Here is a 142,202-nt window from a genome sequence, read left to right on the forward strand (position 1 = left end):
CCGCCTCCTAGCTCGAGATGAGGGATCCTTTCCCTGTTTCGTAGGGAAAGAATTCCCGGCGTTCCCGTCGCATCTCAAGAGGAGGCGCTCTCCACAGGAAAGGCGAGAGGAACTCCAGGATCGTGCCACCATTCCAAGAGTCCCCCAGATGTGTCAGTCCATTCCAGAGGAATGTATTTTCCCTGCACTGCCTCGACGTTCATGCCGAGGATCGAATCCCACCACGGTGGCAAGTGGTACAGCCCTGTGGGAAAGCCTCGTGGGAAAGCCTCGAGCGAAAGTCATAGATCCCTTGATCCACGCGGCGGAATGCGTGACACTGCTGCTACCACACTGGAGGAAAGCGCAAGTGCATGCCCGCATTCGAGACGAGGACTGACTCCCCTGGGGAGACTCCAGAAGTACCCCAAGATCCATATCAGCACTGGAGAGGAATCCTCAGGTTCCGACCCCGACTCCACACAAGGTCATAGGCCCCGGTATCGACGGGATAGGAATCCCGAGAGGCCTCCGAGGAACTGGCATGGGGACTGGCCTTACCTGAGGCCACCAGAGCGGATCCCTGAGGTCCCCGTGGTACGTCGAGAGCACCTGCCGCAACTCGAGAAAGTCCAGGAGGTTTTGCCGTCCAGGCGAGATGAGGCCCATTTCCGCTGAGGCTTCTCGAGGCTAATCACATCTAACCACTGGAACTTCCAAAGGGTCCTTCACACCCTTGCTGCAACTCAAGAAGTTCCCCGACATACCCGTCTCCCCTCGAGAGGAAGCACGAGGGTCCCGCACACATCCAGGGGAGCCCTGTTTCCGCCTCCTAGCTCGAGATGAGGGATCCTTTCCCTGTTTCGTAGGGAAAGAATTCCCGGCGTTCACGTCGAATCTCAAGAGGAGGCGCTCTCCACAGGAAAGGCGAGAGGAACTCCAGGGTCGTGCCACCATTCCAAGAGTCCCCCAGATGTGTCAGTCCATTCCAGAGGAACCTTTTTTCCCTGCACAGCCTTGACGTTCAAGCTGAGGATCCACTCCCACCACGTGTGAACGTGGGACAGCCCTGTGGGAAAGCCTCGTGGGAAAGCCTCGTGGGAAAGGCTCGAGGGAAAACCATAGATCCTTTGATCCACGGGGCGGAATGCATGACACTGCTTCTACCGCTCTGGAGGAAAGCGCAGGTGCATGCCCGCATTCGAGACGAGGACTGTCTCCCCTGGGGAGACTCCGGAATTACCCCAAGATCCATGTCAGCACTGGAGAGGAATCCTCAGGTTCCGGCCCCGACTCCAACACAAGGTCTTAGGCCCTGGCATCGAAGGGAGAGGAATCCCGAGAGGCCCCCGAGGAACTCGCATGGGGACTGGCCTTTCCTGAGGCCACCAGAGCGGGTCCCCGAGGTCCCCATCGTAAGTCGAGAGCACCTGCCTCAACTCGAGAAAATCCAGGCGGTTTTGCCCTCCAGGCGACATGAGGCCCATTTCCGCTGAGGCTTCTCGAGGCTAATCACATCTAACCACTGGAACTTCCAAAGGGTCCTTCACACCCTTGCTGCAACTCAAGAAGTTCCCCGACATACCCGTCTCCACTCGAGAGGAAGCACGAGGGTCCCGCACACATCCAGGGGAGCCCCGTTTCCGCCTCCTAACTCGAGATGAGGGATGCTTTCCCTGTTTCGTAGGGAAAGAATTCCCGGCGTTCCCGTCGCATCTCAAGAGGAGGCGCTCTCCACAGGAAAGGCGAGAGGAACTCCAGGGTCGTGCCACCATTCCAAGAGTCCCCCAGATGTGTCAGTCCATTCCAGAGGAATGTATTTTCCCTGCACTGCCTCGAAGTTCATGCCGAGGATCGAATCCCACCACGGTGGCAAGTGGGACAGCCCTGTGGGAAAGCCTCGTGGGAAAGCCTCGAGCGAAAGCCATAGATCCCTTGATCCACGCGGCGGAATGCGTGACACTGCTGCTACCACTCTGGAGGAAAGCGCAAGTGCATGCCCGTATTCGAAACGAGGACTGACTCCCCTGGGGAGACTCCAGAAGTACCCCAAGATCCATATCAGCACTGGAGAGGAATCCTCAGGTTCCGACCCCGACTCCACAAAGGTCTTAGGCCCCAGTATCGACGGGATAGGAATCCCGAGAGGCCCCCGAGGAACTGGCATGGGGACTGGCCTTTCCTGAGGCCACCAGAGCGGATCCCTGAGGTCCCCTGGTAAGTCGAGAGCACCTGCCGCAACTCGAGAAAATCCAGGAGGTTTTGCCCTCCAGGCGAGATGAGGCCCATTTCCGCTGAGGCATATCTAGGCTTATCACATCTAACCAATGGAACTTCCAAAGGGTCCTTCACACCCTTACTGCAAGTCAAGAAGTTCCCCGACATAGCCGTCTCCACTCGAGAGGAAGCACGAGGGTCCCGCACACATCCAGGTGAGCCCCGTTTCCGCCTCCTAGCTCGAGATGAGGGATCCTTTCCCTGTTTCGTAGGGAAAGAATTCCCGGCGTTCCCGTCGCATCTCAAGTGGAGGCGCTCTCCACAGGAAAGGCGAGAGGAACTCCAGGGTCGTGCCACGATTCCAAGAGTCCCCCAGATATGTCAGTTCATTCCAGAGGAACCTGTTTTCCCTGCACTGCCTTGACGTTCAAGCCTAGGATCGACTCCCACCACGTGTGCTCGTGGGACAGCCCTGTGGGACAGCCCTGTGGGAAAGCCTCGTGGGAAAGCCTCGTGGGAAAGACTCGAGGGAAAACCATAGATCCCTTGATCCACGCGTCGGAATGCGTGACACTGCTGCTACCGCTCTGGAGGAAAGCGCAAGTGCATGCCCGCATTCGAGACGAGGACTGACTCCCCTGGGGAGACTCCAGAAGTACCCCAAGATCCATGTCAGCACTGGAGAGGAATCCTCAGGTTCCGGCCCCGATTCCACACAAGGTCTTAGGCCCCGGCATCGACGGGAGAGGAATCCCGAGAGGCCCCCGAGGAACTCGCATGGGGACTGGCCTTTCCTGAGGCCACCTGAGCGGGTCCCCGAGGTCCCCGTCGTACGTCGAGAGCACCTGCTGCAACTCGAGAAAATCCAGGAGGTTTTGCCCTCCAGGCGAGATGAGGCCCATTTCCGCTGAGGCTTATCTAGGCTAATCACATCTAACCAATGGAAGTTCCAAAGGGTCCTTCACACCCTTACTGCAAGTCAAGAAGTTCCCCGACATAGCCGCCTCCACTCGAGAGGAAGCACGAGGGTCCCGCACACATCCAGGGGAGCCCCGTTTCCGCCTCCTAGCTCGAGATGAGGGATTCTTTCCCTTTTTCGTAGGGAAAGAATTCCCGGCGTTCCCGTCGCATCTCAAGAGGAGGCGCTCTCCACAGGAAAGGCGAGAGGAACTCCAGGGTCGTGCCACCATTCCAAGAGTCCCCCAGATGTGTCAGTCCATTCCAGAGGAACCTGTTTTCCCTGCACTGCCTTGACGTTCAAGCCGAGGATCGACTCCCACCACGTGTGCACGTGGGACAGCCCTGTGGGAAAGCCTCGTGGGACAGCCCTGTGGGAAAACCTCGTGGGAAAGCCTCGAGGGAAAGCCATAGATCCCTTGATCCACGCTGAGGACTGCGTGACACTGCTGCTACCGCTCTGGAGGAAAGCGCAAGTGCATGCCCGCATTCGAGACGAGGACTGACTCCCCTGGGGAGCCTCCAGAAGTACCCCAAGATCCATGTCAGCACTGGAGAGGAATCCTCAGGTTCCGGCCCCGACTCCACACATGTTTTAGGCCCCGGTTTCGACGGGATAGGAATCCCGAGAGGCCCCCGAGGAACTCGCATGGGGAGTGGCCTTTTCTGAGGCCACCAGAGCAGGTCCCTGAGGTCCCCGTCGTAAGTCGAGAGCACCTGCCGCAACTCGAGAAAATCCAGGAGGTTTTGCCCTCCAGGCGAGATGAGGCCCATTTCCGCTGAGAATTCTCGAGGCTAATCACATCTAACCACTGGAACTTCCAAAGGGTCCTTCTCACCCTTGCTGCAACTCAAGAAGTTCCCCGACATACCCGTCCCCACTCGAGAGGAAGCACGATGGTCCCGCACACCTCCAGGGAAGCCCCGTTTCCGCCTCCTAGCTCGAGATGAGGGATCCTTTCCCTGTTTCGTAGGGAAAGAATTCCCGGCGTTCCCGTCGCATCTGAAGAGGAGGCGCTCTACACAGGAAAGGCGATAGGAACTCCAGGGTCGTGCCACCATTCCAAGAGTCCCCCAGATGTGTCAGTCCATTCCAGAGGAACCTGTTTTCCCTGCACTGCCTTGACGTTGAAGCCGAGGATCGACTCCCACCACGTGCGCACGTGGGACAGCCCTGTGGGAAAGCCCCATGGGAAAGCCTCGTGGGAAAGACTCGAGGGAAAACCATAGATCCTTTGATTCACGCGGCGGACTGCGTGACACTGCTGCTACCGCTCTGGAGGAAAGCGGAAGTGCATGCCAGCATTCGAGACGAGGACTGACTCCCCTCGGGAGACTCCAGGAATACCCCAAGATCCATGTCATCACTGGGGAGGAATCCTCAGGTTCCGGCCCCGACCCCACACAAGGTCTTAGGCCCCGTCATCGACGGGAGAGGAATCCCGAGAGGCCCCCGAGGAATTCGCATGGGGACTGGCCTTTCCTGAGGCCACCAGAGCGGGTCCCTGTGGTCCTCGTTGTAAGTCGACAGCACCTGTCGCAACTCGATAAAATCCAGGAGGTTTTGCCCTCCAGGCGAGATGAGGCCCATTTCCGCTGAGGCTACTCGAGGCTAATCACATCTAACAACTGGAAATTCCAAAGGGTCCTTCACACCCTTGCTGCAACTCAAGAAATTCCCCGACATAGACATACCCGTCTCCACTCGAGAGGAAGCACGAGGGTCCCACAAACATCCAGGGGAACCCCGCCTCCGCCTCCTAGCTCCAGATGAGAGATCCTTTCCCTGTTTCGTAGGGAAAGAATTCCCGGCGTTTCCGTCGCATCTCAAGAGGAGGAGCTCTCCACAGGAAAGGCGAGAGGAACTCCAGGGTCGTGCCACCATTCCAAGAGTCCCCCAGATGTGTCAGTCCATTCCAGAGGAAACTGTTTTCCCTGCACTGCGTTGACGTTCAAGCCGAGGATCGACTGCCCCCACGGTGGCACGTGGAACAGCCCTGTGGGAAAACCTCGTGGGAAAGCCTCGAAGGAAAGCCATAGATCCCTTGATCCACGCTGCGGAATTCGGGACACTGCTGCTACCGCTCTGGAAGAAAGCGCAAGTGCATGCCCGCATTCGAGACGAGGACTGACTCCCCTCGGGAGCTTCCAGAAGTACCCCAAGATCCATGTCAGAACTGGAGAGGAATCCTCAGGTTCCGGCCCCGACTCCACACAAGGTCTTAGGCCCCGGCATGGACGGGAGAGGAATCCCGAGAGGCCCCGGAGGAACTCGCATGGGAACTGGCCTTTTCTGAGGCCACCAGAGCGTGTCCCTCTTGTCCCCGTCGTAAGTCGAGAGCACCAGCCGCAACTCGAGAAAATCCAGGAGGTTTTGCCCTCCAGGCGAGATGAGGCCCATTTCCGCTGAGGCTTCTCGAGGCTAATTACATCTAACCACTGGAACTTCCAAAGGGTCCTTCACACCCTTGCTGCAACTCAAGAAGTTCCACGACATACCCGTCTATACGCGAGAGGAAGCACGAGGGTCCCGAACACATCAAGGGTAGCCCCGTTTCCGCCTCCTAGCTCGAGATGAGGGATCCTTTCCCTGTTTCGTAGGGAAAGAATTCCCGGCGTTCCCGTCACATCTCAAGAGGAGGCGCTTTCCACAGGAAATGCGATAGGAACTCCAGGGTCGTGCCACCATTCCAAGAGTCTCCCAGATGTGTCAGTCCATTCCAGAGGAACCTGTTTTCCCTGCACTGCCTCGACGTTCATGCCGGGTATTGACTTCCACCACGGTGGCACGTGGGACAGCCCTGAGGGAAAGCCTCGTGAGAAAGCCTCGAGGGACAGCCATAGATCCGGTGATCCACGCGGAGGAATGCATGACACTGCTACTACCGCTCTGGAGGAAAGCGGAATTGCATGCCCGCATTCGAGACGAGGACTGACTCCCCTTGGGAGACTCCAGAAGTACCCCAAGATCCATGTCATCACTGGAGAGGAATCCTCAGGTTCCGGCCCCGACTCCACACTAGGTCTTAGGCCCCGGCATCGACGGGAGAGGAATCCCGAGAAGCCCCCGAGGAACTCGCATGGGTTCTGGCCTTTCCTGAGGCCACCAGAGCGGGTCTCTGAGGTCCCCGTCGTAAGTCGAGAGCACCTGCCGCAACTCGAGAAAATCCAGGAGGTTTTGCCCTCCAGGCGAGATGAGGCCCATTTCCGCTGAGGCTTCTCGAGGCTAATCACATCTAACCACTGGAACTTCCAAAGGGTCCTTCACACCTTTGCTGCAACTAAAGAAGTTCCCGACTTACCCGTCCCCACTCGAGAGGAATCACGAGGGTCCCGCACAGATCCAGGGGAGCCCCTTTTCCGCCTCCTAGCTCGAGATGAGGGATCCTTTCCCTGTTTCGTAGGGAAAGAATTCCCGGCGTTCACGTCGAATCTCAAGAGGAGGCGCTCTCCACAGGAAAGGCGATAGGAACTCCAGGGTCGTGCCACCATTCCAAGAGTCCCCCAGATGTGTCAGTCCATTCCAGAGGAACCTGTTTTCCCTGCACTGCCTTGACGTTGAAGCCGAGGATCGACTCCCACCACGTGCGCACGTGGGACAGCCCTGTGGGAAAGCCTAATGGGAAAGCCTCGTGGGAAAGACTCGAGGGAAAACCATAGATCATTTGATTCACGCGGCGGACTGCGTGACACTGCTGCTACCGCTCTGGAGGAAAGCGGAAGTGCATGCCAGCATTCGAGACGAGGACTGACTCCCCTCGGGAGACTCCAGGAATACCCCAAGATCCATGTCAGCACTGGGGAGGAATCCTCAGGTTCCGGCCCCGACCCCACACAAGGTCTTAGGCCCCGTCATCGACGGGAGAGGAATCCCGAGAGGCCCCCAAGGAACTCGCATGGGGACTGGCCTTTCCTGAGGCCACCAGAGCGGGTCCCTGAGGTCCCCATCATAAGTCGAGAGCACCTGCCGCAACTCGAGAAAATCCAGGAGGTTTTGCCCTCCAGGCGAGATAAGGCCCATTTCCGCTGAGGCTACTCGAGGCTAATCACATCTAACAACTGGAAATTCCAAAGGGTCCTTCACACCCTTACTGCAAGTCAAGAAGTTCCCCGACATAGCCGCCTCCACTCGACAGGAAGCACGAGGGTCCCGCACACATCCAGGGGAGCCCCATTTCCGCCTCCTAGCTCGAGATGAGGGATCCTTTCCCTGTTTCGTAGGGAAAGAATTCCCGGCGTTCCCGTCGCATCTCAAGAGGAGGCGCTCTCCACAGGAAAGGCGAGAGGAACTCCAGGGTCGTGCCATGATTCCAAGAGTCCCACAGATGTGTCAGTTCATTCCAGAGGAAACTGTTTTCCCTGCACTGCCTTGACGTTCAAGCCGAGGATCGACTCCCACCACGTGAGCACGTGGGAGAGCCCTGTGGGACAGCCCTGTTGGAAAGCCACGTGGGAAAGCCTCGTGGGAAAGACTCGAGGGAAAACCATAGATCCCTTGATCCACGCGGCGAAATGCGTGACACTGCTGCTACCGCTCTGGAGGAAAGCGCAAGTGCATGCCCGCATTCGAGACGAGGACTGACACCCCTGGGGAGACTCCAGAAGTACCCCAAGATCCATGTCAGCACTGGAGAGGAATCCTCAGGTTCCGGCCCCGTCTACGCACAAGGTCTTAGGCCCCGGCATCGACGGGAGAGGAATCCCGAGAGGCCCGCGAGGAACTCGCATGGGGACTGGCCTTTCCTGAGGCCACCAGAGCGGGTCCCCGAGGTCCCCGTCGTAAGTCGAGAGCACCTGCCGCAACTCGAGAAAATCCAGGACGTTTTGCCCTCCAGGCGAGATGAGGCCCATTTCCGCTGAGGCTTCTCGAGGCTAATCACATCTAACCACTGGAACTTCCAAAGGGTCCTTCACACCCTTGCTGCAACTCAAGAAGTTCCCCGACATATCCGTCTCCACTCGAGAGGAAGCCCGTGGGGTGCCGCACACATCCAGGGGAGCCCCGTTTCTGCCTCCTAGCCCGAGTTGAGGGATCCTATCCCTTTTTCGTAGGGAAAGAATTCCCGGCGTTCCCGTCGCATCTCAAGAGGAGGTGCTCTCCACAGGAAAGGCGAGAGGAACTCCAGGGTCGTGCCACCATTCCAAGAGTCCGCCAGATGTGTCAGTCCATTCCAGAGGAACCTGTTTTTCCTGCACTGCCTTGACGTTCAAGCCTAGGATCGACTCCCACCACGTGTGCACGTGGGACAGCCCTGTGGGAAAGCCTCGTGGGAAAGCCTCGTGGGAAAAACTCGAGGGAAAACCATACATCCTTTGATCCACGGGGCAGACTGCGTGACACTGCTGCTACCCCTCTGGAGGAAAGCTCAAGTATATGCCCGCATTCGAGACGAGGACTGACTCCCCTGGGGAGACTTCAGAAGTACCCCAAGATCCATGTCAGCACTGGAGAGGAATCCTCAGGTTCCGACCCCGACTCCACACAAGGTCTTAGGCCCCGGCATCGACGGGAGAGGAATCCCGAGAGGCCCCCGAGGAACTCGCATGGGGACTGGCCTTTCCTCAGGCCACCAGAGAGGGGCCCTGAGGTCCCCGTCGTAAGTCGAGAGCACCTGCCGCAACTCGAGAAAATCCAGGAGGTTTTGCCCTCCAGGCGAGATGAGGCCCATTTCCGCTGAGGTTTCTCGAGGCTAATCACATCTAACCACTGGAACTTCCAAAGGGTCCTTCACACTCTTGCCTCAACTCAAGAAGTTCCCTGACACACCCGTCTCCACTCGAGCGGAAGCACGAGGGTCCCGCACACATACAGGGGAGCCCCGTTTCCGCCTCCTAGCTCGAGATGAGGGATCCTTTCCCTGTTTCGTAGGGAAAGAATACCCGGTGTTCCCGTCACATCTCAAGAGGAGGCGCTCTCCACAGGAAAGGCGAGACGAACTCCAGGGTCATGCCACCATTCCAAGAGTCCCCCAGATGTGTCAGTCCATTCCAGAGGAACCTGTTTTCCCCGCACTGCCTTGACGTTCAAGCCGAGGATCGACTCCCACCACGTGTGCACCTGGGACAGCCCTGTGGGAAAGCCTCGTGGGAAAGCCTCGAGGGAAAGCCATAGATCCCTTGATCCACGCTGCGGAATTCATGACACTGCTGCTACCGCTCTGTAGGAAAGCGCAAGTGCATGCCCGCATTCGAGACGAGGACTGACTCCCCTCGGGAGCTTCCAGAAGTACCCCAAGATCCATGTCAGCACTGGAGAGGAATCCTGAGGTTCAGGCCCCGACTCCACACAAGGTCTTAGGCCCCGGCATCGACGGGAGAGGAATCCCGAGAGGCCCCCGAGGAATCGCATGGGACCTGGCCTTTTCTGAGGCCACCAGAGCGTGTCCCTCTTGTCCCCGTCGTAAGTCGAGAGCACCATCGCAACTCGAGAAAATCCAGGAGGTTTTGCCCTCCTGGCGAGATGAGGCCCATTTCCGCTGAGGCTTCTCGAGGCTAATCACATCTAACCACTGGAACTTCCAAAGGGTCCTTCACACCCTTGCTGCAACTCAAGAAGTTCCCCGACATACCCGTCTCCACTCGAGAGGAAGCAAGAAGGTCCCGCACACATCCAGGGGAGACCCGTTTCCGCCTCCTAGCTCGAGATGAGGGATCCTTTCCCTGTTTCGTAGGGAAAGAATTCCCGGCGTCCCCGCCGAATCTCAAGAGGAGGCGCTCTCCACAGGAAAGACGAGAGGAACTCCAGGGTCGTGCCACCATTCCAAGAGTCTCCCAGATTTGTCAGTCCATTCCAGAGGAACCTGTTTTCCCTGCACTGCCTCGACGTTCATGCCGGGTATCGACTTCCACCACGGTGGCACGTGGGACAGCCCTGAGGGAAAGCCTCGTGAGAAAGCCTCGAGGGAAAGCCATAGATCTGGTGATCCACGCGGAGGAATGCGTGACACTGCTGCTACCGCTCTGGTGGAAAGCGGAATTGCATGCCCGCATTCGAGACGAGGACTGACTCCCCTGGGGAGACTCCAGAAGTACCCCAAGATCCATGTCAGCACTGGAGAGGAATCCTCAGGTTCCGGCCCCGACTCCCCACAAGGTCTTAGGCCCCGGCATCGACGGGAGAGGAATCCCGAGAGGCCCCCGAGGAACTCGCATGGGGACTGGCCTTTCCTGAGGCCACCAGAGCGGGTCCCTGAGGTCCCCGTCGTAAGTCGAGAGCACCTGCCGCAACTCGAGAAAATCCAGGAGGTTTTGCCCTCCAGGCGAGATGAGGCCCATTTCCGCTGCGGCTTCTAGAGGCTAATCACATCTAACCACTGGAACTTCCAAAGGGTCCTTCACACCCTTGGTGCAACTCAAGAAGTTCCCCGACATACCCGTCTCCACTCGATAGGAAGCACGAGGGTCCCGCACACATCCAGGGGAGCCCCGTTTCCACCTCCTAGCTCGAGATGAGGGATCCTTTCCCTGTTTCGTAGGGAAAGAATTCCCGGCGTTCCCGTCCCATCTCAAGAGGAGGCGCTCTCCACAGGAAGGCGAGACGAACTCCAGGGTCGTGCCACCATTCCTAGAGTCTCCCAGATGTGTCAATCCATTCCAGAGGAACCTGTTTTCCCTGCACTGCCTTGATGTTCAAGCCGAGGATCGACTCCCACCACGTGTGCTCGTGGGACAGCCCTGTGGGAAAGCCTCGTGGGAAAGACTCGAGGGAAAACCATAGATCCTTTGATCCACGCAGCGGACTGCGTGACACTGCTGCTACCGCTCTAGAGGAAAGCGCAAGTGCATGCCCGCATTCGAGACGAGGACTGACTCCCCTGGGGAGACTCCAGAAGTACCCCAAGATCCATGTCAGCACTGGGTAGGAATCCTCAGGTTCCGGCCCCGACTCCACACAAGGACTTGGGACCCGGCATCGACGGGAGAGGAATCCCGAGAGGCCCCCGAGGAACTCGCATGGGGACTGGCCTTTCCTGAGGCCACCAGAGCGGGTCCCTGAGGTCCCCGTCGTAAGTGGAGAGCACCTGCCGCATCTCGAGAAAATCCAGCAGGTTTTGCCCTCCAGGCGAGATGAGCCCCATTTCCGCGGAGGCTTCTCGAGGCTAATCACATCTAACCACTGGAACTTCCAAAGGGTCCTTCACACCCTTGCTGCAACTCAAGATGTTCCCCGACATATCCGTCTCCACTCGAGAGGAAGCACGTGGGGTCCCGCACACATCCAGGGGAGCCCCATTTCCGCCTCCTAGCTCGAGATGAGTGATCCTTTCCCTGTTTCGTAGGGAAAGAATTCCCGGCGTTCCCGTCGCATCTCAAGAGGAGGCGCTCTCCACAGGAAAGGCGAGAGGAACTCCAGGGTCGTGCCACCATTCCAAGAGTCCCCCAGATGTGTCAGTCCATTCCAGAGGAACCTGTTTTCCCTGCACTGCCTTGACGTTCAAGCCGAGGATCGACTCCCACCACGTGTGCATGTGGGACAGCCCTGTGGGAAAGCCTCGTGGGAAAGCCTCGTGGGAAAGACTCGAGGGAAAACCATAGATCCTTTGATGCACGCGGCGGACTGCGTGACACTGCTGCTACCGCTCTGGAGGAAAGCGCAAGTGCATGCCCGCATGAGACGAGGACTGACTCCCCTCGGGAGACTCCAGAAGTACCCCAAGATCCATGTCAGCACTGGAGAGGAATCCTCAGGTTCCGGCCCCGACTCCACACAAGGTCTTAGGCCCCGGCATCGACGGGAGAGGAATCCCGAGAGGCCCCCGAGGAACTCGCATGGGGACTGGCCTTTCCTGAGGCCACCAGAGCGGGTCCCGGAGGTCCCCGTCGTAAGTCGATGGCACCTGCCGCAACTCGAGAAAATCCAGGAGGTTTTGCCCTTCAGGCGAGATGAGGCCCATTTTCGCTGAGTCTTCTAGAGGCTAATCACATTTAACCACTGGAACTTCCAAAGGGTCCTTCACACCCTTGCTGGAACACAAGAAGTTCCCCGACACAGCCGTCTCCACTCGAGAGGAAGCACGAGGGTCCCGCACACATCCAGCGGAGACCCGTTTCCGCCTCCTAGCTCGAGATGAGGGATCCTTTCCCTGTTTCGTAGGGAAAGAATTCCCGGCGTTCCCGTCGCATCTCAAGAGGAGGCGCTCTCCACAGGAAAGGCGAGAGGAACTCCAGGGTCGTGCCACCATTCCAAGAGTCCCCCAGATGTGTCAGTCCATTCCAGAGGAACCTGTTTTCCCTGCACTGCCTTGACGTTCAAGCCGAGGATCGACTCCCATCACGTGTGCTCGTGGGACAGCCCTGTGGGAAAGCCTCGTGGGAAAGCCTCGTGGGAAAGACTTGAGGGAAAACCATAGATCCTTTGATCCACGCGGCGGACTGCGTGACACTGCTGCTACCGCTCTGGAGGAAAGCGCAAGTGCATGCCCGAATTCGAGACGAGGACTGACTCCCCTGGGGAGACTCCAGAAGTACCCCAAGATCCATGTCAGCACTGGAGAGGAATCCTCATGTTCCAGCCCCGACTCCACACAAGGTCTTAGGCCCCAGCATCGACGGGAGAGGAATCCCGAGAGGCCCCCGAGGAACTCGCATGGGGACTGGCCTTTCCTGAGGCCACCAGAGCGGGTCCCTGAGGTCCCCGTCGTAAGTCGAGAGCACCTGCCGCAACTCGAGAAAATCCAGGAGGTTTTGCCCTCCAGGTGAGATGAGGCCCGTTTCCGCTGAGGCTTCTCGAGGCCAATCACATCTAACCACTGGAACTTCCAAAGGGTCCTTCACACCCTTGCTGCAACTCAAGAAGTTCCCCGACATACCCGTCTCCACTCGAGAGGAAGCACGTGGGTCCCGCACACATCCAGGGGAGCCCCGTTTCCGCCTCCTAGCTCGAGATGAGGGATCCTTTCCCTGTTTCGTAGGGAAAGAATTCCCGGCGTTCCCGTCGCATCTCAAGAGGAGGCGCTCTCCACAGGAAAGGCGAGAGGAACTCCAGGGTCGTGCCACCATTCCAAGAGTCCCCCAGATGTGTCAGTCCATTCCAGAGGAACCTGTTTTCCCTGCACTGCCTTGACGTTCAAGCCGAGGATCGACTCCCACCACGTGTGCACGTGGGACAGCCCTGTGGGAAAGCCTCGTGGGAAAGCCTCGTGGGAAAGACTCGAGGGAAAACCATAGATCCTTTGATCCACGCGGCGGACTGCGTGACACTGCTGCTACCGCTCTGGAGGAAAGCGCAAGTGCGTTCCCGCATTCGAGACGAGGACTGACTCCCCTGGGGAGACTCCAGAAGTACCCCAAGATCCATGTCAGCACTGGAGAGGAAACCTCAGGTTCCGGCCCCGACTCCACACAAGGTCTTAGGCCCCGGCATCGACGGGAGGGGAATCCCGAGAGGCCCCCGAGGAACTCGCATGGGGACTGGCCTTTCCTGAGGCCACCAGAGCGGGTCCCTGAGGTCCCCGTCGTAAGTCGAGAGCACCTGCCGCAACTCGAGAAAATCCAGGAGGTTTTGCCCTCCAGGCGAGATGAGGCCCATTTCCGCTGCGGCTTCTAGAGGCTAATCACATCTAACCACTGGAACTTCCAAAGGGTCCTTCACACCCTTGGTGCAACTCAAGAAGTTCCCCGACATACCCGTCTCCACTCGATAGGAAGCACGAGGGTCCCGCACACATCCAGGGGAGCCCCGTTTCCGCCTCCTATCTCGAGATGAGGGATCCTTTCCCTGTTTCGTAGGGAAAGAATTCCTGGCGTTCCCGTCGCATCTCAAGAGGAGGCGCTCTCCACAGGAAAGGCGAGAGGAACTCCAGGGTCGTGCCACCATTCCAAGAGTCCCCCAGATGTGTCAGTCCATTCCAGAGGAACCTGTTTTCCCTGCCGAGGATCAAGCCGAGGATCAACTCCCACCACGTGTGTACGTGGCACAGCCCTGTGGGAAAGCCTCGTGGGAAAGCCTCCTGGGAAAGACTCGAGGGAAAACCATAGATCCTTTGATCCACGCGGCGGACTGCGTGACACTGCTGCTACCGCTCTGGAGGAAAGCGCAAGTGCATGCCCGCATTCGAGACGAGGACTGACTCCCCTGGGGAGACTCCAGAAGTACCCCAAGATCCATGTCAGCACTGGAGAGGAATCCTCTGGTTCCGGCCCCGACTCCACACAAGGTCTTAGGCCCCGGCATCGATGGGAGAGGAATCCCGAGAGGCCCCCGAGGAACTCGCATGGGGACTGGCCTTTCCTGAGGCCACCAGAGCGGGTCCCTGAGGTCCCCGTCGTAAGTCGAGAGCACCTGCCGCAACTCGAGAAAATCCAGGAGGTTTTGCCCTCCAGGCGAGATGAGGCCCATTTCCGCTGAGGCTTCTCCAGGCCAATCACATCTAACCACTGGAACTTCCAAAGGGTCATTCACACCATTGCTGCAACTCAAGAAGTTCCGCGACATACCCGTCTCCACTCGAGAGGAAGCACGTGGGGTCACGCACACATCCAGGGCAGCCCCGTTTCCGCCTCCTAGCTCGAGATGAGGGATCCTTTCCCTGTTTCGTAGGGAAAGAATTCCCGGCGTTCCCGTCGCATCTCAAGAGGAGGCACTCTCCTCAGGAAAGGCGTGAGGAACTCCAGGGTCGTGCCACCATTCCAAGAGTCCCCCAGATGTGTCAGTTCAATCCAGAGGAACCTGTTTTCCCTGCACTGCCTTGACGTTCAAGCCGAGGATCGACTCCCACCACGTGTGCACGTGGGACAGCCCTGTGGGAAAGCATCGTGGGAAAGCCTCGTGGGAAAGACTCGAGGGAAAACCATAGATCCTTTGATCCACGCGGCGGACTGCGTGACACTGCTGCTACCGCTCTGGAGGAAAGCGCAAGTGCATGCCCGCATTCGAGACGAGGACTGACTCCCCTGGGGAGACTCCAGAAGTACCCCAAGATCCATGTCAGCACTGGAGAGGAAACCTAAGGTTCCGGCCCCGACTCCACACAAGGTCTTAGGCCCCGGCATCGACGGGAGAGGAATCCCGAGAGGCCCCCGAGGAACTCGCATGGGGACTGGCCTTTCCTGAGGCCACCAGAGCGGGTCCCTGAGGTCCCCGTCGTAAGTCGAGAGCACCTGCCGTAACTCGAGAAAATCCAGGAGGTTTTGCCCTCCAGGCGAGATGAGGCCCATTTCCGCTGAGGCTTCTCGAGGCCAATCACATCTAACCACTGGAACTTCCAAAGGGTCCTTCACACCATTGCTGCAACTCAAGAAGTTCCCCGACATACCCGTCTCCACTCGAGAGGAAGCACGTGGGGTCCCGCACACATCCAGGGGAGCCCCGTTTCCGCCTCCTAGCTCGAGATGAGGGATCCTTTCCCTGTTTCGTACGGAAAGAATTCCCGGCGTTCCCGTCGCATCTCAAGAGGAGGCGCTCTCCACAGGAAAGGCGAGAGGAACTCCAGGGTCGTGCCACCATTCCAAGAGTCCCCCAGATGTGTCAGTCCAATCCAGAGGAACCTGTTTTCCCTGCACTGCCTTGACGTTCAAGCTGAGGATCGACTCCCACCACGTGTGCACGTGGGACAGCCCTGTGGGAAAGCCTCGTGGGAAAGCCTCGTGGGAAAGACTCGAGGGAAAACCATAGATCCTTTGATCCACGCGGCGGACTGCGTGACACTGCTGCTACCGCTCTGGAGGAAAGCGCAAGTGCATGCCGGCATTGGAGACGAGGACTGACTCCCCTGGGGAGACTCCAGAAGTACCCCAAGATCCATGTCAGCACTGGAGAGGAATCCTCAGTTTCCGGCCCTGACTCCACACAAGGTCTTAGGCCCCGGCATCGACGGGAGAGGAATCCCGAGAGGCCCCCGAGGAACTCGCATGGGGACTGGCCTTTCCTGAGGCCACCAGAGCGGGTCCCTGAGGTCCCCGTCGTAAGTCGAGAGCACCTGCCGCAACTCGAGAAAATCCAGGAAGTTTTGCCCTCCAGGCGAGATGAGGCCCATTTCCGCTGAGGCTTCTCGAGGCCAATCACATCTAACCACTGGAACTTCCAAAGGGTCCTTCACACCCTTGCTGCAACTCAAGAAGTTCATCGACATACCCGTCTCCACTCGAGAGGAAGCACGTGGGGTCCCGCACACATCCAGGGGAGCCCCGTTTCTGCCTCCTAGCTCGAGATGAGGGATCCTTTCCCTGTTTCGTAGGGAAAGAATTCCCGGCGTTCCCGTCGCATCTCAAGAGGAGGCGCTCTCCACAGGAAAGGCGAGAGGAACTCCAGGGTCGTGCCACCATTCCAAGAGTCCCCCAGATGTGTCAGTCCATTCCAGAGGAACATGTTTTCCCTGCACTGCCTTGACGTTCAAGCCGAGGATCGACTCCCACCACGTGTGCACGTGGGACAGCCCTGTGGGAAAGCCTCGTGGGAAAGCCTCGTGGGAAAGACTCGAGGGAAAACCATACATCCTTTGATCCACGCGGCGGACTGCGTGACACTGCTGCTACCGCTCTGGAGGAAAGCGCAAGTGCATGCCCGCATTCGAGACGAGGACTGACTCCCCTGGGGAGACTCCAGAAGTACCCCAAGATCCATGTCAGCACTGGAGAGGAAACCTCAGGTTCCGGCCCCGACTCCACACAAGGTCTTAGGCCCCGGCATCGACGGGAATGGAATCCCGAGAGGCCCCCGAGGAACTCGCATGGGGACTGGCCTTTCCTGAGGCCACCAGAGCGGGTCCCTGAGGTCCCCGTCGTAAGTCGAGAGCACCTGCCGCAACTCGAGAAAATCCAGGAGGTTTTGCCCTCCAGGCGAGATGAGGCCCATTTCCGCTGAGGCTTCTCGAGGCCAATCACATCTAACCACTGGAACTTCCAAAGGGTCCTTCACACCATTGCTGCAACTCAAGAAGTTCCCCGACATACCCGTCTCCACTCGAGAGGAAGCACGTGGTGTCCCGCACACATCCAGGGGAGCCCGTTTCCGCCTCCTAGCTCGAGATGAGGGATCCTTTCCCTGTTTCGTAGGGAAAGAATTCCCGGCGTTCCCGTCGCATCTCAAGAGGAGGCGCTCTCCACAGGAAAGGCGAGATGAATTCCAGGGTCGTGCCACCATTCCAAGAGTCCCCCAGATGTGTCAGTCCATTCCAGAGGAACCTGTTTTCCCTGCACTGCCTTGACGTTCAAGCCGAGGATCGACTCCCACCACGTGTGCACGTGGCACAGGCCTGTGGGAAAGCCTCGTGGGAAAGCCTCGTGGGAAAGACTCGAGGGAAAACCATACATCCTTTGATCCACGCGGCGGACTGCGTGACACTGCTGCTACCGATCTGGAGGAAAGCGCAAGTGCATGCCCGCATTCGAGATGAGGACTGACTCCCCTGGGGAGACTCCAGAAGTACCCCAAGATCCATGTCAGCACTGGAGAGGAATCCTCAGGTTCCGGCCCCGACTCCACACAAGGTCTTAGGCCCCGGCATCGACGGGAGAGGAATCCCGAGAGGCCCCCGAGGAACTCGCATGGGGACTGGCCTTTCCTGAGGCCACCAGAGCGGGTCCCTGAGGTCCCCGTCGTAGGTCGAGAGCACCTGCCGCAACTCGAGAAAATCCAGGAGGTTTTGCCCTCCAGGCGAGACGAGGCCCATTTCCGCTGAGGCTTCTCGAGGCCAATACGTCTAACCACTGGAACTTCCAAAGGGTCCTTCACACCCTTGCTGCAACTCAAGAAGTTCCCCGACATACCCGTCTCCACTCGAGAGGAAGCACGTGGGGTCCCGCACACATCCAGGGGAGCCCCGTTTCCGCCTCCTAGCTCGAGATGAGGGATCCTTTCCCTGTTTCGTAGGGAAAGAATTCCCGGCGTTCCCGTCGCATCTCAAGAGGAGGCGCTCTCCACAGGAAAGGCGAGAGGAACTCCAGCGTCGTGCCACCATTCCAAGAGTCCCCCAGATGTGTCAGTCCATTCCAGAGGAACCTGTTTTCCCTGCACTGCCTTGACGTTCAAGCCGAGGATCGACTCCCACCACGTGTGCACGTGGGAAAGCCCTGTGGGAAAGCCTCGTGGGAAAGCCTCGTGGGAAAGACTCGAGGGAAAACCATAGATCCTTTGATCCACGCGGCGGACTGCGTGACACTGCTGCTACCGCTCTGGAGGAAAGCGCAAGTGCATGCCCGCATTCGAGACGAGGACTGACTCCCCTGGGGAGACTCCAGAAGTACCCCAAGATCCATGTCAGCACTGGAGAGGAATCCTCAGGTTCCGGCCCCGACTCCACACAAGGTCTTAGGCCCCGGCATCGACGGGAGAGGAATCCCGAGAGGCCCCCGAGGAACTCGCATGGGGACTGGCCTTTCCTGAGGCCACCAGAGCGGGTCCCTGAGGTCCCCGTCGTAAATCGAGAGCACCTGCCGAAACTCGAGAAAATCCAGGAGGTTTTGCCCTCCAGGCGAGACGAGGCCCATTTTCGCTGAGGCTTCCCGAGGCCAATACGTCTAACCACTGGAACTTCCAAAGGGTCCTTCACACCCTTGCTGCAACTCAAGAAGTTCCCTGACATACCCGTCTCCACTCGAGAGGAAGCACGTGGGGTCCTGCACACATCCAGAGGAGCCCCGTTTCCGCCTCCTAGCTCGAGATGAGGGATCCTTTCCCGGTTTCGTAGGGAAAGAATTCCCGGCGTTCCCGTCGCATCTCAAGAGGAGGCGCTCTCCACAGGAAAGGCGAGAGGAACTCCAGGGTCGTGCCACCATTCCAAGAGTCCCCCAGATGTGTCAGTCCATTCCAGAGGAACCTGTTTTCCCTGCACTGCCTTGACGTTCAAGCCGAGGATCGACTCCCACCACGTGTGCACGTGGGACAGCCCTGTGGGAAAGCCTCGTGGGAAAGCCTCGTGGGAAAGACTCGAGGGAAAACCATAGATCCTTTGATCCACGCGTCGGACTGCGTGACACTGCTGCTACCGCTCTGGAGGAAAGCGCAAGTGCATGCCCGCATTCGAGACGAGGACTGACTCCCCTGGGGAGACTCCAGAAGTACCCCAAGATCCATGTCAGCACTGGAGAGGAATCCTCAGGTTCCGGCCCCAACTCCACACAAGGTCTTAGGCCCCGGCATCGACGGGAGAGGAATCCCGAGAGGCCCCCGAGGAACTCGCATGGGGACTGGCCTTTCCTGAGGCCACCAGAGCGGGTCCCTGAGGTCCCCGTCGTAAGTCGAGAGCACCTGCCGCAACTCGAGAAAATCCAGGAGGTTTTGCCCTCCAGGCGAGATGAAGCCCATTTCCGCTGAGGCTTCTCGAGGCCAATCACATCTAACCACTGGAACTTCCAAAGGGTCCTTCACACCCTTGCTGCAACTCAAGAAGTTCCCCGACATACCCGTCTCCACTCGAGAGGAAGCACGTGGTGTCCCGCACACATCCAGGGGAGCCCCGTTTCCGCCTCCTAGCTCGAGATGAGAGATCCTTTCCCTGTTTCGTTGGGAAAGAATTCCCGGCGTTCCCGTCGCATCTCAAGAGGAGGCGCTCTCCACAGGAAAGGCGAGAGGAACTCCAGGGTCGTGCCACCATTCCAAGAGTCCCCCAGATGTGTCAGTCCATTCCAGAGGAACCTGTTTTCCCTGCACTGCCTTGACGTTCAAGCCGAGGATCGAGTCCCACCACGTGTGCACGTGGGACAGCCCTGTGGGAAAGCCTCGTGGGAAAGCCTCGTGGGAAAGACTCGAGGGAAAACCATAGATCCTTTGATCCACGCGGCGGACTGCGTGACACTGCTGCTACCGCTCTGGAGGAAAGCGCAAGTGCATGCCCGCATTCGAGACGAGGAATGACTCCCCTGGGGAGACTCCAGAAGTACCCCAAGATCCATGTCAGCACTGGAGAGGAAAACTCAGGTTCCGGCCCCGACTCCACACAAGGTCTTAGGCCCCGGCATTGACGGGAGAGGAATCCCGAGAGGCCCCCGAGGAACTCGCATGGGGACTGGCCTTTCCTGAGGCCACCAGAGCGGGTCCCTGAGGTCCCCGTCGTAAGTCGAGAGCACCTGCCGCAACTCGAGAAAATCCAGGAGGTTTTGCCCTCCAGGCGAGATGAGGCCCATTTCCGCTGAGGCTTCTCGAGGCCAATCACATCTAACCACTGGAACTTCCAAAGCGTCCTTCACACCCTTGCTGCAACTCAAGAAGTTCCCCGACATACCCGTCTCCACTCAAGAGGAAGCACGTGGGTCCCGCACACATCCAGGGGAGCCCCGTTTCGCCTCCTAGCTCGAGATGAGGGATCCTTTCCCTGTTTCGTAGGGAAAGAATTCCCGGCGTTCCCATCGCATCTCAAGAGGAGGCGCTCTCCACAGGAAAGGCGAGAGGAACTCCAGGGTCGTGCCACCATTCCAAGAGTTCCCCAGATGTGTCAGTCCATTCCAGAGGAACCTGTTTTCCCTGCACTGCCTTGACGTTCAAGCCGAGGATCGATTCCCACCACGTGTGCACGTGGGACAGCCCTGTGGGAAAGCCTCGTGGGAAAGCCTCGTGGGAAAGACTCGAGGGAAAACCATACATCCTTTGATCCACGCGGCGGACTGCGTGACACTGCTGCTACCGCTCTGGAGGAAAGCGCAAGTGCATTCCCGCATTCGAGACGAGGACTGACTCCCCTGGGGAGACTCCAGAAGTACCCCAAGATCCATGTCAGCACTGGAGAGGAAAACTCAGGTTCCGGCCCCGACTCCACACAAGGTCTTAGGCCCCGGCATCGACGGGAGAGGAATCCCGAGAGGCCCCCGAGGAACTCGCATGGGGACTGGCCTTTCCTGAGGCCACCAGAGCGGGTCCCTGAGGTCCCCGTCGTGAGTCGAGAGCACCTGCCGCAACTCGAGAAAATCCAGGAGGTTTTGCCCTCCAGGCGAGATGAGGCCCCTTTCCGCTGAGGCTTCTCGAGGCCAATCACATCTAACCACTGGAACTTCCAAAGGGTCCTTCACACCCTTGCTGCAACTCAAGAAGTTCCCCGACATACCCGTTTCCACTCGAGAGGAAGCACGTGGTGTCCCGCACACATCCAGGGGAGCCCCGTTTCCGCCTCCTAGCTCGAGATGAGGTATCCTTTCCCTGTTTCGTAAGGAAAGAATTCCCGGCGTTCCCGTCGCATCTCAAGAGGAGGCGCTCTCCACAGGAAAGGCGAGAGGAACTCCAGGGTCGTGCCACCATTCCAAGAGTCCCCCAGATGTGTCAGTCCATTCCAGAGGAACCTGTTTTCCCTGCACTGCCTTGACGTTCAAGCCGAGGATCGACACCTACCACGTGTGCACGTGGAACAGCCCTGTGGGAAAGCCTCGTGGGAAAGCCTCGTGTGAAAGACTCGAGGGAAAACCATAGATCCTTTGATCCACGCGGCGGACTGCGTGACACTGCTGCTACCGCTCTGGAGGAAAGCGCAAGTGCATGCCCGCATTCGAGACGAGGACTGACTCCCCTGGGGAGACTCCAGAAGTACCCCAAGATCCCTGTCAGCACTGGAGAGGAATCCTCAGGTTCCGGCCCCGACTCCACACAAGGTCTTAGGCCCCGGCATCGACGGGAGAGGAATCCCGAGAGGCCCCCGAGGAACTCGCATGGGGACTGGCCTTTCCTGAGGCCACCAGAGCGGGTCCCTGAGGTCCCCGTCGTAAGTCGAGAGCACCTGCCGCAACTCGAGAAAATCCAGGAGGTTTTGCCCTCCAGGCGAGACGAGGCCCATTTCCACTGAGGCTTCTCGAGGCCAATCACATCTAACCACTGGAACTTCCAAAGGGTCCTTCACACCATTGCTGCAACTCAAGAAGTTCCCCGACATACCCCTCTCCACTCGAGAGGAAGCACGTGGGGTCCCGCACACATCCAGGGGAGCCCCGTTTCAGGGTCCTAGCTCGAGTTGAGGGATCCTTTTCCTGTTTCGTAGGGAAAGAATTCCCGGCGTTCCCGTCGCATCTCAAGAGGAGGCGCTCTCCACAGGAAATGCGAGAGGAACTCCAGGGTCGTGCCACAATTCCAAGAGTCCCCCAGATGTGTCAGTCCATTCCAGAGGAACCTGTTTTCCCCGCACTGCCTTGACGTTCAAGCTGAGGATCGACTCCCACCACGTGTGCACGTGGGACAGCCCTGTGGGAAAGCCTCGTGGGAAAGCCTCGTGGGAAAGACTCGAGGGAAAACCATAGATCCTTTGATCCACGCGTCGGACTGCGTGACACTGCTGCTACCGCTCTGGAGGAAAGCGCAAGTGCATGCCCGCATTCGAGACGAGGACTGACTCCCCTGTGGAGACTCCAGAAGTACCCCAAGATCCATGTCAGCACTGGAGAGGAATCCTCAGGTTCCGGCCCCGACTCCACACAAGGTCTTAGGCCCCGGCATCGACGGGAGAGGAATCCCGAGAGGCCCCCGAGGAACTCGCATGGGGACTGGCCTTTCCTGAGGCCACCAGAGCGGGTCCCTGAGGTCCCCGTCGTAAGTCGAGAGCACCTGCCGCAACTCGAGAAAATCCAGGAGGTTTTGCCCTCCAGGCGAGATGAGGCCCATTTCCGCTGAGGCTTCTCGAGGCCAATCACATCTAACCACTGGAACTTCCAAAGGGTCCTTCACACCCTTGCTGCAACTCAAGAAGTTCCCCGACATACCCGTCTCCACTCGAGAGGAAGCACGTGGTGTCCCGCACACATCCAGGGGAGCCCCGTTTCCGCCTCCTAGCTCGAGATGAGGGATCCTTTCCCTGTTTCGTTGGGAAAGAATTCCCGGCGTTCCCGTCGCATCTCAAGAGGAGGCGCTCTCCACAGGAAAGGGGAGAGGAACTCCAGGGTCGTGCCACCATTCCAAGAGTCCCCCAGATGTGTCAGTCCATTCCAGAGGAACCTGTTTTCCCTGCACTGCCTTGACGTTCAAGCCGAGGATCGACTCCCACCACGTGTGCACGTGGGACAGCCCTGTGGGAAAGCCTCGTGGGAAAGCCTCGTGGGAAAGACTCGAGGGAAAACCATAGATCCTTTGATCCACGCGGCGGACTGGGTGACACTGCTGCTACCGCTCTGGAGGAAAGCGCAAATGCATGCCCGCATTCAAGACGAGGACTGACTCCCCTGGGGAGACTCCAGACGTACCCCAAGATCCATGTCAGCACTGGAGAGGAATCCTCAGGTTCCGGACCCGACTTCACACAAGGTCTTAGGCCCCGGCATCGACGGGAGAGGAATCCCGAGAGGCCCCCGAGGAACTCGCATGGGGACTGGCCTTTCCTGAGGCCACCAGAGCGGGTCCCTGAGGTCCCCGTCGTAAGTCGAGAGCACCTGCCGCAACTCGAGAAAATCCAGGAGGTTTTGCCCTCCAGGCGAGATGAGGCCCATTTCCGCTGAGGCTTCTCGAGGCCAATCACATCTAACCACTGGAACTTCCAAAGGGTCGTTCACACCATTGCTGCAACTCAAGAAGTTCCCCGACATACCCGTCTCCACTCGAATGGAAACACGTGGTGTCCCGCCCACATCCAGGGGAGCTCCGTTTCCGCCTCCTAGCTCGAGATGAGGGATCCTTTCCCTGTTTCGTAGGGAATGAATTCCCGGCGTTCCCGTCGCATCTCAAGAGGAGGCGCTCTCCACAGGAAAGGCGAGAGGAACTCCAGGGTCGTGCCACCATTCCAAGAGTCCCCCAGATGTGTCAGTCCATTCCAGAGGAACCTGTTTTCCCTGCACTGCCTTGACGTTCAAGCCGAGGATCGACTCCCACCACGTGTGCACGTGGGAGAGCCCTGGGGGAAAGCCTCCTGGGAAAGCCTCGTGGGAAAGTCTCGAGGGAAAACAATAGATCCTTTGATCCACGCGGCGGACTGCGTGACACTGCTGCTACCGCTCTGGAGGAAAGCGCAAGTGCATGCCCGCATTCGAGACGAAGACTGACTCCCCTGGGGAGACTCCAGAAGTACCCCAAGATCCATGTCAGGACTGGAGAGGAATCCTCAGGTTCCGACCCCGACTCCACACAAGGACTTAGGCCCCGGCATCGACGGGAGATGAATCCCCAGAGGCCCCCGAGGAACTCGCATGGGGACTGGCCTTTCCTGACGCCACCAGAGCGGGTCCCTGAGGTCCCCGTCGTAGGTCGTGAGCACCTGCCGCAACTCGAGAAAATCCAGGAGGTTTTGCCCTCCAGGCGAGATGAGGCCCATTTCCGCTGAGGCTTCTCGAGGCTAATCACGTCTAACCACTGGAACTTCCAAAGGGTCCTTCCCACCCTTGCTGCAACTCAAGAAGTTCCCCGACATACCCGTCTCCACTCGAGAGGAAGCACGTGGGGTCCCGCACACATCCAGGGGAGCCCCGTTTCCGCCTCCTAGCTCGAGATGAGGGATCCTTTCCCTGTTTCGTAGGGAAAGAATTCCGGGCGTTCCCGTCGCATCTCAAGAGGAGGCGCTCTCCACAGGAAAGGCGAGAGGAACTCCAGGGTCGTGCCACCATTCCAAGAATCCCCCAGATGTGTCAGTCCATTCCAGAGGAACCTGTTTTCCCTGCACTGCCTTGACGTTCAAGCCGAGGATCGACTCCCACCACGTGTGCACGTGGGACAGCCCTGTGGGAAAGCCTCGTGGGAAAGCCTCGTGGGAAAGACTCGAGGGAAAACCATAGATCCTTTGATCCACGCGGCGGACTGCGTGACACTGCTGCTACCGCTCTGGAGGAAAGCGCAAGTGCATGCCCGCATTCGAGACGAGGACTGACTCCCCTGGGGAGACTCCAGAAGTACCCCAAGAATCATGTCAGCACTGGAGAGGAATCCTCAGGTTCCGGCCCCGACTCCACACAAGGTCTTAGGCCCCGGCATCGACGGGAGAGGAATCCCGAGACGCCCCCGAGGAACTCGCATGGGGACTGGCCTTTCCTGAGGCCACCAGAGCGGGTCCCTGAGGTCCCCGTCGTAAGTCGAGAGCACCTGCCGCAACTCGGGAAAATTCAGGAGGTTTTGCCCTCCAGGCGAGATGAGGCCCATTTCCGCTGAGGCTTCTCGAGGCCAATCACATCTAACCACTGGAACTTCCAAAGGGTCCTTCACACCCTTGCTGCAACTCAAGAAGTTCCCCGACATACCCGTCTCCACTCGAGAGGAAGCACGTGGTGTCCCGCACACATCCAGAGGAGCTCCGTTTCCGCCTCCTAGCTTGAGATGAGGGTTCCTATCCCTGTTTCGTAGGGAAAGAATTCCCGGCGTTCCCGTCACATCTCAAGAGGAGGCGCTCTCCACAGGAAAGGCGAGAGGAACTCCATGGTCGTGCCACCATTCCAAGAGTCCCCCAGATGTGTCAGTCCATTCCAGAGGAACCTGTTTTCCCTGCACTGCCTTGACGTTCAAGCCGAGCATCGACTCCCACCACGTGTGCACGTGGGACAGCCCTGTGGGAAAGCCTCGTGGGAAAGACTCGAGGGAAAAACATAGATCCTTTGATCCACGCGGCGAACTGCGTGACACCGCTGCTACCGCTCTGGAGGAAAGCGCAAGTGCATGCCCGCATTCGAGACGAGGACTGACTCCCCTGGGGAGACTCCAGAAGTACCCCAAGATCCATGTCAGCACTGGAGAGGAATCCTCAGGTTCCGGCCCCGACTCCACACAAGGTCTTAGGCCCCGGCATCGACGGGAGAGGAATCCCGAGAGCCCCCCGAGGAACTCGCATGGGGACTGGCCTTTCCTGAGGCCACCAGAGCGGGTCCCTGAGGTCCCCGTCGTAAGTCGAGAGCACCTGCCGCAACTCGAGAAAATCCAGGAGGTTTTGCCGTCCAGGAGAGATGAGGCCCATTTCCGCTGAGGCTTCTCGAGGCCAGTCACATCTAACCACTGGAACTTCCAAAGGGTCCTTCACACCCTTGCTGCACCTCAAGAAGTTCCCCGACATACCCGTCTCCACTCGAGAGGAAGCACGTGGTGTCCCTCACACATCCAGGGGAGCCCCGTTTCGGCCTCCTAGCTCGAGATGAGGGATCCTTTCCCTGTTTCGTAGGGAAAGAATTCCCGGCGTTCCCGTCGCATCTCAAGAGGAGGCGCTCTCCACAGGAAAGGCGAGAGGAACTCCAGGGTCGTGCTACCATTCCAAGAGTCCCCCAGATGTGTCAGCCCATTCCAGAGGAACCTGTTTTCCCTGCACTGCCTTGCCGTTCAAGCCGAGGATCGACTCCCACCACGTGTGCACGTGGGACAGCCCTGTGGGAAAGCCTCGTGGGAAAGCCTCGTGGGAAAGACTCGAGAGAAAATCATAGATCCTTTGATCCACGCGGCGGAGTGCGTGACACTGCTGCTACCGCTCTGGAGGAAAGCGCAAGTGCATGCCCGCATTCGAGACGAGGACTGACTCCCCTGGGGAGGCTCCAGAAGTACCCCAAGATCCATGTCAGCACTGGAGAGGAATCCTCAGGTTCCGGCCCCGACTCCACACAAGGTCTTAGGCCCCGGCATCGACGGGAGAGGAATCCTGAGACGCCCCCGAGGAACTCGCATGGGGACTGGCCTTTCCTGAGGCCACAAGAGCGGGTCCCTGAGGTCCCCGTCGTAAGTCGAGAGCACCTGCCGCAACTCGAGAAAATCCAGGAGGTTTTGCCCTCCAGGCGAGATGAGGCCCATTTCCGCTGAGGCTTCTCGAGGCCAATCACATCTAACCACTGGAACTTCCAAAGGGTCCTTCACACCACTGCTGCAACTCAAGAAGTTCCCCGACATACCCATCTCCACTGGAGAGGAAGCACGTGGGGTCCCTCACACATCCAGGGGAGCTCCGGTTCCGCCTCCTAGCTCGAGATGAGGGATCCTTCCCTGTTTCGTAGGGAAAGAATTCCCGGCGTTCCCGTCGCATCTCAAGAGGAGGTGCTCTCCACAGGAAAGGGGAGAGGAACTCCAGGGTCGTGCCACCGTTCCAAGAGACCCCCAGATATGTCAGTCCATTCCAGAGGAACCTGTTTTCCCTGCACTGCCTTGACATTCAAGCCGAGGATCGACTCCCACCACGTGTGCACGTGGGACAGCCCTGTGGGAAAGCCTCGTGGGAAAGCCTCGTGGGAAAGACTCGAGGGAAAACCATAGATCCTTTGATCCACGCGGCGGACTGCGTGACACTGCTGCTACCGCTCTGGAGGAAAGCGCAAGTGCATGCCCGCATTCGAGACGAGGACTGACTCCCCTGGGGAGACTCCAGAAGTACCCCAAGATCCATGTCAGCACTGGAGAGGAATCCTCAGGTTCCGGCCCCGACTCCACACAAGGTCTTAGGACCCGGCATCGACGGGAGAGGAATCCCGAGACGCCCCCGAGGAACTCGCATGGGGACTGGCCTTTCCTGAGGCCACCAGAGCGGGTCCCTGAGGTCCCCGTCGTAAGTCGAGAGCACCTGCCGCAACTCGAGAAAATCCAGCAGGTTTTGCCCTCCAGGCGAGATGAGGCCCATTTCCGCTGAGGCTTCTCGAGGCCAATCACATCTAACCATTGGAACTTCCAAAGGGTCCTTCACACCCTTGCTGCAACTCAAGAAGTTCCCCGACATACCCGTCTCCACTCGAGAGGAAGCACGTGGTTTCCCGCACACATCCAGGGGAGCCCCGTTTCCGCCTGCTAGCTCGAGATGAGGGATCCTTTCCCTGTTTCGTAGGGAAAGAATTCCCGGCGTTCCCGTCGCATCTCAAGAGGAGGCGCTCTCCACAGGAAAGGCGAGAGGAACTCCAGGGTCGTGCCACCATTCCAAGAGTCCCCCAGATGTGTCAGTCCATTCCAGAGGAACCTGTTTTCCCTGCACTTTCTTGACGTTCAAGCCGAGGATCGACTCCCAACACGTGTGCACGTGGGACAGCCCTGTGGGAAAGCCTCGTGGGAAAGCCTCGTGGGAAAGACTCGAGGGAAAACCATAGATCCTTTGATCCACGAGGCGGACTGTGTGACACTGCTGCTACCGCTCTAGAGGAAAGCGCAAGTGCATGCCCGCATTCGAGACGAGGACTGACTCCCCTGGGGAGACTCCAGAAGTACCCCAAGATCCATGTCAGCACTGGATAGGAATCCTCAGGTTCCGGCCCCGACTCCAAACGAGGTCTTAGGCCCCGGCATCGACGGGAGAGGAATCCCGAGAGCCCCCCGAGGAACTCGCATGGGGACTGGCCTTTCCTGAGGCCACCAGAGCGGGTCCCTGAGGTCCCCGTCGTAAGTCGAGAGCACCTGCCGCAACTCGAGAAAATCCAGGAGGTTTTGCCCTCCAGGCGAGATGAGGCCCATTTCCGCTGAGGCTTCTCGAGGCCAATCACATCTAACCACTGGAACTTCCAAAGGGTCCTTCACACCCTTGCTGCAACTCAAGAAGTTCCCCGACATACCCGTCTCCACTCGAGAGGAAGCACGTGGGGTCCCTCACACATCCAGGGGAGCCCCGTTTGCGCCTCCTAGCTCGAGATGAGGGATCCTTTCCCTGTTTCGTAGAGAAAGAATTCCCGGCGTTCCCGTCGCATCTCAAGAGGAGGCGCTCTCCACAGGAAAGGCGAGAGGAACTCCAGGGTCGTGACACCATTCCAAGAGTCCCCCAGATGTGTCAGTCCATTCCAGAGGAACCTGTTTTCCCTGCACTGCCTTGACGTTCAAGCCGAGGATCGACTCCCACCACGTGTGCACGAGGGACAGCCCTGTGGGAAAGCCTCGTGGGAAAGCCTCGAGGGAAAACCATAGATCCTTTGATCCACGCGGCGGACTGCGTGACACTGCTGCTACCACTCTGGAGGAAAGCGCAAGTGCATGCCCGCATTCGAGACGAGGACTGACTCCCCTGGGGAGACTCCAGAAGTACCCCAAGATCCATGTCAGCAATGGAGAGGAATCCTCAGGTTCCGGCCCCGACTCCACACAAGGTCTTAGGGCCTGGCATCGACGGGAGAAGAATCCCGAGAGGCCCCCGGGAACTCTCATGGGGACTGGCCTTTCCTGAGGCCACCAGAGCGGGTCCCTGAGGTCCCCGTCGTAAGTCGAGAGCACCTGCCGCAACTCGAGAAAATCCAGGAGGTTTTGCCCTCCAGGCGAGATGAGGCCCATTTCCGCTGAGTCTTCTCGAGGCCAATCACATCTAACCACTGGAACTTCCAAAGGGTCCTTCACACCCTTGCTGCAACTCAAGAAGTTCCCCGACATACCCGTCTGCACTCGAGAGGAAGCACGTGGTGTCCCGCACAGATCCAGGGGAGCCCCGTTTCCGCCTCCTAGCTCGAGATGAGGGATCCTTTCCCTGTTTCGTAGGGAAAGAATTCCCGGCGTTCCAGTCGCATCTCAAGAGGAGGCGCTCTCCACAGGAAAGGCGAGAGGAACTCCAGGGTCGTGACACCATTCCAAGAGACCCCCAGATGTGTCAGTCCATTACAGAGGAACCTGTTTTCCCTGCACTGCCTTGACGTTCAAGCCGAAGATCGACTCCCACCACGTGTGCACGTGGGACAGCCCTGTGGGAAAGCCTCGTGGGAAAGCCTCGTGGGAAAGACTCGAGGGAAAACCATAGATCCTTTGATCCACGCGGCGGACTGCGTGACACTGCTGCTACCGCTCTGGAGGAAAGCGCAAGTGCATGCCCGCATTCGAGACGAGGACTGACTCCCCTGGGGAGACTCCAGAAGTACCCCAAGATCCATGTCAGCACTGGAGAGGAATCCTCAGGTTCCGGCCCCGACTCCACACAAAGTCTTAGGCCCCGGCATCGACGGGAGAGGGATCCCGAGAGGCCCCCGAGGAACTCGCATGGGGACTGGCTTTTCCTGAGGCCACCAGAGCGGGTCCCGGAGGTCCCCGTCGTCAGTCGAGATCACCTGCCGCAACGCGAGAAAATCCAGGCGGTTTTGCCCTCCAGGCGAGATGAGGCCCATTTCCGCTGAGGCTTCTCGAGGACAATCACATCTAACCACTGGAACTTCCAAAGGGTCCTTCACACCCTTGCTGCAACTCAAGAAGTTCCCCGACATACCCGTCTCCACTCGAAAGGAAGCACGTGGGGTCCCGCACACATCCAGGGGAGCCCCGTTTCCGCCTCCTAGCTCGAGATGAGGGATCCTTTCCCTGTTTCGTAGGGAAAGAATTCCCGGCGTTCCCGTCGCATCTCAAGAGGAGGCGCTCTCCACAGGAAAGGCGAGAGGAACTCCAGGGTCGTGCCACCATTCCAAGAGTCCCCAAGATGTGTCAGTCCATTACAGAGGAACCTGTTTTCCCTGCACTGCCTTGACGTTCAAGCCAAGGATCGACTCCCACGACGTGTGCACGTGGGACAGCCCTATGGGTAAGCCTCGTGGGAAAGCCTCGTGGGAAAGACTCGAGGGAAAACCATAGATCCTTTGATCCATGCGGCGGACTGCGTGACACTGCTGCTACCGCTCTGGAGGAAAGCGCAAGTGCATGCCCGCATTCGAGACGAGGACTGACTCCCCTGGGGAGACTCCAGAAGTACCCCAAGATCCATGTCAGTACTGGAGAGGAATCCTCAGGTTCCGGCCCCGACTCCACACAAGGTCTTAAGCCCCGGCATCGACGGGAGAGGAATCCCCAGAGGAACTCGCATGGGGACTGGCCTTTCCTGAGGCCACCAGAGCGGGTCCCTGAGGTCCTCGTCGTAAGTCGAGAGCACCTGCCGCAACTCGAGAAAATCCAGGCGGTTTTGCCCTCCAGGCGAGATGAGGCCCATTTCCGCTGAGGCTTCTCGAGGCCAGTCACATCTAACCATTGGAACTTCCAAAGGGTCCTTCACACCCTTGCTGCAACTCAAGAAGTTCCCCGACATACCCATCTCCACTCGAGAGGAAGCACGTGGGGTCCCGCACACATCCAGGGGAGCCCCGTTTCCGCCTCCTAGCTCGAGATGAGGGATCCTTTCCCTGTTTCGTAGGGAAAGAATTCCCGGCGTTCCCGTCGCATCTCAAGAGGAGGCGCTCTCCACAGGAAAGGCGAGAGGAACTCCAGGGTCGTGACACCATTCCAAGAGTCCCCCAGATGTGTCAGTCCATTCCAGAGGAACCTGTTTTCCCTGCACTGCCTTGACGTTCAAGCCGAGGATCGACTCCCACCACGTGTGCACGTGGGACAGCCCTGTGGGAAAGCCTCGTGGGTAAGCCTCGTGGGAAAGACTCGAGGGAAAACCATAGATCCTTTGATCCACGCGGCTGACTGCGTGACACTGCTGCTAACGCTCTGGAGGAAAGCGCAAGTGCATGCCCGCATTCGAGACGAGGACTGACTCCCCTGGGGAGACTCCAGAAGTACCCCAAGATCCATGTCAGCACTGGTGAGGAATCCTCAGGTTCCGGTCCCGACTCCACACAAGGTCTTAGGCCCCGGCCTCGACGGGAGAGGAATCCCGAGTGGCCCCCGAGGAACTCGCATGGGGACTGGCCTTTCCTGAGGCCACCAGAGCGGGTCCCTGAGGTCCCCGTCGTAAGTCGAGAGCACCTGCCGCAACTCGAGAAAATCCAGGAGGTTTTGCCCTCCAGGCGAGATGAGGCCCATTTCCGCTGAGGCTTCTCGAGGCCAATGACATCTAACCACTGGAACTTCCAAAGGGTCCTTCACACCCTTGCTGCAACTCAAGAAGTTCCCCAACATACCAGTCTCCACTCGAGAGGAAGCACGTGGTGTCCCGCCCACATCCAGGGGAGCTCCGTTTCCGCCTCCTAGCTCGAGATGCGGGATCCTTTCCCTGTTTCGTAGGGAATGAATTCCCGGCGTTCCCGTCGCATCTCAAGAGGAGGCGCTCTCCACAGGAAAGGCGAGAGGAACTCCAGGGTCGTGCCACCATTCCAAGAGTCCCCCAGATGTGTCAGTCCATTCCAGAGGAACCTGTTTTCCCTGCACTGCCTTGACGTTCAAGCCGAGGATCGACTCCCACCACGTGTGCACGTGGGACAGCCCTGTGGGAAAGCCTCGTGGGAAAGCCTCGTGGAAAAGACTCGAGGGAAAACCATAGATCCTTTGATCCACGCGGCGGACTGCGTGACACTGCTGCTACCGCTCTGGAGGAAAGCGCAAGTGCATGCCCGCATTCGAGACGAAGACTGACTCCCCTGGGGAGACTCCAGAAGTACCCCAAGATCCATGTCAGCACTGGAGAGGAATCCTCAGGTTCCGACCCCGACTCCACACAAGGACTTAGGCCCCGGCATCGACGGGAGATGAATCCCCAGAGGCCCCCGAGGAACTCGCATGGGGACTGGCCTTTCCTGAGGCCACCAGAGCGGGTCCCTGAGGTCCCCGTCGTAGGTCGAGAGCACCTGCCGCAACTCGAGAAAATCCAGGAGGTTTTGCCCTCCAGGCGAGATGAGGCCCATTTCCGCTGAGGCTTCTCGAGGCTAATCACGTCTAACCACTCGAACTTCCAAAGGGTCCTTCACACCCTTGCTGCAACTCAAGAAGTTCCCCGACATACCCGTCTCCACTCGAGAGGAAGAACGTGGGTCCCGCACACACCAGGGAAGACCCGTTTCTGCCTCCTAGCTCGAGATGCGGGATCCTTTCCCTGTTTCGTAGGAAAAGAATTCCCGGCGTTCCCGGCGCATCTCAAGAGGAGGCGCTCTCCACAGGAAAGGCGAGAGGAACTGAAGGGTCATGCCACCATTCCAAGAGTCCCCCAGCTGTGTCAGTCCATTCCAGAGGAACCTGTTTTCCCTGCACTGCCTTGACGTTCAAGCCGAGGATCGACTCCCACCACGTGTGCACGTGGGACAGACCTATGGGAAAGCGTCGTGGGTAAGCCTCGTGTGAAAGACTCGAGGGAAAAACATAGATCCTTTGATCCACGCGGCGGACTGCGTGACACTGCTGCTACCGCTCTGGAGGAAAGCGCAAGTGCATGCCCGCATTCGAGACGAGGACTGACTCCCCTGGGGAGACTCCAGAAGTACCCCAAGATCCATGTCAGCACTGGAGAGGAATCCTCAGGTTCCGGCCCCGACTCCACACAAGGTCTTAGGCCCCGGCATCGACGGGAGAGGAATCCCGAGAGGCCCCCGAGGAACTCGCATGGGGACTGGCCTTTCCTGAGGCCACCAGAGCGGGTCCCTGAGGTCCCCGTCGTAAGTCGAGAGCACCTGCCGCAACTCGAGAAAATCCAGGAGGTTTTGCCCTCCAGGCGAGATGAGGCCCATTTCCGCTGAGGCTTCTCGAGGCCAATGACATCTAACCACTGGAACTTCCAAAGGGTCCTTCACACCCTTGCTGCAACTCAAGAAGTTCCCCAACATACCAGTCTCCACTCGAGAGGAAGCACGTGGTGTCCCGCCCACATCCAGGGGAGCTCCGTTTCCGCCTCCTAGCTCGAGATGCGGGATCCTTTCCCTGTTTCGTAGGGAATGAATTCCCGGCGTTCCCGTCGCATCTCAAGAGGAGGCGCTCTCCACAGGAAAGGCGAGAGGAACTCCAGGGTCGTGCCACCATTCCAAGAGTCCCCCAGATGTGTCAGTCCATTCCAGAGGAACCTGTTTTCCCTGCACTGCCTTGACGTTCAAGCCGAGGATCGACTCCCACCACGTGTGCACGTGGGACAGCCCTGTGGGAAAGCCTCGTGGGAAAGCCTCGTGGAAAAGACTCGAGGGAAAACCATAGATCCTTTGATCCACGCGGCGGACTGCGTGACACTGCTGCTACCGCTCTGGAGGAAAGCGCAAGTGCATGCCCGCATTCGAGACGAAGACTGACTCCCCTGGGGAGACTCCAGAAGTACCCCAAGATCCATGTCAGCACTGGAGAGGAATCCTCAGGTTCCGACCCCGACTCCACACAAGGACTTAGGCCCCGGCATCGACGGGAGATGAATCCCCAGAGGCCCCCGAGGAACTCGCATGGGGACTGGCCTTTCCTGAGGCCACCAGAGCGGGTCCCTGAGGTCCCCGTCGTAGGTCGAGAGCACCTGCCGCAACTCGAGAAAATCCAGGAGGTTTTGCCCTCCAGGCGAGATGAGGCCCATTTCCGCTGAGGCTTCTCGAGGCTAATCACGTCTAACCACTCGAACTTCCAAAGGGTCCTTCACACCCTTGCTGCAACTCAAGAAGTTCCCCGACATACCCGTCTCCACTCGAGAGGAAGAACGTGGGTCCCGCACACACCAGGGAAGACCCGTTTCTGCCTCCTAGCTCGAGATGCGGGATCCTTTCCCTGTTTCGTAGGAAAAGAATTCCCGGCGTTCCCGGCGCATCTCAAGAGGAGGCGCTCTCCACAGGAAAGGCGAGAGGAACTGAAGGGTCATGCCACCATTCCAAGAGTCCCCCAGCTGTGTCAGTCCATTCCAGAGGAACCTGTTTTCCCTGCACTGCCTTGACGTTCAAGCCGAGGATCGACTCCCACCACGTGTGCACGTGGGACAGACCTATGGGAAAGCGTCGTGGGTAAGCCTCGTGTGAAAGACTCGAGGGAAAAACATAGATCCTTTGATCCACGCGGCGGACTGCGTGACACTGCTGCTACCGCTCTGGAGGAAAGCGCAAGTGCATGCCCGCATTCGAGACGAGGACTGACTCCCCTGGGGAGACTCCAGAAGTACCCCAAGATCCATGTCAGCACTGGAGAGGAATCCTCAGGTTCCGGCCCCGACTCCACACAAGGTCTTAGGCCCCGGCATCGACGGGAGAGGAATCCCGAGAGGCCCCCGAGGAACTCGCATGGGGACTGGCCTTTCCTGAGGCCACCAGAGCGGGTCCCTGAGGTCCCCGTCGTAAGTCGAGAGCACCTGCCGCAACTCGAGAAAATCCAGGAGGTTTTGCCCTCCAGGCGCAATGAGGCCCATTTCCGCTGAGGCTTCTCGAGGCTAATCACGTTTAACCACTGGAACTTCCAAAGGGTCCTTCACACCCTTGCTGCAACTCAAGAAGTTCCCCGACATACCCGTCTCCACTCGAGAGGAAGCACGTGGGTCCCGCACACATCCAGGGGAGCCCCGTTTCCGCCTCCTAGCTCGAGATGAGGGATCCTTTCCCTGTTTGGTAGGGAAAGAATTCCCGGAGTTCCCGTCGCATCTCAAGAGGAGGCGCTCTTCTCAGGAAAGGCGAGAGGAACTGAAGGGTCGTGCCACCATTCCAAGAGTCCCCCAGATGTGTCAGCCCATTCCAGAGGAACCTGTTTTCCCTGCACTGCCTTGACGTTCAAGCCGAGGATCGACTCCCACCACGTGTGCACGTGGGACAGCCCTGTGGGAAAGCCTCGTGGGAAAGCCTCGTGGGAAAGACTCGAGAGAAAATCATAGATCCTTTGATCCACGCGGCGGACTGCGTGACACTGCTGCTACCGCTTTGGAGGAAAGCGCAAGTGCATGCCCGCATTCGAGACGAGGACTGACTCCCCTGGGGAGGCTCCAGAAGTACCCCAAGATCCATGTCAGCACTGGAGAGGAATCCTCAGGTTCCGGCCCCGACTCCACACAAGGTCTTAGGCCCCGGCATCGACGGGAGAGGAATCCCGAGACGCCCCCGAGGAACTCGCATGGGGACTGGCCTTTCCTGAGGCCACCAGAGCGGGTCCCTGAGGTCCCCGTCGTAAGTCGAGAGCACCTGCCGCAACTCGAGAAAATCCTGGAGGTTTTGCCCTCCAGGCGAGATGAGGCCCATTTCCGCTGAGGCTTCTCGAGGCCAATCACATCTAACCACTGGAACTTCCAAAGGGTCCTTCACACCATTGCTGCAACTCAAGAAGTTCCCCGACATACCCATCTCCACTGGAGAGGAAGCACGTGGGGTCCCTCACACATCCAGGGGAGCTCCGGTTCCGCCTCCTAGCTCGAGATGAGGGATCCTTCCCTGTTTCGTAGGGAAAGAATTCCCGGCGTTCCCGTCGCATCTCAAGAGGAGGTGCTCTCCACAGGAAAAGGGAGAGGAACTCCAGGGTCGTGCCACCGTTCCAAGAGACCCCCAGATATGTCAGTCCATTCCAGAGGAACCTGTTTTCCCTGCACTGCCTTGACATTCAAGCCGAGGATCGACTCCCACCACGTGTGCACGTGGGACAGCCCTGTGGGAAAGCCTCGTGGGAAAGCCTCGTGGGAAAGACTCGAGGGAAAACCATAGATCCTTTGATCCACGCGGCGGACTGCGTGACACTGCTGCTACCGCTCTGGAGGAAAGCGCAAGTGCATGCCCGCATTCGAGACGAGGACTGACTCCCCTGGGGAGACTCCAGAAGTACCCCAAGATCCATGTCAGCACTGGAGAGGAATCCTCAGGTTCCGGCCCCGACTCCACACAAGGTCTTAGGCCCCGGCATCGACGGGAGAGGAATCCCGAGACGCCCCCGAGGAACTCGCATGGGGACTGGCCTTTCCTGAGGCCACCAGAGCGGGTCCCTGAGGTCCCCGTCGTAAGTCGAGAGCACCTGCCGCAACTCGAGAAAATCCAGCAGGTTTTGCCCTCCAGGCGAGATGAGGCCCATTTCCGCTGAGGCTTCTCGAGGCCAATAACATCTAACCATTGGAACTTCCAAAGGGTCCTTCACACCCTTGCTGCAACTCAAGAAGTTCCCCGACATACCCGTCTCCACTCGAGAGGAAGCACGTGGTTTCCCGCACACATCCAGGGGAGCCCCGTTTCCGCCTGCTAGCTCGAGATGAGGGATCCTTTCCCTGTTTCGTAGGGAAAGAATTCCCGGCGTTCCCGTCGCATCTCAAGAGGAGGCGCTCTCCACAGGAAAGGCGAGAGGAACTCCAGGGTCGTGCCACCATTCCAAGAGTCCCCCAGATGTGTCAGTCCATTCCAGAGGAACCTGTTTTCCCTGCACTGTCTTGACGTTCAAGCCGAGGATCGACTCCCAACACGTGTGCACGTGGGACAGCCCTGTGGGAAAGCCTCGTGGGAAAGCCTCGTGGGAAAGACTCGAGGGAAAACCATAGATCCTTTGATCCACGAGGCGGACTGTGTGACACTGCTGCTACCGCTCTAGAGGAAAGCGCAAGTGCATGCCCGCATTCGAGACGAGGACTGACTCCCCTGGGGAGACTCCAGAAGTACCCCTAGATCCATGTCAGCACTGGAGAGGAATCCTCAGGTTCCGGCCCCGACTCCAAACGAGGTCTTAGGCCCCGGCATCGACGGGAGAGGAATCCCGAGAGGCCCCCGAGGAACTCGCATGGGGACTGGCCTTTCCTGAGGCCACCAGAGCGGGTCCCTGAGGTCCCCGTCGTAAGTCGAGAGCACCTGCCGCAACTCGAGAAAATCCAGGAGGTTTTGCCCTCCAGGCGAGATGAGGCCCATTTCCGCTGAGGCTTCTCGAGGCCAATCACATCTAACCACTGGAACTTCCAAAGGGTCCTTCACACCCTTGCTGCAACTCAAGAAGTTCCCCGACATACCCGTCTCCACTCGAGAGGAAGCACGTGGGGTCCCTCACATATCCAGGGGAGCCCCGTTTGCGCCTCCTAGCTCGAGATGAGGGATCCTTTCCCTGTTTCGTAGAGAAAGAATTCCCGGCGTTCCCGTCGCATCTCAAGAGGAGGCGCTCTCCACAGGAAAGGCGAGAGGAACTCCAGGGTCGTGACACCATTCCAAGAGTCCCCCAGATGTGTCAGTCCATTCCAGAGGAACCTGTTTTCCCTGCACTGCCTTGACGTTCAAGCCGAGGATCGACTCCCACCACGTGTTCACGAGGGACAGCCCTGTGGGAAAGCCTCGTGGGAAAGCCTCGAGGGAAAACCATAGATCCTTTGATCCACGCGGCGGACTGCGTGACACTGCTGCTACCGCTCTGGAGGAAAGCGCAAGTGCATGCCCGCATTCGAGACGAGGACTGACTCCCCTGGGGAGACTCCAGAAGTACCCCAAGATCCATGTCAGCACTGGAGAGGAATCCTCAGGTTCCGGCCCCGACTCCACACAAAGTCTTAGGCCCCGGCATCGACGGGAGAGGGATCCCGAGAGGCCCCCGAGGAACTCGCATGGGGACTGGCTTTTCCTGAGGCCACCAGAGCGGGTCCCTGAGGTCCCCGTCGTCAGTCGAGATCACCTGCCGCAACGCGAGAAAATCCAGGCGGTTTTGCCCTCCAGGCGAGATGAGGCCCATTTCCGCTGAGGCTTCTCGAGGACAATCACATCTAACCACTGGAACTTCCAAAGGGTCCTTCACACCCTTGCTGCAACTCAAGAAGTTCCCCGACATACCCGTCTCCACTCGAAAGGAAGCACGTGGGGTCCCGCACACATCCAGGGGAGCCCCGTTTCCGCCTCCTAGCTCGAGATGAGGGATCCTTTCCCTGTTTCGTAGGGAAAGAATTCCCGGCGTTCCCGTCGCATCTCAAGAGGAGGCGCTCTCCACAGGAAAGGCGAGAGGAACTCCAGGGTCGTGCCACCATTCCAAGAGTCCCCAAGATGTGTCAGTCCATTCCAGAGGAATCTGTTTTCCCTGCACTGCCTTGACGTTCAAGCCAAGGATCGACTCCCACCACGTGTGCACGTGGGACAGCCCTATGGGTAAGCCTCGTGGGAAAGCCTCGTGGGAAAGACTCGAGGGAAAACCATAGATCCTTTGATCGATGCGGCGGACTGCGTGACACTGCTGCTACCGCTCTGGAGGAAAGCGCAAGTGCATGCCCGCATTCGAGACGAGAACTGACTCCCCTGGGGAGACTCCAGAAGTACCCCAAGATCCATGTCAGTACTGGAGAGGAATCCTCAGGTTCCGGCCCCGACTCCACACAAGGTCTTAAGCCCCGGCATCGACGGGAGAGGAATCCCCAGAGGAACTCGCATGGGGACTGGCCTTTCCTGAGGCCACCAGAGCGGGTCCCTGAGGTCCCCGTCGTAGGTCGAGAGCACCTGCCGCAACTCGAGAAAATCCAGGAGGTTTTGCCCTCCAGGCGAGATGAGGCCCATTTCCGCTGAGGCTTCTCGAGGCTAATCACGTCTAACCACTGGAACTTCCAAAGGGTCCTTCACACCCTTGCTGCAACTCAAGAAGTTCCCCGACATACCCGTCTCCACTCGAGAGGAAGAACGTGGGTCCCGCACACACCAGGGAAGACCCGTTTCTGCCTCTTAGCTCGAGATGCGGGATCCTTTCCCTGTTTCGTAGGAAAAGAATTCCCGGCGTTCCCGGCGCATCTCAAGAGGAGGCGCTCTCCACAGGAAAGGCGAGAGGAACTGAAGGGTCATGCCACCATTCCAAGAGTCCCCCAGATGTGTCAGTCCATTCCAGAGGAACCTGTTTTCCCTGCACTGCCTTGACGTTCAAGCCGAGGATCGACTCCCACCACGTGTGCACGTGGGAAAGCCCTATGGGAAAGCCTCGTGGGTAAGCCTCGTGTGAAAGACTCGAGGGAAAAACATAGATCCTTTGATCCACGCGGCGGACTGCGTGACACTGCTGCTACCGCTCTGGAGGAAAGCGCAAGTGCATGCCCGCATTCGAGACGAGGACTGACTCCCCTGGGGAGACTCCAGAAGTACCCCAAGATCCATGTCAGCACTGGAGAGGAATCCTCAGGTTCCGGCCCCGACTCCACACAAGGTCTTAGGCCCCGGCATCGACGGGAGAGGAATCCCGAGAGGCCCCCGAGGAACTCGCATGGGGACTGGCCTTTCCTGAGGCCACCAGAGCGGGTCCCTGAGGTCCCCGTCGTAAGTCGAGAGCACCTGCCGCAACTCGAGAAAATCCAGGAGGTTTTGCCCTCCAGGCGCAATGAGGCCCATTTCCGATGATGCTTCTCGAGGCTAATCACGTCTAACCACTGGAACTTCCAAAGGGTCCTTCACACCCTTGCTGCAACTCAAGAAGTTCCCGGACATACCCGTCTGCACTCGAGAGGAAGCACGTGGGTCCCGCACACATCCAGGGGAGCCCCGTTTCCGCCTCCTAGCTCGAGATGAGGGATCCTTTCCCTGTTTGGTAGGGAAAGAATTCCCGGCGTTCCCGTCGCATCTCAAGAGGAGGCGCTCTTCTCAGGAAAGGCGAAAGGAACTGAAGGGTCGTGCCACCATTCCAAGAGTCCCCCAGATGTGTCAGTCCATTCCAGAGGAACCTGTTTTCCCTGCACTGCCTTGACGTTCAAGCCGAGGATCGACTCCCACCACGTGTGCACGTGGGACAGCCCTATGGGAAAGCGTCGTGGGTAAGCCTCGTGGGAAAGAGTCGAGGGAAAACCATAGATCCTTTGATCCACGCGGCGGACTGCGTGACACTGCTGCTACCGCTCTGGAGGAAAGCGCAAGTGCATGCCCGCATTCGAGACGAGGACTGACTCCCCTGGGGAGACTCCAGAAATACCCCAAGATCCATGTCAGCACTGGAGAGGAATCCTCAGGTTCCGGCCCCGACTCCACACAAGGTCTTAGGCCCCGGCATCGACGGGAGAGGAATCCCGAGAGGCCCCCGAGGAACTCGCATGGGGACTGGCCTTTCCTGAGGCCAACAGAGCGGGTCCCTGAGGTCCCCGTCGTAAGTCGAGAGCACCTGCCGCAACTCGAGAAAATAAAGGAGGTTTTGCCCTCCAGGCGCGATGAGGCCCATTTCCGCTGAGGCTTGTCGAGGCTAATCACGTCTAACCACTGGAACTTCCAAAGGGTCCTTCACACCCTTGCTGCAACTCAAGAAGTTCCCCGACATACCCGTCTCCACTCGAGAGGAAGCACGTGGGTCCCGCACATATCCAGGGGAGCCCCGTTTCCGCCTCCTAGCTCGAGATGAGGGATCCTTTCCCTGTTTGGTAGGGAAAGAATTCCCGGCGTTCCCGTCGCATTTCAAGAGGAGGCGCTCTCCACAGGAAAGGCGAGAGGAACTCCAGGGTCGTGCCACCATTCCAAGAGTCCCCCAGATGTGTCAGTCCATTCCAGAGGAACCTGTTTTCCCTGCACTGCCTTGACGTTCAAGCCGAGGATCCACTCCCACCACGTGTGCACGTGGGACAGCCCTGTGGGAAAGCCTCGTGGGAAAGCCTCGTGGAAAAGACTCGAGGGAAAACCATAGATCCTTTGATCCACGCGGCGGACTGCGTGACACTGCTGCTACCACTCTGGAGGAAAGCGCAAGTGCATGCCCGCATTCGAGACGAGGACTGACTCCCCTGGGGAGACTCCAGAAGTACCCCAAGATACATGTCAGCACTGGAGAGGAATCCTCAGGTTCCGGCCCAACTCCACACAATGTCTTAGGCCCCGGCATCGACGGGAGAGGAATCCCGAGAGGCCCCCGAGGAACTCGCATGGGGACTGGCCTTTCCTGAGGCCACCAGAGCGGGTCCCTGAGGTCCCCGTCGTAAATCGAGAGCACCTGCCGCAACTCGAGAAAATCCAGAAGGTTTTGACCTCCAGGCGAGATGAGGCCCATTTCCGCTGAGGCTTCTCGAGGCCAATCACATCTAACCACTGGAACTTCCAAAGGGTCCTTCACACCATTGCTGCAACTCAAGAAGTTCCCCGACATACCCGTCTCCACTCGAGAGGAAGCACGTGGGGTCCCGCACACATCCAGGGGAGCCCCGTTTCCGCCTCCTAGCTCGAGATGAGGGATCCTTTCCCTGTTTCGTAGGGAAAGAATTCCCGGCGTTCCCGTCGCATCTCAAGAGGAGGCGCTCTCCACAGGAAAGGCGAGAGGAACTCCAGGGTCGTGTCACCATTCCAAGAGTCCCCCATATGTGTCAGTCCATTCCAGAGGAACCTGTTTTCCCTGCACTGTCTTGACGTTCAAGCCGAGGATCGACTCCCACCACGTGTGCACGTGGGACAGCCCTGTGGGAAAGCCTCGTGGGATAGCCTCGTGGGAAAGACTCGAGGGAAAATCATAGATCCTTTGATCCACGCGGCGGACTGCGTGACACTGCTGCTACCGCTCTGGAGGAAAGCGCAAGTGCATGCCCGCATTCGAGACGAGGACTGACTCCCCTGGGGAGACTCCAGAAGTACCCCAAGATCCATGTCAGCACTGGAGAGGAATCCTCAGGTTCCGGCCCCGACTCCACACAAGGTCTTAGGCCCCGTCATCGATGGGAGAGGAATCCCGAGACGCCCCCGAGGAACTCGCATGGGGACTGGCCTTTCCTGAGGCCACCAGAGCGGGTCCCAGAGGTCCCCGTCGTAAGTCGAGAGCACCTGCCGCAACTCGAGAAAATCCAGGAGGTTTTGCCCTCCAGGCGAGATGAGGCCCATTTCCGCTGAGGCTTCTCGAGGCCAATCACATCTAACCACTGGAACTTCCAAAGGGTCCTTCACACCATTGCTGCAACTCAAGAAATTCCCCGACATACCCGTCTCCACTCGAATGGAAGCACGTGGTGTCCCGCCCACATCCAGGGGAGCTCCGTTTCCGCCTCCTAGCTCGAGATGAGGGATCCTTTCCCTGTTTCGTAGGGAATGAATTCCCGGCGTTCCCGTCGCATCTCAAGAGGAGGCGCTCTCCACAGGACAGGCGAGAGGAACTCCAGGGTCGTGCCACCATTCCAAGAGTCCCCCAGATGTGTCAGTCCATTCCAGAGGAACCGGTTTTCCCTGCACTGCCTTGACGTTCAAGCCGAGGATCGACTCCCACCACGTGTGCACGTGGGACAGCCCTATGGGAAAGCGTCGTGGTTAAGCCTCGTGGGAAAGACTCGAGGGAAAACCATAGATCCTTTGATCCACGCGGCGGATTGCGTGACACTGCTGCTACCGCTCTGGAGGAAAGCGCAAGTGCATGCCCGCATTCGAGACGAGGACTGACTCCCCTGGGGAGACTCCAGAAATACCCCAAGATCCATGTCAGCACTGGAGAGGAATCCTCAGGTTCCGGCCCCGACTCCACACAAGGTCTTAGGCCCCGGCATCGACGGGAGAGGAATCCCGAGAGGCCCCCGAGGAACTCCCATGGGGACTGGCCTTTCCTGAGGCCACCAGAGCGGGTCCCTGAGATCCCCGTCGTAAGTCGAGAGCACCTGCCGCAACTCGAGAAAATCCAGGAGGTTTTGCCCTCCAGGCGCGATGAGGCCCATTTCCGCTGAGGCTTGTCGAGGCTAATCACGTCTAACCACTGGAACTTCCAAAGGGTCCTTCACACCCTTGCTGCAACTCAAGAAGTTCCCCGACATACCCGTCTCCACTCGAGAGGAAGCACGTGGGTCCCGCACACATCCAGGGGAGCCCCGTTTCCGCGTCCTAGCTCGAGATGAGGGATCCTTTCTCTGTTTGGTAGGGAAAGAATTCCCGGCGTTCCCGTCGCATCTCAAGAGGAGGCGCTCTCCACAGGAAAGGCGAGAGGAACTCCAGGGTCGTGACACCATTCCAAGAGTCCCCCAGATGTGTCAGTCCATTCCAGAGGAACCTGTTTTCCCTGCACTGCCTTGACGTTCAAGCCGAGGATCGACTCCCACCACGTGTGCACGTGGGACAGCCCTGTGGGAAAGCCTCGTGGGAAAGCCTCGTGGGAAAGACTCGAGGGAAAACCATAGATCCTTTGATCCACGCGGCGGACTGCGTGACACTGCTGCTACCGCTCTGGAGGAAAGCGCAAGTGCATGCCCGCATTCGAGACGAGGACTGACTCCCCTGGGGAGACTCCAGAAGTACCCCAAGATCCATGTCAGCACTGGAGAGGAATCCTCAGGTTCCGGCCCCACTCCACACAAGGTCTTAGGCCCCGGCATCGACGGGAGAGGAATCCCGAAAGGCCCCCGAGGAACTCGCATGGGGACTGGCCTTTCCTGAGGCCACCAGAGCGGGTCCCTGAGGTCCCCGTCGTAAATCGAGAGCACCTGCCGCAACTCGAGAAAATCCAGAAGGTTTTGCCCTCCAGGCGAGATGAGGCCCATTTCCGCTGAGGCTTCTCGAGGCCAATCACATCTAACCACTCGAACTTCCAAAAGGTCCTTCACACCATTGCTGCAACTCAAGAAGTTCCCCGACATACCCGTCTCCACTCGAGAGGAAGCACGTGGGGTCCCGCACACATCCAGGGGAGCCCCGTTTCCGCCTCCTAGCTCGAGATGAGGGATCCTTTCCCTGTTTCGTAGGGAAAGAATTCCCGGCGTTCCCGTCGCATCTCAAGAGGAGGCGCTCTCCACAGGAAAGGCGAGAGGAAGTCCAGGGTCGTGCCACCATTCCAAGAGTCCCCCAGATGTGTCAGTCCATTCCAGAGGAACCTGTTTTCCCTGCACTGCCTTGACGTTCAAGCCAAGGATCGACTCCCACCACGTGTGCACGTGGGACAGCCCTGTGGGAAAGCCTCGTGGGAAAGCCTCGTGGAAAAGACTCGAGGGAAAACCATAGATCCTTTGATCCACGCGGCGGACTGCGTGACACTGCTGCTACCGCTCTGGAGGAAAGCGCAAGTGCATGCCCGCATTCGAGACGAAGACTGACTCCCCTGGGGAGACTCCAGAAGTACCCCAAGATCCATGTCAGCACTGGAGAGGAATCCTCAGGTTCCGACCCCGACTCCACACAAGGACTTAGGCCCCGGCATCGACGGGAGATGAATCCCCAGAGGCCCCCGAGGAACTCGCATGGGGACTGGCCTTTCCTGAGGCCACCAGAGCGGGTCCCTGAGGTCCCCATCGTAGATCGAGAGCACCTGCCGCAACTCGAGAAAATCCAGGAGGTTTTGCCCTCCAGACGAGATGAGGCCCATTTCCGCTGAGGATTCTCGAGGCTAATCACGTCTAACCACTGGAACTTCCAAAGGGTCCTTCACACCCTTGCTGCAACTCAAGAAGTTCCCCGACATACCCGTCTCCACTCGAGAGGAAGAACGTGGGTCCCGCACACATCCAGGGGAGCCCCGTTTCTGCCTCCTAGCTCGAGATGCGGGATCCTTTCCCTGTTTCGTAGGAAAAGAATTCCCGGCGTTCCCGGCGCATCTCAAGAGGAGGCGCTCTCCACAGGAAAGGCGAGAGGAACTGAAGGGTCGTGCCACCTTTCCAAGAGTCCCCCATATGTGTCAGTCCATTCCAGAGGAACCTGTTTTCCCTGCACTGCCTTGACGTTCAAGCCGAGGATCGACTCCCACCACGTGTGCACGTGGGACAGCCCTGTGGGAAAGCCTCGTGGGATAGCCTCGTGGGAAAGACTCGAGGGAAAACCATAGATCCTTTGATCCACGCGGCGGACTGCGTGACACTGCTGCTACCGCTCTGGAGGAAAGCGCAAGTGCATGCCCGCTTTCGAGACGAGGACTGACTCCCCTGGGGAGACTCCAGAAGTACCCCAAGATCCAGGTCAGCACTGGAGAGGAATCCTCAGGTTCCGGCCCCGACTCCACACAAGGTCTTAGGACCCAGCATCGACGGGAGAGGAATCCCGAGACGCCCACGAGGAACTCGCATGGGGACTGGCCTTTCCTGAGGCCACCAGAGCGGGTACCTGAGGTCCCCGTCGTAAGTCGAGAGCACCTGCCGCAACTCGAGAAAATCCAGGAGGTTTTGCCCTCCAGGCGAGATGAGGCCCATTTCCGCTGAGGCTTCTCGAGGCCAATCACATCTAACCACTGGAACTTCCAAATGGTCCTTCACACCATTGCTGCAACTCAAGAAGTTCCCCGACATACCCGTCTCCCCTCGAATGGAAGCACGTGGGGTCCCGCACACATCCAGGGGAGCCCCGTTTCCGCCTCCTAGCTCGAGATGAGGGATTCTTTCCCTGTTTCGTAGGGAAAGAATTCCCGGCGTTCCCGTCGCATCTCAAAAGGTGGCGCTCTCCACAGGAAAGGCGAGAGGAACTCCAGGGTCGTGACACCATTCCAAGAGTCCCCCATATGTGTCAGTCCATTCCAGAGGAACCTGTTTTCCCTGCACTGCCTTGACGTTCAAGCCGAGGATCGACTCCCACCACGTGTGCACGTGGGACAGCCCTGTGGGAAAGCCTCGTGGGAAAGCCTCGTGGGAAAGACTCGAGGGAAAACCATAGATCCTTTGATCCACGCGGCGGACTGCGTGACACTGCTGCTACCGCTCTGGAGGAAAGCGCAAGTGCATGCCCGCATTCGAGACGAGGACTGACTCCCCTGGGGAGACTCCAGAAGTACCCCAAGATCCATGTCAGCACTGGAGAGGAATCCTCAGGTTCCGGCCCCGACTAAACACAAGGTCTTAGGCCCCGGCATCGACGGGAGAGGAATCCCGAGAGGCCCCCGAGGAACTCGCATGGGGACTGGCCTTTCCTGAGGCCACCAGAGCGGGTCCCTGAGGTCCCCGTCGTAGGTCGAGAGCACCTGCCGCAACTCGAGAAAATCCAGGCGGTTTTGCCCTCCAGGCGAGATGAGGCCCATTTCCGCTGAGGCTTCTCGAGGCTAATCACGTCTAACCACTGGAACTTCCAAAGGGTCCTTCACACCCTTGCTGCAACTCAAGAAGTTCCCCGACATACCCGTCTCCACTCGAGAGGAAGCACGTGGGTCCAGCACACATCCAGGGGAGCCCCGTTTCCGCCTCCTAGCTCGAGATGAGGGATCCTTTCCCTGTTTCGTAGGGAAAGAATTCCCGGCGTTCCCGTCGCATCTCAAGAGGTGGCGCTCTCCACAGGAAAGGCGAGAGGAACTCCAGGGTCGTGCCACCATTCCAAGAGTCCCCCAGATGTGTCAGTCCATTACAGAGGAACCTGTTTTCCCTGCACTGCCTTGACGTTCAAGCAGAGGATCGACTCCCACCACGTGTGCACGTGGGACAGCCCTGTGGGAAAGCCTCGTGGGAAAGCCTCGTGGGAAAGACTCGAGGGAAAACCATAGATCCTTTGATCCACGCGGCGGACTGCGTGACACTGCTGCTACCGCTCTGGAGGAAAGCGCAAGTGCATGCCCGCATTCGAGACGAGGACTGACTCCCCTGGGGAGACTCCAGAAGTACCCCAAGATCCATGTCAGCACTGGAGAGGAATCCTCAGGTTCCGGCCCCGACTTCACACAAGGTCTTAGGCCCCGGCATCGACGGGAGAGGAATCCCGAGAGGCCCCCGAGGAACTCGCATGGGGACTGGCCTTTCCTGAGGCCACCAGAGCGGGTCCCTGAGGTCCCCGTCGTAAGTCGATAGCACCTGCCGCAACTCGAGAAAATCCAGGAGGTTTTGCCCTCCAGGCGAGATGAGGCCCATTTCCGCTGAGGCTTCTCGAGGCCAATCACATCTAACCACTGGAACTTCCAAAGTGTCCTTCACACCCTTACTGCAACTCAAGAAGTTCCCCGACATACCCGTCTCCACTCGAGAGGAAGCACGTGGGTCCCGCACACATCCAGGGGAGCCCCGTTTCCGCCTCCTAGCTCGAGATGAGGGATCCTTTCCCTGTTTCGTAGGGAAAGAATTCCCGGCGTTCCCGTCGCATCTCAAGAGGAGGCCCTCTCCACAGGAAAGGCGAGAGGAACTCAAGGGTCGTGCCACCATTCCAAGAGTCCCCCAGATGTGTCAGTCCATTCCAGAGGAACCTGTTTTCCCTGCACTGCCTTGACGTTCAAGCCGAGGATCGACTCCCACCACGTGTGCACGTGGGACAGCCCTGTGGGAAAGACTCGTGGGAAAGCCTGGAGGGAAAGACTCGAGGGAAAACCATAGATCCTTTGATCCACGCGGCGGACTGCGTGACACTGCTGCTACCGCTCTGGAGGAAAGCGCAAGTGCATGCCCGCATTCGAGACGAGGACTGACTCCCCTGGGGAGACTCCAGAAATACCCCAAGATCCATGTCAGCACTGGAGAGGAATCCTCAGGTTCCGGCCCCGATTCCACACAAGGTCTTAGGCGCTGGCATCGACGGGAGAGGAATCCCGAGAGGCCCCCGAGGAACTCGCATGGGGACTGGCCTTTCCTGAGGCCACCAGAGCGGTTCCCTGAGGTCCCCGTCGTAAGTCGAGAGCACCTGCCGCAACTCGAGAAAATCCAGGAGGTTTTGCCCTCCAGGCGAGATGAGGCCCATTTCCGCTGAGGCTTCTCGAGGCTAATCACATCTAACCACTGGAACTTCCAAAGGGTCCTTCACACCCTTGCTGCAACTCACGAAGTTCCCCGACATACCCGTCTCCACTCGAGAGGAAGCACGTGGGTCCCGCACACATCCATTGGAGCCCCGTTTCCGCCTCCTAGCTCGAGATGAGGGATCCTTTCCCTGTTTCGTAGGGAAAGAATTCCCGGCGTTCCCGTCGCATCTCAAGAGGAGGCGCTCTCCACAGGAAAGGCGAGAGGAACTCCAGGGTCGTGCCACCATTCCAAGAGTCCCCCAGATGTGTCAGTCCATTCCAGAGGAACCTGTTTTCCCTGCACTGCCTTGACGTTCAAGCCGAGGATCGACTCCCACCACGTGTGCACGTGGGACAGCCCTGTGGGAAAGCCTCGTGGGAAAGCCTCGTGGGAAAGACTCGAGGGAAAACCATAGATCCTTTGATCCACGCGGCGGACTGTGTGACACTGCTGCTACCGCTCTGGAGGAAAGCGCAAGTGCATGCCCGCATTCGAGACGAGGACTGACTCCCCTGGGGAGACTCCAGAAGTACCCCAAGATCCATGTCAGCACTGGAGAGGAATCCTCAGGTTCCGGCCCCGACTCCACACAAAGTCTTAGGCCCCGGCATCGACGGGAGAGGAATCCCGAGAGGCCCCCGAGGAACTTGCATTGGGACTGGCCTTTCCTGAGGCCACCAGAGCGGGTCCCAGAGGTCCCCGTCGTAAATCGAGAGCACCTGCCGCAACTCGAGAAAATCCAGGAGGTTTTGCCCTCCAGGCGAGATGAGGCCCATTTCCGCTGAGGCTTCTCGAGGCTAATCACGTCAAACCACTGGAACTTCCAAAGGGTCCTTCACACCCTTGCTGCAACTCAAGAAGTTCCCCGACATACCCGTCTTCACTCGAGAGCAAACACGTGGGTCCCGCACACATCCAGGTGAGCCCCGTTTCCGCCTCCTAGCTCGAGATGAGGGATCCTTTCCCTGTTTCGTAGGGAAAGAATTCCCGGCGTTCCCGTCGCATCTCAAGAGGAGGCGCTCTCCACAGGAAAGGCGAGAGGAAGTCCAGGGTCGTGCCACCATTCCAAGAGTCCCCCAGATGAGTCAGTCCATTCCAGAGGAACCTGTTTTCCCTGTACTGCCTTGACGTTCAAGCCGAGGATCGACTCCCACCACGTGTGCACGTGGGACAGCCCTGTGGGAAAGCCTCGTGGGAAAGCCTCATGGGAAAGACTCGAGGGAAAACCATAGATCCTTTGATCCACGCGGCGGACTGCGTGACACTGTTGCTACCGCTCTGGAGGAAAGAGCAATGCATGCCCGCATTCGAGACGAGGACTGACTCCCCTGGGGAGACTCCAGAAGTACCCCAAGATACATGTCAGCACTGGAGAGGAATCCTCAGGTTCCGGCCCCACTCCACACAAGGTCTTAGGCCCCGGCATCGACGGGAGAGGAATCCCGAGAGGCCCCCGAGGAACTCGCATGGGGACTGGCCTTTCCTGAGGCCACCAGAGCGGGTCCCTGAGGTCCCCGTCGTAAATCGAGAGCACCTGCCGCAACTCGAGAAAATCCAGAAGGTTTTGCCCTCCAGGCGAGATGAGGCCCATTTCCGCTGAGGCTTCTCGAGGCCAATCACATCTAACCACTGGAACTTCCAAAGGGTCCTTCACACCATTGCTGCAACTCAAGAAGTTCCCCGACATACCCGTCTCCACTCGAGAGGAAGCACGTGGGGTCCCGCACACATCGAGGGGAGCCCCGTTTCCGCCTCCTAGCTCGAGATGAGGGATCCTTTCCCTGTTTCGTAGGGAAAGAATTCCCGGCGTTCCCGTCGCAACTCAAGAGGAGGCGCTCTCCACAGGAAAGGCGAGAGGAAGTCCAGGGTCGTGCCACCATTCCAAGAGTCCCCCAGATGTGTCAGTCCATTCCAGAGGAACCTGTTTTCCCTGCACTGCCTTGACGTTCAAGCCAAGGATCGACTCCCACCACGTGTGCACGTGGGACAGCCCTGTGGGAAAGCCTCGTGGGAAAGCCTCGTGGAAAAGACTCGAGGGAAAACCATAGATCCTTTGATCCACGCGGCGGACTGCGTGACACTGCTGCTACCGCTCTGGAGGAAAGCGCAAGTGCATGCCCGCATTCGAGACGAAGACTGACTCCCCTGGGGAGACTCCAGAAGTACCCCAAGATCCATGTCAGCACTGGAGAGGAATCCTCAGGTTCCGACCCCGACTCCACACAAGGACTTAGGCCCCGGCATCGACGGGAGATGAATCCCCAGAGGCCCCCGAGGAACTCGCATGGGGACTGGCCTTTCCTGAGGCCACCAGAGCGGGTCCCTGAGGTCCCCATCGTAGGTCGAGAGCACCTGCCGCAACTCGAGAAAATCCAGGAGGTTTTGCCCTCCAGGCGAGATGAGGCCCATTTCCGCTGAGGATTCTCGAGGCTAATCACGTCTAACCACTGGAACTTCCAAAGGGTCCTTCACACCCTTGCTGCAACTCAAGAAGTTCCCCGACATACCCGTCTCCACTCGAGAGGAAGAACGTGGGTCCCGCACACATCCAGGGGAGCCCCGTTTCTTCCTCCTAGCTCGAGATGCGGGATCCTTTCCCTGTTTCGTAGGAAAAGAATTCCCGGCGTTCCCGGCGCATCTCAAGAGTAGGCGCTCTCCACAGGAAAGGCGAGAGGAACTGAAGGGTCGTGCCACCTTTCCAAGAGTCCCCCATATGTGTCAGTCCATTCCAGAGGAACCTGTTTTCCCTGCACTGCCTTGACGTTCAAGCCGAGGATCGACTCCCACCACGTGTGCACGTGGGACAGCCCTGTGGGAAAGCCTCGTGGGATAGCCTCGTGGGAAAGACTCGAGGGAAAACCATAGATCCTTTGATCCACGCGGCGGACTGCGTGACACTGCTGCTACCGCTCTGGAGGAAAGCGCAAGTGCATGCCCGCTTTCGAGACGAGGACTGACTCCCCTGGGGAGACTCCAGAAGTACCCCAAGATCCAGGTCAGCACTGGAGAGGAATCCTCAGGTTCCGGCCCCGACTCCACACAAGGTCTTAGGCCCCGGCATCGACGGGAGAGGAATCCCGAGACGCCCCCGAGGAACTCGCATGGGGACTGGCCTTTCCTGAGGCCACCAGAGCGGGTACCTGAGGTCCCCGTCGTAAGTCGAGAGCACCTGCCGCAACTCGAGAAAATCCAGGAGGTTTTGCCCTCCAGGCGAGATGAGGCCCATTTCCGCTGAGGCTTCTCGAGGCCAATCACATCTAACCACTGGAACTTCCAAATGGTCCTTCACACCATTGCTGCAACTCAAGAAGTTCCCCGACATACCCGTCTCCACTCGAATGGAAGCACGTGGGGTCCCGCACACATCCAGGGGAGCCCCGTTTCCGCCTCCTAGCTCGAGATGAGGGATTCTTTCCCTGTTTCGTAGGGAAAGAATTCCCGGCGTTCCCGTCGCATCTCAAGAGGAGGCGCTCTCCACAGGAAAGGCGAGAGGAACTCCAGGGTCGTGACACCATTCCAAGAGTCCGCCATATGTGTCAGTCCATTCCAGAGGAACCTGTTTTCCCTGCACTGCCTTGACGTTCAAGCCGAGGATCGACTCCCACCACGTGTGCACGTGGGACAGCCCTGTGGGAAAGCCTCGTGGGAAAGCCTCGTGGGAAAGACTCGAGGGAAAACCATAGATCCTTTGATCCACGCGGCGGACTGCGTGACACTGCTGCTACCGCTCTGGAGGAAAGCGCAAGTGCATGCCCGCATTCGAGACGAGGACTGACTCCCCTGGGGAGACTCCAGAAGTACCCCAAGATCCATGTCAGCACTGGAGAGGAATCCTCAGGTTCCGGCCCCGACTAAACACAAGGTCTTAGGCCCCGGCATCGACGGGAGAGGAATCCCGAGAGGCCCCCGAGGAACTCGCATGGGGACTGGCCTTTCCTGAGGCCACCAGAGCGGGTCCCTGAGGTCCCCATCGTAAGTCGAGAGCACCTGCCGCAACTCGAGAAAATCCAGGCGGTTTTGCCCTCCAGGCGAGATGAGGCCCATTTCCGCTGAGGCTTCTCGAGGCTAATCACGTCTAACCACTGGAACTTCCAAAGGGTCCTTCACACCCTTGCTGCAACTCAAGAAGTTCCCCGACATACCCGTCTCCACTCGAGAGGAAGCACGTGGGTCCCGCACACATCCAGGGGAGCCCCGTTTCCGCCTCCTAGCTCGAGATGAGGGATCCTTTCCCTGTTTCGTAGGGAAAGAATTCCCGGCGTTCCCGTCGCATCTCAAGAGGAGGCGCTCTCCACAGGAAAGGCGAGAGGAACTCCAGGGTCGTGCCACCATTCCAAGAGTCCCCCAGATGTGTCAGTCCATTACAGAGGAACCTGTTTTCCCTGCACTGCCTTGACGTTCAAGCCGAGGATCGACTCCCACCACGTGTGCACGTGGGACAGCCCTGTGGGAAAGCCTCGTGGGAAAGCCTCGTGGGAAAGACTCGAGGGAAAACCATAGATCCTTTGATCCACGCGGCGGACTGCGTGACACTGCTGCTACCGCTCTGGAGGAAAGCGCAAGTGCATGCCCGCATTCGAGACGAGGACTGACTCCCCTGGGGAGACTCCAGAAGTACCCCAAGATCCATGTCAGCACTGGAGAGGAATCCTCAGGTTCCGGCCCCGACTCCACACAAGGTCTTAGGCCCCAGCATCGACGGGAGAGGAATCCCGAGAGGCCCCCGAGGAACTCGCATGGGGACTGGCCTTTCCTGAGGCCACCAGAGCGGGTCCCTGAGGTCCCCGTCGTAAGTCGAGAGCACCTGCCGCAACTCGAGAAAATCCAGGAGGTTTTGCCCTCCAGGCGAGATGAGGCCCATTTCCGCTGAGGCTTCTCGAGGCCAATCACATCTAACCACTGGAACTTCCAAAGGGTCCTTCACACCCTTGAGCAACTCAAGAAGTTCCCCGACATACCCGTCTGCACTCGAGAGGAAGCACGTGGTGTCCCGCACACATCCAGGTGAGCCCCGTTTCCGCCTCCTAGTTCGAGATGAGGGATCCTTTCCCTGTTTCGTAGGGAAAGAATTCCCGGCGTTCCCGTCGCATCTCAAGAGGAGGCGCTCTCCACAGGAAAGGCGAGAGGAACTCCAGGGTCGTACCACCATTCCAAGAGTCCCCCAGATGTGTCAGTCCATTCCAGAGGAACCTGTTTTCCCTGAACTGCCTTGACGTTCAAGCCGAGGATCGACTCCCACCACGTGTGCACGTGGGACAGCCCTGTGGGAAAGCCTCGTGGGAAAGCCTCGTGGGAAAGACTCGAGGGAAAACCATAGATCCTTTGATCCACGCGGCGGACTGCGTGACACTGCTGCTACCGCTCTGGAGGAAAGCGCAATGCATGCCCGCATTCGAGACGAGGACTGACTCCCCTGGGGAGACTCCAGAAGTACCCCAAGATCCATGTCAGCACTGGAGAGGAATCCTCAGGTTCCGGCCCCGACTCCACACAAGGTCTTAGGCCCCGGCATCGACGGGAGAGGAATCCCGAGACGCCCCTGAGGAACTCGCATGGGGACTGGCCTTTCCTGAGGCCACCAGAGCGGGTCCCTGAGGTCCCCGTCGTAAGTCGAGAGCACCTGCCGCAACTCTAGAAAATCCAGGAGGTTTTGCCCTCCAGGTGAGATGAGGCCCATTTCCGCTGAGGCTTCTCGAGGCCAATCACATCTAACCACTGGAACTTCCAAAGGGTCCTTCACACCATTGCTGCAACTCAAGAAGTTCCCCGACATACCGTCTCAACTCGAGAGGAAGCACGTGGGGTCCCGCACACATCCAGGGGAGCCCCGTTTCCGCCTCCTAGCTCGAGATGAGGGATCCTTTCCCTGTTTCGTAGGGAAAGAATTCCCGGCGTTCCCGTAGCATCTCAAGAGGAGGCGCTCTCCACAGGAAAGGCGAGAGGAACTCCAGGGTCGTGACACCATTCCAAGAGTCCCCCAGATGTGTCAGTCCATTCCAGAGGAACCTATTTTCCCTGCACTGCCTTGACGTTAAAGCCGAGGATCGACTCCCACCACGTGTGCACGTGGGACAGCCCTGTGGGAAAGCCTCCTGGGAAAGACTCGAGGGAAAACCATAGATCCTTTGATCCACGCGGCGGACTGCGTGACACTGCTGCTACCGCTCTGGAGGAAAGCGCAAGTGCATGCCCGCATTCGAGACGAGGACTGACTCCCCTGGGGAGACTCCAGAAGTACCCCAAGATCCATGTCAGCACTGGAGAGGAATCCTCAGGTTCCGGCCCCGACTTCACACAAGGTCTTAGGCCCGGCATCGACGGGAGAGGAATCCCGAGAGGCCCCCGAGGAACTCGCATGGGGACTGGCCTTTCCTGAGGCCACCAGAGCGGGTCCCTGAGGTCCCCGTCGTAAGTCGAGAGCACCTGCCGCAACTCGAGAAAATCCAGGAGGTTTTGCCCTCCAGGCGAGATGAGGCCCATTTCCGCTGAGGCTTCTCGAGGCTAATCACGTCTAACCACTGGAACTTCCAAAGGGTCCTTCACACCCTTGCTGCAACTCAAGAAGTTCCCAGACATACCCGTCTCCACTCGAGAGGAAGCACGTGGGTCCCGCACACATCCAGGGGAGCCCCGTTTCCGCCTCCTAGCTCGAGATGAGGGATCCTTTCCCTGTTTCGTAGGGAAAGAATTCCCGGCGTTCCCGTCGCATCTCAAGAGGAGGCGCTCTCCACAGGAAAGGCGATAGGAACTCAAGGGTCGTGCCACCATTCCAAGAGTCCCCCAGATGTGTCAGTCCATTCCAGAGGAACCTGTTTTCCCTGCACTGCCTTGACGTTCAAGCCGAGGATCGACTCCCACCACGTGTGCACGTGGGACAGCCCTGTGGGAAAGACTCGTGGGAATGCCTGGAGGGAAAGACTCGAGGGAAAACCATAGATCCTTTGATCCACGCGGCGGACTGCGTGACACTGCTGCTACCGCTCTGGAGGAAAGCGCAAGTGCATGCCCGCATTCGAGACGAGGACTGACTCCCCTGGGGAGACTCCAGAAGTACCCCAAGATCCATGTCAGCACTGGAGAGGAATCCTCAGGTTCCGGCCCCGATTCCACACAAGGTCTTAGGCGCTGGCATCGACGGGAGAGGAATCCCGAGAGGCCCACGAGGAACTCGCATGGGGACTGGCCTTTCCTGACGCCACCAGAGCGGGTCCCTGAGGTCCCCGTCGTAGGTCGTGAGCACCTGCCGCAACTAGAGAAAATCCAGGAGGTTTTGCCCTCCAGGCGAGATGAGGCCCATTTCCGCTGAGGCTTCTCGTGGCTAATCACATCTAACCACTGGAACTTCCAAAGGGTCCTTCACACCCTTGCTGTAACTCACGAAGTTCCCCGACATACCCGTCTCCACTCGAGAGGAAGCACGTGGGTCCCGCACACATCCATTGGAGCCCCGTTTCCGCCTCCTAGCTCGAGATGAGGGATCCTTTCCCTGTTTCGTAGGGAAAGAATTCCCGGCGTTCCCGTCGCATCTCAAGAGGAGGCGCTCTCCACAGGAAAGGCGAGAGGAACTCCAGGGTCGTGCCACCATTCCAAGAGTCCCCCAGATGTGTCAGTCCATTCCAGAGGAACCTGTTTTCCCTGCACTGCCTTGACGTTCAAGCCGAGGATCGACTCCCACCACGTGTGCACGTGGGACAGCCCTGTGGGAAAGCCTCGTGGGAAAGCCTCGTGGGAAAGACTCGAGGGAAAAACATAGATCCTTTGATCCACGCGGCGGACTGCGAGACACTGCTGCTACCGCTCTGGAGGAAAGCGCAAGTGCATGCCCGCATTCGAGACGAGGACTGACTCCCCTGGGGAGACTCCAGAAGTACCCCAAGATCCATGTCAGCACTGGAGAGGAATCCTCAGGTTCCGGCCCCGACTCCACACAAGGTCTTAGGCCCCAGCATCGACGGGAGAGGAATCCCGAGAGGCCCCCGAGGAACTCGCATGGGGACTGGCCTTTCCTGAGGCCACCAGAGCGGGTCCCTGAGGTCCCGGTCGTAAGTCGAGAGCACCTGCCGCAACTCGGGAAAATCCAGGAGGTTTTGCCCTCCAGGCGAGATGAGGCCCATTTCCGCTGAGGCTTCTCGAGACCAATCACATCTAACCACTGGAACTTCCAAAGGGTCCTTCACACCCTTGCTGCAACACAAGAAGTTCCCCGACATACCCGTCTCCACTCGAGAGGAAGCACGTGGGTCCCGCACACATCCAGGGGAGCCCCATTTCCGCCACCTAGCTCGAGATGAGGGATCCTTTCCCTGTTTCATAGGGAAAGAATTCCCGGCTTCCCGTCGTATCCCAAGAGGAGGCGCTCTCCACAGGAAAGGCGAGAGGAACTCCAGGGTCGTGCCACCATTCCAAGAGTCCCCCAGATGTGTCAGTCCATTCCAGAGGAACCTGTTTTCCCTGCACTGCCTTGACGTTCAAGCCGAGGATCGACTCCCACCACGTGTGCACGTGGGACAGCCCTGTGGGAAAGCCTCGTGGGAAAGCCTCGTGGGAAAGACTCGAGGGAAAACCATAGATCCTTTGATCCACGCGGCGGACTGCGTGACACTGTTGCTACCGCTCTGGAGGAAAGAGCAATGCATGCCCGCATTCGAGACGAGGACTGACTCCCCTGGGGAGACTCCAGAAGTACCCCAAGATCCATGTCAGCACTGGAGAGGAATCCTCAGGTTCCGGCCCCGACTCCACACAAGGTCTTAGGCCCCGGCAACAACGGGAGAGGAATCCCGAGAGGCCCCCGAGGAACTCGCATGGGGACTGGCCTTTCCTGAGGCCACCAGAGCGGTTCCCTGAGGTCCCCGTCGTAAGTCGAAAGCACCTGCCGCAACTCGAGAAAATCCAGGAGGTTTTGCCCTCCAGGCGAGATGAGGCCCATTTCCGCTGAGGCTTCTCGAGGCCAATCACATCAAACCACTGGAACTGCCAAAGGGTCCTTCACACCATTGCTGCAACTCAAGAAGTTCCCCGACATACCCGTCTCCACTCGAGAGGAAGCACGTGTGGTCCCGCACACATCCAGGGGAGCCCCGTTTCCGCCTCCTAGCTCGAGATGAGGGATCCTTTCCCCGTTTCGTAGGGAAAGAATTCCCGGCGTTCCCGTCGCATCTCAAGAGGAGGCGCTCTCCACAGGAAAGGCGAGAGGAACTCCAGGGTCGTGACACCATTCCAAGAGTCCCCCAGATGTGTCAGTCCATTCCAGAGGAACCTGTTTTCCCTGCACTGCCTTGACGTTCAAGCCGAGGATCGACTCCCACCACGTGTGCACGTGGGACAGCCCTGTGGGAAAGCCTCGTGGGAAAGCCTCGAGGGAAAACCATAGATCCTTTGATCCACGCGGCGGACTGCGTGACACTGCTGCAACCGCTCTGGAGGAAAGCGCAAGTGCATGCCCGCATTCGAGATGAGGACTGTTTCCCCTGGGGAGACTCCATAAGTACCCCAAGATCCATGTCAGCACTGGAGAGGAATCCTCATGTTCCGGCCCCGACTCCACACAAGGTCTTAGGCCCCGGCATCCACGGGAGAGGAATCCCGAGAGGCCCCCGAGGAACTCGCATGGGGACTGGCCTTTCCTGAGGCCACCAGAGCGGGTCCCTGAGGTCCCCGTCGTAAGTCGAGAGCACCTGCCGCAACTCGAGAAAATCCAGGAGGTTTTGCACTCCAGGCGAGATGAGGCCCATTTCCGCTGAGGCTTCTCGAGGCCAATCACATCTAACCACTGGAACTTCCAAAGGGTCCTTCACACCGTTGCTGCAACTCAAGAAATTCCCCGACATACCCGTCTGCACTCGAGAGGAAGTACGTGGTGTCCCGCACACATTCAGGGGAGCCCCGTTTCCGCCTCCTAGCTCGAGATGAGGGATCCTTTCCCTGTTTCGTAGGGAAAGAATTCCCGGCGTTCCCGTCGCATCTCAAGAGGAGGCGCTCTCCACAGGAAAGGCGAGAGGAACTCCAGGGTCGTGCCACCATTCCAAGAGTCCCCCAGATGTGTCAGTCCATTCCAGAGGAACCTGTTTTCCCTGCACTGCCTTGACGTTCAAGCCGAGGATCGACTCCCACCACGTGTGCACGTGGGACAGCCCTGTGGGAAAGCCTCGTGGGAAAGCCTCGTGGGAAAGACTCGAGGGAAAACCATAGATCTTTTGATCCACGCGGCGGACTGCGTGCCACTGTTGCTACCGCTCTGGAGGAAAGCGCAAGTGCATGCCCGCATTCGAGACGAGGACTGACTCCCCTGGGGAGACTCCAGAAATACCCCAAGATCCATGTCAGCACTGGAGAGGAATCCTCAGGTTCCGGCCCCGATTCCACACAAGGTCTTAGGCCCCGGCATCGACGGGAGAGGAATCCCGAGACGCCCCCGAGGAACTCGCATGGGGACTGGCCTTTCCTGAGGCCACCAGAGCGGGTCCCTGAGGTCCCCGTTGTAAGTCGAGAGCACCTGCCGCAACTCGAGAAAATCCAGGAGGTTTTGCCCTCCAGGCGAGATGAGGCCCATTTCCGCTGAGGCTTCTCGAGGCCAATCACATCTAACCACTGAAACTTCCAAAGGGTCCTTCACACCCTTGCTGCAACTCAAGAAGTTCCCCGACATACCCGTCTCCACTCGAGAGGAAGCACGTGGGGTTCCGCACACATCCAGGGGAGCCCCGTTTCCGCCTCCTAGCTCGAGATGAGGGATCCTTTCCTTGTTTCGTAGGGAAAGAATTCCCGGCGTTCCCGTCGCACCTCAAGAGGAGGCGCTCTCCACAGGAAAGGCGAGAGGAACTCCAGGGTCGTGCCACCATTCCAAGAGTCCCCCAGATGTGTCAGTCCATTCCAGAGGAACCTGTTTTCCCTGCACTGCCTTGACGTTCAAGCCGAGGATCGACTCCCACCACTTGTGCACGTGGGACAGCCCTGTGGGAAAGCCTCGTGGGAAAGTCTCGTGGGAAAGACTCGAGGGAAAACCATAGATCCTTTGATCCACGCGGCGGACTGCGTGAAACTGCTGCTACCGCTCTGGAGGAAAGCGCAAGTGCATGCCCGCATTCGAGACGAGGACTGACTCCCCTGGGGAGACTCGAGAAGTACCCCAAGATCCATGTCAGCACTGGAGAGGAATCCTCAGGTTCCGGCCCCGACTCCACACAAGGTCTTAGGCCCCGGCATCGACGGGAGAGGAATCCCGAGAGGCCCCCGAGGAACTCGCATGGGGACTGGCCTTTCCTGAGGCCACCAGAGCGGGTCCCTGAGGTCCCCGTCGTAAGTCGAGAGCACCTGCCGCAACTCGAGAAAATCCAGGAGGTTTTGCCCTCCAGGCGAGATGAGGCCCATTTCCGCTGAGGCTTCTCGAGGCTAATCACGTCTAAACACTGGAACTTCCAAAGGGTCATTCACACCCTTGCTGCAACTCAAGAAGTTCCCCGACATACCCGTCTCCACTTGAGAGGAAGCACGTGGGTCCCGCACACATCCAGGGGAGCCCCGTTTCCGCCTCCTAGCTCGAGATGAGGGATCCTTTCCCTGTTTCATAGGGAAAGAATTCCCGGCGTTCCCGTCGCATCTCAAGAGGAGGCGCTCTCCACAGGAAAGGCGAGAGGAACTCCAGGGTCGTGCCACCATTCCAAGAGTCGCCCAGATGTGTCAGTCCATTCCAGAGGAACAGGTTTTCCCTGCACTGCCTTGACGTTCAAGCCGAGGATCGACTCCCACCACGTGTGCACGTGGGACAGCCCTGTGGGAAAGCCTCGTGGGAAAGCCTCGTGGGAAAGACTCGAGGGAAAACCATAGATCCTTTGATCCACGCGGCGGACTGCGTGACTCTGCTGCTACCGCTCTGGAGGAAAGCGCAAGTGCATGCCAGCAGTCGAGACGAGGACTGACTCCCCTGGGGAGACTCCAGAAGTACCCCAAGATCCATGTCAGCACTGGAGAGGAATCCTCAGGTTCCGGCCCCGACTCCACACAAGGACTTAGGCCCCGACATCGACGGGAGAGGATCCCGAGAGGCCCCCAGGAACTCGCATGGGGACTGGCCTTTCCTGAGGCCACCAGAGCGGGACCCTGAGGTCCCCGTCGTAAGTCGAGAGCACCTGCCGCAACTTGAGAAAATCCAGGAGGTTTTGCCCTCCAGGCGAGATGAGGCCCATTTCCGCTGAGGCTTCTCGAGGCTAATCACGTCTAACCACTGGAACTTCAAAAGGGTCCTTCACACCCTTGCTGCAACTCAAGAAGTTTCCCGACATACCCGTCTCCACTCGAGAGGAAGCACGTGGGGTCCCGCACACATCCAGGGGAGCCCCGTTTCCGCCTCCTAGCTCGAGATGAGGGATCCTTTCCCTGTTTCGTAGGGAAAGAATTCCCGGCGTTCTCGTCGCATCTCAAGAGGAGGCGCTCTCCACAGGAAAGGCGAGAGGAACTCCAGGGTCGTGCCACCATTCCAAGAGTCCCCCAGATGTGTCAGTCCATTCCAGAGGAACCTGTTTTCCCTGCACTGCCTTGACGTTCAAGCCGAGGATCGACTCCCACCACGTGTGCACGTGGGACAGCCCTGTGGGAAAGCCTCGTGGGAAAGACTCGAGGGAAAACCATAGATCCTTTGATCCACGCGGCGGAGTGCGTGACACTGCTGCTACCGCTCTGGAGGAAAGCGCAAGTGCATGCCCACATTCGAGACGAGGACTGACTCCCCTGGGGAGACTCCAGAAGTACCCCAAGATCCATGTCAGCACTGGAGAGGAATCCTCAGGTTCCGGCCCCGACTCCACACAAGGTCTTAGGCCCCGGCATCGACGGGAGAGGAATCCCGAGAGGCCCCCGAGGAACTCGCATGGGGACTGGCCTTTCCTGAGGCCACCAGAGCGGGTCCCTGAGGTCCCCGTCTTAAGTCGAGAGCACCTGCCGCAACTCGAGAAAATCCAGGAAGTTTTGCCCTCCAGGCGAGATGAGGCCCATTTCCGCTGAGGCTTCTCGAGGCTAATCACATCTAACCACTGGAACATCCAAAGGGTCCTTCTCACCCTTGCTGCAACTCAAGCAGTTCCGCGACATACCCGTCTTCACTCGAGAGGAAGCACGAGGGTCCCGCACACATCAAGGGGAGCCCCGTTTCTGCCTCCTAGCTCGAGATGAGGGATCCTTTCCCTGTTTCGTAGGGAAAGAATTCCCGGTGTTCCCGTCGCATCTCAAGAGGAGGCGCTCTCCACAGGAAAGGCGAGAGGAACTCCAGGGTCGTGCCACCATTCCAAGAGTCGCCCAGATGTGTCAGTCCATTCCAGAGGAACAGGTTTTCCCTGCACTGCCTTGACGTTCAAGCCGAGGATCGACTCCCACCACGTGTGCACGTGGGACAGCCCTGTGGGAAAGCCTCGTGGGAAAGCCTCGTGGGAAAGACTGGAGGGAAAACCATAGATCCTTTGATCCACGCGGCGGACTGCGTGACTCTGCTGCTACCGCTCTGGAGGAAAGCGCAAGTGCATGCCAGCAGTCGAGACGAGGACTGACTCCCCTGGGGAGACTCCAGAAGTACCCCAAGATCCATGTCAGCACTGGAGTGGAATCCTCAGGTTCCGGCCCCGACTCCACACAAGGTCTTAGGCCCCGACATCGACGGGAGAGGATCACGAGAGGCCCCCAGGAACTCGCAGGGGGACTGGCCTTTCCTGAGGCCATCAGAGCGGGACCCTGAGGTCCCCGTCGTAAGTCGAGAGCACCTGCCGCAACTCGAGAAAATCCAGGAGGTTTTGCCCTCCAGGCGAGATGAGGCCCATTTCCGCTGAGGCTTCTTGAGGCTAATCACGTCTAACCACTGGAACTTCCAAAGGGTCCTTCACACCCTTGCTGCAACTCAAGAAGTTCCCCGACATACCCGTCTCCACTCGAGAGGAAGCACGTGGGGTCCCGCACACATCCAGGGGAGCCCCGTTTCCGCCTCCTAGATCGAGATGAGGGATCCTTTCCCTGTTTCGTAGGGAAAGAATTGCCGGCGTTCCTGTCGCATCTCAAGAGGAGGCGCTCTCCACAGGAAAGGCGAGAGGAACTCCAGGGTCGTGCCACCATTCCAAGAGTCCCCCAGATGTGTCAGTCCATTCCAGAGGAACCTGTTTTCCCTGAACTGCCTTGACGTTCAAGCCGAGGATCGACTCCCACCACGTGTGCACGTGGGACAGCCCTGTGGGAAAGCCTCGTGGGAAAGCCTCGTGGGAAAGACTCGAGGGAAAACCTTAGATCCTTTGATCCACGCGGCAGACTGCGTGACACTGCTGCTACCGCCCTGGAGGAAAGCGCAAGTGCATGCCCGCATTCGAGACGAGGACTGACTCCCCTGGGGAGACTCCAGAAGTACCCCAAGATCCATGTCAGCACTGCAGAGGAATCCTCAGGTTCCGGCCCCGATTCCACACAAGGTCTTAGGCCCCGGCATCGACGGGAGGGGAATCCCGAGAGGCCCCCGAGGAACTCACATGGGGACTGGCCTTTCCTGAGGCCACCAGAGCGGGTCCCTGAGGTCCCCGTCGTAAGTCGAGAGCACCTGCCGCAACTCGAGAAAATCCAGGAGGTTTTGCCCTCCAGGCGAGATGAGGCCCATTTCTGCTGAGGCTTCTCGAGGCTAATCACATCTAACCACTGGAACATCCAAAGGGTCCTTCTCACCCTTGCTGCAACTCAAGAAGTTCCCCGACATACCCGTCTCCACTCGAGAGGAAGCACGTGGGGTCCCGCACACATCCAGGGGAGCCCCGTTTCCGCCTCCTAGCTCGAGATGAAGGATCCTTTCCCTATTTCGTAGGGAAAGAATTCCCGGCGTTCCCGTCGCATCTCAAGAGGAGGCGCTCTCCACAGGAAAGGCGAGAGGAACTCCAGGGTCTGCCACCATTCCAAGAGTCCCCCAGATGGGTCAGTCCATTCCAGAGGAACCTGTTTTCCCTGCACTGCCTTGACGTTCAAGCCGAGGATCGACTCCCACCACGTGTGCACGTGGGACAGCCCTGTGGGAAAGCCTCGTGGGAAAGACTCGAGGGAAAACCATAGATCCTTTGATCCACGCGGCGGACTGCGTGACACTGCTGCTACCGCTCTGAAGGAAAGCGCAAGTGCATGCCCGCATTCGAGACGAGGACTGACTCCCCTGGGGAGACTCCAGAAGTACCCCAAGATCCATGTCAGCACTGGAGAGGAATCCTCAGGTTCCGGCCCCGACTCCACACAAGGTCTTAGGCCCCGGCATCGACGGGAGAGGAATCCCGAGAGGCCCCCGAGGAACGCGCATGAGGACTGGCCTTTCCTGAGGCCACCAGAGCGGGTCCCTGAGGTCCCCGTCGTAAGTCGAGAGCACCTGCTGCAACTCGAGAAAATCCAGGAGGTTTTGAACTCCAGGCGAGATGAGGCCCATTTCCGCTGAGGCTTCTCGAGGCTAATCACATCTAACCACTGGAACATCCAAAGGGTCCTTCTCACCCTTGCTGCAACTCAAGAAGTTCCCCGACATACCCGTCTCCCCTCGAGAGGAAGCACGAGGGTCCCGCACACATCCAGGTGAGCCCCGTTTCCGCCTCCTAGCTCGAGATGAGGGATCCTTTCCCTGTTTCGTAGGGAAAGAATTCCCGGCGTTCCCGTCGCATCTCAAGAGGAGGCGCTCTCCACAGGAAAGGCGAGAGGAACTCCAGGGTCGTGCCACCATTCCAAGAGTCCCCCAGATGTGTCAGTCCATTCCAGAGGAACCTGTTTTCCCTGCACTGCCTTGACGTTCAAGCCGAGGATCGACTCCCACCACGTGTGCACGTGGGACAGCCCTGTGGGAAAGCCTCGTGGGAAAGCCTCGTGGGAAAGACTCGAGGGAAAACCATAGATCCTTTGATCCACGCGGCGGACTGCGTGACACTGCTGCTACCGCTCTGGAGGAAAGCGCAAGTGCATGCCCGCATTCGAGACGAGGACTGACTCCCCTGGGGAGACTCCAGAAGTACCCCAAGATCCATGTCAGCACTGGAGAGGAATCCTCAGGTTCCGGCCCCGACTAAACACAAGGTCTTAGGCCCCGGCATCGACGGGAGAGGAATCCCGAGAGGCCCCCGAGGAACTCGCATGGGGACTGGCCTTTCCTGAGGCCACCAGAGCGGGTCCCTGAGGTCCCCGTCGTAGGTCGAGAGCACCTGCCGCAACTCGAGAAAATCCAGGCGGTTTTGCCCTCCAGGCGAGATGAGGCCCATTTCCGCTGAGGCTTCTCGAGGCTAATCACGTCTAACCACTGGAACTTCCAAAGGGTCCTTCACACCCTTGCTGCAACTCAAGAAGTTCCCCGACATACCCGTCTCCACTCGAGAGGAAGCACGTGGGTCCAGCACACATCCAGGGGAGCCCCGTTTCCGCCTCCTAGCTCGAGATGAGGGATCCTTTCCCTGTTTCGTAGGGAAAGAATTCCCGGCGTTCCCGTCGCATCTCAAGAGGTGGCGCTCTCCACAGGAAAGGCGAGAGGAACTCCAGGGTCGTGCCACCATTCCAAGAGTCCCCCAGATGTGTCAGTCCATTACAGAGGAACCTGTTTTCCCTGCACTGCCTTGACGTTCAAGCAGAGGATCGACTCCCACCACGTGTGCACGTGGGACAGCCCTGTGGGAAAGCCTCGTGGGAAAGCCTCGTGGGAAAGACTCGAGGGAAAACCATAGATCCTTTGATCCACGCGGCGGACTGCGTGACACTGCTGCTACCGCTCTGGAGGAAAGCGCAAGTGCATGCCCGCATTCGAGACGAGGACTGACTCCCCTGGGGAGACTCCAGAAGTACCCCAAGATCCATGTCAGCACTGGAGAGGAATCCTCAGGTTCCGGCCCCGACTTCACACAAGGTCTTAGGCCCCGGCATCGACGGGAGAGGAATCCCGAGAGGCCCCCGAGGAACTCGCATGGGGACTGGCCTTTCCTGAGGCCACCAGAGCGGGTCCCTGAGGTCCCCGTCGTAAGTCGATAGCACCTGCCGCAACTCGAGAAAATCCAGGAGGTTTTGCCCTCCAGGCGAGATGAGGCCCATTTCCGCTGAGGCTTCTCGAGGCCAATCACATCTAACCACTGGAACTTCCAAAGTGTCCTTCACACCCTTACTGCAACTCAAGAAGTTCCCCGACATACCCGTCTCCACTCGAGAGGAAGCACGTGGGTCCCGCACACATCCAGGGGAGCCCCGTTTCCGCCTCCTAGCTCGAGATGAGGGATCCTTTCCCTGTTTCGTAGGGAAAGAATTCCCGGCGTTCCCGTCGCATCTCAAGAGGAGGCCCTCTCCACAGGAAAGGCGAGAGGAACTCAAGGGTCGTGCCACCATTCCAAGAGTCCCCCAGATGTGTCAGTCCATTCCAGAGGAACCTGTTTTCCCTGCACTGCCTTGACGTTCAAGCCGAGGATCGACTCCCACCACGTGTGCACGTGGGACAGCCCTGTGGGAAAGACTCGTGGGAAAGCCTGGAGGGAAAGACTCGAGGGAAAACCATAGATCCTTTGATCCACGCGGCGGACTGCGTGACACTGCTGCTACCGCTCTGGAGGAAAGCGCAAGTGCATGCCCGCATTCGAGACGAGGACTGACTCCCCTGGGGAGACTCCAGAAATACCCCAAGATCCATGTCAGCACTGGAGAGGAATCCTCAGGTTCCGGCCCCGAATCCACACAAGGTCTTAGGCGCTGGCATCGACGGGAGAGGAATCCCGAGAGGCCCCCGAGGAACTCGCATGGGGACTGGCCTTTCCTGAGGCCACCAGAGCGGTTCCCTGAGGTCCCCGTCGTAAGTCGAGAGCACCTGCCGCAACTCGAGAAAATCCAGGAGGTTTTGCCCTCCAGGCGAGATGAGGCCCATTTCCGCTGAGGCTTCTCGAGGCTAATCACATCTAACCACTGGAACTTCCAAAGGGTCCTTCACACCCTTGCTGCAACTCACGAAGTTCCCCGACATACCCGTCTCCACTCGAGAGGAAGCACGTGGGTCCCGCACACATCCATTGGAGCCCCGTTTCCGCCTCCTAGCTCGAGATGAGGGATCCTTTCCCTGTTTCGTAGGGAAAGAATTCCCGGCGTTCCCGTCGCATCTCAAGAGGAGGCGCTCTCCACAGGAAAGGCGAGAGGAACTCCAGGGTCGTGCCACCATTCCAAGAGTCCCCCAGATGTGTCAGTCCATTCCAGAGGAACCTGTTTTCCCTGCACTGCCTTGACGTTCAAGCCGAGGATCGACTCCCACCACGTGTGCACGTGGGACAGCCCTGTGGGAAAGCCTCGTGGGAAAGCCTCGTGGGAAAGACTCGAGGGAAAACCATAGATCCTTTGATCCACGCGGCGGACTGTGTGACACTGCTGCTACCGCTCTGGAGGAAAGCGCAAGTGCATGCCCGCATTCGAGACGAGGACTGACTCCCCTGGGGAGACTCCAGAAGTACCCCAAGATCCATGTCAGCACTGGAGAGGAATCCTCAGGTTCCGGCCCCGACTCCACACAAAGTCTTAGGCCCCGGCATCGACGGGAGAGGAATCCCGAGAGGCCCCCGAGGAACTTGCATTGGGACTGGCCTTTCCTGAGGCCACCAGAGCGGGTCCCAGAGGTCCCCGTCGTAAATCGAGAGCACCTGCCGCAACTCGAGAAAATCCAGGAGGTTTTGCCCTCCAGGCGAGATGAGGCCCATTTCCGCTGAGGCTTCTCGAGGCTAATCACGTCAAACCACTGGAACTTCCAAAGGGTCCTTCACACCCTTGCTGCAACTCAAGAAGTTCCCCGACATACCCGTCTTCACTCGAGAGCAAACACGTGGGTCCCGCACACATCCAGGTGAGCCCCGTTTCCGCCTCCTAGCTCGAGATGAGGGATCCTTTCCCTGTTTCGTAGGGAAAGAATTCCCGGCGTTCCCGTCGCATCTCAAGAGGAGGCGCTCTCCACAGGAAAGGCGAGAGGAAGTCCAGGGTCGTGCCACCATTCCAAGAGTCCCCCAGATGAGTCAGTCCATTCCAGAGGAACCTGTTTTCCCTGTACTGCCTTGACGTTCAAGCCGAGGATCGACTCCCACCACGTGTGCACGTGGGACAGCCCTGTGGGAAAGCCTCGTGGGAAAGCCTCATGGGAAAGACTCGAGGGAAAACCATAGATCCTTTGATCCACGCGGCGGACTGCGTGACACTGTTGCTACCGCTCTGGAGGAAAGAGCAATGCATGCCCGCATTCGAGACGAGGACTGACTCCCCTGGGGAGACTCCAGAAGTACCCCAAGATACATGTCAGCACTGGAGAGGAATCCTCAGGTTCCGGCCCCACTCCACACAAGGTCTTAGGCCCCGGCATCGACGGGAGAGGAATCCCGAGAGGCCCCCGAGGAACTCGCATGGGGACTGGCCTTTCCTGAGGCCACCAGAGCGGGTCCCTGAGGTCCCCGTCGTAAATCGAGAGCACCTGCCGCAACTCGAGAAAATCCAGAAGGTTTTGCCCTCCAGGCGAGATGAGGCCCATTTCCGCTGAGGCTTCTCGAGGCCAATCACATCTAACCACTGGAACTTCCAAAGGGTCCTTCACACCATTGCTGCAACTCAAGAAGTTCCCCGACATACCCGTCTCCACTCGAGAGGAAGCACGTGGGGTCCCGCACACATCGAGGGGAGCCCCGTTTCCGCCTCCTAGCTCGAGATGAGGGATCCTTTCCCTGTTTCGTAGGGAAAGAATTCCCGGCGTTCCCGTCGCAACTCAAGAGGAGGCGCTCTCCACAGGAAAGGCGAGAGGAAGTCCAGGGTCGTGCCACCATTCCAAGAGTCCCCCAGATGTGTCAGTCCATTCCAGAGGAACCTGTTTTCCCTGCACTGCCTTGACGTTCAAGCCAAGGATCGACTCCCACCACGTGTGCACGTGGGACAGCCCTGTGGGAAAGCCTCGTGGGAAAGCCTCGTGGAAAAGACTCGAGGGAAAACCATAGATCCTTTGATCCACGCGGCGGACTGCGTGACACTGCTGCTACCGCTCTGGAGGAAAGCGCAAGTGCATGCCCGCATTCGAGACGAAGACTGACTCCCCTGGGGAGACTCCAGAAGTACCCCAAGATCCATGTCAGCACTGGAGAGGAATCCTCAGGTTCCGACCCCGACTCCACACAAGGACTTAGGCCCCGGCATCGACGGGAGATGAATCCCCAGAGGCCCCCGAGGAACTCGCATGGGGACTGGCCTTTCCTGAGGCCACCAGAGCGGGTCCCTGAGGTCCCCATCGTAGGTCGAGAGCACCTGCCGCAACTCGAGAAAATCCAGGAGGTTTTGCCCTCCAGGCGAGATGAGGCCCATTTCCGCTGAGGATTCTCGAGGCTAATCACGTCTAACCACTGGAACTTCCAAAGGGTCCTTCACACCCTTGCTGCAACTCAAGAAGTTCCCCGACATACCCGTCTCCACTCGAGAGGAAGAACGTGGGTCCCGCACACATCCAGGGGAGCCCCGTTTCTTCCTCCTAGCTCGAGATGCGGGATCCTTTCCCTGTTTCGTAGGAAAAGAATTCCCGGCGTTCCCGGCGCATCTCAAGAGTAGGCGCTCTCCACAGGAAAGGCGAGAGGAACTGAAGGGTCGTGCCACCTTTCCAAGAGTCCCCCATATGTGTCAGTCCATTCCAGAGGAACCTGTTTTCCCTGCACTGCCTTGACGTTCAAGCCGAGGATCGACTCCCACCACGTGTGCACGTGGGACAGCCCTGTGGGAAAGCCTCGTGGGATAGCCTCGTGGGAAAGACTCGAGGGAAAACCATAGATCCTTTGATCCACGCGGCGGACTGCGTGACACTGCTGCTACCGCTCTGGAGGAAAGCGCAAGTGCATGCCCGCTTTCGAGACGAGGACTGACTCCCCTGGGGAGACTCCAGAAGTACCCCAAGATCCAGGTCAGCACTGGAGAGGAATCCTCAGGTTCCGGCCCCGACTCCACACAAGGTCTTAGGCCCCGGCATCGACGGGAGAGGAATCCCGAGACGCCCCCGAGGAACTCGCATGGGGACTGGCCTTTCCTGAGGCCACCAGAGCGGGTACCTGAGGTCCCCGTCGTAAGTCGAGAGCACCTGCCGCAACTCGAGAAAATCCAGGAGGTTTTGCCCTCCAGGCGAGATGAGGCCCATTTCCGCTGAGGCTTCTCGAGGCCAATCACATCTAACCACTGGAACTTCCAAATGGTCCTTCACACCATTGCTGCAACTCAAGAAGTTCCCCGACATACCCGTCTCCACTCGAATGGAAGCACGTGGGGTCCCGCACACATCCAGGGGAGCCCCGTTTCCGCCTCCTAGCTCGAGATGAGGGATTCTTTCCCTGTTTCGTAGGGAAAGAATTCCCGGCATTCCCGTCGCATCTCAAGAGGAGGCGCTCTCCACAGGAAAGGCGAGAGGAACTCCAGGGTCGTGACACCATTCCAAGAGTCCGCCATATGTGTCAGTCCATTCCAGAGGAACCTGTTTTCCCTGCACTGCCTTGACGTTCAAGCCGAGGATCGACTCCCACCACGTGTGCACGTGGGACAGCCCTGTGGGAAAGCCTCGTGGGAAAGCCTCGTGGGAAAGACTCGAGGGAAAACCATAGATCCTTTGATCCACGCGGCGGACTGCGTGACACTGCTGCTACCGCTCTGGAGGAAAGCGCAAGTGCATGCCCGCATTCGAGACGAGGACTGACTCCCCTGGGGAGACTCCAGAAGTACCCCAAGATCCATGTCAGCACTGGAGAGGAATCCTCAGGTTCCGGCCCCGACTAAACACAAGGTCTTAGGCCCCGGCATCGACGGGAGAGGAATCCCGAGAGGCCCCCGAGGAACTCGCATGGGGACTGGCCTTTCCTGAGGCCACCAGAGCGGGTCCCTGAGGTCCCCATCGTAAGTCGAGAGCACCTGCCGCAACTCGAGAAAATCCAGGCGGTTTTGCCCTCCAGGCGAGATGAGGCCCATTTCCGCTGAGGCTTCTCGAGGCTAATCACGTCTAACCACTGGAACTTCCAAAGGGTCCTTCACACCCTTGAGCAACTCAAGAAGTTCCCCGACATACCCGTCTCCACTCGAGAGGAAGCACGTGGTGTCCCGCACACATCCAGGTGAGCCCCGTTTCCGCCTCCTAGTTCGAGATGAGGGATCCTTTCCCTGTTTCGTAGGGAAAGAATTCCCGGCGTTCCCGTCGCATCTCAAGAGGAGGCGCTCTCCACAGGAAAGGCGAGAGGAACTCCAGGGTCGTACCACCATTCCAAGAGTCCCCCAGATGTGTCAGTCCATTCCAGAGGAACCTGTTTTCCCTGAACTGCCTTGACGTTCAAGCCGAGGATCGACTCCCACCACGTGTGCACGTGGGACAGCCCTGTGGGAAAGCCTCGTGGGAAAGCCTCGTGGGAAAGACTCGAGGGAAAACCATAGATCCTTTGATCCACGCGGCGGACTGCGTGACACTGCTGCTACCGCTCTGGAGGAAAGCGCAATGCATGCCCGCATTCGAGACGAGGACTGACTCCCCTGGGGAGACTCCAGAAGTACCCCAAGATCCATGTCAGCACTGGAGAGGAATCCTCAGGTTCCGGCCCCGACTCCACACAAGGTCTTAGGCCCCGGCATCGACGGGAGAGGAATCCCGAGACGCCCCTGAGGAACTCGCATGGGGACTGGCCTTTCCTGAGGCCACCAGAGCGGGTCCCTGAGGTCCCCGTCGTAAGTCGAGAGCACCTGCCGCAACTCTAGAAAATCCAGGAGGTTTTGCCCTCCAGGTGAGATGAGGCCCATTTCCGCTGAGGCTTCTCGAGGCCAATCACATCTAACCACTGGAACTTCCAAAGGGTCCTTCACACCATTGCTGCAACTCAAGAAGTTCCCCGACATACCGTCTCAACTCGAGAGGAAGCACGTGGGGTCCCGCACACATCCAGGGGAGCCCCGTTTCCGCCTCCTAGCTCGAGATGAGGGATCCTTTCCCTGTTTCGTAGGGAAAGAATTCCCGGCGTTCCCGTAGCATCTCAAGAGGAGGCGCTCTCCACAGGAAAGGCGAGAGGAACTCCAGGGTCGTGACACCATTCCAAGAGTCCCCCAGATGTGTCAGTCCATTCCAGAGGAACCTATTTTCCCTGCACTGCCTTGACGTTAAAGCCGAGGATCGACTCCCACCACGTGTGCACGTGGGACAGCCCTGTGGGAAAGCCTCCTGGGAAAGACTCGAGGGAAAACCATAGATCCTTTGATCCACGCGGCGGACTGCGTGACACTGCTGCTACCGCTCTGGAGGAAAGCGCAAGTGCATGCCCGCATTCGAGACGAGGACTGACTCCCCTGGGGAGACTCCAGAAGTACCCCAAGATCCATGTCAGCACTGGAGAGGAATCCTCAGGTTCCGGCCCCGACTTCACACAAGGTCTTAGGCCCGGCATCGACGGGAGAGGAATCCCGAGAGGCCCCCGAGGAACTCGCATGGGGACTGGCCTTTCCTGAGGCCACCAGAGCGGGTCCCTGAGGTCCCCGTCGTAAGTCGAGAGCACCTGCCGCAACTCGAGAAAATCCAGGAGGTTTTGCCCTCCAGGCGAGATGAGGCCCATTTCCGCTGAGGCTTCTCGAGGCTAATCACGTCTAACCACTGGAACTTCCAAAGGGTCCTTCACACCCTTGCTGCAACTCAAGAAGTTCCCAGACATACCCGTCTCCACTCGAGAGGAAGCACGTGGGTCCCGCACACATCCAGGGGAGCCCCGTTTCCGCCTCCTAGCTCGAGATGAGGGATCCTTTCCCTGTTTCGTAGGGAAAGAATTCCCGGCGTTCCCGTCGCATCTCAAGAGGAGGCGCTCTCCACAGGAAAGGCGATAGGAACTCAAGGGTCGTGCCACCATTCCAAGAGTCCCCCAGATGTGTCAGTCCATTCCAGAGGAACCTGTTTTCCCTGCACTGCCTTGACGTTCAAGCCGAGGATCGACTCCCACCACGTGTGCACGTGGGACAGCCCTGTGGGAAAGACTCGTGGGAATGCCTGGAGGGAAAGACTCGAGGGAAAACCATAGATCCTTTGATCCACGCGGCGGACTGCGTGACACTGCTGCTACCGCTCTGGAGGAAAGCGCAAGTGCATGCCCGCATTCGAGACGAGGACTGACTCCCCTGGGGAGACTCCAGAAGTACCCCAAGATCCATGTCAGCACTGGAGAGGAATCCTCAGGTTCCGGCCCCGATTCCACACAAGGTCTTAGGCGCTGGCATCGACGGGAGAGGAATCCCGAGAGGCCCACGAGGAACTCGCATGGGGACTGGCCTTTCCTGACGCCACCAGAGCGGGTCCCTGAGGTCCCCGTCGTAGGTCGTGAGCACCTGCCGCAACTAGAGAAAATCCAGGAGGTTTTGCCCTCCAGGCGAGATGAGGCCCATTTCCGCTGAGGCTTCTCGTGGCTAATCACATCTAACCACTGGAACTTCCAAAGGGTCCTTCACACCCTTGCTGTAACTCACGAAGTTCCCCGACATACCCGTCTCCACTCGAGAGGAAGCACGTGGGTCCCGCACACATCCATTGGAGCCCCGTTTCCGCCTCCTAGCTCGAGATGAGGGATCCTTTCCCTGTTTCGTAGGGAAAGAATTCCCGGCGTTCCCGTCGCATCTCAAGAGGAGGCGCTCTCCACAGGAAAGGCGAGAGGAACTCCAGGGTCGTGCCACCATTCCAAGAGTCCCCCAGATGTGTCAGTCCATTCCAGAGGAACCTGTTTTCCCTGCACTGCCTTGACGTTCAAGCCGAGGATCGACTCCCACCACGTGTGCACGTGGGACAGCCCTGTGGGAAAGCCTCGTGGGAAAGCCTCGTGGGAAAGACTCGAGGGAAAAACATAGATCCTTTGATCCACGCGGCGGACTGCGAGACACTGCTGCTACCGCTCTGGAGGAAAGCGCAAGTGCATGCCCGCATTCGAGACGAGGACTGACTCCCCTGGGGAGACTCCAGAAGTACCCCAAGATCCATGTCAGCACTGGAGAGGAATCCTCAGGTTCCGGCCCCGACTCCACACAAGGTCTTAGGCCCCAGCATCGACGGGAGAGGAATCCCGAGAGGCCCCCGAGGAACTCGCATGGGGACTGGCCTTTCCTGAGGCCACCAGAGCGGGTCCCTGAGGTCCCGGTCGTAAGTCGAGAGCACCTGCCGCAACTCGGGAAAATCCAGGAGGTTTTGCCCTCCAGGCGAGATGAGGCCCATTTCCGCTGAGGCTTCTCGAGACCAATCACATCTAACCACTGGAACTTCCAAAGGGTCCTTCACACCCTTGCTGCAACACAAGAAGTTCCCCGACATACCCGTCTCCACTCGAGAGGAAGCACGTGGGTCCCGCACACATCCAGGGGAGCCCCATTTCCGCCACCTAGCTCGAGATGAGGGATCCTTTCCCTGTTTCATAGGGAAAGAATTCCCGGCTTCCCGTCGTATCTCAAGAGGAGGCGCTCTCCACAGGAAAGGCGAGAGGAACTCCAGGGTCGTGCCACCATTCCAAGAGTCCCCCAGATGTGTCAGTCCATTCCAGAGGAACCTGTTTTCCCTGCACTGCCTTGACGTTCAAGCCGAGGATCGACTCCCACCACGTGTGCACGTGGGACAGCCCTGTGGGAAAGCCTCGTGGGAAAGCCTCGTGGGAAAGACTCGAGGGAAAACCATAGATCCTTTGATCCACGCGGCGGACTGCGTGACACTGTTGCTACCGCTCTGGAGGAAAGAGCAATGCATGCCCGCATTCGAGACGAGGACTGACTCCCCTGGGGAGACTCCAGAAGTACCCCAAGATCCATGTCAGCACTGGAGAGGAATCCTCAGGTTCCGGCCCCGACTCCACACAAGGTCTTAGGCCCCGGCAACAACGGGAGAGGAATCCCGAGAGGCCCCCGAGGAACTCGCATGGGGACTGGCCTTTCCTGAGGCCACCAGAGCGGTTCCCTGAGGTCCCCGTCGTAAGTCGAAAGCACCTGCCGCAACTCGAGAAAATCCAGGAGGTTTTGCCCTCCAGGCGAGATGAGGCCCATTTCCGCTGAGGCTTCTCGAGGCCAATCACATCAAACCACTGGAACTGCCAAAGGGTCCTTCACACCATTGCTGCAACTCAAGAAGTTCCCCGACATACCCGTCTCCACTCGAGAGGAAGCACGTGTGGTCCCGCACACATCCAGGGGAGCCCCGTTTCCGCCTCCTAGCTCGAGATGAGGGATCCTTTCCCCGTTTCGTAGGGAAAGAATTCCCGGCGTTCCCGTCGCATCTCAAGAGGAGGCGCTCTCCACAGGAAAGGCGAGAGGAACTCCAGGGTCGTGACACCATTCCAAGAGTCCCCCAGATGTGTCAGTCCATTCCAGAGGAACCTGTTTTCCCTGCACTGCCTTGACGTTCAAGCCGAGGATCGACTCCCACCACGTGTGCACGTGGGACAGCCCTGTGGGAAAGCCTCGTGGGAAAGCCTCGAGGGAAAACCATAGATCCTTTGATCCACGCGGCGGACTGCGTGACACTGCTGCAACCGCTCTGGAGGAAAGCGCAAGTGCATGCCCGCATTCGAGATGAGGACTGTTTCCCCTGGGGAGACTCCATAAGTACCCCAAGATCCATGTCAGCACTGGAGAGGAATCCTCATGTTCCGGCCCCGACTCCACACAAGGTCTTAGGCCCCGGCATCCACGGGAGAGGAATCCCGAGAGGCCCCCGAGGAACTCGCATGGGGACTGGCCTTTCCTGAGGCCACCAGAGCGGGTCCCTGAGGTCCCCGTCGTAAGTCGAGAGCACCTGCCGCAACTCGAGAAAATCCAGGAGGTTTTGCACTCCAGGCGAGATGAGGCCCATTTCCGCTGAGGCTTCTCGAGGCCAATCACATCTAACCACTGGAACTTCCAAAGGGTCCTTCACACCGTTGCTGCAACTCAAGAAATTCCCCGACATACCCGTCTGCACTCGAGAGGAAGTACGTGGTGTCCCGCACACATTCAGGGGAGCCCCGTTTCCGCCTCCTAGCTCGAGATGAGGGATCCTTTCCCTGTTTCGTAGGGACAGAATTCCCGGCGTTCCCGTCGCATCTCAAGAGGAGGCGCTCTCCACAGGAAAGGCGAGAGGAACTCCAGGGTCGTGCCACCATTCCAAGAGTCCCCCAGATGTGTCAGTCCATTCCAGAGGAACCTGTTTTCCCTGCACTGCCTTGACGTTCAAGCCGAGGATCGACTCCCACCACGTGTGCACGTGGGACAGCCCTGTGGGAAAGCCTCGTGGGAAAGCCTCGTGGGAAAGACTCGAGGGAAAACCATAGATCTTTTGATCCACGCGGCGGACTGCGTGCCACTGTTGCTACCGCTCTGGAGGAAAGCGCAAGTGCATGCCCGCATTCGAGACGAGGACTGACTCCCCTGGGGAGACTCCAGAAATACCCCAAGATCCATGTCAGCACTGGAGAGGAATCCTCAGGTTCCGGCCCCGATTCCACACAAGGTCTTAGGCCCCGGCATCGACGGGAGAGGAATCCCGAGACGCCCCCGAGGAACTCGCATGGGGACTGGCCTTTCCTGAGGCCACCAGAGCGGGTCCCTGAGGTCCCCGTTGTAAGTCGAGAGCACCTGCCGCAACTCGAGAAAATCCAGGAGGTTTTGCCCTCCAGGCGAGATGAGGCCCATTTCCGCTGAGGCTTCTCGAGGCCAATCACATCTAACCACTGAAACTTCCAAAGGGTCCTTCACACCCTTGCTGCAACTCAAGAAGTTCCCCGACATACCCGTCTCCACTCGAGAGGAAGCACGTGGGGTTCCGCACACATCCAGGGGAGCCCCGTTTCCGCCTCCTAGCTCGAGATGAGGGATCCTTTCCTTGTTTCGTAGGGAAAGAATTCCCGGCGTTCCCGTCGCACCTCAAGAGGAGGCGCTCTCCACAGGAAAGGCGAGAGGAACTCCAGGGTCGTGCCACCATTCCAAGAGTCCCCCAGATGTGTCAGTCCATTCCAGAGGAACCTGTTTTCCCTGCACTGCCTTGACGTTCAAGCCGAGGATCGACTCCCACCACTTGTGCACGTGGGACAGCCCTGTGGGAAAGCCTCGTGGGAAAGTCTCGTGGGAAAGACTCGAGGGAAAACCATAGATCCTTTGATCCACGCGGCGGACTGCGTGAAACTGCTGCTACCGCTCTGGAGGAAAGCGCAAGTGCATGCCCGCATTCGAGACGAGGACTGACTCCCCTGGGGAGACTCGAGAAGTACCCCAAGATCCATGTCAGCACTGGAGAGGAATCCTCAGGTTCCGGCCCCGACTCCACACAAGGTCTTAGGCCCCGGCATCGACGGGAGAGGAATCCCGAGAGGCCCCCGAGGAACTCGCATGGGGACTGGCCTTTCCTGAGGCCACCAGAGCGGGTCCCTGAGGTCCCCGTCGTAAGTCGAGAGCACCTGCCGCAACTCGAGAAAATCCAGGAGGTTTTGCCCTCCAGGCGAGATGAGGCCCATTTCCGCTGAGGCTTCTCGAGGCTAATCACGTCTAAACACTGGAACTTCCAAAGGGTCATTCACACCCTTGCTGCAACTCAAGAAGTTCCCCGACATACCCGTCTCCACTTGAGAGGAAGCACGTGGGTCCCGCACACATCCAGGGGAGCCCCGTTTCCGCCTCCTAGCTCGAGATGAGGGATCCTTTCCCTGTTTCATAGGGAAAGAATTCCCGGCGTTCCCGTCGCATCTCAAGAGGAGGCGCTCTCCACAGGAAAGGCGAGAGGAACTCCAGGGTCGTGCCACCATTCCAAGAGTCGCCCAGATGTGTCAGTCCATTCCAGAGGAACAGGTTTTCCCTGCACTGCCTTGACGTTCAAGCCGAGGATCGACTCCCACCACGTGTGCACGTGGGACAGCCCTGTGGGAAAGCCTCGTGGGAAAGCCTCGTGGGAAAGACTCGAGGGAAAACCATAGATCCTTTGATCCACGCGGCGGACTGCGTGACTCTGCTGCTACCGCTCTGGAGGAAAGCGCAAGTGCATGCCAGCAGTCGAGACGAGGACTGACTCCCCTGGGGAGACTCCAGAAGTACCCCAAGATCCATGTCAGCACTGGAGAGGAATCCTCAGGTTCCGGCCCCGACTCCACACAAGGACTTAGGCCCCGACATCGACGGGAGAGGATCCCGAGAGGCCCCCAGGAACTCGCATGGGGACTGGCCTTTCCTGAGGCCACCAGAGCGGGACCCTGAGGTCCCCGTCGTAAGTCGAGAGCACCTGCCGCAACTTGAGAGAATCCAGGAGGTTTTGCCCTCCAGGCGAGATGAGGCCCATTTCCGCTGAGGCTTCTCGAGGCTAATCACGTCTAACCACTGGAACTTCAAAAGGGTCCTTCACACCCTTGCTGCAACTCAAGAAGTTTCCCGACATACCCGTCTCCACTCGAGAGGAAGCACGTGGGGTCCCGCACACATCCAGGGGAGCCCCGTTTCCGCCTCCTAGCTCGAGATGAGGGATCCTTTCCCTGTTTCGTAGGGAAAGAATTCCCGGCGTTCTCGTCGCATCTCAAGAGGAGGCGCTCTCCACAGGAAAGGCGAGAGGAACTCCAGGGTCGTGCCACCATTCCAAGAGTCCCCCAGATGTGTCAGTCCATTCCAGAGGAACCTGTTTTCCCTGCACTGCCTTGACGTTCAAGCCGAGGATCGACTCCCACCACGTGTGCACGTGGGACAGCCCTGTGGGAAAGCCTCGTGGGAAAGACTCGAGGGAAAACCATAGATCCTTTGATCCACGCGGCGGAGTGCGTGACACTGCTGCTACCGCTCTGGAGGAAAGCGCAAGTGCATGCCCACATTCGAGACGAGGACTGACTCCCCTGGGGAGACTCCAGAAGTACCCCAAGATCCATGTCAGCACTGGAGAGGAATCCTCAGGTTCCGGCCCCGACTCCACACAAGGTCTTAGGCCCCGGCATCGACGGGAGAGGAATCCCGAGAGGCCCCCGAGGAACTCGCATGGGGACTGGCCTTTCCTGAGGCCACCAGAGCGGGTCCCTGAGGTCCCCGTCTTAAGTCGAGAGCACCTGCCGCAACTCGAGAAAATCCAGGAAGTTTTGCCCTCCAGGCGAGATGAGGCCCATTTCCGCTGAGGCTTCTCGAGGCTAATCACATCTAACCACTGGAACATCCAAAGGGTCCTTCTCACCCTTGCTGCAACTCAAGCAGTTCCGCGACATACCTGTCTTCACTCGAGAGGAAGCACGAGGGTCCCGCACACATCAAGGGGAGCCCCGTTTCTGCCTCCTAGCTCGAGATGAGGGATCCTTTCCCTGTTTCGTAGGGAAAGAATTCCCGGTGTTCCCGTCGCATCTCAAGAGGAGGCGCTCTCCACAGGAAAGGCGAGAGGAACTCCAGGGTCGTGCCACCATTCCAAGAGTCGCCCAGATGTGTCAGTCCATTCCAGAGGAACAGGTTTTCCCTGCACTGCCTTGACGTTCAAGCCGAGGATCGACTCCCACCACGTGTGCACGTGGGACAGCCCTGTGGGAAAGCCTCGTGGGAAAGCCTCGTGGGAAAGACTGGAGGGAAAACCATAGATCCTTTGATCCACGCGGCGGACTGCGTGACTCTGCTGCTACCGCTCTGGAGGAAAGCGCAAGTGCATGCCAGCAGTCGAGACGAGGACTGACTCCCCTGGGGAGACTCCAGAAGTACCCCAAGATCCATGTCAGCACTGGAGTGGAATCCTCAGGTTCCGGCCCCGACTCCACACAAGGTCTTAGGCCCCGACATCGACGGGAGAGGATCACGAGAGGCCCCCAGGAACTCGCAGGGGGACTGGCCTTTCCTGAGGCCATCAGAGCGGGACCCTGAGGTCCCCGTCGTAAGTCGAGAGCACCTGCCGCAACTCGAGAAAATCCAGGAGGTTTTGCCCTCCAGGCGAGATGAGGCCCATTTCCGCTGAGGCTTCTTGAGGCTAATCACGTCTAACCACTGGAACTTCCAAAGGGTCCTTCACACCCTTGCTGCAACTCAAGAAGTTCCCCGACATACCCGTCTCCACTCGAGAGGAAGCACGTGGGGTCCCGCACACATCCAGGGGAGCCCCGTTTCCGCCTCCTAGATCGAGATGAGGGATCCTTTCCCTGTTTCGTAGGGAAAGAATTGCCGGCGTTCCTGTCGCATCTCAAGAGGAGGCGCTCTCCACAGGAAAGGCGAGAGGAACTCCAGGGTCGTGCCACCATTCCAAGAGTCCCCCAGATGTGTCAGTCCATTCCAGAGGAACCTGTTTTCCCTGAACTGCCTTGACGTTCAAGCCGAGGATCGACTCCCACCACGTGTGCACGTGGGACAGCCCTGTGGGAAAGCCTCGTGGGAAAGCCTCGTGGGAAAGACTCGAGGGAAAACCTTAGATCCTTTGATCCACGCGGCAGACTGCGTGACACTGCTGCTACCGCCCTGGAGGAAAGCGCAAGTGCATGCCCGCATTCGAGACGAGGACTGACTCCCCTGGGGAGACTCCAGAAGTACCCCAAGATCCATGTCAGCACTGCAGAGGAATCCTCAGGTTCCGGCCCCGATTCCACACAAGGTCTTAGGCCCCGGCATCGACGGGAGGGGAATCCCGAGAGGCCCCCGAGGAACTCACATGGGGACTGGCCTTTCCTGAGGCCACCAGAGCGGGTCCCTGAGGTCCCCGTCGTAAGTCGAGAGCACCTGCCGCAACTCGAGAAAATCCAGGAGGTTTTGCCCTCCAGGCGAGATGAGGCCCATTTCTGCTGAGGCTTCTCGAGGCTAATCACATCTAACCACTGGAACATCCAAAGGGTCCTTCTCACCCTTGCTGCAACTCAAGAAGTTCCCCGACATACCCGTCTCCACTCGAGAGGAAGCACGTGGGGTCCCGCACACATCCAGGGGAGCCCCGTTTCCGCCTCCTAGCTCGAGATGAAGGATCCTTTCCCTATTTCGTAGGGAAAGAATTCCCGGCGTTCCCGTCGCATCTCAAGAGGAGGCGCTCTCCACAGGAAAGGCGAGAGGAACTCCAGGGTCTGCCACCATTCCAAGAGTCCCCCAGATGGGTCAGTCCATTCCAGAGGAACCTGTTTTCCCTGCACTGCCTTGACGTTCAAGCCGAGGATCGACTCCCACCACGTGTGCACGTGGGACAGCCCTGTGGGAAAGCCTCGTGGGAAAGACTCGAGGGAAAACCATAGATCCTTTGATCCACGCGGCGGACTGCGTGACACTGCTGCTACCGCTCTGAAGGAAAGCGCAAGTGCATGCCCGCATTCGAGACGAGGACTGACTCCCCTGGGGAGACTCCAGAAGTACCCCAAGATCCATGTCAGCACTGGAGAGGAATCCTCAGGTTCCGGCCCCGACTCCACACAAGGTCTTAGGCCCCGGCATCGACGGGAGAGGAATCCCGAGAGGCCCCCGAGGAACGCGCATGAGGACTGGCCTTTCCTGAGGCCACCAGAGCGGGTCCCTGAGGTCCCCGTCGTAAGTCGAGAGCACCTGCTGCAACTCGAGAAAATCCAGGAGGTTTTGAACTCCAGGCGAGATGAGGCCCATTTCCGCTGAGGCTTCTCGAGGCTAATCACATCTAACCACTGGAACATCCAAAGGGTCCTTCTCACCCTTGCTGCAACTCAAGAAGTTCCCCGACATACCCGTCTCCCCTCGAGAGGAAGCACGAGGGTCCCGCACACATCCAGGTGAGCCCCGTTTCCGCCTCCTAGCTCGAGATGAGGGATCCTTTCCCTGTTTCGTAGGGAAAGAATTCCCGGCGTTCCCGTCGCATCTCAAGAGGAGGCGCTCTCCACAGGAAAGGCGAGAGGAACTCCAGGGTCGTGCCACCATTCCAAGAGTCCCCCAGATGTGTCAGTCCATTCCAGAGGAACCTGTTTTCCCTGCACTGCCTTGACGTTCAAGCCGAGGATCGACTCCCACCACGTGTGCACGTGGGACAGCCCTGTGGGAAAGCCTCGTGGGAAAGCCTCGTGGGAAAGACTCGAGGGAAAACCATAGATCCTTTGATCCACGCGGCGGACTGCGTGACACTGCTGCTACCGCCCTGGGGGAAAGCGCAAGTGCATGCCCGCATTCGAGACCAGGACTGACTCCCCTAGGGAGACTCCAGAAGTACCCCAAGATCCATGTCAGCACTGGAGAGGAATCCTCAGGTTCCGGCCCCGACTCCACACAAGGTCTTAGGCCCCGGCATCGAAGGGAGAGGAATCTCGAGAGGCCCCCGAGGAACTCGCATGGGGACTGGCCTTTCCTGAGGCCACCAGAGCGGGTCCCTGAGGTCCCCGTCGTAAGTCGAGAGCACCTGCCGCATCTCGAGAAAATCCAGGAGGTTTTGCCCTCCAGGCGAGATGAGGCCCATTTCCGCTGAGGCTTCTCGAGGCTAATCACGTCTAACCACTGGAACTTCCACAGGGTCCTTCACACCCTTGCTGCAACTCAAGAAGTTCCCCGACATACCCGTCTCCACTCGAGAGGAAGCACGTGGGGTCCCGCACACATCCAGGGGAGCCCCGTTTCCGCCTCCTAGTTCGAGATGAGGGATCCTTTCCCTGTTTCGTAGGGAAAGAATTCGCGGCGTTCCCGTCGCATCTCAAGAGGAGGCGCTCTCCACAGGAAAGGCGAGAGGAACTCCAGGGTCGTGCCACCATTCCAAGAGTCCCCCAGATGTGTCAGTCCATTCCAGAGGAACCTGTTTTCCCTGCACTGCCTTGACGTTCAAGCCGAGGATCGACTCCCACCACGTGTGCACGTGGGACAGCCCTGTGGGAAAGCCTCGTGGGAAAGCCTCGTGGGAAAGACTCGAGGGAAAAACATAGATCCTTTGATCCACGCGCCGGACTGCGTTACACTGCTGCTACCGCTCTGGAGGAAAGCGCAAGTGCATGCCCGCATTCGAGACGAGGACTGACTCCCCTGGGGAGACTCCAGAAGTACCCCAAGATACATGTCAGCACTGGAGAGGAATCCTCAGGTTCCGGCCCCGACTCCACACAAGGTCTTAGGCCCCGGCATCGACGGGAGAGGAATCCCGAGAGGCCCCCGAGGAACTCGCATGGGGACTGGCCTTTCCTGAGGCCACCAGAGCGGGTCCCTGAGGTCCCCGTTGTAAGTCGAGAGCACCTGCCGCAACTCGAGAAAATCCAGGAGGTTTTGCCCTCCAGGCGAGATGAGGCCCATTTCCGCTGAGGCTTCTCGAGGCTAATCACGTCTAACCACTGGAACTTCCAAAGGGTCCTTCACACCCTTGCTGCAACTCAAGCAGTTCCGCGACATACCCGTCTCCACTCGAGAGGAAGCACGAGGGTCCCGCACACATCCAGGGGAGCCCCGTTTCCGCCTCCTAGCTCGAGATGAGGGATCCTTTCCCTGTTTTGTAGGGAAAGAATTCCCGGCGTTCCCGTGGCATCTCAAGAGGAGGCGCTCTCCACAGGAAAGGCGAGAGGAACTCCAGGGTCGTGCCACCATTCCAAGAGTCCCCCAGATGTGTCTGTCCATTCCAGAGGAACCTGTTTTCCCTGCACTGCCTTGACGTTCAAGCCGAGGATCGACTCCCACCACGTGTGCACGTGGGACAGCCCTGTGGGAAAGCCTCGTGGGAAAGCCACGTGGGAAAGACTCGAGGGAAAACCATAGATCCTTTTATCCACGCGGCGGACTGCGTGACACTGCTGCTACCGCTCTGGAGGAAAGCGCAAGTGCATGCCCGCATTCGAGACGAGGACTGACTACCCTGGGGAGACTCCAGAAGTACCCCAAGATCCATGTCAGCACTGGAGAGGAATCCTCAGGTTCCGGCCCCGACTTCACACAAGGTCTTAGGCGCCGGCATCGACGGGAGAGGAATCCCGAGAGGCCCCCGAGGAACTCGCATGGGGACTGGCCTTTCCTGACGCCACCAGAGCGGGTCCCTGAGGTCCCCGTCGTAAGTCGAGAGCACCTGCCGCAACTCGAGTAAATCCTGGAGGTTTTGCCCTCCAGGCGAGATGAGGCCCATTTCCGCTGAGGCTTCTCGAGGCTAATCACGTCTAACCACTGGAACTTCCAAAGGGTCCTTCACACCCTTGCTGCAACTCAAGAATTTCCCCGACATACCCGTCTCCACTCGAGAGGAAGCACGTGGGGTCCCGAACACATCCAGGGGAGCCCCGTTTCCGCCTCCTAGTTCGAGATGAGGGATCCTTTCCCTGTTTCATAGGGAAAGAATTCGCGGCGTTCCCGTCGCATCTCAAGAGGAGGCGCTCTCCACAGGAAAGGCGAGAGAAACTCCAGGGTCGTGCCACCATTCCAAGAGTCCCCCAGATGTGTCAGTCCATTCCAGAGGAACCTGTTTTCCCTGCACTGCCTTGACGTTCAAGCCGAGGATCGACTCCCACCACGTGTGCACGTGGGACAGCCCTGTGGGAAAGCCTCGTGGGAAAGCCTCGTGGGAAAGACTCGAGGGAAAACCATAGATCCTTTGATCCACGCGCCGGACTGCGATACACTGCTGCTACCGCTCTGGAGGAAAGCGCAAGTGCATGCCCGCATTCGAGACGAGGACTGACTCCCCTGGGGAGACTCCAGAAGTACCCCAAGATCCATGTCAGCACTGGAGAGGAATCCTCAGGTTCCGGCCCCGACTCCACACAAGGTCTTAGGCCCCGGCATCGACGGGAGAGGAATCCCGAGAGGCCCCCGAGGAACTCGCATGGGGACTGGCCTTTCCTGAGGCCACCAGAGCGGGTCCCTGAGGTCCCCGTCGTAAGTCGAGAGCACCTGCCGCAACTCGAGAAAATCCAGGAGGTTTTGCCCTCCAGGCGAGATGAGGCCCATTTCCGCTGAGGCTTCTCGAGGCTAATCACATCTAACCACTGGAACTTCCAAAGGGTCCTTCACACCCTTGCTGCAACTCAAGCAGTTCCGCGACATACCCGTCTCCACTCGAGAGGAAGCACGAGGGTCCCGCACACATCCAGGGGAGCCCCGTTTCCGCCTCCTAGCTCGAGATGAGGGATCCTTTCCCTGCTTCGTAGGGAAAGAATTCCCGGCGTTCCCGTCGCATCTCAAGAGGAGGCGCTCTCCACAGGAAAGGCGAGAGGAATTCCAGGGTCGTGCCACCATTCCAAGAGTCCCCCAGATGTGTCTGTCCATTCCAGAGGAACCTGTTTTCCCTGCACTGCCTTGAGTTCAAGCCGAGGATCGACTCCCACCACGTGTGCACGTGGGACAGCCCTGTGGGAAAGCCTCGTGGGAAAGCCTCGTGGGAAAGACTCGAGGGAAAACCATAGATCCTTTGATCCACGCGCCGGACTGCGTGACACTGCTGCTACCGCCCTGGGGGAAAGCGCAAGTGCATGCCCGCATTCGAGACGAGGACTGACTCCCCTAGGGAGACTCCAGACGTACCCCAAGATCCATGTCAGCACTGGAGAGGAATCCTCAGGTTCCGGCCCCGACTCCACACAAGGTCTTAGGCCCCGGCATCGACGGGAGAGGAATCCCGAGAGGCCCCCGAGGAACTCGCATGGGGACTGGCCTTTCCTGAGGCCACCAGAGCGGGTCCCTGAGGTCCCCGTCGTAAGTCGAGAGCACCTGCCGCAACTCGAGAAAATCCAGGAGGTTTTGCCCTCCAGGCGAGATGAGGCCCATTTCCGCTGAGGCTTCTCGAGGCTAATCACGTCTAACCACTGGAACTTCCAAAGGGTCCTTCACACCCTTGCTGCAACTCAAGAAGTTCCCCGACATACCCGTCTGCACTCGAGAGGAAGCACGTGGGGTCACGCACACATCCAGGGGAGCCCCGTTTCCGCCTCCTAGCTCGAGATGAGGGATCCTTTCCCTGTTTCGTAGGGAAAGAATTCCCGGCGTTCCCGTCGCATCTCAAGAGGAGGCGCTCTCCACAGGAAAGGCGAGAGGAACTCAAGGGTCGTGCCACCATTCCAAGAGACCCCCAGATGTGTCAGTCCATTACAGAGGAAGCTGTTTTCCCTACACTGCCGTGACGTTCAAGCCGAGGATCGACTCCCACCACGTGTGCACGTTGGACAGCCCTGTGGGAAAGCCTCGTGGGAAAGCCTCGTGGGAAAGACTCGAGGGAAAACCATAGATCCTTTGATCCACGCGGCGGACTGCGTGACACTGCTGCTACCGCTCTGGAGGAAAGCGCAAGTGCATGCCCGCATTCGAGACGAGGACTGAGTCCCCTGGGGAGACTCCAGAAGTACCCCAAGATCCATGTCAGCACTGGAGAGGAATACTCAGGTTCCGGCCCCGACTCCACACAAGGTCTTAGGCCCCGGCATCGATGGGAGAGGAATCCCGAGAGGCCCCCGAGGAACTCGCATGGGGACTGGCCTTTCCTGACGCCACCAGAGCGGGTCCCTGAGGTCCCCGTCGTAAGTCGAGAGCACCTGCCGCAACTCGAGAAAATCCAGGAGGTTTTGCCCTCCAGGCGAGATGAGGCCCATTTCCGCTGAGGCTTCTCGAGGCTAATCACGTCTAACCACTGGAACTTCCAAAGGGTCCTTCACACCCTTGCTGCAACTCAAGAAGTTCCCCGACATACCCGTCTCCACTCGAGAGGAAGCACGTGGGGTCACGCACACATCCAGGGGAGCCCCGTTTCCGCCTCCTAGCTGAAGATGAGGGATCCTTTCCCTGTTTCGTAGGGAAAGAATTCCCGGCGTTCCCGTCGCATCTCAAGAGGAGGCGCTCTCCACAGGAAAGGCGAGAGCAACTCCAGGATCGTGGCACCATTCCAAGAGACCCCCAGATATGTCTGTCCATTCCAGAGGAACCTGTTTTCCCTGCACTGCCTTGACGTTCAAGCCGAGGATCGACTGCCACCACGTGTGCACGTGGGACAGCCCTGTGGGAAAGCCTCGTGGGAAAGCCTCGTGGGAAAGACTCGAGGGAAAACCATAGATCCTTTGATCCACGCGGCGGACTGCGTGACACTGCTGCTACCGCTCTGGAGGAAAGCGCAAGTGCATGCCCGCATTCGATACGAGGACTGACTCCCCTGGGGAGACTCCAGAAAAACCCCAAGATCCATGTCAGCACTGGAGAGGAATCCTCAGATTCCGGCTCCGACTCCACAGAAGGTCTTAGGCCCCGGCATCGACAGGAGAGGAATCCCGAGAGGCCCCCGAGGAACTCGCATGGGGACTGGCCTTTCCTGAGGCCACCAGAGCGGGTCCCTGAGGTCCCCGTCGTAAGTCGAGAGCACCTGCCGCAACTCGAGAAAATCCAGGAGGTTTTGCCCTCCAGGCGAGATGAGGCCCATTGCCGCTGAGGCTTCTCGAGGCTAATCACGTCTAACCACTGGAACTTCCAAAGGGTCCTTCACACCCTTGCTGCAACTCAAGAAGTTCCCCGACATACCCGTCTCCACTCGAGAGGAAGCACGTGTGGTCCCGCACACATCCAGGGGAGCCCCGTTTCCGCCTCCTAGCTCGAGATGAGGGATCCTTTCCCTGTTTCCTAGGAAAAGAATTCCCGGCGTTCCCCTCGCATCTCAAGAGGTGGCGCTCTCCACAGGAAAGGCGAGAGGAACTCAAGGGTCGTGCCACCATTCCAAGAGTCCCCCAGATGTGTCAGTCCATTCCAGAGGAACCTGTTTTCCCTGCACTGCCTTGACGTTCAAGCCGAGGATCGACTCCCACCACGTGTGCACGTGGGACAGCCCTGTGGGAAAGCCTCGTTGGAAAGCCTCGTGGGAAAGACTCGAGGGAAAACCATAAATCCTTTGATCCTCGCGGCGGACTGCGTGACACTGCTGCTACCGATCTGGAGGAAAGCGCAAGTGCATGCCCGCATTCGAGACGAGGACTGACTCCCCTGGGGAGACTCCAGAAGTACCCCAAGATCCATGTCAGCACTGGAGAGGAATCCTCAGGTTCCGGCCCCGACTCCACACAAGGTCTTAGGCCCCGGCATCGATGGGAGAGGAATCCCGAGAGGCCCCCGAGGAACTCGCATGGGGACTGGCCTTTCCTGACGCCACCAGAGCGGGTCCCTGAGGTCCCCGTCGTAAGTCGAGAGCACCTGCCGCAACTCGAGAAAATCCAGGAGGTTTTGCCCTCCAGGCGAGATGAGGCCCATTTCCGCTGAGGCTTCTCGAGGCTAATCACGTCTAACCACTGGAATTTCCAAAGGGTCCTTCACACCCTTGCTGCAACTCAAGCAGTTCCGCGACATACCCGTCTCCACTCGAGAGGAAGCACGAGGGACCCGCACACATCCAGGGGAGCCCCGTTTCCGCCTCCTAGGTCGAGATGAGGGATCCTTTCCCTGTTTCGTAGGGAAAGAATTCCTGGCGTTCCCGTCGCATCTCAAGAGGAGGCGCTCTCCACAGGAAAGGCGAGAGGAACTCCAGGGTCGTGCCACCATTCCAAGAGACCCCCAGATGTGTCAGTCCATTCCAGAGGAACCTGTTTTCCCTGCACTGCCTTGAGTTCAAGCCGAGGATCGACTCCCACCACGTGTGCACGTGGGACAGCCCTGTGGGAAAAGCCTCGTGGGAAAGCCTCGTGGGAAAGACTCGAGGGAAAACCATAGATCCTTTGATCCACGCGGCGGACTGCGTGACACTGCTGCTACCGCTCTGGAGGAAAGCGCAAGTGCATGCCCGCATTCGACACGAGGACTTACTCCCCTGGGGAGACTCCAGAAGTACCCCAAGATCCATGTCAGCACTGGAGAGGAATCCTCAGGTTCCGGCCCCGACTCCACACAAGGTCTTAGGCCCCGGCATCGACGGGAGAGGAATCCCGAGAGGCCCCCGAGGAACTGTCATGGGGACTGGCCTTTCCTGAGGCCACCAAAGCAGGTCCCTGAGGTCCCCGTCGTAAGTCGAGAGCACCTGCCGCAACTCGAGAAATTCCACGAGGTTTTGCCCTCCAGGCGAGTTGAGTCCCATTTCCGCTGAGGCTTCTCGAGGCTAATCACGTCTAACCACTGGAACTTCCAAAGGGTCCTTCACACCCTTGCTGCAACTCAAGAAGTTCCCCGACATACCCGTCTCCACACGAGAGGAAGCACGTGGGGTCCCGCACACATCCAGGGGAGCCCCGTTTCCGCCTGCTAGCTCGAGATGAGGGATCCTTTCCCTGTTTCGTAGGGAAAGAATTCCCGGCGTTCCCGTTGCATCTCAAGAAGAGGCGCTCTCCACAGGAAAGGCGAGAGGAACTCCAGGGTCGTGCCACCATTCCAAGTGTCCCCCAGATGTGTCAGTCCATTCCAGAGGAACCTGTTTTCCCTGCACTGCCTTGACGTTCAAGCCGAGGATCGACACCCACCACGTGGGCACGTGGGACAGCCCTGTGGGAAAGCCTCGTGGGAAAGCCTCGTGGGAAAGACTCGAGGGAAAACCATAGATCCTTTGATCCACGCGGCGGACTGCGTGACACTGCTGCTACCGCCCTGTAGGAAAGCACAAGTGCATGCCCGCATTCGAGACGAGGACTGACTCCCCTGGGGAGACTCCAGAAGTACCCCAAGATCCATGTCAGCACTGGAGAGGAATCCTCAGGTTCAGGCCCCGACTCCACACAAGGTCTTAGGCCCCGGCATCGACGGGAGAGGAATCCCGAGAGGCCCCTGTGGAACTCGCATGGGGACTGGCCTTTCCTGAGGCCACCAGAGCGGGTCCCTGAGGTCCCCGTCGTAAGTCGAGAGCACCTGCCGCAACTCGAGAAAATCCAGGAGGTTTTGCCCTCCAGGCGAAATGAGGCCCATTTCCGCTGAGGCTTCTCGAGGCTAATCACGTCTAACCACTGGAACATCCAAAGGGTCCTTCTCACCCTTGCTGCAACTCAAGAAGTTCCCCGACATACCCGTCTCCACTCGAGAGGAAGCACGAGGGTCCCGCACACATCCAGGGGAGCCCCGTTTCCGCCTCCTAGCTCGAGATGAGGGATCCTTTCCCTGTTTCGTAGGGAAAGAATTCCCGGCGTTCCCGTCGCATCTCAAGAGGAGGCGCTCTCCACAGGAAAGGCGAGAGGAACTCCAGGGTCGTGCCACCATTCCAAGAGTCCCCCAGATGAGTCAGTCCATTCCAGAGGAACCTGTTTTCCCTGCACTGCCTTGACGTTCAAGCCGAGGATCGACTCCCACCACGTGTGCACGTGGGACAGCCCTGTGGGAAATCCTCGTGGGAAAGCCTCGTGGGAAAGCCTCGTGGGAAAGACTCGAGGGAAAACCATAGATCCTTTGATCCACGCGGCGGATTGCGTGACACTGCTGCTACCGCTCTGGAGGAAAGCGCAAGTGCATGCCCGCATTCGAGACGAGGACTGACTCCCCTGGGGATACTCCAGAAGTACCCCAAGATCCATGTCAGCACTGGAGCGGAATCCTCAGGTTCCGGCCCCGACTCCACACAAGGTCTTAGGCCCCGGCATCGACGGGAGAGGAATCCCGAGAGGCCTCAGGAACTCGCATGGGGACTGGCCTTTACTGAGGCCACCAGAGCGGGTCCCTGAGGTCCCCGTCGTAAGTCGAGAGCACCTGCCGCAACTCGAGAAAATCCAGGAGGTTTTGCCCTCCAGGCGAGATGAGGCCCATTTCCGCTGAGGCTTCTCGAGGCTAATCACGTCTAACCACTGGAACATCCAAAGGGTCCTTCACACCCTTGCTGCAACTCAAGAAGTTCCCCGACATACCCGTCTCCACTCGAGAGGAAGCACGTGGGGTCCCGCACACATCCAGGGGAGCCCCGTTTCCGCCTCCTAGCTCGAGATGAGGGATCCTTTCCCTGTTTCGTAGGGAAAGAATTCCCGGCGTTCCCGTCGCATCTCAAGTGGAGGCGCTCTCCACAAGAAAGGCGAGAGGAACTCAAGGGTCGTGCCACCATTCCAAGAGACCCCCAGATGTGTCAGTCCATTACAGAGGAAGCTGTTTTCCCTGCACTGCTTGACGTTCAAGCCGAGGATCGACTCCCACCACGTGTGCACGTGGGACAGCCCTGTGGGAAAGCCTCGTGGGAAAGCCTCGTGGGAAAGACTCGAGGGAAAACCATAGATCCTTTGATCCACGCGGCGGATAGCGTGACACTGCTGCTACCGCTCTGGAGGAAAGCGCAAGTGCATGCCGGCATTCGAGACGAGGACTGACTCCCCTGGGGAAACTCCAGAAGTACCTCAAGATCCATGTCAGCACTGGAGAGGAATCCTCAGGTTCCGGCCCCGACTCCACACAAGGTCTTAGGCCCCGGCATCGACGGGAGAGGAATCCCGAGAGGCCCCCGAGGAAGTCGCATGGGGACTGGCCTTTCCTGAGGCCACCAGAGCGGGTCCCTGAGGTCCCCGTCGTAAGTCGAGAGCACCTGCCGCAACTCGAGAAAATCCAGGAGGTTTTGCCCTCCAGGCGAGATGAGGAACATTTCCGCTGAGGCTTCTCGAGGCTAATCACGTCTAACCACTGGAACTTCCAAAGGGTCCTTCACACCCTTGCTGCAACTCAAGAAGTTCCCCGACATACCCGTCTCCACTCGAGAGGAATCACGTGGGGTCCCGCACACATCCAGGGGAGCCCCGTTTCCGCCTCCTAGCTCGAGATGAGGGATCCTTTCCCTGTTTCGTAGGGAAAGAATTCCCGGCGTTCCCGTCGCATCTCAAGAGGAGGCGCTCTCCACAGGAAAGGCGAGAGGAACTCAAGGGTCGTGCCACCATTCCAAGAGTCCCCCAGATGTGTCAGTCCATTCCAGAGGAACCTGTTTTCCCTGCACTGCCTTGACGTTCAAGCCGAGGATCGACTCCCACCACGTGTGCACGTGGGACAGCCCTGTGGGAAAGCCTCGTGGGAAAGCCTCGTGGGAAAGACTCGAGGGAAAAACATAGATCCTTTGATCCACGCGGCGGACTGCGTGACACTGCTGCTACCGCTCTGGAGGAAAGCGCAAGTGCATGCCCGCATTCGAGACGAGGACTGACTCCCCTGGGGAGACTCCAGAAGTACCCCAAGATTCATGTCAGCACTGGAGAGGAATCCTCAGGTTCCGGCCCCGACTCCACACAAGGTCTTAGGCCCCGGCATCGACGGGAGAGGAATCCCGAGAGGCCCCCGAGGAACTCGCATGGGGACTGGCCTTTCCTGAGGCCACCAGAGCGGGTCCCTGAGGTCCCCGTCGTAAGTCGAGAGCACCTGCCGAAACTCGAGAAAATCCAGGAGGTTTTGCCCTCCAGGCGAGATGAGGCCCATTTCCGCTGAGGCTTCTCGAGGCTAATCACTTCTAACCACTGGAACTTCCAAAGGGTCCTTCACACCCTTGCTGCAACTCAAGAAGTTCCCCGACATACCCGTCTCCACTCGAGAGGAAGCACGTGGGGTCCCGCACACATCCAGGGGAGCCCCGTTTCCGCCTCCTAGCTCGAGATGAGGGATCCTTTCCCTGCTTCGTAGGGAAAGAATTCCCGGCGTTCCCGTCGCATCTCAAGAGGAGGCGCTCTCCACAGGAAAGGCGAGAGGAACTCCAGGGTCGTGCCACCATTCCAAGAGTCCCCCAGATGTGTCTGTCCATTCCAGAGGAACATGTTTTCCCTGCACTGCCTTGAGTTCAAGCCGAGGATCGACTCCCACCACGTGTGCACGTGGGACAGCCCAGTGGGAAAGCCTCGTGGGAAAGCCTCGTGGGAAAGACTCGAGGGAAAACCATAGATCCTTTGATCCACGCGCCGGACTGCGTGACACTGCTGCTACCGCCCTGGGGGAAAGAGCAAGTGCATGCCCGCATTCGAGACGAGGACTGACTCCCCTAGGGAGACTCCAGAAGTACCCCAAGATCCATGTCAGCACTGGAGAGGAATCCTCAGGTTCCGGCCCCGACTCCACACAAGGTCTTAGGCCCCGGCATCGACGGGAGAGGAATCCCGAGAGGCCCCCGAGGAACTCGCATGGGGACTGGCCTTTCCTGAGGCCACCAGAGCGGGTCCCTGAGGTCCCCGTCGTAAGTCGAGAGCACCTGCCGCAACTCGAGAAAATCCAGGAGGTTTTGCCCTCCAGGCGAGATGAGGCCCATTTCCGCTGAGGCTTCTCGAGGCTAATCACGTCTAACCACTGGAACTTCCAAAGGGTCCTTCACACCCTTGCTGCAACTCAAGAAGTTCCCCGACATACCCGTCTCCACTCGAGAGGAAGCACGTGGGGTCCCGCACACATCCAGGGGAGCCCCGTTTCCGCCTCCTAGCTCGAGATGAGGGATCCTTTCCCTGTTTCGTAGGGAAAGAATTCCCGGCGTTCCCGTCGCATCTCAAGAGGAGGCGCTCTCCACAGGAAAGGCGAGAGGAACTCAAGGGTCGTGCCACCATTCCAAGAGTCCCCCAGATGTGTCAGTCCATTCCAGAGGAACCTGTTTTCCCTGCACTGCCTTGACGTTCAAGCCGAGGATTGACTCCCACCACGTGTGCACGTGGGACAGCCCTGTGGGAAAGCCTCGTGGGAAAGACTCGAGGGAAAACCTAGATCCTTTGATCCACGCGGAGGACTGCGTGACACTGCTGCTACCACTCTGGAGGAAAGCGAAAGTGCATGCCCGCATTCGAGACGAGGTCTGAGTCCCCTCGGGAGACTCCAGAAGTACCCCAAGATCCATGTCAGCACTGGAGAGGAATCCTCAGGTTCCGGCCCCGACTCCACACAAGGTCTTAGGCCCCGGCATCGATGGGAGAGGAATCCCGAGAGGCCCCCGAGGAACTCGCATGGGGACTGGCCTTTCCTGACGCCACCAGAGCGGGTCCCTGAGGTCCCCGTCGTAAGTCGAGAGCACCTGCCGCAACTCGAGAAAATCCAGGAGGTTTTGCCCTCCAGGCGAGATGAGGCCCATTTTCGCTGAGGCTTCTCGAGGCTAATCACGTCTAACCACTGGAACTTCCAAAGGGTCCTTCACACCCTTGCTGCAACTCAAGCAGTTCCGCGACATACCCGTCTCCACTCGAGAGGAAGCACGAGGGACCGGCACACATCCAGGGGAGCCCCGTTTCCGCCTCCTAGGTCGAGATGAGGGATCCTTTCCCTGTTTCTTAGGGAAAGAATTCCTGGCGTTCCCGTCGCATCTCAAGAGGAGGCGCTCTCCACAGGAAAGGCGAGAGGAACTCCAGGGTCGTGCCACCATTCCAAGAGACCCCCAGATGTGTCAGTCCATTCCAGAGGAACCTGTTTTCCCTGCACTGCCTTGAGTTCAAGCCGAGGATCGACTCCCACCACGTGTGCACGTGGGACAGCCCTGTGGGAAAAGCCTCGTGGGAAAGCCTCGTGGGAAAGACTCGAGGGAAAACAATAGATCCTTTGATCCACGCGGCGGACTGCGTGACACTGCTGCTACCGCTCTGGAGGAAAGCGCAAGTGCATGCCCGCATTCGACACGAGGACTGACTCCCCTGGGGAGACTCCAGAAGTACCCCAAGATCCATGTCAGCACTGGAGAGGAATCCTCAGGTTCCGGCCCCGACTCCACACAAGGTCTTAGGCCCCGGCATCGACGGGAGAGGAATCCCGAGAGGCCCCCGAGGAACTCCCATGGGGACTGGCCTTTCCTGAGGCCACCAAAGCAAGTCCCTGAGGTCCCCGTCGTAAGTCGAGAGCACCTGCCGCAACTCGAGAAATTCCACGAGGTTTTGCCCTCCAGGCGAGTTGAGTCCCATTTCCGCTGAGGCTTCTCGAGGCTAATCACGTCTAACCACTGGAACTTCCAAAGGGTCCTTCACACCCTTGCTGCAACTCAAGAAGTTCCCCGACATACCCGTCTCCACTCGAGAGGAAGCACGTGGGGTCCCGCACACATCCAGGGGAGCCCCGTTTCCGCCTGCTAGCTCGAGATGAGGGATCCTTTCCCTGTTTCGTAGGGAAAGAATTCCCGGCGTTCCCGTTGCATCTCAAGAAGAGGCGCTCTTCACAGGAAAGCCGAGAGGAACTCCAGGGTCGTGCCACCATTCCAAGAGTCCACCAGATGTGTCAGTCCATTCCAGAGGAACCTGTTTTCCCTGCACTGCCTTGACGTTCAAGCCGAGGATCGACACCCACCACGTGGGCACGTGGGACAGCCCTGTGGGAAAGCCTCGTGGGAAAGCCTCGTGGGAAAGACTCGAGGGAAAACCATAGAACGTTTGATCCACGCGGCGGACTGCGTGACACTGCTGCTACCGCCCTGTAGGAAAGCGCAAGTGCATGCCCGCATTCGAGACGAGGACTGACTCCCCTGGGGAGACTCCAGAAGTACCCCAAGATCCATGTCAGCACTGGAGAGGAATCCTCAGGTTCAGGCCCCGACTCCACACAAGGTCTTAGGCCCCGGCATCGAAGGGAGAGGAATCCCGAGAGGCCCCCGAGGAACTCGCATGGGGACTGGCCTTTCCTGAGGCCACCAGAGCGGGTCCCTGAGGTCCCCGTCGTAAGTCGAGAGCACCAGCCACAACTCGAGAAAATCCAGGAGGTTTTGCCCTCCAGGCGAGATGAGGCACATTTCCGCAGAGGTTTCTCGAGGCTAATCAAGTCTAACCACTGGAACTTCCAAAGGGTCCTTCACACCCTTGCTGCAACTCAAGAAGTTCCCCGACATACCCGTCTCCACTCGAAAGGAAGCACGTGGGGTCCCGCACACATCCAGGGGAGCCCCGTTTCCGCCTCCTATCTCGAGATGAGGGATCCTTTCCCTGTTTCGTAGGGAAAGAATTCCCGGCGTTCCCGTCGCATCTCAAGAGGAGGCGCTCTCCACAGGAAAGGCGAGAGGAACTCCAGGGTCGTGCCACCATTCCAAGAGTCCCCCAGATGAGTCAGTCCATTCCAGAGGAACCTGTTTTCCCTGCACTGCCTTGACGTTCAAGCCGAGGATCGACTCCCACCACGTGTGCACGTGGGACAACCCTGTGGGAAAGCCTCGTGGGAAAGCCTCGTGGGAAAGACTCGAGGGAAAAACATAGATCCTTTGATCCACGCGGCGGACTGCGTGACACTGCTGCTACCGCTCTGGAGGAAAGCGCAAGTGCATGCCCGCATTCGAGACGAGGACTGACTCCCCTGGGGAGACTCCAGAAGTACCCCAAGATTCATGTCAGCACTGGAGAGGAATCCTCAGGTTCCGGCCCCGACTCCACACAAGGTCTTAGGCCCCGGCATCGACGGGAGAGGAATCCCGAGAGGCCCCCGAGGAACTCGCATGGGGACTGGCCTTTCCTGAGGCCACCAGAGCGGGTCCCTGAGGTCCCGGTTGTAAGTCGAGAGCACCTGCCGCAACTCGAGAAAATCCAGGAGGTTTTGCCCTCCAGGCGAGATGAGGCCCATTTCCGCTGAGGCTTCTGAAGGCTATTCACATCTAACCACTGGAACTTCCAAAGGGTCCTTCACACCCTTGCTGCAACTCAAGACGTTCCCCGACATACCCGTCTCCACTCGAGAGGAAGCACGTGGGGTCCCGCACACATCCAGGGGAGCCCCGTTTCCGCCTCCTAGTTCGAGATGAGGGATCCTTTCCCTGTTTCGTAGGGAAAGAATTCGCGGCGTTCCCGTCGCATCTCAAGTGGAGGCGCTCTCCACAGGAAAGGAGAGAGGAACTCCAGGGTCGTGCCACCATTCCAAGAGTCCCCCAGATGTGTCAGTCCATTCCAGAGGAACCTGTTTTCCCTGCACTGCCTTAACGTTCAAGCCGAGGATCGACTCCCACCACGTGTGCACGTGGGACAGCCCTGTGGGAAAGCCTCGTGGGAAAGCCTCGTGGGAAAGACTCGAGGGAAAACCATAGATCCTTTGATCCACGCGGCGGACTGCGTGACACTGCTGCTACCGCTCTGGAGGAAAGGGAAAGTGCATGCCAGCATTCGAGACGAGGCCTGACTCCCCTGGGGAGACTCCAGAAGTACCCCAAGATCCATGTCAGCACTGGAGAGGAATCCTCAGGTTCCGGCCCCGACTCCACACAAAGTCTTAGGTCCCGGCATCGACGGGAGAGGAATCCCGAGAGGCCCCCGAGGAACTCGCATGGGGACTGGCCTTTCCTGAGGCCACCAGAGCGGGTCCCTGAGGTCCCCGTCGTAAGTCGAGAGCACCTGCCGCAACTCGAGAAAATCCAGGAGGTTTTGCCCTCCAGGCGAGATGAGGCCCATTTCCGCTGAGGCTTCTCGAGGCTAATCACGTCTAACCACTGGAACTTCCAAAGGGTCCTTCACACCCTTGCTGCAACTCAAGAAGTTCCCCGACATACCCGTCTCCACTCGAGAGGAAGCACGTGGGGTCCCGCACACATCCAGGGGAGCCCCGTTTCCGCCTCCTAGCTCGAGATGAGGGATCCTTTCCCTGTTTCGTAGGGAAAGAATTCCCGGCGTTCCCGTCGCATCTCAAGAGGAGGCGCTCTCCACAGGAAAGGCGAGAGGAACTCCAGGGTCGTGCCACCATTACAAGAGACCCCCAGATGTTTCAGTCCATTACAGAGGACCCTGTTTTCCCTGCACTGCCTTGACGTTCAAGCCGAGGATCGACTCCCACCACGTGTGCACGTGGGACAGCCCTGTGGGAAAGCCTCGTGGGAAAGCCTCGTGGGAAAGACTCGAGGGAAAACCATAGATCCTTTGATCCACGCGGCGGACTGCGTGACACTGCTGCTACCGCCCTGGAGGAAAGCGCAAGTGCATGCCCGCATTCGAGACGAGGACTGAGTCCCCTGGGGAGACTCCAGAAGTACCCCAAGATCCATGTCAGCACTGGAGAGGAATCCTCAGGTTCCGGCCCGGATTCCACACAAGGTCTTAGGCTCCGGCATCGACGGGAGAGGAATCCCGAGAGGCCCCCGAGGAACTCGCATGGGGACTGGCCTTTCCTGAGGCCACCAGAGCGGGTCCCTGAGGTCCCTGTCGTAAGTCGAGAGCACCTGCCGCAACTCGAGAAAATCCAGGAGGTTTTGCCCTCCAGGCGAGATGAGGCCCATTTCTGCTGAGGTTTCTCGAGGCTAATCACATCTAACCACTGGAACATCCAAAGGGTCCTTCTCACCCTTGCTGCAACTCAAGAAGTTCCCCGACATACCTGTCTCCACTCGAGAGGAAGCACGAGGGTCCCGCACACATCCAGGGGAGCCCCGTTTCCGCCTCCTAGCTTGAGATGAGGGATCCTTTCCCTGTTTCCTAGGGAAAGAATTCCCGGCGTTCCCGTCGCATTTCAAGAGGAGGCGCTCTCCACAGGAAAGGCGAGAGGAACTCCAGGGTCGTGCCACCATTCCAAGAGTCCCCCAGATGTGTCATTCCATTCCAGAAGAACCTGTTTTCCCTGCACTGCCTTGACGTTCAAGCTGAGGATCGATTCCCACCACGTGTGCACGTGGGACAGCCCTGTGGGAAAGCCTCTTGGGAAAGCCTCGTGGGAAAGACTCGAGGGAAAACCATAGATCCTTTGATCCACGCGGAGGATTGCGTGACACTGCTGCTACCGCTCTGGAGGAAAGCGCAAGTGCATGCCCGCATTCGAGACGAGGACTGACTCCCCTGGGGAGACTCCAGAAGTACCCCAAGATCCATGTCAGCACTGGAGAGGAATCCTCAGGTTCCGGCCCCGACTCCACACAAGGTCTTAGGCCCCGGCATCGACGGGAGAGGAATCCCGAGAGGCCCCCGAGGAACTCGCATGGGGACTGGCCTTTCCTGAGGTCACCAGAGCGGGTCCCTGAGGTCCCCGTGGTAAGTCGAGAGCAGCTGCCTCAACTCGAGAAAATCCAGGAGGTATTGCCCTCCAGGCGAGATGAGGCCCATTTCCGCTGAGGCTTCTCGAGGCTAATCACATCTAACCACTGGAACTTCCAAAGGGTCCTTCACACCCTTGCTGCAACACAAGAAGTTCCCCGACATACCCGTCTCCACTCGAGAGGAAGCACGTGGGGTCCCGCACACATCCAGGGGAGCCCCGTTTCCGCCTCCTAGCTCGAGATGAGGGATCTTTTCCCTGTTTCGTAAGGAAAGAATTCCCGGCGTTCCAGTCGCATCTCAAGAGGAGGCGCTCTCCACAGGAAAGGCGAGAGGAACTCCAGGGTCGTGCCACCATTCCAGGAGTCCCCCAGATGTGTCAGTCCATTCCAGAGGAACCTGTTTTCCCTGCACTGCCTTGACGTTCAAGCCGAGGATCGACTCCCACCACGTGTGCACGTGGGACAGCCCTGTGGGAAAGCCTCGTGGGAAAGCCTCGTGGGAAAGACTCGAGGGAAAACCATAGATCCTTTGATCCACGCGGCGGACTGTGTGACACTGCTGCTACCGCTCTGGAGGAAAGCGTAAGTGCATGCCCGCATTCGAGACGAGGACTGACTCCCCTGGGGAGACTCCAGTAGTACCCCAAGATCCATGTCAGCACTGGAGAGGAATCCTCAGGTTCCGGCCCCGACTCCACACCAGGATTTAGGCCCCGGCATCGACGGGAGAGGAATCCCGAGAGGCCCCCGAGGAACTCGCATGGGGACTGGCCTTTCCTGAGGCCACCAGAGCGGGTCCCTGAGGTCCCCGTCGTAAGTCGAGAGCACCTGCTGCAACTCGAGAAAATCCAGGAGGTTTTCCCCTCCAGGCGAGATGAGGCCCATTTCCGCTGAGGCTTCTCGAGTCTAATCACGTCTAACCACTGGAACTTCCAAAGGGTCCTTCACACCCTTGCTGCAACTCAAGAAGTTCCCCGACATACCCGTCTCCCCTCGAGAGGAAGCACGTGGGGTCCCGCACACATCCAGGGGAGCCCCGTTTCCGCCTCCTAGCTCGAGATGAGGGATCCTTTCCCTGTTTCGTAGGGAAAGAATTCCCGGCGTTCCCGTCGCATCTCAAGAGGAGGCGCTCTCCACAGGAAAGGCGAGAGGAACTCCAGGGTCGTGCCACCATTCCAAGAGTCGCCCAGATGTGTCAGTCCATTCCAGAGGAACAGGTTTTCCCTGCACTGCCTTGACGTTCAAGCCGAGGATCGACTCCCACCACGTGTGCACGTGGGACAGCCCTGTGGGAAAGCCTCGTGGGAAAGCCTCGTGGGAAAGACTCGAGGGAAAACCATAGATCCTTTGATCCACGCGGCGGATTGCGTGACACTGCTGCTACCGCTCTGGAGGAAAGCGCAAGTACATGCCCGCATTCGAGACGAGGACTGACTCCCCTGGGGAGACTCCAGAAGTACCCCAAGATCCATGTCAGCACTGGAGCGGAATCCTCAGGTTCCAGCCCCGACTCCACACAAGGTCTTAGGCCCCGACATCGACGGGAGAGGAATCCCGAGAGGCCCCAGGAACTCGCATGGGGACTGGCCTTTACTGAGGCCACCAGAGCGGGTCCCTGAGGTCCCCGTCGTAAGTCGAGAGCACCTGCCGCAACTCGAGAAAATCCAGGAGGTTTTGCCCTCCAGGCGAGATGAGGCCCATTTCCGCTGAGGCTTCTCGAGGCTAATCACGTCTAACCACTGGAACTTCCAAAGGGTCCTTCACACCCTTGCTGCAACTCAAGAAGTTCCCCGACATACCCGTCTCCACTCGAGAGGAAGCACGTGGGGTCCCGCACACATCCAGGGGAGCCCCGTTTCCGCCTCCTAGCTCTAGATGAGGAATCCTTTCCCTGTTTCGTAGGGAAAGAATTCCCGGCGTTCCCGTCGCATCTCAAGAGGAGGCGCTCTCCACAAGAAAGGCGAGAGGAACTCAAGGGTCGTGGCACCATTCCAAGAGACCCCCAGATATGTCAGTCCATTACAGAGGAAGCTGTTTTCCCTGCACTGCCTTGACGTTCAAGCCGAGGATCGACTCCCACCACGTGTGCACGTGGGACAGCCCTGTGGGAAAGCCTCGTGGGAAAGCCTCGTGGGAAAGACTCGAGGGAAAACCTTAGATCCATTGATCCACGCAGCGGACTGCGTGACACTGCTGCTACCACTCTGGAGGAAAGCGCAAGTGCATGCCCGCATTCGAGACGAGGACTGACTCCCCTGGGGAGACTCCAGAAGTACCCCAAGATCCATGTCAGCACTGGAGAGGAATCCTCAGGTTTCGGCCCCGACTCCACACAAGGTCTTAGGCCCCGGCATCGACGGGAGAGGAATCCCGAGAGGCCCCCGAGGAACGCGCATGGGGACTGGCCTTTCCTGAGGCCACCAGAGCGGGTCCCTGAGGTCCCCGTCGTAAGTCGAGAGCACCTGCCGCAACTCGAGAAAATCCAGGAGGTTTTGCCCTCCAGGGGAGATGAGGCCCGTTTCCGCTGACGCTTCTCGAGGCTAAACACATCTAACCACTGGAACATCCAAAGGGTCCTTCTCACCCTTGCTGCAACTCAAGAAGTTCCCCGACATACCCGTCTCCACTCGAGAGGAAGCACGTGGGGTCCCGCACACATCCAGGGGAGCCCCGTTTCCGCCTCCTAGCTCGAGATGAGGGATCCTTTCCCTGTTTTGTAGGGAAAGAATTCCCGGCGTTCCCGTCGCATCTCAAGAGGAGGCGCTCTCCACAGGAAAGGCGAGAGGAACTCCAGGGTCGTGCCACCATTCCAAGACTCCCCCGGATGTGTCAGTCCATTCCAGAGGAACCTGTTTTCCCTGCACTGCCTTGACGTTCAAGCCGAGGATCGACTCCCACCACGTGTGCACGTGGGACAGCCCTGTGGGAAAGCCTCGTGGAAAAGCCACGTGGGAAAGACTCGAGGGAAAACCATAGATCCTTTGATCCACGCGGCGGACTGCGTGACACTGCTGCTACCGCTCTGGAGGAAAGCGCAAGTGCATGCCCGCATTCGAGACGAGGACTGACTCCCCTGGGGAGACTCCAGAAGTACCCCAAGATCCATGTCAGCACTGGAGAGGAATCCTCAGGTTCCGGCCCCGACTCCACACAAGGTCTTAGGCCCCGGCATCAACGGGAGAGGAATCCCGAGAGGCCCCCTAGGAACTCGCATGGGGACTGGCCTTTCCTGAGGTCACCAGAGCGGGTCCCTGAGGTCCCCGTGGTAAGTCGAGAGCTCCTGCCGCAACTCGAGAAAATCCAGGAGGTATTGCCCTCCAGGCGAGATGAGGCCCCTTTCCGCTGAGGCTTCTCGAGGCTAATCACATCTAACCACTGGAACTTCCAAAGGGTCCTTCACACCCTTGCTGCAACTCAAGAAGTTCCCCGACATACCCGTCTCCACTCGAGAGGAAGCACATGGGGTCCCGCACACATCCAGGGGAGCCCCGTTTCCGCCTCCTAGCTCGAGATGAGGGATCCTTTCCCTGTTTCGTAGGGAAAGAATTCCCGGCGTTCCCGTCGCATCTCAAGAGGAGGCGCTCTCCACAGGAAAGGAGAGAGGAACTCCAGGGTCGTGCCACCATTCCAAGAGTCCCCCAGATGTGTCAGTCCATTCCAGAGGAACCTGTTTTCCCTGCACTGCCTTGACGTTCAAGCCGAGGATCGACTCCCACCACGTGTGCACGTGGGACAGCCCTGTGGGAAAGCCTCGTGGGAAAGCCTCGTGGGAAAGACTCGAGGGAAAACCATAGATCCTTTGATCCACGCGGCGGATTGCGTGACACTGCTGCTACCGTTCTGGAGGAAAGCGCAAGTGCATGCCCGCATTCGAGACGAGGACTGACTCCCCTGGGGATACTCCAGAAGTACCCCAAGATCCATGTCAGCACTGGAGCGGAATCCTCAGGTTCCGGCCCCGACTCCACACAAGGTCTTAGGCCCCGGCATCGACGGGAGAGGAATCCCGAGAGGCCCCCAGGAACTCGCATGGGGACTGGCCTTTCCTGAGGCCACCAGAGCGGGTCCCTGAGGTCCCCGTCGTAAGTCGAGAGCACCTGCCGCAACTCGAGAAAATCCAGGAGGTTTTGCCCTCCAGGCGAGATGAGGCCCATTTCCGCTGAGGCTTCTCGAGGCTAATCACGTCTAACCACTGGAACTTCCAAAGGGTCCTTCACACCCTTGCTGCAACTCAAGAAGTTCCCCGACATACCCGTCTCCACTCGAGAGGAAGCACGTGGGGTCCCGCACACATCCAGGGGAGCCCCGTTTCCGCCTCCTAGCTCGAGATGAGGGATCCTTTCCCTGTTTCGTAGGGAAAGAATTCCCGGCGTTCCCGTCGCATCTCAAGAGGAGGCGCTCTCCACAAGAAAGGCGAGAGGAACTCAAGGGTCGTGGCACCATTCCAAGAGACCCCCAGATATGTCAGTCCATTACAGAGGAAGCTGTTTTCCCTGCACTGCCTTGACGTTCAAGCCGAGGATCGACTCCCACCACGTGTGCACGTGGGACAGCCCTGTGGGAAAGCCTCGTGGGAAAGCCTCGTGGGAAAGACTCGAGGGAAAACCTTAGATCCATTGATCCACGCAGCGGACTGCGTGACACTGCTGCTACCACTCTGGAGGAAAGCGCAAGTGCATGCCCGCATTCGACACGAGGACTGACTCCCCTGGGGAGACTCCAGAAGTACCCCAAGATCCATGTCAGCACTGGAGAGGAATCCTCAGGTTCCGGCCCCGACCCCACACAAGGTCTTAGGCCCCGGCATCGACGGGAGAGGAATCCCGAGAGGCCCCCGAGGAACGCGCATGGGGACTGGCCTTTCCTGAGGCCACCAGAGCGGGTCCCTGAGGTCCCCGTCGTAAGTCGAGAGCACCTGCCGCAACTCGAGAAAATCCAGGAGGTTTTGCCCTCCAGGGGAGATGAGGCCCGTTTCCGCTGAGGCTTCTCGAGGCTAAACACATCTAACCACTGGAACATCCAAAGGGTCCTTCTCACCCTTGCTGCAACCAAGAAGTTCCCCGACATGCCCGTCTCCACTCGAGAGGAAGCACGTGGGGTCCCGCACACATCCAGGGGAGCCCCGTTTCCGCCTCCTAGCTCGAGATGAGGGATCCTTTCCCTGTTTTGTAGGGAAAGAATTCCCGGCGTTCCCGTCGCATCTCAAGAGGAGGCGCTCTCCACAGGAAAGGCGAGAGGAACTCCAGGGTCGTGCCACCATTCCAAGACTCCCCCGGATGTGTCAGTCCATTCCAGAGGAACCTGTTTTCCCTGCACTGCCTTGACGTTCAAGCCGAGGATCGACTCCCACCACGTGTGCACGTGGGACAGCCCTGTGGGAAAGCCTCGTGGGAAAGCCTCGTGGGAAAGACTCGAGGGAAAACCATAGATCCTTTGATCCACGCGGCGGACTGCGTGACACTGCTGCTACCGCTCTGGAGGAAAGCGCAAGTGCATGCCCGCATTCGAGACGAGGACTGACTCCCCTGGGGAGACTCCAGAAGTACCCCAAGATCCATGTCAGCACTGGAGAGGAATCCTCAGGTTCCGGCCCCGACTCCACACAAGGTCTTAGGCCCCGGCATCGACGGGAGAGGAATCCCGAGAGGCCCCCGAGGAACTCGCATGGGGACTGGCCTTTCCTGAGGCCACCAGAGCGGGTCCCTGAGGTCCCCGTCGTAAGTCGAGAGCACCGGCCGCAACTCGAGAAAATCCAGGAGGTTTTGCCCTCCAGGCGAGATGAGGCACATTTCCGCTGAGGCTTCTCGAGGCTAATCACGTCTAACCACTGGAACTTCCAAAGGGTCCTTCACACCCTTGCTGCAACTCAAGAAGTTCCCCGACATACCCGTCTCCACTCGAGAGGAAGCACGTGGGGTCCCGCACACATCCAGGGGAGCCCCGTTTCCGCCTCCTAGCTCGAGATGAGGGATCCTTTCCCTGTTTCGTAGGGAAAGAATTCCCGGCGTTCCCGTCGCATCTCAAGAGGAGGCGCTCTCCACAGGAAAGGCGAGAGGAACTCCAGGGTCGTGCCACCATTCCAGGAGTCCCCCAGATGTGTCAGTCCATTCCAGAGGAACCTGTTTTCCCTGCACTGCCTTGACGTTCAAGCCGAGGATCGACTCCCACCACGTGTGCACGTGGGACAGCCCTGTGGGAAAGCCTCGTGGGAAAGCCTCGTGGGAAAGACTCGAGGGAAAACCATAGATCCTTTGATCCACGCGGCGGACTGTGTGACACTGCTGCTACCGCTCTGGAGGAAAGCGCAAGTGCATGCCCGCATTCGAGACGAGGACTGACTCCCCTGGGGAGACTCCAGAAGTACCCCAAGATCCATGTCAGCACTGGAGAGGAATCCTCAGGTTCCGGCCCCGACTCCACACAAGGTCTTAGGCCCCGGCATCGACGGGAGAGGAATCCCGAGAAGACCCCGAGGAACTCGCATGGGGACTGGCCTTTCCTGAGGCCACCAGAGCGGGTCCCTGAGGTCCCCGTCGTAAGTCGAGAGCACCTGCCGCAACTCGAGAAAATCCAGGAGGTTTTGCCCTCCAGGCGAGATGAGGCCCATTTCCGCTGAGGCTTCTCGAGGCTAATCACGTCTAACCACTGGAACTTCCAAAGGGTCCTTCACACCCTTGCTGCAACTCAAGAAGTTCCCCGACATACCCGTCTCCACTCGAGAGGAAGCACGTGGGGTCCCGCACACATCCAGGTGAGCCCCGTTTCCGCCTCCTAGCTCGAGATGAGGGATCCTTTCCCTGTTTCGTAGGGAAAGAATTCCCGGCGTTCCCGTCGCATCTCAAGAGGAGGCGCTCTCCACAGGAAAGGCGAGAGGAACTCCAGGGTCGTGCCACCATTCCAAGAGTCCCCCAGATGTTTCAGTCCATTCCAGAGGAACCTGTTTTCCCTGCACTGCCTTGACGTTCAAGCCGAGGATCGACTCCCACCACGTGTGCACGTGGGACAGCCCTGTGGGAAAGCCTCGTGGGAAAGCCTCGTGGGAAAGACTCGGGGGAAAACCATAGATCCTTTGATCCACGCGGCGGATTGCGTGACACTGCTGCTACCGTTCTGGAGGAAAGCGCAAGTGCATGCCCGCATTCGAGACGAGGACTGACTCCCCTGGGGATACTCCAGAAGTACCCCAAGATCCATGTCAGCACTGGAGCGGAATCCTCAGGTTCCGGCCCCGACTCCACACAAGGTCTTAGGCCCCGGCATCGACGGGAGAGGAATCCCGAGAGGCCCCCAGGAACTCGCATGGGGACTGGCCTTTCCTGAGGCCACCAGAGCGGGTCCCTGAGGTCCCCGTCGTAAGTCGAGAGCACCTGCCGCAACTCGAGAAAATCCAGGAGGTTTTGCCCTCCAGGCGAGATGAGGCCCATTTCCGCTGAGGCTTCTCGAGGCTAATCACGTCTAACGACTGGAACTTCCAAAGGGTCCTTCACACCCTTGCTGCAACTCAAGAAGTTCCCCGACATACCCGTCTCCACTCGAGAGGAAGCACGTGGGGTCCCGCACACATCCAGGGGAGCCCCGTTTCCGCCTCCTAGCTCGAGATGAGGGATCCTTTCCCTGTTTCGTAGGGAAAGAATTCCCGGCGTTCCCGTCGCATCTCAAGAGGAGGCGCTCTCCACAAGAAAGGCGAGAGGAACTCAAGGGTCGTGGCACCATTCCAAGAGACCCCCAGATATGTCAGTCCATTACAGAGGAAGCTGTTTTCCCTGCACTGCCTTGACGTTCAAGCCGAGGATCGACTCCCACCACGTGTGCACGTGGGACAGCCCTGTGGGAAAGCCTCGTGGGAAAGCCTCGTGGGAAAGACTCGAGGGAAAACCATAGATCCATTGATCCACGCAGCGGACTGCGTGACACTGCTGCTACCACTCTGGAGGAAAGCGCAAGTGCATGCCCGCATTCGACACGAGGACTGACTCCCCTGGGGAGACTCCAGAAGTACCCCAAGATCCATGTCAGCACTGGAGAGGAATCCTCAGGTTCCGGCCCCGACCCCACACAAGGTCTTAGGCCCCGGCATCGACGGGAGAGGAATCCCGAGAGGCCCCCGAGGAACGCGCATGGGGACTGGCCTTTCCTGAGGCCACCAGAGCGGTCCCTGAGGTCCCCGTCGTAAGTCGAGAGCACCTGCCGCAACTCGAGAAAATCCAGGAGGTTTTGCCCTCCAGGGGAGATGAGGCCCGTTTCCGCTGAGGCTTCTCGAGGCTAAACACATCTAACCACTGGAACATCCAAAGGGTCCTTCTCACCCTTGCTGCAACCAAGAAGTTCCCCGACATGCCCGTCTCCACTCGAGAGGAAGCACGTGGGGTCCCGCACACATCCAGGGGAGCCCCGTTTCCGCCTCCTAGCTCGAGATGAGGGATCCTTTCCCTGTTTTGTAGGGAAAGAATTCCCGGCGTTCCCGTCGCATCTCAAGAGGAGGCGCTCTCCACAGGAAAGGCGAGAGGAACTCCAGGGTCGTGCCACCATTCCAAGACTCCCCCGGATGTGTCAGTCCATTCCAGAGGAACCTGTTTTCCCTGCACTGCCTTGACGTTCAAGCCGAGGATCGACTCCCACCACGTGTGCACGTGGGACAGCCCTGTGGGAAAGCCTCGTGGGAAAGCCTCGTGGGAAAGACTCGAGGGAAAACCATAGATCCTTTGATCCACGCGGCGGACTGCGTGACACTGCTGCTACCGCTCTGGAGGAAAGCGCAAGTGCATGCCCGCATTCGAGACGAGGACTGACTCCCCTGGGGAGACTCCAGAAGAACCCCAAGATCCATGTCAGCACTGGAGAGGAATCCTCAGGTTCCGGCCCCGACTCCACACAAGGTCTTAGGCCCCGGCATCGACGGGAGAGGAATCCCGAGAGGCCCCCGAGGAACTCGCATGGGGACTGGCCTTTCCTGAGGCCACCAGAGCGGGTCCCTGAGGTCCCCGTCGTAAGTCGAGAGCACCGGCCGCAACTCGAGAAAATCCAGGAGGTTTTGCCCTCCAGGCGAGATGAGGCACATTTCCGCTGAGGCTTCTCGAGGCTAATCACGTCTAACCACTGGAACTTCCAAAGGGTCCTTCACACCCTTGCTGCAACTCAAGAAGTTCCCCGACATACCCGTCTCCACTCGAGAGGAAGCACGTGGGGTCCCGCACACATCCAGGGGAGCCCCGTTTCCGCCTCCTAGCTCGAGATGAGGGATCCTTTCCCTGTTTCGTAGGGAAAGAATTCCCGGCGTTCCCGTCGCATCTCAAGAGGAGGCGCTCTCCACAGGAAAGGCGAGAGGAACTCCAGGGTCGTGCCACCATTCCAGGAGTCCCCCAGATGTGTCAGTCCATTCCAGAGGAACCTGTTTTCCCTGCACTGCCTTGACGTTCAAGCCGAGGATCGACTCCCACCACGTGTGCACGTGGGACAGCCCTGTGGGAAAGCCTCGTGGGAAAGCCTCGTGGGAAAGACTCGAGGGAAAACCATAGATCCTTTGATCCACGCGGCGGACTGTGTGACACTGCTGCTACCGCTCTGGAGGAAAGCGCAAGTGCATGCCCGCATTCGAGACGAGGACTGACTCCCCTGGGGAGACTCCAGAAGTACCCCAAGATCCATGTCAGCACTGGAGAGGAATCCTCAGGTTCCGGCCCCGACTCCACACAAGGTCTTAGGCCCCGGCATCGACGGGAGAGGAATCCCGAGAAGACCCCGAGGAACTCGCATGGGGACTGGCCTTTCCTGAGGCCACCAGAGCGGGTCCCTGAGGTCCCCGTCGTAAGTCGAGAGCACCTGCCGCAACTCGAGAAAATCCAGGAGGTTTTGCCCTCCAGGCGAGATGAGGCCCATTTCCGCTGAGGCTTCTCGAGGCTAATCACGTCTAACCACTGGAACTTCCAAAGGGTCCTTCACACCCTTGCTGCAACTCAAGAAGTTCCCCGACATACCCGTCTCAACTCGAGAGGAAGCACGTGGGGTCCCGCACACATCCAGGGGAGCCCCGTTTCCGCCTCCTAGCTCGAGATGAGGGATCCTTTCCCTGTTTCGTAGGGAAAGAATTCCCGGCGTTCCCGTCGCATCTCAAGAGGAGGCGCTCTCCACAGGAAAGGCGAGAGGAACTCCAGGGTCGTGCCACCATTCCAAGAGTCCCCCAGATGTTTCAGTCCATTCCAGAGGAACCTGTTTTCCCTGCACTGCCTTGACGTTCAAGCCGAGGATCGACTCCCACCACGTGTGCACGTGGGACAGCCCTGTGGGAAAGCCTCGTGGGAAAGCCTCGTGGGAAAGACTCGGGGGAAAACCATAGATCCTTTGATCCACGCGGCGGATTGCGTGACACTGCTGCTACCGTTCTGGAGGAAAGCGCAAGTGCATGCCCGCATTCGAGACGAGGACTGACTCCCCTGGGGATACTCCAGAAGTACCCCAAGATCCATGTCAGCACTGGAGCGGAATCCTCAGGTTCCGGCCCCGACTCCACAGAAGGTCTTAGGCCCCGCCATCGACGGGAGAGGAATCCCGAGAGGCCCCCAGGAACTCGCATTGGGACTGGCCTTTACTGAGGCCACCAGAGCGGGTCCCTGAGGTCCCCGTCGTAAGTCGAGAGCACCTGCCGCAACTCGAGAAAATCCAGGAGGTTTTGCCCTCCAGGCGAGATGAGGCCCATTTCCGCTGAGGCTTCTCGAGGCTAATCACGTCTAACCACTGGAACTTCCAAAGGGTCCTTCACACCCTTGCTGCAACTCAAGAAGTTCCCCGACATACCCGTCTCCATTCGAGAGGAAGCACGTGGGGTCCCGCACACATCCAGGGGAGCCCCGTTTCCGCCTCCTAGCTCGAGATGAGGGATCCTTTCCCTCTTTCGTAGGGAAATAATTCCCGGCGTTCCCGTCGCATCTCAAGAGGAGGCGCTCTCCACAAGAAAGGCGAGAGGAACTCAAGGGTCGTGCCACCATTCCAAGAGACCCCCAGATATGTCAGTCCATTCCAGAGGAACCTGTTTTCCCTGCACTGCCTTGACGTTCAAGCCGAGGATCGACTCTCACGACGTGTGCACGTGGGACAGCCCTGTGGGAAAGCCTCGTGGGAAAGCCTCGTGGGAAAGACTCGAGGGAAAACCTTAGATCCATTGATCCATGCAGCGGACTGCGTGACACTGCTGCTACCGCTCTGGAGGAAAGCGCAAGTGCATACCCGCATTCGAGACGAGGACTGACTCCCCTGGGGAGACTCCAGAAGTACCCCAAGATCCATGTCAGCACTGGAGAGGAATCCTCAGGTTTCGGCCCAGACTCCACTCAAGGTCTTAGGCCCCGGCATCGACGGGAGAGGAATCCCGAGAGGCCCCCGAGGAACGCGCATGGGGACTGGCCTTTCCTGAGGTCACCAGAGCGGGTCCCTGAGGTCCCCGTGGTAAGTCGAGAGCACCTGTCGCAACTCGAGAAAATCCAGGAGGTTTTGCCCTCCAGGCGAGATGAGGCCCATTTCCGCTGAGGCTTCTCGAGGCTAATCACATCTAACCACTGGAACTTCCAAAGGGTCCTTCACACCCTTGCTGCAACACAAGAAGTTCCCCGACATACCCGTCTCCACTCGAGAGGAAGCACGTGGGGTCCCGCACACATCCAGGGGAGCCCCGTTTCCGCCTCCTAGCTCGAGATGAGGGATCCTTTCCCTGTTTCCTAGGGAAAGAATTCCCGGCGTTCCCGTCGCATCTCAAGAGGAGGCGCTCTCCACAGGAAAGGCGAGAGGAACTCCAGGGTCGTGCCACCGTTCCAGGAGTCCCCCAGATGTGTCAGTCCATTCCAGAGGAACCTGTTTTCCCTGCACTGCCATGACGTTCAAGCTGAGGATCGACTCCCACCACGTGTGCACGTGGGACAGCCCTGTGGGAAAGCCTCGTGGGAAAGCCTCGTGGGAAAGACTCGAGGGAAAACCATAGATCCTTTGATCCACGCGGCGGACTGCGTGACACTGCTGCTACCGCTCTGGAGGAAAGCACAAGTGCATCCCCGCATCGAGACGAGGACTGACTCCCCTGGGGAGACTCCAGAAGTACCCCAAGATCCATGTCAGCACTGGAGAGGAATCCTCAGGTTCCGGCCCCGACTCCACACAAGGTCTTAGGCCCCGGCATCGACGGGAGAGGAATCCCGAGAAGCCCCCGAGGAACTCGCATGGGGACTGGCCTTTCCTGAGGCCACCAGAGCGGGTCCCTGAGGTCCCCGTCGTAAGTCGAGAGCACCTGCCGCAACTCGAGAAAATCCAGGAGGTTTGGCCCTCCAGGCGAGATGAGGCCCATTTCCGCTGAGGCTTCTCCAGGCTAATCACATCTAACCACTGGAACATCCAAAGGGTCCTTCTCACCCTTGCTGCAACTCAAGAAGTTCCCCGACATACCCGTCTCCACTCGAGAGGAAGCACGAGGGTCCCGCACACATCCAGGGGAGCCCCGTTTCCGCCTCCTAGCTCGAGATGAGGGATCCTTTCCCTGTTTCGTAGGGAAAGAATTCCCGGCGTTCCCGTCGCATCTCAAGAGGAGGCGCTCTCCACAGGAAAGACGAGAGGAAATCCAGGGTCGTGCCACCATTCCAAGAGTCCCCCAGATGTGTCAGTCCATTCCAGAGGAACCTGTTTTCCCTGCACTGCCTTGACGTTCAAGCCGAGGATCGACTCCCACCACGTGTGCACGTGGGATAGCCGTGTGGGAAAGCCTCGTGGGAAAGCCTCGTGGGAAAGACTCGAGGGAAAACCATAGATCCTTTGATCCACGCGGAGGACTGCGTGACACTGCTGCTACCACTCTGGAGGAAAGCGCAAGTGCATGCCCGCATTCGAGACGAGGACTGACTCCCCTGGGGAGACTCCAGAAGTACCCCAAGATCCATGTCAGCACTGGAGAGGAATCCTCAGGTTCCCGCCCCGACTCCACACAATGTCTTAGGCCCCGGCATCGACGGGAGAGGAATCCCGAGAGGCCCCCGAGGAACTCGCATGGGGACTGGCCTTTCCTGAGGCCACCAGAGCGGGTCCCTGAGGTCCCCGTCGTAAGTCGAGAGCACCTGCCGCAACTCGAGAAAATCCAGGAGGTTTTGCTCTCCAGGCGAGATGAGGCACATTTCCGCTGAGGCTTCTCGAGGCTAATCACGTCTAACCACTGGAACTTCCAAAGGGTCCTTCACACCCTTGCTGCAACTCAAGAAGTTCCCCGACATACCCGTCTCCACTCGAGAGGAAGCACGAGGGTCCCGCACACATCCAGGGGAGCCCCGTTTCCGCCTCCTAGCTCGAGATGAGGGATCCTTTCCCTGCTTCGTAGGGAAAGAATTCCCGGCGTTCCCGTCGCATCTCAAGAGAAGGCGCTCTCCACAGGAAAGGCGAGAGGAACTCAAGGGTCGTGCCACCATTCCAAGAGTCCCCCAGATGTGTCAGTCCATTCCAGAGGAACCTGTTTTCCCTGCACTGCCTTGACGTTCAAGCCGAGGATCGACTCCCACCACGTGTGCACGTGGGACAGCCCTGTGGGAAAGCCTCGTGGGAAAGCCTCGTGGGAAAGACTCGAGGGAAAACCATAGATCCTTTGATCCACGCGGCGGACTGCGTGACACTGCTGCTACCGCTCTGGAGGAAAGCGCAAGTTCATGCCCGCATTCGAGACGAGGACTGACTCCCCTGGGGAGACTCCAGAAGTACCCCAAGATCCATGTCAGCACTGGAGAGGAATCCTCAGGTTCCGGCCCCGACTCCACACAAGGTGTTAGGCCCCGGCATCGAAGGGAGAGGAATCCCGAGAGGCCCCCGAGGAACTCGCATGGGGACTGGCCTTTCCTGAGGCCACCAGAGCGGGTCCCTGAGGTCCCCGTCGTAAGTCGAGAGCACCTGCCGCAACTCGAGAAAATCCAGGAGGTTTTGCCCTCCAGGCGAGATGAGGCCCATTTCCGCTGAGGCTTCTCGAGGCTAATCACATCTAACCACTGGAACATTCAAAGGGTCATTCTCACCCTTGCTGCAACTCAAGAAGTTCCCCGACATACCCGATCCACAAGAGAGGAAGCACGAGGGTCCCGCACACATCCAGGGGAGCCCCGTTTCCGCCTCCTAGCTCGAGATGAGGGATCCTTTCCCTGTTTCGTAGGGAAAGAATTCCCGGCGTTCCCGTCGCATCTCAAGAGGAGGCGCTCTCCACAGGAAAGGCGAGAGGAACTCCAGGGTCGTGCCACCATTCCAAGAGTCCCCCAGATGTGTCAGTCCATTCCAGAGGAACCTGTTTTCCCTGCACTGCCTTGACGTTCAAGCCGAGGATCGACTCCCACCACGTGTGCACGTGGGACAGCCCTGTGGGAAAGCCTCGTGGGAAAGCCTCGTGGGAAAGACTCGAGGGAAAGCCATAGATCCTTTGATCCACGCGGCGGACTGCGTGACACTGCTGCTACCGCTCTGGAGGAAAGCGCAAGTGCATGCCCGCATTCGAGACGAGGACTGACTCCCCTGGGGAAACTCCAGAAGTACCCCAAGATCCATGTCAGCACTGGAGAGGAATCCTCAGGTTCCGGCCCCGACTCCACACAAGGTCTTAGGCCCCGGCATCGACGGGAGAGGAATCCCGAGAGGCCCCCGAGGAACTCGCATGGGGACTGGCCTTTCCTGAGGCCACCAGAGCGGGTCCCCGAAGTCCCCGTCGTAAGTCGAGAGCACCTGCCGCAACTCGAGAAAATCCAGGAGGTTTTGCCCTCCAGGCGAGATGAGGCCCATTTCCGCTGAGGCTTCTCGAGGCTAATCACGTCTAACCACTGGAACTTCCAAAGGGTCTTTCACACCCTTGCTGCAACTCAAGAAGTTCCCCGACATACACGTCTCCACTCGAGAGGAAGCACGTGGGGTCCCGCACACATCCAGGGGAGCCCCGTTTCCGCCTCCTAGCTCGAGATGAGGGATCCTTTCCCTGCTTCGTAGGGAAAGAATTCCCGGCGTTCCCGTCGCATCTCAAGAGAAGGCGCTCTCCACAGGAAAGGCGAGAGGAACTCAAGGGTCGTGCCACCATTCCAAGAGTCCCCCAGATGTGTCAGTCCATTCCAGAGGAACCTGTTTTCCCTGCACTGCCTTGACGTTCAAGCCGAGGATCGACTCCCACCACGTGTGCACGTGGGACAGCCCTGTGGGAAAGCCTCGTGGGAAAGCCTCGTGGGAAAGACTCGAGGGAAAACCATAGATCCTTTGATCCACGCGGCGGACTGCGTGACACTGCTGCTTCCGCTCTGGAGGAAAGCGCAAGTGCATGCCCGCATTCGAGACGAGGACTGACTCCCCTGGGGAGACTCCAGAAGTACCCCAAGATCCATGTAAGCACTGGAGAGGAATCCTCAGGTTCCGGCCCCGACTCCACACAAGGTCTTAGGCCCCGGCATCGACGGGAGAGGAATCCCGAGAGGCCCCCGAGGAACTCGCATGGGGACTGGCCTTTCCTGAGGCCACCAGAGCGGGTCCCTGAGGTCCCCGTCATAAGTCGAGAGCACCTGCTGCAACTCGAGAAAATCCAGGAGGTTTTGCCCTCCAGGCGAGATGAGGCCCATTTCCGCTGAGGCTTCTCGAGGCTAATCACGTCTAACCACTGGAAATTCCAAAGGGTCCTTCTCACCCTGTCTGCAACTGAAGAAGTTCCCCTACATACCCGTCTCCACTCGAGAGGAAGCACGAGGGTCCCGCACACACCCAGGGGAGCCCCGTTTCCACCTCCTAGCTCGAGATGAGGGATCCTTTCCCTGTTTCGTAGGGAAAGAATTCCCGGCGTTCCCGTCGCATCTCAAGAGGAGGCGCTCTCCACAGGAAAGGCGAGAGGAACTCCAGGGTCGTGCCACCATTCCAAGAGTCCCCCAGATGTGTCAGTCCATTCCAGAGGAAACTGTTTTCCCTGCACTGCCTTGACGTTCAAGCCGAGGATCGACTCCCACCACGTGTGCACGTGGGACAGCCCTGTGGGAAAGCCTCGTGGGAAAGCCTCGTGGGAAAGACTCGAGGGAAAACCATAGATCCTTTGATCCACGGGGCGGAATGCGTGACACTGCTGCTACCGCCCTGGAGGAAAGCGCAAGTGCATGCCCGCATTCGAGACGAGGACTGACTCCCCTGGGGAGACTCCAGAAGTACCCCAAGATCCATGTCAGCACTGGAGAGGAATCCTCAGGTTCCCGCCCCGATTCCACACAAGGTCTTAGGCCCCGGCATCGACGGGAGAGGAATCCCGAGAGGCCCCCGAGGAACTCGCATGGGGACTGGCCTTTCCTGAGGCCACCAGAGCGGGTCCCTGAGGTTCCCGTCGTAAGTCGAGAGCACCTGCCGCAACTCGAGAAAATCCAGGAGGTTTTGCCCTCCAGGCGAGATGAGGCACATTTCCGCTGAGGCTTCTCGAGTCTAATCACGTCTAACCACTGGAACTTCCAAAGGGTCCTTCACACCCTGCTGCAACTCAAGAAGTTCCCCGACATACCCGTCTCCACTCGAGAGGAAGCACGTGGGGTCCCGAACACATCCAGGGGAGCCCCGTTTCCGCCTCCTAGCTCGAGATGAGGGATCCTTTCCCTGTTTCGTAGGGAAAGAATTCCCGGCGTTCCCGTCACATCTCAAGCGGAGGCGCTCTCCACAGGAAAGGCGAGAGGAACTCCAGGGTCGTGCCACCATTCCAAGAGTCCCCCAGATGTGTCAGTCCATTACAGAGGAACCTGTTTTCCCTGCACTGCCTTGACGTTCAAGCCGAGGATCGACTCCCACCACATGTGCACGTGGGACAGCCCTGTGGGAAAGCCTCGTGGGAAAGCCTCGTGGGAAAGACTCGAGGGAAAACCATAGATCCTTTGATCCACGCGGCGGACTGTGTGACACTGCTGCTACCGCTCTGGAGGAAAGAGCAAGTGCATGCCCGCATTCGAGACGAGGACTGACTCCCCTGGGGAGACTCCAGAAGTACCCCAAGATCCATGTCAGCACTGGAGAGGAATCCTCAGGTTCCGGCCCCGACTCCACACAAGGTCTTAGGCCCCGGCATTGACGGGAGAGGAATCCCGAGAGGCCCCCGAGGAACTCGCATGGGGACTGGCCTTTCCTGCGGCCACCAGAGCGGGTCCCTGAGGTCCCCGTCGTAAGTTGAGAGCACCTGCCGCAACTCGAGAAAATCCAGGAGGTTTTGCCCTCCAGGCGAGATGAGGCCCATTTCCGCTGAGGCTTCTCGAGGCTAATCACATCTAACCACTGGAACTTCCAAAGGGTCCTTCACACCCTTGCTGCAACTCAAGAAGTTCCCCGACATACCCGTCTCCACTCGAGTGGAAGCACGAGGGTCCCGCACACATCCAGGGGAGCCCCGTTTCCGCCTCCTAGCTGGAGATGAGGGATTCTTTCCCTGTTTCGTAGGGAAAGATTCCCGGCTTTCCCGACGCATCTCAAGAGGAGGCGCTCTCCACAGGAAAGGCCAGAGGAACTCCAGGGTCGTGCCACCATTCCAAGAGTCCCCCAGATGTGTCAGTGCATTCCAGAGGAACCTGTTTTCCCTGCACTGCCTTGACGTTCAAGCCGAGGATCGACTACCACCACGTGTGCACGTGGGACAGCACTGTGGGAAAGCCTCGTGATAAAGCCTCGTGGGAAAGACTCGAGGGAAAAACATAGATCCTTTGATCCACGTGGCGGACTGCGTGACACTGCTGCTACCGCTCTGGAGGAAAGCCCAAGTGCATGCCCGCATTCGAGACGAGGACTGACTCCCCTGTGGAGACTCCAGAAGTACCCCAAGATCCATGTCAGCACTGGAGAGGAATCCTCAGGTTCTGGCCCCGACTCCACAGAAGGTCTTAGGCCTCGGCATCGACGGTAGAGGAATCCCGAGAGGCCCCCGAGGAACTCGCATGCGGACTGGCCTTTCCTGAGGCCACCAGAGCGGGTCCCTGAGGTCCCAGTCGTAAGTCGAGAGCACCTGCCGCAACTCCAGAAAATCCAGGAGGTTTTGCCCTCCAGGCGAGATGAGGCCCATTTCCGCTGAGGCTTCTCGAGGCCAATCACGTCTAACCAGTGGAACTTCCAAAGGGTCCTTCACACCCTTGCTGCAACTCAAGAAGTTCCCTGACATACCCGTCTCCACTCGAGAGGAAGCACGTGGGGTCCCGCACACATCCAGGGGAGCCCCGTTTCTGCCTCCTAGCTCGAGATGAGGGATCCTTTCCCTGTTTCGTAGGGAAAGAATTCCCGGCGGTCCCGTCGTATCTCAAGAGGAGGCGCTCTCCACAGGAAAGGCGAGAGGAACTCCGGGGTCGTGCCACCATTCCAAGAGTCCCCCAGATGTGTCAGTCCATTCCAGAGGAACCTGTTTTCCCTGCACTGCCTTGACGTTCAAGCCGAGGATCGACTCCCACCACGTGTGCACGTGGGACAGCCCTGTGGGAAAGCCTCGTGGGAAAGACTCGTGGGAAAGACTAGAGGGAAAACCATACATCCTTTGATCCAGGCGGCGGACTGCGTGACACTGCTGCTACCGCTCTAGAGGAAAGCGCAAGTGCATGCCCGCATTGGAGACGAGGACTGACTCCCCTGGGGAGACTCCAGAAGTACCCAAAGATCCATGTCAGCACTGGAGAGGAATCCTCAGGTTCCGGCCCCGACTCCACACAAGGTCTTAGGCCCCGGCATCGACAGGAGAGGAATCCCGAGAGGCCCCCGAGGAACTCGCATGGGGACTGGCCTTTCCTGAGGCCACAAGAGCGGGTCCCCGAGGTCCCCGTGGTAAGTCGAGAGCACCTGCCGCAACTCGAGAAAATCCAGGAGGTTTTGCCCTCCAGGCGAGATGAGGCCCATTTCCGCTGAGGCTTCTCGAGGCTAATCACATCTAACCACTGGAACTTCCAAAGGGTCCTTCACATCCTTGCTGCAACTCAAGAAGTTCCCTGACATACCCTTCTCCACTCGAGAGGAAGTACGAGGGTCCCGCACACATCCAGGGGAGCCCCGTTTCCGCCTCCTAGCTCGAGATGAGGGATCCTTTCCCTGTTCCATAGTGAACGAATTCACGGTGTTCCCGTCGCATCTCAAGAGGAGGCGCTCTCCACAGGAAAGGTGAGAGGAACTCCAGGGTCGTGCCACCATTTCAAGAGTCCCCCAGATGTGTCAGTCGATTCCAGAGGAACCTGTTTTCCCTGCACTGCCTTGACGTTCAAGCCGAGGATCGACTCCCACCACGTGGGCACGTGGGACAGCCCTGTGGGAAAGCCTCGTGGGAAATCCTCGTGGGAAAGACTCGAGGGAAAACCATAGATCCTTTGATCCACGCGGCGGACTGCGTGACACTGCTGCTACCGCTCTGGGGGAAAGCGCAAGTGCATGCCCGCATTCGAGACGAGGACTGACTCCCTTGGGGAGACTCCAGAAGAACCCCAAGTTCCATGTAAGCACCGGAGAGGAATCCTCAGGTTCCGGCCCCGACTCCACACAAGGTCTTAGGCCCCGGCATCGACGGGAGAGGAATCCCGAGAGGCCCCCGAGGAACCCTCAAGGGGATTGTCCTTTCCTGAGGCGACAAGGGCGGGTCCCCAGGTCCCCGTCGTAAGTCGAGAGCACCTGCCGCAACTCGAGAAATTCCAGGAGGTTTTGCTCTCCAGGCGAGATGAGGCCCATTTCCACTGAGGCTTCTCGAGGCTAATCACATCTAACCACTCGAACTTCCAAAGGGTCCTTCACACCCTTGCTGCAACTCAAGAAGTTCCGCGACATACCCGTCTCCACTCGAGAGGAAGCACGGGCGTCCCGCACACATCCAGGGAAACCCCGTTTCCGCCTCCTAGCTCGAGATGAGGAATCCTTTCCCTGTTTCGTAGGGAAAGAATTCCCGGCGTTCCCGTCGCATCTCAAGAGGAGGCGCTCTCCACAGGAAAGGCGAGAGGAACTCCAGGGTCGTGCCACCATTCCAAGAGTCCCCCAGATGTGTCAGTCCATTCCAGAGGAACCTGTTTTTCCTGCACTGCCTTGACGTTCAAGCCGAGGATCGACTCCCACCACGTGTGAACGTGGGACAGCCCTGTGAGAAAGCCTCGTGGGAAAGCCTCGTGGGAAAGACTCGAGGGAAAACCATAGATACTTTGATCCACGCGGCGGACTGCGTGACACTGCTGCTACCGCTCTGGAGGAAAGCGCAAGTGCATGCCCGCATTCGAGACGAGGACTGACTCCCCTGGGGAGACTCCAGAAGTAGCCCAAGATCCATGTCAGCACTGGAGAGGAATCCTCAGGTTCCGGCCCCGACTCCATACAAGGTCTTAGGCCACGGCATCGACGGGAGAGGAATCCCTAGATGCCCTCGAGGAACTCGCATGGGGACTGGCCTTTCCTGAGGCCACCAGAGCGGGTCCTCGAGGTCCCCGTCGTAAGTCGAGAGCACCTGCCGCAACTGGAGAAAATCCAGGAGGTTTTGCCCTCCAGGCGAGATGAGGCCCATTTCCGCTGAGGCTTCTCGAGGCTAATCACATCTAACCACTGGAACTTCCAAAGGGTCCTTCACACCCTTGCTGCAACTCAAGAAGTTCCCCGACATACCTGTCTCCTCTCGAGAGGAAGCACGAGGGTCGCGCACACTTCATGGGAGACCCGTTTCCGCCTCCTAGCTCGAGATGAGGGATCCTATCCCTGTTTCATAGGGAAAGAATTCCCGGCGTTCCCGTCGCATCTCAAGAGGAGGCGCTCTCCACAGGAAAGGCGAGAGGAACTCCAGGGTCGTGCCACCATTCCAAGAGACCCCAGATGTGTCAGTCCATTCCAGAGGAACCTGTTTTCCATGTACTGCCTTGACGTTCAAGCCGAAGATAGACTCCCACCACGTGTGCACGTGGGACAGCCCTGTGGGAAAGCCTCGTAGGAAAGCCTCGTGGGAAAGACTCGAGGGAAAACCATAGATCCTTTGATCCACGCGGCGGACTGCGTGACACTGCTGCTACCGCTCTGGAGGAAAGCGCAAGTGCATGCCCGCATTCGAGACGAGGACTGACTCCCCTGGGGAGACTCCAGAAGTACCCCAAGATCCATGTCAGCACTGGAGAGGAATCCTCAGGTTCCGGCCCCGACTCCACACAAGGTCATAGGCCCCGGCATCGACGGGAGAGGAATCCCGAGAGGCCCCCGAGGAAGTCGCATGGGGACTGGCCTTTCCTGAGGCCACCAGAGCGGGTCCCTGAGGTCCCAGTCGTAAGTCGAGAGCACCTGCCGCAACTCGAGAAAATCCAGGAGGTTTTGCCCTCCAGGCGAGATGAGGTCCATTTCCGCTGAGGCTTCTCGAGGCTAATCACATCTAACAATTATAACTTCCAAAGGGTCCTTCACACCCTTGCTGCAACTCAAGAAGTTCCCCGACATACCCGTCTCCACTCGAGAGGAAGCACGAGGATCCCGCACACATCCAGGGGAGCCCCGTTTCCGCCTCCTAGCTCGAGATGAGGGATCCTTTCCTTGTTTCGTAGGGAAAGAATTCCCGGCGTTCCCGTCGCATCTCAAGAGGAGGCGCTCTCCACAGGAAAGGCGAGAGGAACTCCAGGGTCGTGCCACCATTCCAAGAGACCCCAGATGTGTCAGTCCATTCCAGAGGAACCTTTTTTCCATGTACTGCCTTGACGTTCAAGCCGAAGATAGACTCCCACCACGTGTGCACGTGGGACAGCCCTGTGGGAAAGCCTCGTAGGAAAGCCTCGTGGGAAAGACTCGAGGGAAAACCATAGATCCTTTGATCCACGCGGCGGACTGCGTGACACTGCTGCTACCGCTCTGGAGGAAAGCGCAAGTGCATGCCCGCATTCGAGACGAGGACTGACTCACCTGGGGAGACTCCAGAAGTACCCCAAGATCAATGTCAGTACTGGAGAGGAATCCTCAGGTTCCGGCCCCGACTCCACACAAGGTCTTAGGCCCCGGCATCAACGGGAGAGGAATCCCGAGAGGCCCCCGAGGAAGTCGCATGGGGACTGGCCTTTCCTGAGGCCACCAGAGCGGGTCCCTGAGGTCCCCGTCGTAAGTCGAGAGCACCTGCCGCAACTCGAGAAAATCCAGGAGGTTTTGCCCTCCAGGCGAGATGAGGTCCATTTCCGCTGAGGCTTCTCTAGGCTAATCACATCTAACAACTATAACTTCCAAAGAGTCCTTCACACCCTTGCTGCAACTCAAGAAGTTCCCCGACATACTCGTCTCCACTCGAGAGGAAGCACGAGGGTCCCGCACACATCCAGAGGAGCCCCGTTTCCGCCTCCTAGCTCGAAATGAGGGATCCTTTCCCTGTTTCGTAGGGAAAGAATTCCCAGCGTTCCCGTCGCATCTCAAGAGGAGGCGCTCTCCACAGGAAAGGCGAGAGGAACTTCAGGGTCGTGCCACCATTCCAAGAGTCCCCCAGATGTGTCAGTCCATTCCAGAGGAACCTGTTTTCCCTGCACTTCCTTGACGTTCAAGCCGACGATCGACTCCCACCACGTGTGCACGTGGGACAGCCCTGTGGGAAAGCCTCGTGGGAAAGCCTCGTGGGAAAGACTCGAGGGAAAACCATAGATCCTTTGATACACGCGGCGGACTGCGTGACACTGCTGCTACCGCTCTGGAGGAAAGCGCAAGTGCATGCCGGCATTCGAGACGAGGACTGACTCCCCTGGGGAGACTCCAGAATTACCCCAAGATCCATGTCAGCACTGGAGAGGAATCCTCAGGTTCCGGCCCCTACTCCACACAAGGTCTTAGGCCCCGGCATCGACGGGAGAGGAATCCCGAGAGGCCCCCGAGGAACTCGCATGGGGACTGGCCTTTCCTGAGGCCTCCAGAGCGGGTCCCTGAGGTCCCCGTCGTAAGTCGAGAGCCCCTGCCGGAACTCGAGAAAATCCAGGAGGTTTTGCCCTCCAGGCGAGATGAGGCCCATTTCCACTGAGGCTTCTCGAGGCTAATCACATCTAACCACTGGAACTTCCAAAGGTTCCTTCACACCCTTGCTGCAACTCAAGCAGTTCCGCGACATACCCGTCTCCACTCGAGAGGAAGCACGTGGGGTCCCGCACACATACAGGGGAGCCCCGATTCCGCCTCCTAGCTCGAGATGAGGGATCCTTTCCGTGTTTCGTAGGGATAGAATTCCCGGCGTTCCGTCGCATCTCAAGAGGAGGCGCTCTCCACAGGAAAGGCGAGAGGAACTCCAGGGTCGTGGCACCATTCCAAGAGACCCCCAGATGTGTCAGTCCATTCCAGAGGAACCTGTTTTCCCTGCACTGCCTTGACGTTCAAGCCGAGGATCGACTCCCACCACGTGTGCACGTGGGACAGCCCTGTGGGAAAGCCTCGTGGGAAAGCCTCGTGGGAAAGACTCGAGGGAAAACCATAGATCCTTTGATCCACGCGGCGGACTGCGTGACACTGCTGCTACCGCTCTGGAGGAAAGCATAAGTGCATGCCCGCATTCGAGACGAGGACTGACTCCCCTGGGGAGACTCCAGAATTACCCCAAGATCCATGTCAGCACTGGTGAGGAATCCTCAGGTTCCGGCCCCGACTCCACACAAGGTCTTAGGCCCCGGCATCCACGGGAGAGGAATCCCGAGAGGCCCCCGAGGAACTCGCATGGGGACTGGCCGTTCCTGAGGCCACCAGAGCGGGTCCCTGAGGTCCACGTCATAAGTCGAGAGCACCTGCCGCAACTCGAGAAAATCCACGAGGTGTTGCCCTCCAGGCGAGATGAGGCCCATTTCCGCTGAGGCTTCTCGAGGCTAATCACATCTAACCACTGGAACTTCCAAAGGGTCCTTCACACCCTTGCTGCATCTCAAGCAGTTCCGCGACATTCCCGTCTCCACTCGAGAGGAAGCACGTGGGGTCCCGCACACATCCAGGGGAGCCCCGTTTCCGCCTCCTAGCTCGAGATGAGGGATCCTTTCCCTGTTTCGTAGGGAAAGAATTCACGGCGTTCCCGTCGCATCTCAAGAGGAGTCGCTCTCCACAGGTAAGGCGAGAGGAACTCCAGGGTCGTGGCACCATTCCAAGCGGCCCCCAGATATGTCAGTCCATTCCAGAGGAACCTGTTTTCCCTGCACTGCCTTGACGTTCAAGCCGAGGATCGACTCCCACCACGTGTGCACGTGGGACAGCCCTGTGGGAAAGCCTGGTGGGAAAGCCTCGTGGGAAAGACTCGAGGGAAAACCATAGATTCTTTGATCCACGCGGCGGACTGCGTAACACTCCTGCTACTGCTCTGGAGGAAAGCGCAAGTGCATGCCCGCATTCGAGATGAGGACTGACTCCCCTGGGGAGACTCCAGAAGTACCCCAAGATCCATGTCAGCACTGGAGAGGAATCCTCAGGTTCCGGCCCCGTCTCCACACAAGGTCTTAGTCCCCGGCATCGACGGGAGAGGAATCCCGAGAGGCCCCCGAGGAACTCGCATAGGGACTGGCCGATCCTGAGGCCACCAGAGCGGGTCCCTGAGGTCCACGTCATAAGTCGAGAGCACCTGCCGCAACTCGAGAAAATCCACGAGGTGTTGCCCTCCAGGCGAGATGAGGCCCATTTCCGCTGAGGCTTCTCGAGGCTAATCACATCTAACCACTGGAACTTCCAAAGGGTCCTTCACACCCTTGCTGCATCTCAAGCAGTTCCGCGACATTCCCGTCTCCACTCGAGAGGAAGCACGTGGGGTCCCGCACACATCCAGGGGAGCCCCGTTTCCGCCTCCTAGCTCGAGATGAGGGATCCTTTCCCTGTTTCGTAGGGAAAGAATTCACGGCGTTCCCGTCGCATCTCAAGAGGAGTCGCTCTCCACAGGTAAGGCGAGAGGAACTCCAGGGTCGTGGCACCATTCCAAGAGGCCCCCAGATATGTCAGTCCATTCCAGAGGAACCTGTTTTCCCTGCACTGCCTTGACGTTCAAGCCGAGGATCGAATCCCACCACGTGTGCACGTGGGACAGCCCTGTGGGAAAGCCTGGTGGGAAAGCCTCGTGGGAAAGACTCGAGGGAAAACCATAGATCCTTTGATCCACGCGGCGGACTGCGTAACACTCCTGCTACTGCTCTGGAGGAAAGCGCAAGTGCATGCCCGCATTCGAGATGAGGACTAACTCCCCTGGGGAGACTCCAGAAGTACCCCAAGATCCATGTCAGCACTGGAGAGGAATCCTCAGGTTCCGGGCCCGACTCCACACAAGGTCTTAGTCCCCGGCATCGACGGGAGAGGAATCCCGAGAGGCCCCCGAGTAACTCGCATGGGGACTGGCCTTTCCTGAGGCCACCAGAGCGGGTCCCTGAGGTCCCCGTGGTAAGTCGAGAGCACCTGCCGCAACTCGAGAAAATCCAGGAGGTTTTGCCCTCCAGGCGAGATGAGGCCCATTTCCGCTGAGGCTTCTCGAGGCTAATCACATCTAACCACTGGAACTTCCAAAGGGTCCTTCACACCCTTGCTGCAACTCAAGAAGTTCCCCGACATACCCGTCTGCACTCGAGAGGAAGCACGTGGGGTCCCGCACACATCCAGGGGAGCCCCATTTCCGCCTCCTAGCCCGAGATGAGGGATCCTTTCCCTGTTTCGTAGGGAAAGAATTCCCGGCGTTCCCGTCGCATCTCAAGAGGAGGCGCTCTCCACAGGAAAGGCGAGAGGAACTCCAGGGTCGTGCCACCATTCCAAGAGACCCCCAGATGTGTCAGTCCATTACAGAGGAAGCTGTTTTCCCTGCACTGCCTTGACGTTCAAGCCGAGGATCGACTCCCACCACGTGTGCACGTGGGACAGCCCTGTGGGAAAGCCTCGTGGGAAAGCCTCGTGGGAAAGACTCGAGGGAAAACCATAGATCCTTTGATCCACGCGGCGGACTGCGTGACACTGCTGCTACCGCTCTGGAGGAAAGCGCAAGTGCATGCCCGCATTCGAGACGAGGACTGACTCCCCTGGGGAGACTCGAGAAGTACCCCAAGATCCATGTCAGCACTGGAGAGGAATCCTCAGGTTCCGGCCCCGACTCCACACAAGGTCTTAGGCCCCGGCATTGACGGGAGAGGAATCCCGAGAGGCCCCCGAGGAACTCGCATGGGGACTGGCCTTTCCTGAGGCCACCAGAGCGGGTCCCTGAGGTCCCCGTCGTAAGTCGAGAGCACCTGCCGCAACTCGAGAAAATCCAGGAGGTTTTGCCCTCCAGGCGAGATGAGGCCCATTTCCGCTGAGGCTTCTCGAGGCTAATCACATCTAACCACTGGAACATCCAAAGGGTCCTTCTCACCCTTGCTGCAACTCAAGAAGTTCCCCGACATACCCGTCTCCACTCGAGAGGAAGCACGAGGGTCAAGCACACATCCAGGGGAGCCCCGTTTCCGCCTCCTAGCTCGAGATGAGGGATCCTTTCCCTGTTTCGTAGGGAAAGAATTCCCGGCGTTCCCGTCGCATCTCAAGAGGAGGCGCTCTCCACAGGAAAGGCGAGAGGAACTCCAGGGTCGTGCCACCATTCCAAGGGTCCCCCAGATGTGTCAGTCCATTCCAGAGGAACCTGTTTTCCCTGCACTGCCTTGACGTTCAAGCCGAGGATCGACTCCCACCACGTGTGCACGTGGGACAGCCCTGTGGGAAAGCCTCGTGGGAAAGCCTCGTGGGAAAGACTCGAGGGAAAACCATAGATCCTTTGATCCACGCGGCGGACTGCGTGACACTGCTGCTACCGCTCTGGAGGAAAGCGCAAGTGCATGCCCGCATTCGAGACGAGGACTGACTCCCCTGGGGAGACTCCAGAAGTACCCCAAGATCCATGTCAGCACTGGAGAGGAATCCTCAGGTTCCGGCCCCGACTCCACACAAGGTCTTAGGCCCCGGCATCGACGGGAGAGGAATCCCGAGAGGGCCCCGAGGAACTCGCATGGGGACTGGCCTTTCCTGAGGCCACCAGAGCGGGTCCCTGAGGTCCCCGTCGTAAGTCGAGAGCACCTGCCGCAACTCGAGAAAATCCAGGAGGTTTTGCCATCCAGGCAAGATGAGGCCCATTTCCGCTGAGGCTTCTCGAGGCTAATCACATCTAACCACTGGAACTTCCAAAGGGTCCTTCTCACCCTTGCTGCAACTCAAGAAGTTCCCCGACATACCCGTCTCCACTCGAGAGGAAACACGAGGGTCCCGCACACATCCATGGGAGCCCCGTTTCCGCCTCCTAGCTCGAGATAAGGGATCCTTGCCCTGTTTCGTAGGGAAAGAATTCCCGGCGTTCCCGTCGCATCTCAAGAGGAGGCGCTCTCCACAGGAAAGGCGAGAGGAACTCCAGGGTCGTGGCACCATTCCAAGAGACCCCCAGATGTGTCAGTCCATTCCAGAGGAACCTGTTTTCCCGGCACTGCCTTGACGTTCAAGCCGAGGATCGACTCCCACCACGTTTGCACGTGGGACAGCCCTGTGGGAAAGCCTCGTGGGAACGCCTCGTGGAAAAGACTCGAGGGAAAACCATAGATCCTTTGATCCACGCGGCGGACTGCGTGACACTGCTGCTACTGCTCTGGAGGAAAGCGCAAGTGCATGCCCGCATTCGAGACGAGGACTGACTCCCCTGGGGAGACTCCAGAAGTACCCCAAGATCCATGTCAGCACTGGAGAGGAATCCTCAGGTTCCGGCACCGACTCCACACAAGGTCTTAGGCCCCGGCATTGACGGGAGAGGAATCCCGAGAGGCCCCCGAGGAACTCGCATGGGGACTGGCCTTTCCTGAGGCCACCAGAGCGGGTCCCTGAGGTCCCCGTCGTAAGTCGAGAGCACCTGCCGCAACTCGAGAAAATCCAGGAGGTTTTGCCCTCCAGGCGAGATGAGGCCCATTTCCGCTGAGGCTTCTCGAGGCTAATCACGTCTAACCACTGGAACTTCCAAAGTGTCCTTCACACCCTTAATGCAACTCAAGAAGTTCCCCGACATACCCGTCTCCACTCGAGAGGAAGCACGTGGGGTCTCGCACACATCCAGGGGAGCCCCGTTTCCGCCTCCTAGCTCGAGATGAGGGATCCTTTCCCTGTTTCGTAGGGAAAGAATTCCCGGCGTTCCCGTCGCATCTCAAGAGGAGGCGCTCCCCACAGGAAAGGCGAGAGGAACTCCAGGGTCGTGCCACCATTCCAAGAGTCCCCCAGATGTGTCAGTCCATTCCAGAGGAACCTGTTTTCCCTGCACTGCCTTGACGTTCAAGCCGAGGATCGACTCCCACCACGTGTGCACGTGGGACAGCCCTGTGGGAAAGCCTCGTGGGAAAGCCTCGTGGGAAAGACTCGAGGGAAAACCATAGATTCTTTGATCCACGCGGCGGACTGCGTGACACTGCTGCTACCGCTCTGGAGGAAAGCGCAAGTGCATGCCCGCATTCGAGACGAGGACTGACTCCCCTGGGGAGACTCCAGAAGTACCCCAAGATCCATGTCAGCACTGGAGAGGAATCCTCAGGTTCCGGCCCCGAATCCACACAAGGTCTTAGGCCCCGGCATCGACGGGAGAGGAATCCCGAGAGGCCCCGAGGAACTCGCATGGGGACTGGCCTTTCCTGAGGACAGCAGAGCGGGTCCCTGACGTCCCCGTTGTAAGTCGAGAGCACCTGCCGCAACTCGAGAAAAACCAGGAGATTTTGCCCTCCAGGCGAGATGAGGCCCATTTCTGCTGAGGCTTCTCGAGGCTAATCACATCTAACCACTGGAACTTTCAAAGGGTCCTTCACACCCTTGCTGCAACTCAAGATGTTCCCCGACATACCCGTCTCCACTCGAGAGGAAGCACGAGGGTCCCGCACACATCCAGGGGAGCCCCGTTTCCGCCTCCTAGCTCGAGATAAGGGATCCTTTCCCTGTTTTGTAGGGAAAGAATTCACGGCATTCCCGTCGCATCTCAAGAGGAGGCGCTCTCCACAGGAAAGGCGAGAGGAACTCCAGGGTCGTGCCACCATTCCACGAATCCCCCAGATGTGTCAGTCCATTACAGAGGAAGCTGTTTTCCCTGCACTGCCTTGACGTTCAAGCCGAGGATCGACTCCCACCACGTGTGCACGTGGGACAGCCCTGTGGGAAAGCCTCGTGGGAAAGCCTCGTGGGAAAGACTCGAGGGAAAACCATAGATCCTTTGATCCACGCGGCGGACTGCGTGACACTGCTGCTACCGCTCTGGAGGAAAGCGCAAGTGCATGCCCGCATTCGAGACGAGGACTGACTTCCCTGGGGAGACTCCAGAAGTACCCCAAGATCCATGTCAACACTGGAGAGGAATCCTCAGGTGCCGGGCCCGACTCCACACAATGTCTTAGTCCCCGGCATTGAAGGGAGAGGAATCCCGAGAGGCCCCCGAGGAACTCGCATGGGGACTGGCCTTTCCTGAGGCCACCAGAGCGAGTCCCTGAGGTCCCCGTCGTAAGTCGAGAGCACCTGCCCCAACTCGAGAAAATCCAGGAGGTTTTGCCCTCCAGGCGAGATGAGGCCCATTTCCGCTGAGGCTTCTCGAGGCTAATCACGTCTAACCACTGGAACTTCCTAAGGGTCCTTCACACCCTTGCTGCAACTCAAGAATTTCCGCGACATTCCCGTCTCCACTTGAGAGGAAGCACGTGGGGTCCCGCACACATCCAGGGGAGCCCCGTTTCCGCCTCCTAGCTCGAGATGAAGGATCCTTTCCCTGTTTCGTAGGGAAAGAATTCACGGCGTTCCCGTCGCATCTCAAGAGGAGTCGCTCTCCACAGGGAAGGCGAGAGGAACTCCAGGGTCGTGGCACCATTCCAAGAGGCCCCCAGATATGTCAGTCCATTCCAGAGGAACCTGTTTTCCCTGCACTGCCTTGACGTTCAAGCCGAGGATCGACTCCCACCACGTGTGCACGTGGGACAGCCCTGTGGGAAAGCCTGGTGGGAAAGCCTCGTGGGAAAGACTCGAGGGAAAACCATAGATTCTTTGATCCACGCGGCGGACTGCGTAACACTCCTGCTACTGCTCTGGAGGAAAGCGCAAGTGCATGCCCGCATTCGAGATGAGGACTGACTCCCCTGGGGAGACTCCAGAAGTACCCCAAGATCCATGTCAGCACTGGAGAGGAATCCTCAGGTTCCGGCCCCGACTCCACACAAGGTCTTAGTCCCCGGCATCGACGGGAGAGGAATCCCGAGAGGCCCCCGTGGAACTCGCATAGGGACTGGCCGATCCTGAGGCCACCAGAGCGGGTCCCTGAGGTCCACGTCATAAGTCGAGAGCACCTGCCGCAACTCGAGAAAATCCACGAGGTGTTGCCCTCCAGGCGAGATGAGGCCCATTTCCGCTGAGGCTTCTCGAGGCTAATCACATCTAACCACTGGAACTTCCAAAGGGTCCTTCACACCCTTGCTGCATCTCAAGCAGTTCCGCGACATTCCCGTCTCCACTCGAGAGGAAGCACGTGGGGTCCCGCACACATCCAGGGGAGCCCCGTTTCCGCCTCCTAGCTCGAGATGAGGGATCCTTTCACTGTTTCGTAGGGAAAGAATTCACGGCGTTCCCGTCGCATCTCAAGAGGATTCGCTCTCCACAGGAAAGGCGAGAGGAACTCCAGGGTCGTGGCACCATTCCAAGAGGCCCCCAGATATGTCAGTCCATTCCAGAGGAACCTGTTTTCCCTGCACTGCCTTGACGTTCAAGCCGAGGATCGACTCCCACCACGTGTGCACGTGGGACAGCCCTGTGGGAAAGCCTGGTGGGAAAGCCTCGTGGGAAAGACTCGAGGGAAAACCATAGATCCTTTGATCCACGCGGCGGACTGCGTAACACTCCTGCTACTGCTCTGGAGGAAAGCGCAAGTGCATGCCCGCATTCGAGATGAGGACTAACTCCCCTGGGGAGACTCCAGAAGTACCCCAAGATCCATGTCAGCACTGGAGAGGAATCCTCAGGTTCCGGCCCCGACTCCACACAAGGTCTTAGTCCCCGGCATCGACGGGAGAGGAATCCCGAGAGGCCCCCGAGTAACTCGCATGGGGACTGGCCTTTCCTGAGGCCACCAGAGCGGGTCCCCGAGGTCCCCGTGGTAAGTCGAGAGCACCTGCCGCAACTCGAGAAAATCCAGGAGGTTTTGCCCTCCAGGCGAGATGAGGCCCATTTCCGCTGAGGCTTCTCGAGGCTAATCACATCTAACCACTGGAACTTCCAAAGGGTCCTTCACACCCTTGCTGCAACTCAAGAAGTTCCCCGACATACCCGTCTGCACTCGAGAGGAAGCACGTGGGGTCCCGCACACATCCAGGGGAGCCCCATTTCCGCCTCCTAGCCCGAGATGAGGGATCCTTTCCCTGTTTCGTAGGGAAAGAATTCCCGGCGTTCCCGTCGCATCTCAAGAGGAGGCGCTCTCCACAGGAAAGGCGAGAGGAACTCCAGGGTCGTGCCACCATTCCAAGAGACCCCCAGATGTGTCAGTCCATTCCAGAGGAACCTGTTTTCCCTGCACTGCCTTGACGTTCAACCCGAGGATCGACTCCCACCACGTGTGCACGTGGGACAGCCCTGTGGGAAAGCCTCGTGGGAAAGCCTCGTGGGAAAGACTCGAGGGAAAACCATAGATCCTTTGATCCACGCGGCGGACTGCGTGACACTGCTGCTACCGCTCTGGAGGAAAGCGCAAGTGCATGCCCGCATTCGAGACGAGGACTGACTCCCCTGGGGAGACTCCAGAAGTACCCCAAGATCGATGTCAGCACTGGAGAGGAATCCTCATGTTCCGGCCCCGAATCCACACAAGGTCTTAGGCCCCGGCATCGACGGGAGAGGAATCCCGAGAGGCCCCCGTGGAACTCGCATGGGGACTGGCCTATCCTGAGGCCACCAGAGCGGGTCCCTGAGGTCCCCGTCGTAAGTCAAGAGCACCTGCGGCAACTCGAGAAAATCCAGGAGGTTTTGCCCTCCAGGCGAGATGAGGCCCATTTCCGCTGAGGCTTCTCGAGGCTAATCACATCTAACCACTGGAACTTCCCAAGGGTCCTTCACACCCTTGCTGCAACTCAAGAAGTTCCGCGACATACCCGTCTCCACTCGAGAGGAAGCACGTGGGGTCCCGCACACATCCAGGGGTGCCCCGTTTCCGCCTCCTAGCTCGAGATGAGGGATCCTTTCCCTGTTTCGTAGGGAAAGAATTCCCGGCGTTCCCGTCGCATCTCAAGAGGAGGCGCTCTCCACAGGAAAGGCGAGAGGAACTCCAGGGTCATACCACCATTCCAAGAGACCCCAGATGTGTCAGTCCATTCCAGAGGAACCTGTTTTCCCTGCACTGCCTTGACGTTCAAGTCGAGGATCGACTCCCACCACGTGTGCACGTGGGACAGCCCTGTGGGAAATCCTGGTGGGAAAGCTTCGTGGGAAAGACTCGAGGGAAAACAATAGATCCTTTGATCCACGCGGCGGACTGCGTGACTATGCTGCTACCGCTCTGGAGGAAAGCACAAGTGCATGCCCGCATTCGAGACGAGGTCTGACTCCCCTGGGGAGACTCCAGAAGTACCCCAAGATCCATGTCAGCACTGGAGAGGAATCCTCAGGTTCCGGGCCCGACTCCACACAAGGTCTTAGGCCCCGGAATCGACGGGAGAGGAATCCCGAGAGGCCCCTGAGGAACTCGCATGGTGACTGGCCTTTCCTGAGGCCACCAGAGCGGGTCCCTTAAGTCCCCGTCGTAAGTCAAGAGCACCTGCGGCAACTCGAGAAAATCCAGGAGGTTTTGCCCTCCAGGCGAGATGAGGCCCATTTCCCCTGAGGCTTCTCGAGGCTAATCACGTCTAACAACTGGAACTTCCTAAGGGTCCTTCACACCCTTGCTGCAACTCAAGAAGTTCCCCGACATACCCGTCTCCACTCGAGAGGAAGCACGTGGGGTCCCGCACACATCCAGGGGAGCCCCGTTTCCGCCTCCTAGCCCGAGATGAGGGATCCTTTCCCTGTTTCGTAGGGAAAGAATTCCCGGCGTTCCCGTCGCATCTCAAGAGGAGGCGCTCTCCACAGGAAAGGCGAGAGGAACTCCAGGGTCGTGCCACCATTCCAAGAGACCCCCAGATGTGTCAGTCCATTACAGAGGAAGCTGTTTTCCCTGCACTGCCTTGACGTTCAAGCCGAGGATCGACTCCCACCACGTGTGCACGTGGGACAGCCCTGTGGGAAAGCCTCGTGGGAAAGCCTCGTGGGAAAGACTCGAGGGAAAACCATAGATCCTTTGATCCACGCGGCGGACTGCGTGACACTGCTGCTACCGCTCTGGAGGAAAGCGCAAGTGCATGCCCGCATTCGAGACGAGGACTGACTCCCCTGGGGAGACTCGAGAAGTACCCCAAGATCCATGTCAGCACTGGAGAGGAATCCTCAGGTTCCGGCCCCGACTCCACACAAGGTCTTAGGCCCCGGCATTGACGGGAGAGGAATCCCGAGAGGCCCCCGAGGAACTCGCATGGGGACTGGCCTTTCCTGAGGCCACCAGAGCGGGTCCCTGAGGTCCCCGTCGTAAGTCGAGAGCACCTGCCGCAACTCGAGAAAATCCAGGAGGTTTTGCCCTCCAGGCGAGATGAGGCCCATTTCCGCTGAGGCTTCTCGAGGCTAATCACATCTAACCACTGGAACATCCAAAGGGTCCTTCTCACCCTTGCTGCAACTCAAGAAGTTCCCCGACATACCCGTCTCCACTCGAGAGGAAGCACGAGGGTCAAGCACACATCCAGGGGAGCCCCGTTTCCGCCTCCTAGCTCGAGATGAGGGATCCTTTCCCTGTTTCGTAGGGAAAGAATTCCCGGCGTTCCCGTCGCATCTCAAGAGGAGGCGCTCTCCACAGGAAAGGCGAGAGGAACTCCAGGGTCGTGCCACCATTCCAAGGGTCCCCCAGATGTGTCAGTCCATTCCAGAGGAACCTGTTTTCCCTGCACTGCCTTGACGTTCAAGCCGAGGATCGACTCCCACCACGTGTGCACGTGGGACAGCCCTGTGGGAAAGCCTCGTGGGAAAGCCTCGTGGGAAAGACTCGAGGGAAAACCATAGATCCTTTGATCCACGCGGCGGACTGCGTGACACTGCTGCTACCGCTCTGGAGGAAAGCGCAAGTGCATGCCCGCATTCGAGACGAGGACTGACTCCCCTGGGGAGACTCCAGAAGTACCCCAAGATCCATGTCAGCACTGGAGAGGAATCCTCAGGTTCCGGCCCCGACTCCACACAAGGTCTTAGGCCCCGGCATCGACGGGAGAGGAATCCCGAGAGGGCCCCGAGGAACTCGCATGGGGACTGGCCTTTCCTGAGGCCACCAGAGCGGGTCCCTGAGGGCCCCGTCGTATGTCGAGAGCACCTGCCGCAACTCGAGAAAATCCAGGAGGTTTTGCCATCCAGGCGAGATGAGGCCCATTTCCGCTGAGGCTTCTCGAGGCTAATCACATCTAACCACTGGAACTTCCAAAGGGTCCTTCTCACCCTTGCTGCAACTCAAGAAGTTCCCCGACATACCCGTCTCCACTCGAGAGGAAACACGAGGGTCCCGCACACATCCATGGGAGCCCCGTTTCCGCCTCCTAGCTCGAGATAAGGGATCCTTGCCCTGTTTCGTAGGGAAAGAATTCCCGGCGTTCCCGTCGCATCTCAAGAGGAGGCGCTCTCCACAGGAAAGGCGAGAGGAACTCCAGGGTCGTGGCACCATTCCAAGAGACCCCCAGATGTGTCAGTCCATTCCAGAGGAACCTGTTTTCCCGGCACTGCCTTGACGTTCAAGCCGAGGATCGACTCCCACCACGTTTGCACGTGGGACAGCCCTGTGGGAAAGCCTCGTGGGAACGCCTCGTGGAAAAGACTCGAGGGAAAACCATAGATCCTTTGATCCACGCGGCGGACTGCGTGACACTGCTGCTACTGCTCTGGAGGAAAGCGCAAGTGCATGCCCGCATTCGAGACGAGGACTGACTCCCCTGGGGAGACTCCAGAAGTACCCCAAGATCCATGTCAGCACTGGAGAGGAATCCTCAGGTTCCGGCACCGACTCCACACAAGGTCTTAGGCCCCGGCATTGACGGGAGAGGAATCCCGAGAGGCCCCCGAGGAACTCGCATGGGGACTGGCCTTTCCTGAGGCCACCAGAGCGGGTCCCTGAGGTCCCCGTCGTAAGTCGAGAGCACCTGCCGCAACTCGAGAAAATCCAGGAGGTTTTGCCCTCCAGGCGAGATGAGGCCCATTTCCGCTGAGGCTTCTCGAGGCTAATCACGTCTAACCACTGGAACTTCCAAAGTGTCCTTCACACCCTTAATGCAACTCAAGAAGTTCCCCGACATACCCGTCTCCACTCGAGAGGAAGCACGTGGGGTCTCGCACACATCCAGGGGAGCCCCGTTTCCGCCTCCTAGCTCGAGATGAGGGATCCTTTCCCTGTTTCGTAGGGAAAGAATTCCCGGCGTTCCCGTCGCATCTCAAGAGGAGGCGCTCCCCACAGGAAAGGCGAGAGGAACTCCAGGGTCGTGCCACCATTCCAAGAGTCCCCCAGATGTGTCAGTCCATTCCAGAGGAACCTGTTTTCCCTGCACTGCCTTGACGTTCAAGCCGAGGATCGACTCCCACCACGTGTGCACGTGGGACAGCCCTGTGGGAAAGCCTCGTGGGAAAGCCTCGTGGGAAAGACTCGAGGGAAAACCATAGATTCTTTGATCCACGCGGCGGACTGCGTGACACTGCTGCTACCGCTCTGGAGGAAAGCGCAAGTGCATGCCCGCATTCGAGACGAGGACTGACTCCCCTGGGGAGACTCCAGAAGTACCCCAAGATCCATGTCAGCACTGGAGAGGAATCCTCAGGTTCCGGCCCCGACTCCACACAAGGTCTTAGGCCCCGGCATCGACGGGAGAGGAATCCCGAGAGGCCCCGAGGAACTCGCATGGGGACTGGCCTTTCCTGAGGACAGCAGAGCGGGTCCCTGACGTCCCCGTTGTAAGTCGAGAGCACCTGCCGCAACTCGAGAAAATCCAGGAGATTTTGCCCTCCAGGCGAGATGAGGCCCATTTCTGCTGAGGCTTCTCGAGGCTAATCACATCTAACCACTGGAACTTTCAAAGGGTCCTTCACACCCTTGCTGCAACTCAAGATGTTCCCCGACATACCCGTCTCCACTCGAGAGGAAGCACGAGGGTCCCGCACACATCCAGGGGAGCCCCGTTTCCGCCTCCTAGCTCGAGATAAGGGATCCTTTCCCTGTTTTGTAGGGAAAGAATTCACGGCATTCCCGTCGCATCTCAAGAGGAGGCGCTCTCCACAGGAAAGGCGAGAGGAACTCCAGGGTCGTGCCACCATTCCACGAATCCCCCAGATGTGTCAGTCCATTACAGAGGAAGCTGTTTTCCCTACACTGCCTTGACGTTCAAGCCGAGGATCGACTCCCACCACGTGTGCACGTGGGACAGCCCTGTGGGAAAGCCTCGTGGGAAAGCCTCGTGGGAAAGACTCGAGGGAAAACCATAGATCCTTTGATCCACGCGGCGGACTGCGTGACACTGCTGCTACCGCTCTGGAGGAAAGCGCAAGTGCATGCCCGCATTCGAGACGAGGACTGACTTCCCTGGGGAGACTCCAGAAGTACCCCAAGATCCATGTCAACACTGGAGAGGAATCCTCAGGTGCCGGGCCCGACTCCACACAATGTCTTAGTCCCCGGCATTGAAGGGAGAGGAATCCCGAGAGGCCCCCGAGGAACTCGCATGGGGACTGGCCTTTCCTGAGGCCACCAGAGCGAGTCCCTGAGGTCCCCGTCGTAAGTCGAGAGCACCTGCCCCAACTCGAGAAAATCCAGGAGGTTTTGCCCTCCAGGCGAGATGAGGCCCATTTCCGCTGAGGCTTCTCGAGGCTAATCACGTCTAACCACTGGAACTTCCTAAGGGTCCTTCACACCCTTGCTGCAACTCAAGAATTTCCGCGACATTCCCGTCTCCACTCGAGAGGAAGCACGTGGGGTCCCGCACACATCCAGGGGAGCCCCGTTTCCGCCTCCTAGCTCGAGATGAAGGATCCTTTCCCTGTTTCGTAGGGAAAGAATTCACGGCGTTCCCGTCGCATCTCAAGAGGAGTCGCTCTCCACAGGGAAGGCGAGAGGAACTCCAGGGTCGTGGCACCATTCCAAGAGGCCCCCAGATATGTCAGTCCATTCCAGAGGAACCTGTTTTCCCTGCACTGCCTTGACGTTCAAGCCGAGGATCGACTCCCACCACGTGTGCACGTGGGACAGCCCTGTGGGAAAGCCTGGTGGGAAAGCCTCGTGGGAAAGACTCGAGGGAAAACCATAGATTCTTTGATCCACGCGGCGGACTGCGTAACACTCCTGCTACTGCTCTGGAGGAAAGCGCAAGTGCATGCCCGCATTCGAGATGAGGACTGACTCCCCTGGGGAGACTCCAGAAGTACCCCAAGATCCATGTCAGCACTGGAGAGGAATCCTCAGGTTCCGGCCCCGACTCCACACAAGGTCTTAGTCCCCGGCATCGACGGGAGAGGAATCCCGAGAGGCCCCCGTGGAACTCGCATAGGGACTGGCCGATCCTGAGGCCACCAGAGCGGGTCCCTGAGGTCCACGTCATAAGTCGAGAGCACCTGCCGCAACTCGAGAAAATCCACGAGGTGTTGCCCTCCAGGCGAGATGAGGCCCATGTCCGCTGAGGCTTCTCGAGGCTAATCACATCTAACCACTGGAACTTCCAAAGGGTCCTTCACACCCTTGCTGCATCTCAAGCAGTTCCGCGACATTCCCGTCTCCACTCGAGAGGAAGCACGTGGGGTCCCGCACACATCCAGGGGAGCCCCGTTTCCGCCTCCTAGCTCGAGATGAGGGATCCTTTCACTGTTTCGTAGGGAAAGAATTCACGGCGTTCCCGTCGCATCTCAAGAGGAGTCGCTCTCCACAGGAAAGGCGAGAGGAACTCCAGGGTCGTGGCACCATTCCAAGAGGCCCCCAGATATGTCAGTCCATTCCAGAGGAACCTGTTTTCCCTGCACAGCCTTGACGTTCAAGCCGAGGATCGACTCCCACCACGTGTGCACGTGGGACAGCCCTGTGGGAAAGCCTGGTGGGAAAGCCTCGTGGGAAAGACTCGAGGGAAAACCATAGATCCTTTGATCCACGCGGCGGACTGCGTAACACTCCTGCTACTGCTCTGGAGGAAAGCGCAAGTGCATGCCCGCATTCGAGATGAGGACTAACTCCCCTGGGGAGACTCCAGAAGTACCCCAAGATCCATGTCAGCACTGGAGAGGAATCCTCAGGTTCCGGCCCCGACTCCACACAAGGTCTTAGTCCCCGGCATCGACGGGAGAGGAATCCCGAGAGGCCCCCGAGTAACTCGCATGGGGACTGGCCTTTCCTGAGGCCACCAGAGCGGGTCCCCGAGGTCCCCGTGGTAAGTCGAGAGCACCTGCCGCAACTCGAGAAAATCCAGGAGGTTTTGCCCTCCAGGCGAGATGAGGCCCATTTCCGCTGAGGCTTCTCGAGGCTAATCACATCTAACCACTGGAACTTCCAAAGGGTCCTTCACACCCTTGCTGCAACTCAAGAAGTTCCCCGACATACCCGTCTGCACTCGAGAGGAAGCACGTGGGGTCCCGCACACATCCAGGGGAGCCCCATTTCCGCCTCCTAGCCCGAGATGAGGGATCCTTTCCCTGTTTCGTAGGGAAAGAATTCCCGGCGTTCCCGTCGCATCTCAAGAGGAGGCGCTCTCCACAGGAAAGGCGAGAGGAACTCCAGGGTCGTGCCACCATTCCAAGAGACCCCCAGATGTGTCAGTCCATTCCAGAGGAACCTGTTTTCCCTGCACTGCCTTGACGTTCAAGCCGAGGATCGACTCCCACCACGTGTGCACGTGGGACAGCCCTGTGGGAAATCCTGGTGGGAAAGCTTCGTGGGAAAGACTCGAGGGAAAACAATAGATCCTTTGATCCACGCGGCGGACTGCGTGACTATGCTGCTACCGCTCTGGAGGAAAGCACAAGTGCATGCCCGCATTCGAGACGAGGTCTGACTCCCCTGGGGAGACTCCAGAAGTACCCCAAGATCCATGTCAGCACTGGAGAGGAATCCTCAGGTTCCGGGCCCGACTCCACACAAGGTCTTAGGCCCCGGAATCGACGGGAGAGGAATCCCGAGAGGCCCCTGAGGAACTCGCATGGTGACTGGCCTTTCCTGAGGCCACCAGAGCGGGTCCCTTAAGTCCCCGTCGTAAGTCAAGAGCACCTGCGGCAACTCGAGAAAATCCAGGAGGTTTTGCCCTCCAGGCGAGATGAGGCCCATTTCCCCTGAGGCTTCTCGAGGCTAATCACGTCTAACAACTGGAACTTCCTAAGGGTCCTTCACACCCTTGCTGCAACTCAAGAAGTTCCCCGACATACCCGTCTCCACTCGATAGGAAGCACGTGGGGTCCCGCACACATCCAGGGGAGCCCCGTTTCCGCCTCCTAGCTGGAGATGAGGGATCCTTTCCCTGTTTCGTAGGGAAAGAATTCCCGGCGTTCCCGTCGCATCTCAAGTGGAGGCGCTCTCCACAGGAAAGGGGAGAGGAACTCCAGAGTCGTGCCACCATTCCAAGAGACCCCCAGATGTGTCAGTCCATTCCGGAGTAACCTGTTTTCCCTGCACTGCCTTGACGTTCAAGCCGAGGATCGACTCCCACCAAGTGTGCACGTGGGACAGCCCTGTGGGAAAGCCTCGTGGGAAAGCCTCGTGGGAAAGACTCGAGGGAAAACCATAGATCTTTTGATCCACGCGGCGGACTGCGTGACACTGCTGCTACCGCTCTGGAGGAAAGCGCAAGTGCATGTCCGCGTTCGAGACGAGGACTGACTCCCCTGGGGAGACTCCAGAAGTACCCCAAGATCCATGTCAGCACTGGAGAGGAAACCTCAGGTTCCGGCCCCGACTCCACACAAGGTCTTAGGCCACGGCATCGACGGGAGAGGAATCCCGAGAGGCCCCCGAGGAACTCGCATGGGGACTGGCCTTTCCTGAGGCCACCAGAGCGGGTCCCTGAGGTCCCTGTCGTAAGTTGAGAGCACCTTCCGCAACTCGAGAAAATCCAGGAGGTTTTGCCCTCCAGGCGAGATGAGGCCCATTTCAGCTGAGGCTTCTCGAGGCTAATCACATCAAACCACTGGAACTTCCAAAGGGTCCTTCACACCCTTGCTGCAACTCAAGAAGTTCCCCAACATACCCGTCTCCACTCTAGAGGAAGCACGAGGGTCCCGCACACATCCAGGGGAGCCCCGTTTCCGCCTGCTAGCTCGAGATGAGGGATCCTTTCCCTGTTTCGTAGGGAAAGAATTACCGGCGTTCGCGTCGCCTCTCAAGAGGAGGCGCTCTCCACAGGAAAGGCGAGAGGAACTCCAGGGTCGTGCCACCATTCCAAGAGTCCGCCAGATATGTCAGTCCATTCCAGAGGAAACTGTTTTCCCTGCACTGCCTTGACGTTCAAGCCGAGGATCGACTACCACCACGTGTGCACGTGGGACAGCCCTGTGGGAAAGCCCCGTGGGAAAGCCTCGTGGGAAAGACTCGAGGGAAAACCATAGATCCTTTGATCCACGCGGCGGACTCCGTGACACTGCTGCTACCGCTCTGGAGGAAAGCACAAGTGCATGCCCGCATTCGAGACGAGGACTGACTCCCCTGGGGAGACTCCAGAAGTACCCCAAGATCCATGTCAGCACTGGAGAGGAATCCTCAGCTTCCGGACCCGACTCAACACAAGGTCTTAGGCCCCGGCATCGACGGGAGAGGAATCCCGAGAGGCCCCCGAGGAACTCGCATGGGGACTGGCCTTTCCTGACGCCACCAGAGCGGGTCCCTGTGGTCCCCGTCGTAAGTCGAGAGCACCTGCCGCAACTCGAGAAAATCCAGGAGGTTTTGCCCTCCAGGCGAGATGACGCCCATTTCCGCTGAGGCTTATCGAGGCTAATCACATCTAACCAATGGAACTTCCAAAGGGTCCTTCACACCCTTGCTGCAACTCAAGAAGTTCCCCAACATACCCGTCTCCACTCTAGAGGAAGCACGAGGGTCCCGCACACATCCAGGGGAGCCCCGTTTCCGCCTCCTAGCTCGAGATGAGGGATCCTTTCCTTGTTTCGTAGGGAAAGAATTCCCGGCGTTCCCGTCGCATCTCAAGAGGAGGCGCTCTCCACAGGAAAGGCGAGAGGAACTCCAGGGTCGTGCCACCATTCCAAGAGACCCCAGATGTGTCAGTCCATTCCAGAGGAACCTGTTTTCCATGTACTGCCTTGACGTTCAAGCCGAAGATAGACTCCCACCACGTGTGCACGTGGGACAGCCCTGTGGGAAAGCCTCGTAAGAAAGCCTCGTGGGAAAGACTCGAGGGAAAACCATAGATCCTTTGATCCACGCGGCGGACTGCGTGACACTGCTGCTACCGCTCTGGAGGAAAGCGCAAGTGCATGCCCGCATTCGAGACGAGGACTGACTCCCCTGGGGAGACTCCAGAAGTACCCCAAGATCCATGTCAGCACTGGAGAGGAATCCTCAGGTTCCGGCCCCGACTCCACACAAGGTCTTAGGCCCCGGCATCGACGGGAGAGGAATCCCGAGAGGCCCCCGAGGAAGTCGCATGGGGACTGGCCTTTCCTGAGGCCACCAGAGCGGGTCCCTGAGGTCCCCGTCGTAAGTCGAGAGCACCTGCCGCAACTCGAGAAAATCCAGGAGGTTTTGCCCTCCAGGCGAGATGAGGTCCATTTCCGCTGAGGCTTCTCGAGGCTAAACACATCTAACAATTATAACTTCCAAAGGGTCCTTCACACCCTTGCTGCAACTCAAGAAGTTCCCCGACATACCCGTCTCCACTCGAGAGGAAGCACGAGGGTCCCGCACACATCCAGGGGAGCCCCGTTTCCGCCTCCTAGCTCGAGATGAGGGATCCTTTCCTTGTTTCGTAGGGAAAGAATTCCCGGAGTTCCCGTCGCATCTCAAGAGGAGGCGCTCTCCACAGGAAAGGCGAGAGGAACTCCAGGGTCGTGCCACCATTCCAAGAGACCCCAGATGTGTCAGTCCATTCCAGAGGAACCTTTTTTCCATGTACTGCCTTGACGTTTAAGCCGAAGATAGACTCCCACCACGTGTGCACGTGGGACAGCCCTGTGGGAAAGCCTCGTAGGAAAGCCTCGTGGGAAAGACTCGAGGGAAAACCATAGATCCTTTGATCCACGCGGCGGACTGCGTGACACTGCTGCTACCGCTCTGGAGGAAAGCGCAAGTGCATGCCCGCATTCGAGACGAGGACTGACTCACCTGGGGAGACTCCAGAAGTACCCCAAGATCAATGTCAGCACTGGAGAGGAATCCTCAGGTTCCGGCCCCGACTCCACACAAGGTCTTAGGCCCCGGCATCGACGGGAGAGGAATCCCGAGAGGCCCCCGAGGAAGTCGCATGGGGACTGGCCTTTCCTGATTCCTCCAGAGCGGGTCCCTGAGGTCCCCGTCGTAAGTCGAGAGCACCTGCCGGAACTCGAGAAAATCCAGGAGGTTTTGCCCTCCAGGCGAGATGAGGCCCATTTCCACTGAGGCTTCTCGAGGCTAATCACATCTAACCACTGGAACTTCCAAAGGGTCCTTCACACCCTTGCTGCAACTCAAGCAGTTCCGCGACATACCCGTCTCCACTCGAGAGGAAGCACGTGGGGTCCCGCACACATCCAGGGCAGCCCCGTTTCCGCCTCCTAGCTCGAGATGAGGGATCCTTTCCGTGTTTCGTAGGGATAGAATTCCCGGCGTTCCGTCGCATCTCAAGAGGAGGCGCTCTCCACAGGAAAGGCGAGAGGAACTCCAGGGTCGTGGCACCATTCCAAGAGACCCCCAGATGTGTCAGTCCATTCCAGAGGAACCTGTTTTCCCTGCACTGCCTTGACGTTCAAGCCGAGGATCGACTCCCACCACGTGTGCACGTGGGACAGCCCTGTGGGAAAGCCTGGTGGGAAAGCCTCGTGGGAAAGACTCGAGGGAAAACCATAGATCCTTTGATCCACGCGGCGGACTGCGTAACACTCCTGCTACTGCTCTGGAGGAAAGCGCAAGTGCATGCCCGCATTCGAGACGAGGACTGACTCCCCTGGGGAGACTCCAGAAGTACCCCAAGATCCATGTCAGCACTGGAGAGGAATCCTCAGGTTCCGGCCCCGACTCCACACAAGGTCTTAGGCCCCGGCATCGACGGGAGAGGAATCCCGAGAGGCCCCGAGGAACTCGCATGGGGACTGGCCTTTCCTGAGTACAGCAGAGCGGGTCCCTGACGTCCCCGTTGTAAGTCGAGAGCACCCGCCGCAACTCGAGAAAATCCAGGAGGTTTTGCCCTCCAGGCGAGATGAGGCCCATTTCTGCTGAGGCTTCTCGAGGCTAATCACATCTAACCACTGGAACTTTCAAAGGGTCCTTCACACCCTTGCTGCAACTCAAGATGTTCCCCGACATACCCGTCTCCACTCGAGAGGAAGCACGAGGGTCCCGCACACATCCAGGGGAGCCCCGTTTCCGCCTCCTATCTCGAGATGAGGGATCCTTTCCCTGTTTTGTAGGGAAAGAATTCCCGGCGTTCCCGTCGCATCTCAAGAGGAGGCGCTCTCCACAGGAAAGGCGAGAGGAACTCCAGGGTCGTGCCACCATTCCACTAATCCCCCAGATGTGTCAGTCCATTACAGAGGAAGCTGTTTTCCCTGCACTGCCTTGACGTTCAAGCCGAGGATCGACTCCCACCACGTGTGCACGTGGGACAGCCCTGTGGGAAAGCCTCGTGGGAAAGCCTCGTGGGAAAGACTCGAGGGAAAACCATAGATCCTTTGATCCACGCGGCGGACTGCGTGACACTGCTGCTACCGCTCTGGAGGAAAGCGCAAGTGCATGCCCGCATTCGAGACGAGGACTGACTTCCCTGGGGAGACTCCAGAAGTACCCCAAGATCCATGTCAACACTGGAGAGGAATCCTCAGGTTCCGGCCCCGACTCCACACAAGGTCTTAGGCCCCGGCATCGACGGGAGAGGAATCCCGAGAGGCCCCCGAGGAACTCGCATGGGGACTGGCCTTTCCTGAGGCCACCAGAGCGGGTCCCCGAGGTCCCCGTGGTAAGTCGAGAGCACCTGCCGCAACTCGAGAAAATCCAGGAGGTTTTGCCCTCCAGGCGAGATGAGGCCCGTTTCCGCTGAGGCTTCTCGAGGCTAATCACATCTAACCACTGGAACTTCCAAAGGGTCCTTCACACCCTTGCTGCAACTCAAGAAGTTCCCCGACAGACCCGTCTGCACTCGAGAGGAAGCACGTGGGGTCCCGCACACATCCAGGGGAGCCCCATTTCCGCCTCCTAGCCCGAGATGAGGGATCCTTTCCCTGTTTCGTAGGGAAAGAATTCCCGGCGTTCCCGTCGCATCTCAAGAGGAGGCGCTCTCCACAGGAAAGGCGAGAGGAACTCCAGGGTCGTGCCACCATTCCAAGAGACCCCCAGATGTGTCAGTCCATTACAGAGGAAGCTGTTTTCCCTGCACTGCCTTGACGTTCAAGCCGAGGATCGACTCCCACCACGTGTGCAC

This window comes from Ovis canadensis, chromosome 10, assembly GCF_042477335.2.
Source record: "Ovis canadensis isolate MfBH-ARS-UI-01 breed Bighorn chromosome 10, ARS-UI_OviCan_v2, whole genome shotgun sequence".
Classification (NCBI taxonomy): domain Eukaryota; kingdom Metazoa; phylum Chordata; class Mammalia; order Artiodactyla; family Bovidae; genus Ovis; species Ovis canadensis.